Genomic DNA, 144,179 nt, shown 5'->3' with positions numbered 1-144,179 from the left:
AATCCATTGATTTCATTCATTGTAATTTGCTGATCCTAATTATTTATGTTGAAAAACAAAACAAAACAAAAAAAAATTGTTTATCATAATGTAAACATATTTGGTCTATTAATCGTAGTTATAAGACAGTGTTAGCTAAGACAATCCTTTTTCTAATTCATTTCTTGTTGATTAATTATTTGTGACATTCCGTCACGTTTAAGGGGCTGGGATGTCATGTAATCTCGCGTTTTGCGCAATTTTTCGCTTTTAAATTGTTTCGCGCGTTTCTAAATTTTGTGTCGCGACGCGCGCCGTATTTTTTATTTAGAACAGCAGATCAAAAGATGAGACATCAGTCAACGCAAAGTTTTAGCGGTAGGCCAGTTCAAATTGCCTTTTTTACATATATTTCCTAGAAACAAGGTATGTTGAGCTTATATTTAATGATTACATATTTATATAGACTTTGTAGATTCTTTTCCTAATTGTGTAGGCCTACTATAGTTAAAATCATTGAAATCCGTATATTTAGATCATCTCCTGACGTGAATCGTATTTTATATTTAGCATGTTTTAGCATTGGTTTTGCATTGCAAGCTTAAATTCATTGTAGCAATTCCAATTTATCTTTTAGTCAATTAATAGTTATTTTATGAATATCTTAGGAAGATTATTTATTATTTCATTCAGTTCGTGCAAGAAGTTTAAAGCATTGTACTTGTAGGCCTATAATTATTAAGTCTTTTTCTTGTGCATATTTTAAATGAAGGTTTCTTTTTATATTATTGTTTCAGAATTAATCACAGTTGTTTTAATAAATCATAACGTGGAGTAATAAACACACATTAATCAACGTGAGTCAGTTATTCAAGTTTTGCCACCGCTATCATCTCATCACAGATACTGTTGAACTACCTCCGATCATACTTTAGAACTACCGCTGATCACAGCTACTGTTGAACTACCTGTGATCAGTTACTGTTGAACTATCTCTGATCACAATTACTGTTGAACTACTTCTAATCGCAGTAACTGTTAAACTACCCCTGTTCACAGTTACTGATGTATAGGCCTACTACCACTGATCATAGAACTATACTGTTGAACTACCTCTGATCACAGGTACTGTTGAACTACCTCTTATCACAGTTACTGTTGAACTACCTCTGATCACAGTAACTAATCACAGTTACTGTTGAGCTACCTCTGATCATAGTTACTGTTGAACTACCTCTGATAACAGTTACTGTTGAACTACCTCTGATCACAATTAGGCCTATTGTTGAACTACCTTTGATCCCAGTAACTGTTGAACTACCTCTGATCACATGCAGTTACTGTTGAACTACCTTTGATCATAGTTACTGTTGAGCTACCTCTGATCACAGTTACCGTTGAACTACCTCTGATCACAATTAGGCCTATTGTTGAACTACATTTGATCACAGTAGCTGTTGAACTATCTCCGATCACAGTTACTATTGAATTACCTCTGATCACAGTTACTGTTGAACTACCTGATCATAGTTACTGTTAAACTACCTCTAATCACAGTAACTGTTAAACTACCTCTGATCACATTTACTGATGTACTACCACTGATCATAGAACTACTGTTGAACTACCTCTGATCACAGGTACTGTTGAACTACCTCTGATCATAGTTACTGTTGAACTACCTCTGATCACAGTTACTGTTGAACTACCACTGATCATAACTATTGTTGAACTACCCCTGATCACTGATACTGTTGAACTACCTCCGATCTTACTTTAGAACTACCGCTGAATACAGCTACTGTTGAACTACCTCTGATCAGTTACTGTTGAACTATCTCTGATCACAATTACTGTTGAACTACTTCTAATCGCAGTAACTGTTAAACTACCCCTGTTCACAGTTACTGATGTATAGGCCTACTACCACTGATCATAGAACTATAGGCCTACTGTTGAACTACCTCTGATCACATGTACTGTTTAACTACCTCTGATCACAGTTACTGTTAAACTACCTCTGATCAGTTACTGTTGAACTACCTCTGATCACCGTAACTAATCACAGTTACTGTTGAGCTAACTCTGATCATATCACACTGTTGAACTATCTCTGATCAGTTACTGTTGAACTACCTCTAATCACAGTAACTAATCACAGTAACTGTTGAGCTACCTCTGATCATATCACACTGTTGAACTACCTCTGATCAGTTACTGTTGAACTACCTCTGATCACAATTACTGTTGAACTACCTCTGATCAGTTACTGTTGAACCACCTCTGATCACAGTTAGGGCCTACTGTTGAACTACTTCTGATCATATAGTTATACTGTTGAACTACTACTGATCTAACTACTGTTGAACTACCTCTGATCACAGTTACTGGAGAACTACGGTACTTCTGGATAGCGGGGTATGCCTATTGCCTACTGTTGTCTACCTCTGATCACAGGTACTGTTGAACTACTTCTGATCACAGTTATTGATGTAGGCCTACTACCACTTATCATAGTTACTGTTGAGCTATCTCTGATTAGGCCTATAGTAATTGTTGCACTACCACTGATCACAGTTACTATTACTTTCTCTGATTTCAGGTAAACTGTTGAACTACCTGTGATTACAATTACTCCATTACTCCAATTACTATCACAGCATCAGTTACCATGTGCATGGAACTAATCCCTATTCCAGAAAAATACCGCACTATATTTTTTTAACAAGATAATATTTTTTTAATTAAAAAATAGTGCTGTATTCTGGAATCGGTATTAGGCCCCCCTACCTCTGATAACAGTTACCGTTGAACTACCTCTAATCACATTTACTGTTGAACCACCTCTGATCATAGTTACTGTTGAACTACCTCTGATCACAGTTAGGCCTACTGTTGAATTAGCTCTGATCACATTTACTGTTGAACTACCTCTGATCACCATAGCCTACTGTTGAACTACCTCTGATCATAGTTACTGTTGAGCTACCTCAGACCACTGCATTCAACATTCAAACACCTGGAGGATTTTAAAGATCCGGACCCCCCGCCTCCAATTGATAGGACGTGGGTCAATCGGTTAAGCACAGCGGTTTAGCCGACTGTGAATATAGCACTTGGGTCAGGCTAGTCATAATAACACAAAGTGTTTCCATTTAAGAATCGCATAAAATAAGTATGTAAAACATTTTCACTTTACGCACTCAGTTCTTTGATATAAATACCGCTACGTTTTAACTGTGGCATTAATCATATGCAGGCTATATAAAAACCTTTCTCGAACCATGCAATTATACTTCAGTACGGTAACCTACTTTTTCAGACATATGGCACGTTCTGGTACCACCGTGCACGCTGTGCGGTTTTGAAGACACCGCACACCGCACAAGATGGCGGCGCCCAGTGAACACGAAACGCCCTCTTTACTGAAGAGAAAGCCCTCTTTATTTGCAATTTTAGAAAATAAATCGCTGTGCGGTTTTGAAGACACCGCACACCGCACAAGATGGCGGCGCCCAGTGAACACGAAACGCCCTCTTTACAGAAGAGAAAGCCCTCTTTATTTGCAATTTTAGAAAATAAATCGCTGTGCGGTTTTGAAGACACCGCACACCGCACAAGATGGCGGCGCCCAGTGAACACGAAACGCCCTCTTTACAGAAGAGAAAGCCCTCTTTATTTGCAATTTTAGAAAATAAATCGCTGTGCGGTTTTGAAGACACCGCACACCGCACAAGATGGCGGCGCCCAGTGAACACGAAACGCCCTCTTTACTGAAGAGAAAGCCCTCTTTATTTGCAATTTTAGAAAATAAATCGCTGTGCGGTTTTGAAGACACCGCACACCGCACAAGATGGCGGCGCCCAGTGAACACGAAACGCCCTCTTTACTGAAGAGAAAGCCCTCTTTATTTGCAATTTTAGAAAAAAAATCGCTGTGCGGTTTTGAAGACACCGCACACCGCACAAGATGGCGGCGCCCAGTGAACACGAAACGCCCTCTTTACTGAAGAGAAAGCCCTCTTTATTTGCAATTTTAGAAAATAAATCGCTGTGCGGTTTTGAAGACACCGCACACCGCACAAGATGGCGGCGACCAGTGAACACGAAACGCCCTCTTTACAGAAGAGAAAGCCCTCTTTATTTGCAATTTTAGAAAATAAATCGCTGTGCGGTTTTGAAGACACCGCACACCGCACAAGATGGCGGCGCCCAGTGAACACGAAACGCCCTCTTTACAGAAGAAAAAGCCCTCTTTATTTGCAATTTTAGAAAATAAATCGCTGTGCGGTTTTGAAGACACCGCACACCGCACAAGATGGCGGCGCCCAGTGAACACGAAACGCCCTCTTTACTGAAGAGAAAGCCCTCTTTATTTGCAATTTTAGAAAATAAATCGCTGTGCGGTTTTGAAGACACCGCACACCGCACAAGATGGCGGCGCTCAGTGAACACGAAACGCCCTCTTTACTGAAGAGAAAGCCCTCTTTATTTGCAATTTTAGAAAATAAATCGCTGTGCGGTTTTGAAGACACCGCACACCGCACAAGATGGCGGCGCCCATTGAACACGAAACGCCCTCTTTACTGAAGAGAAAGCCCTCTTTATTTGCAATTTTAGAAAATAAATCGCTGTGCGGTTTTGAAGACACCGCACACCGCACAAGATGGCGGCGCCCAGTGAACACGAAACGCCCTCTTTACTGAAGAGAAAGCCCTCTTTATTTGCAATTTTAGAAAATAAATCGCTGTGCGGTTTTGAAGACACCGCACACCGCACAAGATGGCGGCGCCCAGTGAACACGAAACGCCCTCTTTACTGAAGAGAAAGCCCTCTTTATTTGCATTTTTAGAAAAAAAATCGCTGTGCGGTTTTGAAGACACCGCACACCGCACAAGATGGCGGCGCCCAGTGAACACGAAACGCCCTCTTTACTGAAGAGAAAGCCCTCTTTATTTGCAATTTTAGAAAATAAATCGCTGTGCGGTTTTGAAGACACCGCACACCGCACAAGATGGCGGCGACCAGTGAACACGAAACGCCCTCTTTACAGAAGAGAAAGCCCTCTTTATTTGCAATTTTAGAAAATAAATCGCTGTGCGGTTTTGAAGACACCGCACACCGCACAAGATGGCGGCGCCCAGTGAACACGAAACGCCCTCTTTACAGAAGAAAAAGCCCTCTTTATTTGCAATTTTAGAAAATAAATCGCTGTGCGGTTTTGAAGACACCGCACACCGCACAAGATGGCGGCGCCCAGTGAACACGAAACGCCCTCTTTACTGAAGAGAAAGCCCTCTTTATTTGCAATTTTAGAAAATAAATCGCTGTGCGGTTTTGAAGACACCGCACACCGCACAAGATGGCGGCGCTCAGTGAACACGAAACGCCCTCTTTACTGAAGAGAAAGCCCTCTTTATTTGCAATTTTAGAAAATAAATCGCTGTGCGGTTTTGAAGACACCGCACACCGCACAAGATGGCGGCGCCCAGTGAACACGAAACGCCCTCTTTACTGAGGAGAAAGCCCTCTTTATTTGCAATTTTAGAAAGTAAATCGCTGTGCGGTTTTGAAGACACCGCACACCGCACAAGATGGCGGCGCCCAGTGAAAACGAAACGCCCTCTTTACTGACGAAAAGGACCTCTTTATTTGCAATTTTAGAAAATTATTGTCTGTGCGGTTTGAAGACACCGCACACCGCACAAGATGGCGGCGCCCAGTGAAAACGAAAAGGAAAAGGCCCTCTCTATTTTGAATTTGGAAAATAGTTGTCTGTGCGGTTTTGAAGAATTTGTGTCGGAACATGAAGCCTTTCGTGGACACGTTTTCCTTATTATTGTAGACCTATAAATTGCGTTAAACATACATTGTCAAATGTCGAAAGTAGAAAAAATGGGCACTTGTTAATTCATTACGCGGGGGGGTCTGAGGGGGATATCCTCCTGAGAAGTCGAACAATTTTGCAAAATGATTTGGTGGTCCATTTTGGCACCATATTTTTTGTTAGAATTTTAGTTTGACAAAGCCGAAAATTTCTGAAATGACGATCCATGAAACCTTTCGTGGACAAGTTATTGTAGGCCAAAATATTGTGTTAAACTTACATTGGCAAGTGTCGAAAGTAGAAAAAAATGGGCACTTGTTTTTTCACTACGCAGGGGGTATCTGAGGGGGATCCCCCCCCCCCCGAAGTTTGAAAATTTTGCAAAACGAAGACCTAATTGAAGCGATTATGAAATGACGATACATGAAGCCTTTCGTGGACATGTTTTTCCTATTATTGTAGGCCTATATATTGTGTTACACATGCATATATAGCCTAGGCCTAAAATGTCGAAAGTAGAAAAAAAAATGGCCACTTGTTTTATCCACTACTCAGGGGGGGGGGGTCTGAGGAGGATATTGCCCCCTGTTGGAAAATTTTGCAAAATGAATGTCAAATGGAAGCCATTTTGGTGCATATTTTTTATACTATTTAATCCTGGATTTGAACCATTGCTTTAAAGAGATTTTTTTTATATAATACGTGAGATTTTACTAATTTAACAGTTCTTTGCAAGACATTTACTACCAGTGGCGTAGCTGCCGGGGGGCAGGAGGGGCGATCGCCCCCCTGGCAAAAATTGCCTATTTGGGGTCCCGCCCCCTAGCGCTATTTGGGCCCCCGCCCTAGTGCAAGGAAAAAGAGGAAAAGGAGCGAGAGAGAGAGAGGGGGGGGGAGGAGAGGAGGGAAAGAGAGAGGAGAGGAGGAAGAGGAGGGAAATGGATGGGGAATCCATACGATATGCAATACCATACGATTATTATCAATAAGCCTGGCAAAAACTGTCTAATTGGGCCCCCGCCCCCATAGTGCAGTGACAAAAAGAGAAAGGAGGGAGAGAGAGGAAAAAGAGGGGGGGGGGGGGGAAAGAAAAAGAGGGAATCCATAGGCCTACGATATATGTAGTGCCATGCGATTATTATCAATACTAGGCGGTTACCCATATTTGGCGGTTCTCGGCTGGGCACGATTACCTGGCTGATGGTGACTGTACCCACCAAGTGTGATGCCCATATGACAGTTTTTACTCATTTGACCTCAGATGACCCCTGGTGACCCAAAAATTTGGCTCTAAATGTTGACTGTACTCACCAAGTTTCATGCCCATACGACAGTTTTTACTAATTTGACCTCAGATGACCCGTGAGTGACCTCGGATGACCCCAAAATGACCTTCCAAAATTTTGGCTTTAAATGTTGTCTGTACGTACCAAGTTGCATGTCCATACGACAGTTTTTACCAATTTGACCTCAGATGACCTGTGGGTGACCTCTGATGACCCCAAAATGACCTTCCAAAATTTTGGCTCTTTATGTTGTCTGTACCTACCAAGTTTTATGCCCATACGACAGTTTTTAGTAATTTGACCTCAGATGACCTCTGGGAGGGGCCCTGGGGTCAGATGACTTAACGAACATAAACTTCTTCTTGCCAGGACAGAACTACACCCACCCACCGAGTTTGGGCCCTGTACGACCTACGACGGCCTCACACGACAGTTTTTAGTCATTTGACCTAAGATGACCCCTGGGAGGGGGCCCCAAGGTCGGATGACTTAACGAACATAAACTTCTTCTTGCCAGGACAGAACTACACCCACCCACCGAGTTTGAGCCCCGTACGACTTACGACGGCCTCACATTAGCAGTCACAGACAGACAAACAGACAAATAGACAAATAGACAAATAGACAAACAGACAAACAGAGAATAGCGTATTATTATATAGATACTCGACAATATACTTGACTTCTTGAAGACAAAGAAATAGAAATCTTTTGAAATGCAAAAGCATAGGAGCAGTATATTGACTAAAACAAATAAAACAATAAAAGGGCCAACCCAAAAAAGAAAAGACGAAAAAAGTGGTCAAGAAGGCTGTGTATAATTGTATGCCCCAACCAAACATTTTCAATATCAACACAAAATTGGCCGATTTAGTCATTTACCATTGACCTATTTCAAACTTAGGGCCGGATTTACCATTAGACCAAATGGGTGCGGGTCCGGTCCAGGCCCCTAAAATAGCCTATGGTATGTTCCCCAAAACACCATGTTTGGACCAAAATATGGTCACATTGCAAAAATTTGCGCGCTTCGTGCGCACTGGCCTTTATACCTAAAATTTACCAAGGCTTCATTTTGGGCTAAAATTGTCTGAAATTGGACATTTTTTAGCGCGCTTCGCACGCACTTTAACCAGGAAATTAGCAAGAATTATGGCCAAAATTCATTTCTATTAAGACCAAATTAGTAATAAAGAAGCAAATTTTTCTCGTGGGTGCGCAATTTCTTTGAAAAAGTAATAACCCAGTTAAACATTTTCCTCTTGGGCCACTGTAGGCCTATTGCCAAATTTAAACTTATTTCCTTTGTTTTTTATTTATCTTTGATATTTATTTGAAAGTGTATACTTGTCTTTGAAAGTACACTTTCTTTTCGATGGGGGGGGGGGCATCACACCCCGGGGTCGCACCACCCACACCTACCCCCATTTTTGTTTGGTGGATTTGGGCCCGCCCCATACAGGCTTTTGCCCCCCCTGTAAAAAAATCCCAGTTACGCCAATGTTTACTACCTAGGCGTGAGATTAGACTACCTTGGCGTGAGACCGTGAGAAAGTGACCGAATGCGTGAGACTCACGACCAATACGTGAGAGTTGACAGCCCTGATTTTGCTCCATTTTTTTGAAATTTTATATCCAATGGCCCTTTTTTTCCTTCAAAATTTCACACCAAAAGATCCCCTTTTAAAAATTGTGTTATACCATACCTAATGACCCTCTTTTTTCATTTTGATATACCCAATGACCCCCTTTTTAGAACATCATTTTATACCGATCCGATATGCTCCTATACCCTACTTCCCGCCGGTAGGCACACCCGTTAAAGTTGAGTACCAAAGTTGAATACCACCCCCATAACTCATGAAGAGTTAAACCCACTTTTGCCCGAAATTGAGTTATTTATATTACACCAATGCACAGTGTTACAGTTTAAAGGAACATAGCTATATAGCCTATACGGGTTTTTCGAAAATCGCCCAGAATTAAATGCGACGGGTGTAATCTGTTTCACTTTGTTTTTATTAAACTATTAAACGTGCAAAATCCACACCAATGTTTTCCAAAAGAGGTAAAATCCAAGTTATGGGGCCCTCGCGTTAGACATATTTATCCAATCATTAAAATCAAAGGCCAAAATATGATTAAACTATTTTGTGTGTTTGTTGGGGATATAATGCGAGCATAGGCCTACTATGCCGCTACTATGACGTTTCTGTCACTGTTTTCTTAAGTTTTATTTAAACCAAATAACTCGCAATATCTATAAGAAAACAAATTCATTCTTGGAGTCCTATTAAGGGGTTGTGCAATAATTATGAGCCCGGAGGTAGGGTAAAATTGGGGGGAGGCAAGAAATTTTTGGCGAGCCGTTTGGAAATTTTACCCCCGGCTCATAATTATTGCACAGCCCCTAACAAGTAAACAAGTCAAACTCCCATTTATTGTGCACTTCGCTGCAATTATAAATAGCCTACATTTAATTTTAATATGATGACATGCATGTATGATGTAAAGCTATGCGAAGAATATAGAATGTGAGCAATAAAATCACAGTGACTGCCTCTTGTGTAAAATTAAGTTTGATCTTTGATCTTGGTACATTATAAAATCTTATAAACTTCAGTTGCCCTGTTTGATAGCATGGCTGTGTTTGTAAACTGCAAGTTCATTGACTGTATGGAAATCTTTGAAGTAAACCATCGTGAAAATAGACGTAACTTATGTAACGAAAAATTTAATATCAAAAATAATTAGCCTGCTGAAGAATGTGTATAGTGAGTCTAGGGTGATTCAAACATACAAAAGTTTTGATTTTTAACGAGCCAACCACTAATATTGTTCATTTTGGTGTAAAAATACACCGTTCAAAATTTCATGAAATTCAAATAATTTCTAGAGGGTGCGCCCGGGCTTTGAAGTTTTGTGTGTGAAGTCTATGAGGATTTTTGGTAATTTTCAATCAACCACCAGAAAGTAATAATCAACTTATCCAACTATGCTATAAAAGTGTCAGCATGATGTCTTAGGTATTCATGAAACAAATATGTAAGAAAAATTAAATGAATATATTGACAAGCGGAGAAAATTCAAAATTTATCTCAATTGTTTCAATGGTGGGAAAGCAGTAGACAGAACAGCCAAAACATTTGGCCAGTCCTCTGCCCAAGATATGCCTTTGTTAATATTCATGAGTTTATTCATCTGCCTTTGCATTAACTATACAGGGTGTAACAATAAAATTTGTACAATTGCATTTTGACATCTCAGGAAAAAACTAAAAGAGTTATGTTACAAATGTTATATGCAATACAATCAGTAAGATCGTGGCTAAAAGAAGACGTTTAGTTGGTTTCTTTACTAGCTTGGATTCAAAAGTTATGTCCGATTAATTAAATCGTCCAGAAAACGTGTTGGGCCACTTTTGCCATGTTTGAACCGCGTTGATATGCTGATCGTGCATTAAACATCAAACAACTGACACAAAAGAATTATAAGTGGTGTTTCTTCATATAATTAACATGAACTTAATAATAATATGATATTTCTTTTAAATCTATAAATGAAGTCATGAAATTTCTTTCAAATTATCTTATAAATAAAGTAATTTCTCATATCCCTGAGATAGCATTGGTAAAACTGAGAACAGATTTTGCATCCATATAATACAAAACAATTACATCTTGAAATTAAGTGACCACTATTGCCAGCATTTCTGTTAACAAATTCTACCTACTTCTCATAGTTATATGCAATTGTATGCCTTGATGGAAGACGTGAGTTTGGAAAATGAGCTATTCTGCTTGACTCCATGTGCTACCGAATGTCACAACCATAAAAATACGCTCTTCTAACGTGAATTAGGGTTGAAGTTGTTGAGCTGTAGCCACGATTTCTAGTAAATGAGGTTGTTATGTCAGTGCTTAGTTGTGACTTTCAAAAACTCAAGGAGATATTCTATTATGTAATGATTTCTACCACTTCGAATACCCCATAAAACTACCTATCATAAAAGCACCGCCCAACTGGTCCATGGTTCAACTCCATTCAGTCACTTTTGTAAGACTTAGACAAAAGTGGCCCAAGCGGTTTTAAGACTAGGTTACATAATTGGCCATATCTTTACTTGTATACCATCGATTTTATTAGTACAAAGCCTATCCGGTGGCTTAAGAAATTATCTTGATAGACAGATAAATATCAAACCAAAAAATAAGCGGCATAATTGTGTCAGTCTATTTTTAAAATTGTACAAATTTTATTGTTACACCCTGTATAAGAAGTTAAACTATCAGCAGTGCTACTGACAGGATTCACTCCCTTGGCAGTGAATGTACTTTTTTCATTATTATAGACAATCTTGAACTTGGTGATTTAAATTTCCGATGGGTATACATAGGAAACATGTGTATCTAACACACCTAAGAAATTTATCCACATTAGTTTAGTGTGTGTGAAAAACTGTTGGAGAAAAATTTTGCACCAAAACCCTATTGACTTTGCATACAAAACTTCAAAGCCCGGGCGCACCCTCCAAAGTTGATCTAAATTTTATGAAATTTTGCATGATACATTTTTACACCAAAATGAACAAAATTAGATGTTGGCCCATCAAAAAATAAAAACTTTTGTATTTCTGAATCACCCCAATAAATACGTAAGGTGCAATGTTATTTCACTTATTTTTAGGTATAAATTTCAATATTATTTTTTGTATTTTTTCCTGCATTCTTAATTCTGCATTCTTTTCCTTTCAATTATTAAAATTGACCAAATTTTCTTTTAATTTTCTATATATCTCGATTTGAGAAAGTGCTACGATGTAGCACGAAACGTCATCAAGGTATGTTTAACATCATTTTACCAATATTCACTTGGATTTGATAACAAAAATTTACAAATATTAATACAATCTTAGAAAAGAAAAGGTGTTACAAGGGTTCTTCGACTGTCCTCCAGGTGGACACCTTTAAAGGTAGGCTTACTGCAAGACCCTATAGGGTACATGTAGGGAATATGAGACCGTTAAGCACATTTTGCTACTTTTCAAAAATTAAGTAATTCACACAAGACAAAGTTTGTTATTTGTTTTCCGCATACTTTCAACTTTAACATGTCCAAAAGGGTCAACCAATATTTGGTCAGGCAGATAAATGTAAAAATGACGTCATCATAAATCGTTCCATATTATAGTGTAGGGAAAATGGGACACTATTGTCTGGACTACATTTTGTATTGAAAGAAAAATATGAGCAATTATTAAACTATTTCCTTTGATTCTATGTATTTGACAAGATTGGGAAGTGTTAAGTGGTTACTTAAATAATAAGTATTGCATCGTCCAAAACAGAACTATTAATATTTTCACAATCTCTTTTGTACATTTACAAAATTGTAATAAAATTAAATTAAAAAAGAAAAGAAATACTGCCCAATGTCTACACACAAATACTGAGCACACAAACTGTACAAGCACACAAATGAACTTAGTAATAAATGAGAACAAAAAAAGTGAATTAAAGATCAAATTCTATAGGTCTACAACAGTTAGGCCTATAATGTAAAACTTACAATAGGCCTACCAGGTATTTTATAAAATTTGTCTTTACTCAAAAAAAGTGAAATCTGAAATGACACTGGTATTAGTAATTAGGACCATGCTATATGCTACACCCCCAACACAAAAACATTAGGACCTACACCGCCATAATTTGCATTACTTCCAGATAGGCCTACAGACCAACAATCAGTAGGCCTGTCTAACTATAGTGAATAGATTGTTTTTAAGAATTATGATGTAATATGTCATTCATTATCACTTAAATAACATTTAATATAACACAAAACAAGGGGTGGTGCAATAATTATGTGCATCCGCGGGGTGCCGGGTGGTGAATTCTCAAAATGGTCTGCCAAATATCGCTGCCCCCCCCCCCCTGGCCGTGCCCAAAAATATTTGCCCCCCCTCTCGACGTGACAAAAAACCTTTGCCCTCCCTTCGATGTGCCAAAAATCTTTGCCCCCCCATACACATGCAAGATTTTTGAGAACCCGAATTTAAAACCTTAAATTGTCTTGTCATATATTTGCGACCGCTGCGAGCAGGAAATTGTGCATATTTGACCGTGTTCCTAACGTTTTCCTACACCTTTTTAGGGCGTAATATAGAAACTGTGCCCAAAATATCTATGCCAAAAATTGCTTGTCCCCCCCCCCCTTTCGACCTGCCAAAAATCGCTTGACCCCCACACCCTTTCGACCTGCCAAAATGTTTGCCCCCCCCCTTTTGGCCTGCCAAAAAATTGTTTCCCCCCCCCCCCTATAATTCACTACCCCGGGGTACACATAATTATTGCACCACCCCTAAGCAACTATACCACAAATTAATCCTCTTTTGGGGATCAAAGGTAGCCCTGGAAAGGGCTGTTTGGCTTGTCTTGGCTTCTTTCCTCTGAAGTGAGTTTACTGTGCTGCTCTGCCCTCTACCTGGTTGCCTCCTTGACGAATACTTAACTAGTAACAAACGCAGGGCGCATGCGCGAGCCGGGAAGTTCAAGCTTGCTGTAGGCTCGGTCCCTACATTATGTGCACACATACTCACCGTATATGACACGTTTGCAATGCCCCGACTCAGGTGTCAATTTGTGGATTAAATTAAATGAAATTAAATATCTTTTTTTCTATATGTCCGTTTCTCCGTCTCCCTGGGAATTGACTTGAAAACACTATGAGGATTACTCAGTTAATTTTTGAGGACAAAAATCGTGAAATTGGTGGTGTACGGGAATTTTGTTATGGCCAAGTTTTAGGCCAAAAAATATGATTTTTTCTAAAAATTTTTGACCGAAAATTCGACCCTTTCTCGCTTATCTAATGAATTTTCAACTTCTTTTTGACATATGTGGTAGATATGACTTTGGTGTTTATATTCCCTGAAGTAATTGTTGTAATTTTGCTTAGTTTTATAAAAAGAAGTGATTTTCTGCATGGAGTTGTTTTGATATTCGGCTTTGTAAACCAAAACTGAATTTCCCGGCTCGCGCATGCGCCGTGCGTTTGTTACTAGTTAAACGAATACAGGTTTCAGCCTGGACCTCAAATTGCATTGCGTACTATCCTTGTGCGCTGGATACTTTAATGCAGCATATGCGGTTGCAAAGATCTAGGAGGCAAAATGGGTGACGGGAATGTGCGGCCACATTGACCCCCTTTTCAACTCCCTCTCACGCAATGACAGTTTTTTGTTTTACTGAACTCCCTCTCACCCAATAACCCCCCTTTTTTTATTTTCCTGTCACCAAAAGACCCCCTTTTTTCAAAAAAATTTTGGAAAATTTCTGACTGAATGACCCCGTTTTTTCAATTTTTCAATATTTTTTCTTCAAATTTTGATAAATTTTTGAAAATTTTATATCAACTTTTATATTTTGACCCAAAATTTTTCCCAGTCTCACTGAATGACCCACTTCTTTGGTAAGATTTTCCCCGGTCTCACGAAAGGGCCCCTTTTTTGGGCCTTCTCTCTGAAAGACCTCCCTTTTTCGGTGTCTAGGCATTCACCGAGAGACCCCTAGGGAGTGTTCGTATCATAAATACTTTGGTGGGGGGAAATATGGTGGGGGGTCAAAAACATTTTGGGTCCTAAAAAGGGGGGATCAAAAAATCAAAAAAAATTGGTCCTTAATAGGGGGGGGGGGTGGGGGATAAAAAAAATTGAAGGTAAAAGTCCGGGGTAAAATGTACGAGAAGGCTTGTACATTCCAAATGTTTGCGCGCTCCACGCGCATGAACGTTAAGTATTCAATAGTGTACTCTTAAAGGGACCATTGAAAGAAAAACATATTTGCTATCAAAATAAAGCTAATAACATATAGAATCCATTTCTAAAATGATAAACGCAATTTTCCTTTATTTTACCCCCCAAATCAGCAAATAAAGACAAAGCGCCCAATGTCGCGTCGTTCCGCCCAATTCATATGTGCAGAGACACTTGGCAACCCCTGTGACGTCAAAGTGGTTATCCTTTCCGCTGCATGGCAACACTGCATAGTCCAGACTTGTCCTAAACCAACGCATGAACGTGTTTACAGCAATGAACTTTTATGTGCCTTTTAGGCCTAACAAGTATATTAAAAAGGATATTATAATATAAATTGCAAAGCTACAATGACTTCTATGATAGGCCTATATATAAATTCTAGCTAGGCCTACAAAATTGGCCAACAACGGGGAAACATAAGTAAGTTAGGCCTAGGCCTTCATATTGACAAAGTCAAAGCTGTCAGTGCTGGCTGCTCGGCGTTTGCAAGAGAGTATCATTTGTTTTGACTGAGGCATTCTGATATAGCAACTCTTTACTTATATTTCCTCTGAAATATCTGGTGAGGATAGGAAAGAGAAGGCAATCGATGTTTCGGGTTAGCCCATGACATGCGACTTAATTTCTTTAGACCTAATTAGCCTACCTCCCGGGCGTGCGGCCTAGGTTAGACCGTATAAAATTAATATTTTGGTTCTCGTCCAGAGGATTTTCATGAATTGATGAGGGAGGGAGGTGTTTTTTTTTCAGTGTAAAATCAGCATTGTCTGCAGTTTTCGGTCTTTTCCAACAGTGCTCGAGGAAACGATGACGCACTTTTTTTTTTTTCAAATGTGAGATTCTGAGGATAAACCCCTAGAGTAGGCCCTACCACAAAAAGACTTGGAAGTGGTCCTTGTTCTCTAATAAACTTATTTATAGGCCTATGTATGAAAAATTCATAAATCATTCCAAAGTCTAAAATAATTGAAAAATTGAAGAAAAAAAGAATCTGACAAATCCCAGAAATTGAGGAGGGAGGGGACGAGAACTAAAACATTAATTTTATACGGCCTTAACCGCCAGGCCTAAAACGCAAGCCGATCCTGACTCCGTAGTTTGGAAGCTGAATTGCGAGTGATTTAAGTGTGTTCTCCGTGTAGAGACACACTTTGGGACCAGGTTCAAAACAAAAGTCAGGCTCGGGAGAGCGAACGTTGGCGCGGTTGTTTCCTCGCCTTGCACCACTACTGAGGTCCCGGGTTCAACTTCAAGCCCAGGGCCTAGATTTCATCTTGGTTTGCGAGAATCAAAATCCATCATAGTCACTGAATTTACTGTATGAAACAATAAGAGAAGTTGATTCTCGCAACCGAATCTTACGAGAATCATTACGAGAATCGATTCTGTAATTCTCGTCGAAATCGAGGCCCTGAAGCCCCTGGCATGGCGCACGGCCCAAAGACTCATGTGAACTTGGTTTATCTCGATCCCGCAGGTTTTCTTCGGGATCTCCAGTTTCCTCCTGCTTCTCAAAAATCGGTGATTAGTTGTTGGGTTATCAAAACTTCCTTCACCCAATGAAATTTGGGGAGCTGAAAAGATAATTGGTGGATGTTACAATCCAAGTGCGGCTAGATTTGCGACATGTTCGGTAGCCTTGTTCAAGGCCTTCTAATATTTCCTCCCATCCCTCACAGGGCCCTCATGACCATTCTCGGGCTCGCCAAGTCAGTGAGGGCCACAGATTACGGCTACTAATGACCGTGCGTACGTTGAAAAATCGAGCTCGGACTGAGTTTACGAACCGCCAAAACGAAGGCCTTGTCCATATTGCCAAGATCCGTTGCATTTCCAACGGTTTCTTCGCGGGGGGTTTATATTCTATATATGGCAAATATGGATTCTTCGTGTGGGGTATATTTTCCGTATATGGCAACTTATGAATATTAAACATTTATTTACAGATGACGTAATTGATACTCCATGATCTGATCAGCTGTCAGAGAGTTACGCGATGTCGATGTTGTTGAGATCAATTAATGTAAACTATTGAATTTTAAATTGTAATTTTATTATTATTGAAGCAAGTATGGCATTTTTCCACCATTATTCGTCTGTCGAAATAGGTAGATGCTTGCTTTCGGCTGCCGATAAGTTGGCATCGCAGATGTTCGTCCCCAACATCAACAACGTACATGTACTGCAATCCCTGCAATTGAAGCTTACCTGCTTGGACACGGTGACGATGTGTTTGTGAACTTGCACACTGTGTACGGAAAATCTGTTATTTTCCAAGCAGCCCCTTTCTGTTGGGATTTTCTTAGACGGGGTGAGTATTCCCAGGGGAAAATAATTGCTGTTGTCATTTGTCCCCTGACCCGAGTAGGGGGGGGGGGGTCATTCGGTGAGAATGATGTAAAAATGGGGTCATTGGGTGAGAGCAAGATTTTTGGCATTCGGTGATACCAAAATCATGTAAAAAATATGGGGTCAATGAGTGAGAACATGAACTTTTTCTTAAATGGAAACTTTGGGTGAGAGCCGAAACAGTGTCACAGAAACCTCATTGAATTTCTAGTTCTAAATGGTTTCAAATTTCTTTATTTTTTCAAAATAAGTAGCGTAACAAAATCAGTGATAAATAAAAGTTGCTGTTCAAATTGAAAAATAAGATCAAATGGAAAAATAGGGGGTATTTGGGTGAGAGAGCATGTGTTTGTAAACAAATATGGGGGTCTAAACAGCCCTACATATGCGTCACCTCCAAAGTGGGAGTGCCCTCCCCCTCATGAATGACCAGCTTACTTTACTTCCCTGGAAAGATGAGGAATCCAAGCAGCGTGTCTCAGACTTGACCTGTACTTGTCGCTTGAGTCCCAATTTCCGCACCCGCACCCATGGCTCCGCACTCCATACTCACACCCTATTTTGGCTTCGGACCAGTACTCATGGACTGGGACCAGTACCCGTGCTCATGGTTTGGGACCCGTACCTGTCAGACTTGTAGTATTTGGACCCGTCATGAGTATGGGTACGGTACGGGTCCTGGACCGGGGATACGTGTACAGGTCCCAAGCCACAGATAGGGATACCAGGTCATGGGACGGAACGCGTCCCAGTCCATGAGTACAGGTATGCGTCCCTGTCCATGAGTACAAAAAAAAAGAAAAAAAAGGGTATGAGTACGGGTCCGGGTCTAGGTAATGCGGAAACTGGGACTCGAGTAATGGGTATGGGTATCGGGTATGGAAATTTGGACTTGTTTGGGTCCAATTATGGTTATAAATGAGTATAAATAAACAAATTAATTAAACAAGTCCAAAAAGAGATTAAATATTTTGGCATATTTGGGATGCAAGTGAAAAAACTATGACTATACCGTAGACTGTGCAATACTAATTTCAACATACTTTAGTATATTTAGTAGTGATGTAACTTTCGAGTCTGGACTCGGACTCAAGTCCACTTTTGCTGGACTTGGGACTCGCTCGAATTGAACATAAAAAAAAAAGCTCTGCTCTGTCAAAAATAGAACTCGGCTCTAAATCGACCCCAGTCCGATTCCAGTCCAATCGATCCATGTACAATGTGAAAAAATTATTTAACTTCAAACATCAATTGGAAGTAAATTAATTGTCAATTTTCCAAGTACATTGAGATCATGCACATCCAACAGATTATCCATTAGCTTAATCATTATAATTATTATCATTAATTATGCACATCTGGAAAAATATATCCATGTTTTATTAAGATTTTAAATCTCTTATAAAATCTGAAATTTCTGTATGGTAAGGGCATCTCTATTCAATTGACTCAGATGCACTAGCCCAAGCCTGGCACAAGAAGTCACACAGCTAAGTAAGGGACATGTCTCTATGAGTTCACTGTGAGCTCATGTGGCTGGAAAATCTCACACCAGTCACATTATCATTAGTTCTACATGTGTGCAGCCATGGTGCAGCATACAAGTATTGGTAAAAGCTAAAATAATGATATTTTAACATGACAACTTGAAATTCACCACAAAAGAAAAAAACTTTGTTTCCCAATTTGCTGGGTCTTTTTCTGTATTGATCAGTAATTGTGTGAATGAGATTATGTACATGTATCATACATGTCATGGGTGGCAGTGTGCACAGGATGTTACATTGTAGATCTACATGTGTGCAGCATTTCATTTTGTGTAGCCAGCTGGATTTATCTTTTTCAGGGCCCTGGACCAGGCTAAAATAAATTTAAGGGCACTTGCTATAGCTTTCCATTTACTCCCCACCAACCCATCCATGATGTAACCTATTTGTTTTAATTATGAATTTATGTTGAGAGGACTCACAGTGGGATTCATGAGTGGAGTTAACATGCAGCTGGGAAGTGAGAGTATTCCATTCTCACTTTCCTGCATTTGTGTAATCATGGTACCCATACCCATGGGTCCCTGACCATGAGTACGGGTACGGGTCCCATGCCATAAGTACCTGTATGGGTCCCAGGCCAAGGGTACGGGTTCCAGGCCACGAGTACGGGTACGGAAATTGGGACTCGAGTATGGGTACGAGTACAGGTACTACAAGTATGGTACCCGTACTCATGGCATGGGACCCGGACCCGTACCTGCACCCATGGCCCGGGACCTGTACCCGTACCCTTGGGTATAGGTACCATACAGTACATGGCTATATGCATGTAGGAAAATGATGATCTACTCTCATTTCCCACTGAGATGCATGCATGTTAACTCCACTCATGAATCCCACTGTGGGTCTCTGATCATAAATCAAAATAAATCTAGGTTACATGGATGGGGTTGGGTGGGGAGTAACACATTGAGCCAGATAGCAAGTGCCCTAAATTTTAGCCTGGCCCAGGGCCCTGAAAAGGTAAATCTGGCCCTACACAAAATGTACATGTATGCTATACATAGAGTGTAGATACCGGTACCCTACAGTTACCTACATTGTGATATCCTCCAGCCTGATTGTGCACACTTTATGCCACCCATACATGTGACATGTACATTATACTACATGTAGCATTCACACTGTGATTATGATACAGAAAAACATTTCAAGAAATTGTCTGTTGTGGTGAATTTCAAGTTATCATGTTTAATCATTATTATAGCCTTTTTTCATCATTTTAATATTCCCCATCCGAATACACCCTCTTCATACACACCCCCACACATGCAGAACTACATGATATAAATGTGACAGACTGGTGGAGCACTTTCCGCCACATGCAGGCCCTACTTGGGATTGTGTATCTGAGTCACATGAATAGAGTGTTCCTTTACCAAACTATGTTTACACTGAGAAACAGGGGTGTCTATCTTCCAGAATATCTAAATTATTCCCTCGCCCTACCCAAGTGTGTCACATCCTTCCCCAACTGGAATCCCATAAAAATGGCCCCAAAAGGAATTTTTTTTTGTTGGTTGCTATCTATATAACTTTTCCTTATTTTTCTTGTTAGCTCCCATCCCTGAATGTAGGTGAGTATTTGTCACTCAGACCCAGAAACTTTTTATACAACTGTTAGGCTAAATATGAGTAAATTGTTTTATTCTGTCTTCCCTACAAACATCAAATTTTCCACTAGATGGTACAGGAAAGACAAACTCAGACTGTCAAATACCTCTAGGCTCTTTATTATTTTCAGGGCTGTGATTTCTTAGTTTCAGGGGTGTGAGAGGTTTTTTGTTGTTGTTTTTTGTTTTGTTTTTTTGTTTTGTTTTTTTGCTTTTTTTATTTTCAGCTGATTTTTTGTACACTAGCTTTGTACAAAAGTATAGGATCTTTCCAAATTACTAGCTGTTTGCAGCTGTTTTCAGCTTCACGTTTGTTTGATTCTGCAAGTCCATCTTCAAACTTCCTTACTCTTTGCATACAAAATGCATACACCACGTCGAGTTTGGCGACATCGCCTGCACCTGTTGTGACCAAGGACACGATCAAGTCAGATCATTTCAGAGGAGTTCCTTAATCCTTCCAAAAAGTGTCCAAAACCCGGGAGGCATGGGGTATGCTCCCCAGAATTTTGAGGTGGTGGGTCTTTGGGAGCTGACAGCGCACCAGTAAAAGGTCTTTTGGAGCTGCGAACAAGTAAAATGTGGACTTCTGGAGCTGCAAACAGTCAAATTTGCAAAATCAGTAGCTCTTTCTTGGCTTTTTGGTTGAAAAGCACCTGCAAAAACAGAAATATGAGGATTGAACAATTTTTGGGTCTTTTTGAGCTGAAATTATCAAAATCAAGGGGGGCTTCTGGAGCTCTATTTTGGTCAAATATAGGGGGATCTTTCGGAGCTGCGAAATCCAAAAAGAGGGGTCTTTCCGGGGAGCATACCCGTATGGTCATTTGTGTTAAGTGCTCCCCGTCCAAAACTTTGTTGCATATCATGCACCATTTCCTGGTCGGTTTCTTGATTGTGGTTACATGAATCAGTGATGGAATCCATGGGTTCTTACAGTCACTGATGCATATGACACACATTCGATAGGTGCAGATGTGGTAAGCTTCTTGATCCGACCCAACTTCGGTCGACCGTAGAGTCGCCAGTCAGAGCTAGTAGTCAGCTTCTGCACTGCACATCTTCCATAATTTATCGTAAAAAGGAAGCCTGAATCAGAAATATGATCCAAATAACACCATTTTCAACAACAAAAACCCGAGACGAACTGCAGTGAAATCATCACAGTGACAATCACAAAACTCGCATACCGGCGTGCATTTGTTTTTATTTTGATATTTAAATTATGGTCTTAGAGGCAGTAACGTAATAAATATTCATTTTACTTTCCTTATATAGATTGATTGACGTGACAAGCAGGCGGGCGCACGAGTACCCAGTAGCCAATGAGATCACTGATTTCAGTTAATGTTGACGTCTCTTGCATAAATTAGTGACTGGATTATGGCAATTTATACAAGGCCTTCGTCTCGCCCTACGGGCTCGCAGGCTCAATCCGAGTTCGATCGTTCGACTTACGCATGATTATTTCAGCCGCAGTCTGTGGCATGGACTTGGCGAGCCCAAAAGTAGTGATAGGATTCAAGTGGTGGTCATGGGGGAGGAAATTTAGAAGGCCTTGAACAAGGCTACATGTTCGGCAGCATCCAGCCTAGATGATGCCATCTGATTGTGATAAGTACCATGCCCAGCGAAATTACAGCGCTTTGAACCCTCCGAGATCTAGGAAAAGGCGTTATTATATAAAAGCCGAAATTTATTTTTATTTATTTTTAAAAGCCTATGCAAAATGAGAAACAAATTTGAAGATAAAGAACCACGAGAGGAACATTATAAAGGCGACTCCAAACAATCATATGAACAATATTTACTGTCAGCCTTTAGTTTACATTATGGAAATGCTTATAGGCCTAATTCAATCTCAACTCCCACTGATACTTGAAAGTGCAAAGTGACCGAGCGTTTTATCAAAGGTAGGCCTACAGTTACAAAGTTTATGTTGATTAGGTATATCTTGTAAAATACAGCGCGCCTGGCTGAATATTACGTTTTTAGAAATGACTGACATCAATTTCGCATAGCCTAGGCCTACCCCGGTCCTAACCATCCATGGATTAAAATAAGTGTAGGCCTATAATATTTCCCATTTGATGTTTGTAGCATATAGGCTTTGTGAAGGCCTATGTATGTTTGTAGGCGCTCCTCGTAATTTATTTCAAGAACAGCTTGCATGTCATGTTCTTCTGAACCAACTTCTTCATCTGCCGTTCAGCTACTGCCCCAGTGCCAACGGCTCAAATAATATTGGCAAGTCTCCCGTATAACACATGGTTGGCCTATAGGGGAATAAATTTGCAACATAAAAGGGCCTAGGCCTACCTTGCATTGTTTGGGGTATGAAAATAAGCACTTTTGAAAGTTAACTTATGGAAGAAAAAGCTTTTTTTATACCAATTGTCAGGTTTTGGAAAAAATAATCATCTCTTGAATATTTTTTAAGGTAGGTCCTACGGAAAAAATAGATAGGCCTATAATAATAATTCCCATGCGAGGTGCTCGCGCCGGCACATCATCTGCAATTTATGTGTTGCGACAAATCTTGACGGCGATATTCCCCTCAACATCGTCACTATATCATAGGCCTAGGCATAGGCCTATACTCATAATTAGTTTTATGGTTTTATATATGCCATGTAGGGCCTACATAAAGTCATTGGTCATGTTGACCGGGGGGTTGAATTTATGAATAAGTAAAATAGGAAGCTGCATGCTTGATGATGATAAAAAAAACCAATTGATCGTCCCCGCCCGCTTCATGGCATTGCAATTGAAGGAGTCTGAAATGTTTAATGCTATTTTCTTTATTATAAGGGAAAACTTCTTTTTTTAAATGTTTCAAAAGTTAATAATATTGTCAATAGTTTAGATTTGCTTTTGTCCAATAAGCATTTCAATTTAGAGGCTTTGTTTTAATCATCTTCTCAGAGAACCATCAAATAACAAGAGCCTCGATCCTATCATCCTCTTCTACAAATTACACAACTAGTAATAATGTCCGGGAATAATACAAAGGCTTAAATGATCCATTTGCATTGTAAAAATAACTAATAAATGATAAATAAAAAGGCCCTCTACTTCCTCTTTTTGATAACATGTGGACAATCAACTGGAATTTTGTTTTTACTTGACCTTTAAATAATTATAAGTGGTTGTATTACCATGATTATTGCATCTGATATTTAGATCGCGATCGCTGTTGTCAAGGGGCGCAACACTAAATAAGCGTCCCATAGGATAACGTGTGATTTTGGCCTACTTCGAGCGCCATTCCTGGCGTCCCTGCAATACTTGGCAAAATAAATTTGGTATCAAATTAAAGCTCTGTTTCTGTAGATTCCAAAACTTTTGTCGGCATATATCGATGACCGTTGACTTTTTTCGCTATTTCGCAATAAAAAAAATATGGCCTAAAAATATACTAAATTCACCACTCACATTTCAAAATCGGAAGTTGTCTTCATCCGCCACAGAGAATTGCTTTTGAGATAAAATGTCCGGTTTTTTCTGCATGTTATCATTGAAGACACTTGTCGAATTCATATGAGCTGATATTGAGTGATTTAAAGTGAACATGTCGGTAGATATGGTCGCTACAATCTCATACTCACTATGGACTATATTAGCCGAATTTCGTTCTTACATAAAATGCGTAGTGATTTAGTGTTGCGCTCCCTTATAAGGATTTAACGGTTTTCAAAATCCACATTTGTCACTTATTAATTAAATTAGAGAAAATTTGTAGCTCAACACCGAAAATTTCATGTCTCTGCGACATTTCGTTCAAGAGATATGTTGTTTTAAAGATCAGTGCCGAAACGCGGAAAATCGAATATTTCGACTTTTCCTCCAATATGCGAGAGTTTGCACAAAACTCACTAAAACTAGTGACAGACAACAATTTAAGCACGTCTTTGAACCAAGTTTAATTTCTTTTCTAGATTATCTGTCTTGCCATTTTGTTTTGGAAAGCACTTGTTAATGAGTGTGAAGTACAAACACCCCCCCCCGTTTCAGTAGTAACAATTATGATCTTTTGCATAGGCCTACTGAATATGCAGCAAAACGGCTTCATGCAGATTAACAATGCCTATTAACTTTAAAACCCATTTTGAGCCTTTTTGAAGATTTTTGGATACAATTTCTAGACTTTGCAGGCGCCTGCTCGGCCAATAAAGCATTTTTCCCAATTATAATTCATCAGGGTGACTTTTCGTAATTCTTGTTTATCATCATGATTGAAATAGAACACATTTCATGACGCGCATTTCTTATTTTACGCGAAGAATGTAAAAGAACGCGTTCATAATGACGGCCGTTACAAGGGGCGCAACACTAAATAAGCGTCCCATAGGATAACGTGTGATTTTGGCCTACTTCGAGCGCCATTCCTGGCGTCCCTGCAATACTTGGCAAAATAAATTTGGTATCAAATTAAAGCTCTGTTTCTGTAGATTCCAAAACTTTTGTCGGCATATATCGATGACCGTTGACTTTTTTTCGCTATTTCGCGGTGCAAAAAATATGGCCTAAAAATATACTAAATTCACCACTCACATTTCAAAATCGGAAGTTGTCTTCATCCGCCACAGAGAATTGCTTTTGAGATAAAATGTCCGGTTTTTTCTGCATGTTATCATTGAAGACACTTGTCGAATTCATATGAGCTGATATTGAGTGATTTAAAGTGAACATGTCGGTAGATATGGTCGCTACAATCTCATACTCACTATGGACTATATTAGCCGAATTTCGTTCTTACATAAAATGCGTAGTGATTTAGTGTTGCGCCCCTTATAAGGATTTAAAAGTTTTCAAAATCCACATTTGTCACTTATTAATTAAATTAGAGAAAATTTGTAGCTCAACACCGAAAATTTCATGTCTCTGCGACATTTCGTTCAAGAGATATGTTGTTTTAAAGATCAGTGCCGAAACGCGGAAAATCGAATATTTCGACTTTTCCTCCAATATGCGAGAGTTTGCACAAAACTCACTAAAACTAGTGACAGACAACAATTTAAGCACGTCTTTGAACCAAGTTTAATTTCTTTTCTAGATTATCTGTCTTGCCATTTTGTTTTGGAAAGCACTTGTTAATGAGTGTGAAGTACAAACACCCCCCGTTTCAGTAGTAACAATTATGATCTTTTTGCATAGGCCTACTGAATATGCAGCAAAACGGCTTCATGCAGATTAACAATGCCTATTAACTTTAAAACCCATTTTGAGCCTTTTTGAAGATTTTTGGATACAATTTCTAGACTTTGCAGGCGCCTGCTCGGCCAATAAAGCATTTTTCCCAATTATAATTCATCAGGGTGACTTTTCGTAATTCTTGTTTATCATCATGATTGAAATAGAACACATTTCATGACGCGCATTTCTTATTTTACGCGAAGAATGTAAAAAGAACGCGTTCATAATGACGGCCGTTACAAGGGGCGCAACACTAAATAAGCGTCCCATAGGATAACGTGTGATTTTGGCCTACTTCGAGCGCCATTCCTGGCGTCCCTGCAATACTTGGCAAAATAAATTTGGTATCAAATTAAAGCTCTGTTTCTGTAGATTCCAAAACTTTTGTCGGCATATATCGATGACCGTTGACTTTTTCGCTATTTCGCGGTGCAAAAAATATGGCCTAAAAATATACTAAATTCACCACTCACATTTCAAAATCGGAAGTTGTCTTCATCCGCCACAGAGAATTGCTTTTGAGATAAAATGTCCGGTTTTTTCTGCATGTTATCATTGAAGACACTTGTCGAATTCATATGAGCTGATATTAAGTGATTTAAAGTGAACATGTCGGTAGATATGGTCGCTACAATCTCATACTCACTATGGACTATATTAGCCGAATTTCGTTCTTACATAAAATGCGTAGTGATTTAGTGTTGCGCCCCTCAAATTATCCCGGCAAAAATGCCAACGCAACACAAAACGCGTAACCACAATGACGTCATCAGGAAAGCGCCCAATTTTCTACTTTTGATAAATGACGCGCGATGTAGCGTCGGAAGGGGGTAAATCGAGTACGTTGTTTTCATTGTATTTTTATTTCTAAAATAGTTAGTTCGTCAATTGTTTTAGATATTGATTCTATATTTTATGGGCTTTATTTTGATACCAAATCATATTTTCTTTCAATGGTCCCTTTAAGGGATCTAGAATGAGCGTTTATGGCGTTTCGACAGTATTTTTGTGGGACATGAGAGCACCTCAGACGTATCGAATTGCATTCTGAATACGAAGCATGTCTTTCTGATATCAAATAATTTTCATTTTTGAAATTCACGATATAATACAAATTTTATGACAAATTATTAAAATTTGATATTTTTCAAATTTTTGATATATAACAGTCCTCGAAATTAATTTTTATAAATCTAATGATATATTCTTAAAGTGTATGTAGTAAGGCTGGCATTTTCGGTCGGGTAAACGGGTACCCGCCCGATATTACATTACCCGGGTAGGAAATACCTCCCCGGGTACCTGAAAAAAAAAAAAAAAAAAAAAAAATTGAAAAATATTTTTTTTTTTTTTTCAGTTTTGTAGTGTCCCTGGACCTAGACCTAAATGCTAGGATCATTCATGGTTGACCTAAAAAAAAAAAAAAAAAAAAAAATTCAAGATATTTTGTTATTTTAATATGAAATTGATAATTTGTATTCATGTCATAGTCTATTAATGATTTCAAAATGCATTCAAATTCAATACATTTTGAAATCATTAATAGACTATGACATGAATACAAATTATCAATTTTCATATAAAAAATAACAAAATATCTTGAAATTTTTTTTTTTTTTTTTTTTTTTTAGGTCAACCATGAATGATCCTGGCATTTAGGTCTAGGTCCAGAGACACTACAAAACCGAAAAAAAAAAAAAAAAAAAAAATTTTTATTCAGTTGGGTTACCCGCCCCGAAAATTGCGGCGGGTACCCGGGTACAAAATTACCCGAAAATGCCAGGCCTAGTATGTAGCTGGGAGGAAAAGCCGACGATCAATTGAAAAATTTGACCTTTTATATTGAAGATATGGATTTTTTTCCCAAAAGACCTTTTTGTGTGTGTTTTGGGAAAAATAATAATAGTGTAAAAAGTGTCTACCAAACACATTCATTTGGCGCTCATTTTGTAAAATTTTCAAACGACTGAAGACTCAGACATCCCCTGACACATATAGCTTCTTATGATAGTAGCGTGGGTTATCTGATTGGGGGGGGCACCGACCATGATTTGGGCCACCGGATCTGATAGGGGGCACAAGCCGTTTTTTGGCAATTTTCCTATGGGATTTTCTAAATTTTGCAATCGATTGGGGGGCACGTGCCCCCGTGCCCCTGATGTTACACCACTGTATAATAATGATAGAAACATTTACTAAATTTGCAATAGATCATCATGCATGGTATAGGCCCTACATTTATTTCAAATAGCCATCACAGTGCTAACAACGACATAAAAATACTAAAACACAACAAAGAATTGGGAAACAAATTAACTGCATAGGCTGATAAGCAAGCATGAAAACAAATTATAGTGTAGTCAACTCTTACTAGCATCTGGTAATAGTGTTATAAACAGGCAGTGGAAAAGTTCAGTATGTCAGCTGTATGTAGGCCAGCAATACTTGAATGAATCCCGGGGAATGAATATCCTCATATTTGTAAAAGTTAAACTGAGGATTCTTTCATCATCAATTGACTATTATTAACCATATGCGATGCCTCCAAAAACTTCAAGTGAAGTTCTGTGGTTTAAACGTTTGACTAGTCCATTTTCGTTCAATAAAGCAGGTCGGTCATAAATTTAGAAAATGATCTACCCAGGGCACCGTGCACCCCCGGGCCGGGCTGACACTGACATACATGCAGCTCCAGGCATTGAAGTTCATGCAAGTCGGTAAACCGCGGGGTTCCTTAGCTTAGTATGAAATTAATTAAACCCCTAAACTCTGCAGAATCTGTGATTTAAAGCGTATTACTAGTTTCTATCATTGTTTGAAGATTTAGGCGTAAATTTATGTACCAGTAATTTTCAATAATAAATAGAGAGGCAGAGGGCCTTTTCATTATCAAGTTTCAGTTATAATAACAGAGACGGCGTTTTGTTTGCACTGGGCGCAGCCATCTTGTGCGGTGTGCGATTTCTTCAAAACCGCACAGACAATTATTTTCTAAAATTGCAAATAAAGAGGGCATTTTCCGCAGTAAAGAGGGCGTTCCGTTTTCACTGGGCGCCGCCATCTTGTGCGGTGTGCGGTGTCTTCAAAACCGCACAGACAATTATTTTCTAAAATTGCAAATAAAGAGGGCCTTTCCTCAGTAAAGAGGGCGTTTCGTTTTCACTGGGCGCCGCCATCTTGTGCGGTGTGCGGTGTCTTCAAAACCGCACAGACAATTATTATTTTCTAAAATTGCAAATAAAGAGGGCCTTTTCCTCAGTAAAGAGTGCGTTTCGTTTTCACTGGGCGCCGCCAGCTGTGGTGCTGCCAATGAAAAGAAGGGATTTTCAATTAGCTGTGGTGCTGCCAATGAAAAGAAGGAATTTTCAATTATAAATAGAGAAGGCCTTTTAATTGAGCAGTTTAAGAATAAGAATAGAGAGGGCGTTTTGTTTGCACTGGGCGCCGCCATCTTGTGCGGTGTGCGGTGTCTTCAAAACCGCACAGACAATTATTATTTTCTAAAATTGCAAATAAAGAGGGCCTTTTCCTCAGTAAAGAGTGCGTTTCGTTTTCACTGGGCGCCGCCAGCTGTGGTGCTGCCAATAAAAATAGGAGGGCGTTTTGTTTGCAGTGGTCGCCGCCATCTTGTGCGGTTTGCGATTTCTTCAAACCGCACAGACAATTATTTGATAACTGTGGTGCTGCTAAGAAAAGAAGGGATTTTCGTTTAAAAATAGAGAGGGTGTTTTAATTCACCAGTTTCAGTAATAAGAATAGGAGGGCGTTTTGTTTGCAGTGGGCGCCGCCATCTTGTGCGGTTTGCGATTTCTTCAAACCGCACAGACAATTATTTTATAACTGTGGTGCTGCCAAAAAAGAAGGGGTATTCATTTAATAATAGAGAGGGCGTTTTAATTAACAAGTTTCAGTAATAAGAATAGGAGGGCGTTTTGTTTGCAGTGGGCGCCGCCATCTTGTGCGGTTTGCGATTTCTACAAAACCGCACAGACAAAAATTTGATAACTGTGGTGCTGCTAAGAAAAGAAGGGATTTTCGTATAAAAATAGAGAGGGTGTTTTAGTTTCAGTAATAAGAATAGGAGGGCGTTTTGTTTGCAGTGGGCGCCGCCATCTTGTGCGGTTTGCGATTTCTTCAAACCGCACAGACAATTATTTGATAACTGTGGTGCTGCCAAAAAAGAAGGGATATTCATTTGATAATAAAGAGGGCGCTTTAATTAACAAGTTTCAGTAATAAGAATAGGAGGGCGTTTTGTTTGCAGTGGGCGTCGCCATCATGTGCGGTTTGCGATTTCTTCAAAACCGCACAGACAATTATTTTATAACTGCGGTGCTGCTAAGAAAAGAAGGGATTTTCGTTTAAAAAATAGAGAGGGCGTTTTAATAAACAAGTTTCAGTAATAAGAATAGGAGGGCGTTTTGTTTGCAGTGGGCGCCGCCATCTTGTGCGGTTTGCGATTTGTTCAAAACCGCACAGACTATTTAGGGCTGGGGGTCGCCATTTTGTGCGATTCTGTTGGGTACAGACTGTGGTGCTGCTATGAAAAGAAGGAATTGTGAATTATAAGTAGAGAGGGCGTTTTAATCAAGAAGTTTCAATAGGAATATATGTTATAAATAGAGGGCCTTTTAAGTTTCAATAATAAGAATAGAGGGGAATAGAGAGTGCGTGTAGAAACTGTGCGGTGCTCCCAACGAAAAGAGGGGATTTTAAATCTTGTTAGAGAGGGCGTTTTCTTTGTAGGCCTACTGTGGGTCGCCATTTTGTTGGAGAGGGCGTTTTCTTTGTACTGGGGGTCGCCATTTTGTGCGATTTTGTTGGGTAGAAAACCGCACAGGAATCACAGTGGTACCACATGTGTCCACTCATGCTTTTTCACAAAAATAAAGATCACATTCGAATTCACATCAAGGTTCACACTTTCTTTTTTATTTACACTGACGATGAAAATGACAGGTAATAGAATAAATATCAAATGACCTATAGGTCTGTTTAATCCTTTTGTTATGAAACATTGGAATTCTAACAAAGAATAGTTTGCACTACCTCCTAAATGTGTTGTTTCCTTGAATCATATAGCACGGTCAAAGGTCAAGATCAATAGAAACAGCGACCGCTGGCGTCCTTATAATATTGCCGTCTATTTTATAATAGGCCTACTCATTAGTGGGCGTATAGGCCTACAATATATGACTCAATGGGCAACAGCGTATCATTAGGTCTATGTGTACCATAGTAGGTCTAACGAACCATTCTTGACAGCAGAAACTATTCTTTATTTGAATTGTCACAAACCACTGAGAAAAGTTTCATCAAAATTATATAGAGTAGGCCTATGTTTTGACGACTGTATAGAGCCCAGGAGCTATAGAGGCCAAACTTTAACTTGGGATCGTTTTGCTCGTGAAGGATAAGTTGTACATAGTTCAAACTACCGGTACACATTTTCTGAATCTGTGTGACAAGAGGTATATTTGAGTTTGAGCAGTTTTGAATTTTTATCCCAAGGTAAACTTTGACCTTCATATACCCGAATTGGCCAAGGAGGAACATCCAATTTGGCATCTATACCCCAATCTTACTTTATACCACCCAAAGAGCACAACCCCAACTATAGAAATTAATACACTGTTGTAGCCAAACTAAAATGGGCGTTCACATTGACCTCCATTTTTCAACTCCGAGTTCTCAACCATTTCTTTTTGTATGGGGGGGGGGGGGGGGTGGTACCACAATTTCGAAAAGCATACAAAAAGTCCCAAAATTTCAGCATTTGAGAGCGTAGCGATCAAAAAAATCAGCTTATTTACGCTTTTTTGGACAAAAAAGGTCAAAATTTTGGGAAGTCCACTTTTTACAAAATCGCCCCCCCCCCCCTGGAAAAAAGTCCACTTTGTCAAAATCAGCACCCCTCAAGTGAAATTCTGCGTACGGGCCTGTGTTCTATTGTCACCACTAAGCCCTCTTTCCAAAAGTTCTTAACAAATTTGTGATCCATTTGTTTCTATAGGCCCTTAAATTCACAAAATATAATTATTTTTCTTCTAATTTTTTGTATCTTTTTCGAAAGAACCCATTAATTAAATGCAAGAAAAAATTACATTTTGGTGTAATTTTTTTGTTTTGGCTGCAATTCGATGAACACGTCCCTATATGCCGCATAGCTAATATAAGAAGTTTATAATGACCTATGTCGCCTAATTTTGCCATCACCAAATTCCCCGATAGCTGTAGTGCTGAGAAACAATGGGTGGCTGGCGAACCTGGCCCTAGGGCGAATACTCCCCGCTCTCCCCTATGTCATTTGTGGGTTTTTTCAGATGGGAGTAAATTGCAGGTGGAAGGGGGGGGGTGCAAAATCAACATATTTTGCGACTAAATCAACTGGTATACGCGGTACTCGAAACATGTTTAGTATTTATACAGTCATGTTCGCATGCAAATGAATGCTAAACACATTGTGTGCAGAGCGGTTACGGTGTGGTCTTGCCAGGTCTCGACACCCCCAGCAAACACAAAACGTTTCACATAAAACGTTTAAATGTCGGGTTGGGTTATAGCCTAATAAAACGTTTCAATAACATTCATAAAACATCACTTGAAAACTTGATGAAAAATATTCCAACGTAATGTTATTAATTGTGGTCAAAATACTTAAATTCCTTGAATTTCATCAAGTCTTAACATTCATCACGTCTGCTTTTATCCATAACATTAAGTCGAATTTCACACCCAGGACTTCAACACTGCTGATGAAGTCAACCACACTGCAAAAGCAGCAGAGCAACACTTGTGTTAAAAAACATAAACATCTTCATATTTCTAAACGTGTTTTGGTGTTTGTAAATTAACACCCCTATACCTTCACTGTACAAACAAGTGTTTATGAAGTGTTTATTAAGTGTTGCTCTGCTGTTTTTGCAGTGCAATGGTAGAGGAAATGTCCAGAAACGTACGTTTTGACTGGTCTTGATGTTATGAAATTCTTATTGTTACTTTGCATAAACGTTTGACAAGAAACGTTTTGCAATAACATTTTGACAATATTTTAAATATTTAATTTTTAAGTGTTTTTTTTTCATATAAAACGTTTAATAAATGCGTACTGGTTTGGTCAAAATGTTATTAAAACATTTTGACCAAAGCCAAAACGCGTTTATAACCATGATAACGCTTTGTGTTTGCTGGCCCCCCAACTAATATAGGCCTACCCCTAAAAGGCAAACTGGATAAACAGTTAACATGGTTAAAGTGCTCACGTTTCATTTTTGCACACGCCACTGTGTAGGCCTATTCATTTTTAACATGGTTAAGGTGAGGCCCCAAACTGCATTGAAAGGTTTTAAGGAATTTTTCAACATTTCTAGTGTGAAAAGTAACAGCCAGGGCCGGATTTACCTTTTTGCTGGCCGACACCAAGGCACGGCAGCATGACTATCCGCATGCGCGCGAAAAATTTGTAATTTTGAAGCTAAAAATGGTCAAATATGGTTGAAATTGGAACAAATTCGCGCACAACTCACAAAATTGAGCACTTTTAAAGCTCAAATATAATTTGGTCAAATGAATCACACACTTATAGACATCACTTTTGGCCCCCTCTAGATCGTGAGTATTTAGATTCTTGACCCCTGGGCCACTTAGCCCCGTGGTAGGCTCGTCCTTTTCGTAGAAAGTATATTTTTAAAAAGCTAGCTGTCAAAATGTTAAAGGGCTGTTTACGTTAAGGATCGGATAGCAACGTTCATTGCACAGTATTTTTGGTGGGACATGAGTAACGAACCTAATAATAGGTACTTAAAGTTAAAGTGTATGCAGCTGGGATGAAAAGCCGTCGATCATATGAAAATTTGGACCGTTCGTATTGAAGATAGGCTTATAGATTTTCCCCCCAAAATAAACATTTGGGTCTTTTTAGGGAAAAAATGTATATCTTCAATAATGAAAGGTCAAAATTTTCAATTGATGGTCGGCTTTTCCATCCCAGCTACATAGCCTACACTTTAAGAACATATCATTAGACTTACCGAAGTTTACTTCGAAGACTGTTAAATATCAAAATTTAATAATTTGCCATAAAATTTGTATTATATCGCGAATAATAAAAAAAATGATATCAGAAGGACAATCCTCGTATTCCGAATGCAATTCGATACCGGTAGGCCTATGTCTGATGTGCTCTCCGGTCCCACAAAAATACTGTGTCAACGTTGCTATCCAATAACCCCAGCAAACGCAAAATGTTTTCAGGACGTGTTGAAAACATTTCGTTTTGATAACATTAAATGTCGGATTGTATCAAAACAAAATTATAGAGCTGTCAAAATGTTATTGTTAACTCTTACAAAATTAGCAACTTTTAAAAATGTCATTGGAAAAACGTTTTGTGTCTGCTGGGAGGTCAATCCATCTCTGGTTTCTGGTCCGACTGTTCAGTTGCGTATCAAGCGCGAGCGGAGGACAAGTTAGTGATGGTCGGTGGTAGGTGAGGGTGTCAAAATGACAATTATTTGCTTCATTTTGTCGGGCCCTTTTGTTCTTCCTTACCTTTCCTCAACGCTACTACGCGTTTTTGTTCGTGTACGTAGAGACACCTATTTTTTTCAAACAGTAGTTACAGGTGGTGGCCGCATTGCATTCTCTAAATTCAGTAAATTTTCATCGTCAACCGTGTAACTGAATGGGATTATTTTGAAATTTTAAAACGTTTGAAATATCACAAACAAATAGGCCTATCTATGTTAATAAATAATATAAATACAAGCTAAAACCGTTGGGGTTCGATAATGAACCCCACAAAACTAACCGACTACATATGGAAAATGCCATACGGCCAGGCGGTTTCACAAGTTGCCGGCTCGATCATGTCATCCGCCGCCTGAGTAGTTACGCCCCATCCCAACAATCCTATGGCAATTGACGTATTTGTTTGTTTGGGTATGCTGTACACCCATCAAAATTGCGGCGGGAATAATTTTCCATTTTCCAGTCTTATCAATGAACTTTTTTTCTCAAAAAGACTTCTCTCTATGCCTGAATTTCAATTCACCTTTTCGCTAAATCCCATAAGCCTTTGCGGGTATACCCGAGATGTCGTCATTTGATGTTATCGTTCGAAGTTCGCAGTAACGATGTGCGCATATCGATGTGACAACATCAGAGGTCTACCCGCAATCGGATTTACTGAAAACGATAATTATAAACCTTGCTATGAAATGATGTCACCCGCGATATAAAACTGGCAACTAAAGTACTTCTGCAATTTATGGAATCGGGAGATGTTACAGCGTACCGCCCACTCCTGACGTCCCACAATGATCAAACGTACCCTACTGTTATACACTCTTAGAAAAAAGGGGTTCTTGGATGTCCTTTAGGTAGAACTCCCAAGAGAAAATGATTCTCGAAAATAGTTCTATCTGATCTTTATAGGTCATGGAACCGGTTCTAGCCTTCACAGAACATAGGCCTACTTAAAACCATTTTGGTAAGAGTGTATAGTTGACAACAAAAATTTCGAAAAATCACAGCGTCAATTAACGGAAACGGATCCCTTTGACATGTTTCTTATAAAAAAATCGTTTTCTTCAACCGTTACATAATGCTCATAAAAATATATAGTGTCTATATCCATAAAATGTCGCTATTACCTTCATGTAAGCATACTCAGGAGTTAGCCTAGTATCAAGCCAGCTGAATATTACATATAGGCTACAGGCTACGGAATAAAGCTGTCTAAGCCATAAAATGGAGTCTTGGCAATAGGCTAATTTCGTGTATGCTTACGGTACATGAAGGACAGATAGACAAAAATGTTTCTGAATCTCAAAAATTGTCATCATCAGTAAAAACAGACAGAATGTAGAATGTCTCTTTCAGCACGTGGTTCAAACTCTTGTAGCAGGTCGTCCAGGTCATCTTCTAAGTCTTGAGCGTTTTCAAGCTGGAGGGAAAAAAAAAGAAAACTGGAATTAAAAGTTAACTTCGGGGGAAATGGTTCAAACCCAATTCAAAATTCGGTGACACTTACGCGTGATTAAGGGGGTACTACACCCCTGCCCAATTTTGTGCCTATTTTTGCATTTATTTCAAAAATTATAGTGCATTGTGGACAAGTAAGATATGTATATTATAGGGGCAAGGACTACAAATACTACACTAGAAATTTTATTTCAGCACAGACAACAGTTGTGGAGTTACAGTCAAAAATGAGGGAAAACCAATATTTGATCAATAAATCAATAACTACTTGCTTTGAGTTGCTGAATTTTCAGTACAGTAGTTGTAGTCCTTGCCCCTATAATATACATATCTTACTTGTCACCATGTGCTATAATTTTTGAGAAAAATGCAAAAATAGGCACAAAATAGGCCAGGGGTGTAGTACCCCTTAAGATTCTTGGAAACTAGCTTTGCGAGAAATGGTCGATTCTCCTGCAAGACCGTGGGGTGAACATTATTCACGCATTTTGATTCTATGTTTAATGCTCCACGAAATATGACGAGTTCTTTAAAGGCACAAATTGGAAATGCTTATTTCCCAGGGAAACAGCAGGCCAGACAGTAACAAGAGCAGGTTTATTTCACCTTAAGTCATGGATGATCTTGCAAATAGGCCCTATACAGGCTAACTTTCCCCGGCCCACCGTCCAATATACCATACATTAGCATGATTAGTGGACTACAACAGTATTTACCGATCAGTTTATACTCTGAACCTTTCAGAGAAAAGCGTATTATATTTAGGATTTTGTTTGAACTCGGATCACCATGCATCATTTCCATTTTGTGAGGCGATCTTCAGCACCTTGCACGTAAATTAAAATAGCGAGTCTAATTAATTTAAAATTCACGTCTTTAACTTGAATTGTATTTTTTATTTTTGCCACTTTTCCACCAAATAGAATATTCTTATTACCAATTGGCACAACTCGTAGATCAGGAAAGCCCCTAGTGTGGCTTCATCGTGGTTATCCTGGATCTCTATGTTGATAACATGGACGGGAGTTTGGGAGTCTTGTTCTCTGTTGTTGAAATCTGCAGATAGAGAACAAAGGAAAATATAAGAACAAAATGAAAGCAACTTGTGACAAACAATGAGTATCGTAATTAGAGGCGCCAAAATATTTGACTCGAATATTCAGTGGCTCACTGAACCATGGATCAACGAAAGGACATCTGCCTTATGCGCTGGACAAGGGACGCAACATGACATTAACAAGAGCAGCAGACGAAATAAAGAAGGACAGACAATACAAAAAGGACAAGACAAATGTAAACATGACAAAATGGAAAAGAAAATGAAAACAAGGACAGGACAAGAAAAAGATAAACAGGACAAACATGAAAGTAAACAGGACCCCGGGGACAGGAAAATACAAAGGTAAACGGGACAAAGGACAAGAGTGTACACAGGACATAAAGGACAAGGCAATGGTAAACAGAAAAAGGACACTGGGCGAGGATAAAAAGGTCAAGAGCGTACATCAGACTTAAAGGACAAGGTAAATGTAAACAGAAAACGGACGGCACAGATAAACGTGATAAAAATGTGGACACGACAAAGATAAACAGGACAAGGGCGTACACAAGACACAAAGGACAAGGTAAAGAGAAACACGACAAAAAAGACACGACAACAAAATCAGGACAAGAGCGGGACAAAAAGGTCATAACGGCCATAGTCTGCATGTGTTACAGACCGTGTATCTATATTATCCATAGGGAGAGAAACTAGGCCTATATACTGGGAACCACACACTCTCGGAAACCATAGTGGTGACTCGCCGCGAGACGCTTCGCGGCTCGAATTCGCCGCTTCGCCGCTCACCCCCCCTAGACTAATTCCAATCAGCCGTCTACACTTCGCATGTACTGTGTTAGTGAGGGAGTGAGAGCCCAAGATAGGGTGTCTGCTGGAATTAATTCCTCAATCGACAATTTTTGTACTGGTAGACGTGGCTTTAAATATTCAATCACATATCCAAAATCGGCCAAAATCCACCCTGGGCAAAAAAATCTACAGGCATTTGAAAATCACTATTTTTCAGTAAAAATGAACAAATCACGAACGTTTCCGACTGTAAGCCGCATTTTCGCAAACATGGTCAATGCGTCCGCGCTTATCGTTTTGTATTTGCGTGCGCGCTATAAGTGAGCGTATTGGCGTTGCGTACTGCGTAAAACCGAATTTAAACCACAGCGTCACGCCATGCACACAACACACAAAGTCGGTGACTAATTGATTGACATGTAATTGATTGACGGCTTGCATTGATTTCCGGCTATAATTGCCCTGTGATTGTCACCTGTTATAGTGTGCCCTTAAATGACGGGAGTTCCATAAAAGGTAAAAACTTTTAATTACTTTTAGTTATTCTTTTAATATCGTAACTAAGAATAAAACGGTCCTAAAACGTCACGTAACCACGATTCGTTGTTCGTATAATGATAACAGTAGGCCTATACACTGTAAAATATTACCGTTATTTTCGGGACTTTCCCGTAAACTTTACGTTATTTACCGTAAAAATGAAATACTATTTCACTAAAAATAGGCATGTTAGTACCGTTTAGACTGTAGTTGTTTAATTTTTTTGGGGTGGGTGGGTGTGTAAAGTGTTGCATCTTCGATTTTTAAATAGGCCTACGGTAGTAAACAGCCCGGGTAAACAGCCGTATTGTCCAAATATATTGTGTTTAAATGTAAAACAACAGTAATTTTAACGGTATACTGTTGCCAACAAAATTGCCAGGTATTTTACCGTAAGACATAAGTGATTTCTACTCTACGCCTATTTTTACATGATTATGGGCATTTTACCGTATAGGCCTACTTTATGGTCAAATTTTTACTGTCATGACTGTGTATCTAAAAATGACGGGCCTTGGGGAAAGAAATACGAGCTAGTAAAGGGCCATTCCTGATGGAACTAAATTCCACTTTAACCCAGGTCTAACTTTAGACCAGGTCTAACTTGTTTGTGCATACGATTAGGGTCTAAACAAAAACAAACTTAATAGCTGGAGGAACGCCCGGCCATAATGTAATTATATTTCTTTCCGTAGAAAATGTAGGCCTATCTGACTTTGTGAAAAAGATCTTAAAGTATATAGGCCTATAGCCTACACCAGATTCTTCTGGTGCCGCCATTGGTTATGAACACGATTTATAGGCCTACCTTTTCTAGTGTATGCTTTATATAAACCTTTTCGAACCTTTTGCGAATAATATCGAAAACGTTTTGTGTTTGCTGGGATTATTATAGTAGGCCTATCATAATTAGGACCTCTATTCCGTTTTACTTTATGATAGAATTGGCGGTTGCAGATGATTTGAAAAACTAGGCGTGGATTTGCATGCAGTATTTAGACTAGGCTACTTTTCTAAAAGGCCCTGCTGACGATTGTGAGAGTATACATCGTTGTTCCCGTGCTGCAAAATCAACATAGGCCTATGTAAATTCAAAATGTATATGGCCAATTGTAAATTCAAAACATATATAGGGTCAATTGTAAACGGTGGGAATGAAGTAAAATAACGTATAGATTGTTATGATTGACCGTTGACAAATCCAAGTTTCTACTCACACAGGTCCAGACTGTCGTCTCTTAATTCATATCTTGGCTGCATGGCTTGAAAATGACCATTGGTTTTATAATGCTTCACGGGGGACTCACGAAACTCATGAAATTCATATCATGGAAATCCCACGGGGGAAAGCAGAGAACAAATGGTCATTCTACAGATATAATGTGTTCTGAAGAAGCCATCAACCAGCATGACCACGTGGTCAACTGAAATAGGCCTACGTTATTTATATTGTTGGAAGTGGTGAAAGATGTCTGTTCAGCAAACATTATACAATCGGCCCGATACTGGCTCTATAAAAGCTGCTATAAAGGACCAAGAATGGCAGCCTGTATTGGTCCGACACGGTCGTGCACACGGGCATTCGACTGGCCCAATAGATATTGCCAGCACTGGGCCAAAATGGGTTGAAATTGGCCCAGTAGAGGTCCAATTTATTCAATACTGTACTGGGCCAATATAATATTGCCAATATATTCCCATTATGCAACCGTAAGCAAACGGTAATGGTCCAATTTTGGTCCTTTTATTTTATTTCATTTTGGTCCACGTCTAGCTGTGGAATATTCTTCTATTCATTCCTCGATTATCCGGTTGGTTCAGGCATTATTGGTCAGTTTCACCTGTTGAACCAGATCTCCTTCTTTATAAAGGAGACCTACAGGTTACTTGCACTCAGCACAATTGAATTTGTGTTAACTGATGTGCGAAGTATTAAAGGTCGATAACAAAACAAGCTCACAAAACTGAGCCATTGATAAATGAAATATATATTCTATGGTGTCATCAGATAAAAATTATGCCTTGCTCACGTAGATTTTTTACAAGGCAGTAAATGAAATATTCGGAACAAGCGCAAACTCAGTTAACTCACTGCCTCTTCTTTATAATAATAATAACATGTGGCCCTTCAAAATGAAGATGATACTGATCAAATATTGTATTTTGATAGTAGAAAATGTCAGGGTTTCAAAACCACGCCCACATTAATGCAAAATTGGGCCAATACAGGGCCGGCACTCGGGGGCCTACAAGCCCGGCCTACAAGTGTCTGCCGCAACTGGACCAGTATGTATGTGCCGGCTCGATGCCATATTCGGGTAGTCTTCAATTGGCCCAATAATGGACCGAGTACGGCACAGCTTATCCTGGTAAGAAAACGGCGGCCAAACATTGACCAGTATCGGATTTGTACTGGCGTTATACCGTCAGCCGTGTCCGGTATTGCCAGAAGTAGACCGGTTTAAGCCATTACTGGGCCAATATTATAATGTTTGCTGGGTTAATTATCCCATTTTTGTACGTTTTTCTAAGTTTGTAAATCTCAAAATTATATATTATAATATAATATTATAAAGTCGGTTGTTGATTTGTTACAACAGTACAGTACAGGCCTAGCGCCTATAGCTGTAACTTCAATATTTAAATATTATTTTTTTAATAGGCCTATGTAAACCTTGCCTATTTTGTTTTCACAAAATCCACTGTAAGAAATAAATAAATACGGTACATCTAAAACATACTATATAGCTGTCATATTTTGTACGTGTTCTTGCTACATGGTTTGAAATAGACCCAATGCAGGTATACTGTTTAATTTGTAGGTTAAATATACACAGGCCTAAATAAATATATCGGTAGGCCTGTTGTAGAGTTTCTCGTCTCAGCTCGATTCCTTGTTTGAGATTTTTTCAATTTTAGTCTAAGCTTATTATTTTGAAATTCAGTTGTGATGTTTCTTTAGGTCTTGCAATGAACACTTTTGGAAGGTTTTGTGGCCTACCCCCCGGGGGCCTACTTCTCAGAACAACAAAATAACTAAACCCTCTTCCTTTTTACAGACATATACGCTGAAACAGCGTATAATAAGTTTTTTTTGCATTTGCACCGATTTTGCGATCAAAATAAGAAATAAAAAAAAGCAACTTTTCCTCTTTGTTGTTTTAAAAACGCGGACGAGCAATAGGCCTACTTGGCCTTATTTATTACAATTGTGGGTCTTTAAAAGCTTATCAATTTTGAACCGTCTATATGCTACGCATCTAAAATTATCAATGATTAATATTTAATTCCATAAAGCAGGCAGCGCAGGTGCATAATTACGGTAATTAAATAGGCCTATAATCATTTAAACTAATAATACATACTGTTGTATACATACCTTTGAAATAATCTTGTAAGCTAATATGCTGAAGATTCCAACTAACAAACGCATTTCGTTGGTAAAACAAACGTAAACAGGTGAGTGGTATTTGCAATCAACTTTACTATGCTGCAAGCCGTGTGTCAGCGGAAGGATAATAAATAAAATGTGAGTCAGCGCGGTAAACGGTGTATGCGCACTATACGCAAAATTTGTCGCTCATGTGTCAGCGCGTAATGCCGTCGAGATAGCCGCGTGCGACCACGCTTCGCAATTGTATTTTGATTTACGTCTTCGGAATTAAACTTGCCCAAAGTTAGAATAAGTGCAACTTTCAAGGGGTTATAAAAAAATTTGCCCAAAGTAGATTTTAGTCGATTTTTGTTATACAATACTACAATATACTCTGCATCCATTGATACAAAAATCGTCGATTGAGGAATTAATTCTACCTAAACTGCCTTCACTCCCTGACTATGTATGCTTCGTAGTGACGACTGATTATCTTACAGCCAATATCATGACGGACTTCTGAAAACTATTCAATGCGACTTCAGTTGTGCGCCGTAGCGCGACTGACTAGCGGCGCCCGTGTACCGCGTCGCTGTACCGCGCCGCTGTGACAAGATCGCGCTCTGAACTTCTAAAAACAACAAACTCGGTCAAAAGGTCAATTTGGACACAACTGCGCATGCTCTATGCCACAGGAATCCTGTTGCAAAATCCGTCACTTTTTTTCCACGTAGTTTTCTCAGTCGTCAATCCAGACGGTTGACGACTGAGGGCAGCAGTCTAACCCCCCCCTTGATCGCGAGTCCGACACTATCTCGAGTCAGTCTTTGACAAAGACTATAAAGGCCAAGACAAAGATAAACATGACAAAAAGACTCGACAAAGATAATCAAGACAAGACAAATGTAAACAGCACAGAAAGGACAAGATAAATAAGATATCTCACAGAAGACGAGCAAGACAGAAGACACAGACAAATGAGCAAGACAAAAAAACACACCCCAAAGGCTTTACCTTCTAGAACTTGGTCATAGACTCTCTCTTCTACAGTAATAACCACATCAAATTGTTCCTTGCAGTGTTGGAATTTCTCTGGTCTTGACTTGATTCGCCTGTTTCTGTCCAGCATGTTCAGGATGCCATTCTGTGTATATCTGATTGCTATGGTTAAGGAACTTTGGACATATTTGATGTACATTTTCTTAATAGGCTACTCTCCGAGATAAAAATGCATGCATGACACACGCACATCACATACTCTTAACACCCCTCATACATAGACCCACGTCTACAGTGTAGACTCTACACCTACCTTTGATCAAATAGGCATAGGCTACTTGATATATCACGAAAGCCTTAAAACACGTCTTGGTAATTGTGTCTTGCAATGAGACATGTCTTCAACAACAGAAACAGAATCGCGTGTGAAACAAGACACAAAGTCACGCATCTACGCACATGACGCAAGAAAATGTCTAAGAACGGTATCAGTTGGAAGCCGATTCTAAAGACACGTCTTGATTTTGTGTCTTCTAAAAACGGTGTCAGTTAGAAGCCGATTCTAAAGACACGTCTTCATTTTGTGTTTTCAGGCTAGACATGACTTGATGGAAGACAATTGTGATGTGATCAAGTAAAATCAGTCGGAAATATTGATTTAGATATTGCTAAACAAAGGAAATATAATTTCTTTTGTTGCCTATTGTTTTGGAAACACTAAAATGTTCAATTGCAATGGGGTTTTCTGCAATACGGGCATCATTGACGTGGCGTAGGCTATAGTCGAATTTTGTTCAGCTAGCGTGAGGTTGGGGATTCAAGGATTACAAAAAAAAAAAGAAAAAGAAAAAAGAGCCTAACATCTACAATATCACGGCGGCCAGCATCCCAGGGTAGATGGATAGAAAATGAGTAAAAATTAGTATAAATCCTCGAATTTCTCCGATTGGCGGACCAAAATGGGGTTCCGTGGCCCGTCGTCCCCTGTCCTTATGTTTAGTTCCTAACACCCCCCTTTTTTTGCCATAAGCTATAGTTCCTCAAGACCTCACATTAATATCAACGAGAATTTCAGTGGCGTAGCGTGCATGGGTCATCATATTGGGGGAACCGACCATGATGGGGGGGGGGGGGGCACAAGCCATTGTTTTGGAAATTTTCCTATGTTTGGGACTCAAGTCAAGCAAATTGCATCCTATTTGGTAATTACCAAAGTTTGCAATCGCTGGGGTACACATGCCCCCCCCCACCCCGCCATGACGCTACGCCACTGAGCCCCTTTCTGTAATTTGAACTTTAAAATCTACAATACACGACATTGGAATCTTACAATTTCTACCGTAGTATCACCATTCATATAATCATGCTCATGCATGATTGATGATATGCGCTAAGAATAAGTGTGTTTATGTAAATTATTTTGATACTACATGTAGTAATACATCAAACACACCGCCAATTTCTCCAACAATAAGTTATCGCACAACATTACGAATTTCTCCAATTCGAATAATCAATTTCTACAAAATTAATATGAATTTGTATTGGCGCAAGGTGAAATAAATAAATTCTCCAAGAACAACGGCATTAATTTCACCACCACTATGAATAAATTTCTCCATCACATTGGATAAATTACATCGTGCTGGAGACATTCATTCATTGTGCTGGATAAATTAATACTGGCATTGAATCAATTATTTTGTTAGACCAAAAATAATCACGTTGTAGATTTAATCTAATTGCAGGCTGAACGCTAGTCAGTCGATGCCTATTGTTCAACAAGACCCACTCGGTCACTTAATTAGGCGCTTGAAACGATCGAATTCGGTGTTGAAATAAGCAAAATTTTTAGTTACACCTTTTCACGCAATAATTTTCTCGGTCAAATGAAAAGCAATAATTTTCCTTTCTTCGGTAAATGTCAGAAGAAAACTATAATGCTTGGTACTGTACCGTATATTTTTTTCAAACCCTGGTGTAAAATTTAGGCTTCTATAAGATTTTCGATTTTCACAGGCTTCATTTTGCCCCGCGAGCTTTTTCTGGGGTTAACGTTTTTGCTTTTCAAAGTAACATAATTCGCTGACGAAAGATATTTCCTAACTTTCTAAAGCACACCATAATGGGCTATATGTCATAGTTTTGTCAGAATGTTGGTTTCAATTGCACCATTTTTCAATTCCGACAACAAATTTGGTCAATATCAACTCGCGAATGTACCCATGGATGGATGATTTTGCAAGCCACAATAAAAAATTTCTATTATTTCTGCTGGTTATATTAGGAATGAAGCACTGGTTGGACATTTTGGGAGTCACAAGTGGAAAAAGGAGAAATCAAAACGGATATTCTGACAAAACTATAATATATAGACCCACACGATGTGCCTTACAGAGGTGGAAAATATCCTTCTTTAGCGAATTATATTAGTTTGAAACGCTAAAACATAAATTCCGCAAAAAGCTCGCGGGCGAAATTAAGGTCTATAAAAATCAAAAATCTTACAGTAAAAGACACAATTTCATGCCTAATTTTAACATCGGGATTTTTTTTAATGTATATCCAAGAACTATGTTTTTAACTAACATTACTGAAGGAAAAAATATATTGCTTTATATTTGACCGAGAAAATTAATTTCAAAGCAAAAAGGTGTATTTCTGAATTATGCTGATTTCAACATGCATCGATCGACTTTTTGCGCGACTATGCATAACAAAAGATGCTGTGACCAGCGTTCAGAGTGATTTGAGAAATTAATGTTTTAATTGTGTACCCCAACATTATTCGCGTTTAAGAAATTATTCGAATTTGAGAGATTATTTATGTTTCGGCGGTCATTAGTCAATGGCCCTTTTTCTGTTTCTTTTTGGAAAAAATCCGTTTAATTAAATATAGAATTTATTCGTCGCGAACACTTAGGTCACATGTGTATAAGACCGCAAATTTTATTGCATTTTGAAATCTTCGCAAACTTTGACTAAGACATGCCTATACTTTGGTGGTAGTAGTGGTGGGGTGGCTTTATGGTCACAACTCACAAATGATTGTATCCGCTTTGCTCCACACCACTCCACGCCATACATAAATTCCCCCAGTCACATTTCCCCAATATGAAATTTAAAAAAAAGTTAAAGTTCGGCAGAGGCGAGGTTCGAACTCACGGCGCACCACGCCGCTTTGGATATGCTCTATGAGCCTAGCGCCTTAGACCACTCGGCCACTTGTCTTGATGGAATCCATTTGAAACTTATTTGAAGATATAATCGCAACTTCAATATGGACCTACCACGTGGCAAGCAAAAGCAGAAAACGTACCATATTTTGGAATTTTATTTGCCTAAAAACATAATGTGTATTATAGCGCTCAATTGTTGTTAATCCGACAATAAACATGATAAATGCGTGTCTATATGGACATAGGGCCTGCACTTTGGCTCGTTTTTTGCAGGTTTACATGGTCCAATAATCACAAGATGACTGACATGTGGTAACAAAGGTAGCAGTCACTGCAATTTGATTATGTCCCATATGATTGGCCATTCAAGACACCCCTGTGAATATACTATAGCGGCCTTTTCAAAATATAATACCTGTTTGCTTGACTGTATTGACAATACCCGGGAACAATACACACAGTATATGCATTGGACAAACTTTTTACAATAAGCATGATAAGTGATGATGTGACCTCCAGATTTATACATCGTTCGTCTCGCACACTGACAACATTTGATTGAATGGACTGTAGGCTACTGCGCCGTGATTACGGTGAAGGACACCGGTTCAAATCCTTTGTTTGGAGCCAATCGATAAAAGCATGCAGGGCTTCTATACCCATGTACAGTTTATCCCTACATAACCTATGTCTTGAATACGCTGGCAAAGTTATGTAATAATCGGATTAATACTATATAGCAGTAGGTAAAAACAAGTTTTGAATAATCCGCGCTATAAAGTCCCATTCAGTGATCCCAGCGAAAGTGAAAAAAAAATCAAATTGTTACGTTTATAAATTTTTTGATGAAAACAAATGGCAAAAAAACAAAACAGGAAAACGACAGTATTGACGAAGTTGAAGCCCCATTCAAATACATGTAGCTAATTTATATACTGTCAGTACCGGTATATAAATTACAGACTCACGTAAATGCATTATTTTTTGTCTTAGATACACGGTTTTCGGCTGAACCACTGCACTAGCAAGCTATGTTAGCACATCTATGACAATGACGAAAGGTACAAAATCAGCCATAGGCCTTTAGATAGCAGAAGACACAAAAGTGGTGTTTTATGACCTTTGACATTCTTTTGTGGCGAGTGACATGGTCTTTCAATTCACGCTGAGTGTCCTTGACAGGTTTGACTATGCTTCAGTGGTCATGAAAGAATTCAAAAGATAACCTCTGCCCCAATAATCCTAAGCAATTGTCTGAAACTGCTCCTCGGATCATAAGAACTCAGTCCTCAAATGATAGTCATAATAATGTCCAAAATATAAAAATTACTGACTATCATTGAAGACTGAGTTCCGCAGTCTAGTATCCAAAATCTGAATTTTGATGATTTTTACGATCGTCGGGATGAAAAAAAAAAAAAAATCACTGAATGGACCTTTAGTTCCCTCTCCTTACCCTGGCAATATAAATCAAAGAAAAATAAAGAAAGAAAACAAGAAAAGAAAATCAACCAAATTAAGGGATCTGGAATGAGCGTTTTGAGCGTTTCGATAGTATTTTGTGTGGGACATGAGAGCACATTAGACATATCGAATTGCATTCTGAATACGAAGAATGTCTTTCTGATATCAAATAAATTTCATTGTTTGAAATTCACGATATAATACAAATTTTATGACAAATTATTAAAATTTGATATTTTTCACATTTTTGATATATAACAGTCCTCGAAGTAAATATCATAAATCTAATGTTATATTCTTAAACAGTCCCTGGCATGATACCATACATGTATAGGCCTATGTATAGTAAATTTGTCTGCTTTATCTGTTTTGTGCTGTTTAAGCAAATAGTTAAACATAATTTCCATAAAATGTAAGCTTTTACTGTCAGCTAGATATGTCCCTTTTAATTTTGAGCAGAACAAGTGAGGTAAAGCAAAGAAAATTGAAATTTACTACTACTAGCGCCAATGAATGTTATACGATTGTAAAACGGTACGATCCTCTGGGTGTGTGTGTGGGGATGTGTGCGTATGTGTGTCCTGCACGCGTATTTTTTTCTGCAACTATAACGGGACGCAATACGATACCGGTATGTTATAAGAATCAAACTTACAAGAAAGATGGCTCTTGTCAAATCCTACAATTCTGTCAGAGAAAATATGCATATTTGCATTAAATTTTAATTAATTGACATAATTGATTAATTAATAAATATTTTATTTAATGATTTACCATAATTCCAAATATGTCAAACAATATGTCAAATTAAAGCTAATGAAATGCTTTATAAATTGGTCAGAGCGCATTTTGCAGAATGCATTTAGTACTTTAGTTACATGATTCCAAACATTCTATTCCAATTTTTTGCTATACACGCATAGGAGCTGTACTTTTAAAATCCGCGCCTAATCAATAATAATAGTCTTTCACTCCATTGTCAAAGTACTGTGCTCCCTGTAGCTGTAGCATTATGGAGTGACCAGGTCCTAGAGTACACCACATTTCGCCATAATGCATTCTAGAAACGCTTGCTGTTAGAATAAGAAAAATTTTAATGCTAATTTATTGCATATTCTAGGGAAGCGTGGTTACCTTTTAAAATAACCGAGTGAGAGGGTTTTCAAGAAAATATTTTTCCTGTCAAAACTGAAGCATCCTCTGTATAAAAGAAAATATGAATATTAACTGCACATCATATATAACGATTCGTGATACCCAATTGTGGCACATTTGATGTCGTTTAAGAGGCAGAGAATTTTATTTCAATTTTATATACGCCAAGATATTTTTCTAATTGAGCGAGAATGGCGATAGAAAAAACGTTGAAAATTCCATGTATAAATGACATTAGACCCAACAAATGATTACTGTTTCGTTTTTATGGTAATCTAATCTTTTATTTCCTGAAATAAAATTATGGGTCTAATGTGGGTTAATTGTATAATTGATGAAAACATCGACGTGTATAAAAGAAGCTACAAGAAAAATGGTAGGCCACGCCACGCCACATTGATAATCTATGCTTTTAGTATACGGCGAGTTCGTAGCGCACGTGTGAATCAAAATCGATACTATTGTCCCGACTATTGTGCGTGTATAGCCTCATTTATAACACGTAGTTATCAACAATTGAGCGCTATTAATACACATTAATGTTTTTAAACAAATACAATTCCAAAATATGGTACGTTTTCTGTCTTTGCTTGTCACTTGGTATGTTGAAGTAATGAAGTTGCGATTATATTTTTAAATTTTCATCATGACACCATCAAGCCTGATAGCCGAGCGGTCTAAGGCGCTGGTGTTATGTCAATATCGTATAGGGGTACATTATAGCGCAGCGTGGGTTCGAACCCCGCCGGCGCCTCTGACAAAATAAATTTCATTTATTTTTTTTAATTTCATATTATGTTAGGGAAATGTGGCTGGGAGAATGTATGTATGGCGAAGAGTGGTGTGGTCCTAGAGCGTGATGGTTTTGTAGCAGATGACAGTGCTCATTCAAGCCTGTCAAGGTCAGTTAGTAGCCACTTGCTGAATGGATGGCCATGATCAGCTATCAAAGAGATGCCTTGTGCAGCTGCCAATCACAGTAGAGGTTTGATAACATTTTGTTAAAAACCCAAATGTGATATAAGGACAAAGCTGTGCATGTTGGTACTTAATTGTTTGGATTCTTACGTTGAAATTCCCTTGTATTAGTATTTTTATGTGTAGTGTATAGTGGTCATAAATTATATAGCTTTTAAATTTTGGGCATTTTTGCTCTGTTGCACTGTACCATTATGGAATTTGAGCAAATCAATTACCGACACAAGCAGGTATACAGTGTATTATTTTATTTTTATTTCGTATCTCAGGAGCACAGCTCACTTGGTAAGGCATCAGAATTTGGTACACTAGCGCTTCGAACTTTATATCGGAAGGTGGTGAGTTCGAGCCTCATCACGGTCACATTAATTTTATATACCAAATATTGTTCGAACTTTTCATATTTGTTTTTCTTTTATTGTTTCTTTTCTTTGTCTTTTTTTTTCTTGTTTTCTTTATTTTTCTTTGATCCATATTGCCAGTGTAAGGAGAGGAGGAACTAACGGCCCATTCAGTGATTTTTTCATCCGGACGATCGTAAAATCATCAAAATTCAGATTTTGTACAAGACTGCGGAACTCAGTCTTCAATGATATAGTCAGTAATAATCTTTTGGTCATTATATGACTATCATCATCTGACGACTGAGTTCTTATGATACATCATCCGAAGAGCAGTTTCAGACAATTGCTTGGGATTGTTGGGGCAGAGGTTATCTTTTGAATTCTTTCATGACCACCGAAGCAGAGTTAAACCTGTCAAGGACACTCGGCGTGAATTGAACTGACCATGTCACTCGCCACAAAAGAATGTCAAAGGTCATAAAACATCAACTTGGTGTCTTCTGCTAGTGGTTCAGCCCTAAGCCGTGTAGGCCTATTTAAGACAAAAATAATGCATTTACGTGAATCTGTAATTTATATAGGCCTACTGACAGTATATATAAATTAGCTACATGTATTTGAATGGGGCTTCAACTTCGTCAATACTGCCGTTTTCTTGGGTTTTGTGCCAATTTTTTTCATTAAATTTTTTATAAAAGTAACAATTTGATTTTTTTTTTTTTCACTTTCGCTGGGATCACTGAATGGGGCTTTGCAACGCGATATATTCAAAACTTGTATTCACCTACTGTTATAGCATTAATCCGATTATTACACAACCTCGCCAGCGTATTCAAGACATCCAATGCAAATAATCACCTAGATTATGACGTATCATACCGTAAATATGGCGGAGTACTCAAATTCATTCAACAAAAGCATGATTACAAACTATTGCAATCTACCGCGACAGCTCGTCTCACACACATAACAAATGCACAAATACGATCAAATAGGTTGACGACAACGTTTGATTGAATGCACTGCATTGTGCCATGATTACGGTGAAGGACACCGGTTCAATTCCTTTGTATGGAGCCAATCAATAATTTCACGCACATCCTCTATTATTGCCCAATTATTGCCCGGGATGATTGCACACTGTAAAAGAGCTATTGTTATAATGTTTGATGAAATCGTGTTCAACTACCGTATTTGCTTAAGAACGGCACAATACAGATAAAGCAGACAGATTGACTACATGTGGTACATGTATATACATATTAATATAGGGAATGTGTGTGAGTCGAGTATTACCTAATTATAATAGGGGCGTATCCAAAAATGAATTCACGCCCCTTTCAAATGTCGAGCCAAAGTGCAGGCCCTATGCAATACATTATATCAATTTTGACATGTGCTCGCACGGTGTCAGTAGGCCTACATTTCCATGGTCAGTAAAATACTATAGAGGAACCTACCATTTTTCTTGTATACACGTTCGATGTTTTTATCAATTACATAAAAAATCCATTTTAGACCCCAAATGTTTTTTTCAGGAAATAAAAGATTAGATTACCATAAAAACGAAACAGTAATCTTTTGCCGGGTCTAATGCTATTTATACATAGAATTTTCAACGTTTTTCTATCCTTATTCTTGCTCAATTAAAAAATATTTTGGCGTATAAAATTGAAATAAAATTCTCTGCCTCATAAACGACCTCAAATGTGCCACAATTGGGTATCACGAATCGTTATATATGATGTGCAGTTAATATTCATATTTTCTTTTATACAGAGGATGCTTCAGTTTTGACAGGAAAAATATTTTCTTGAAAACCCTCTCACTCGGTTATTTCAAAACGGTAACCACGCTTCCCTAGAATGTGCAATAATATTTTAGCATTAAAATTTTTCTTATTCTAACAGCAAGCGTTTCTAGAATGCAGTATGGCGAAATGTGGTGTAGCTTTGCTCAGGCTCGCTGATAACATTAGCTAATACTCGGGGAGCTAGGGCCACTTTCTGTGCACCCCCCACAGGACCAAACCAAACCAACTTTTTTAGGTTCCTGAGATGACCCCAAAACATGATCAGGATGTTCCCAAAAATATAAACTGGCCCAAGGGGGGTAAAAGGTCATCGAACTTTGCATAGGGTCAAAATTTCAAACTTGCTCAAATTGTGTTGAAAACCATTCCAATGTATTCCCCAAGTCACAAGGATTCAGAAAATGTAGTTTGACATATCTAGGATGTACCGTTCTTGAGTTATAACCAAAAAGGTCAAAGGTCACGTTTTTGCCTCTATGGGGGTCGAAAACATCAAAGTGCTCCGATTTTGCCAAAAGAGGTGTCAAAATTTTCGTTTTGATGAAACAAATCAAATGAGGATAGGATTGCACCATCTTGGATGTTTCGTTACCCAGGTAACACAGCAAAATAGGTCTAGGTCAATACGGTAGGCCTAGGTCTCAATGGTAGGGCCTACTTGACCTATTTTGCTGTGTTACCTAGGTAATGAAGCATCCAAGATATTACAATCCTATCCTTATTTGATTTGTTTAACCAAAACGAACAATTTGACACCCCTTTTGGCAAGATCGGAGCACTTTGTTGTTTTCGACCCCTATAGAGGCAAAAATGTGACCTTTGACCTTTTTGGTTATAACGATACGTCCTAGATAGGTCAAACTATACATTTTCTGAATCCTTGTGACCAGGGGAATACATTGGAATGGGTTTTTAACACAATTTGAGCAAGTTTTCATATTTTGACCCTATGCAAAGTTCGATGACCTTTTACCCCCCTTGGGGCCAGTTTATATTTTTGGGAACATCCTGATTATGTTTTGGGGTCATCTCAGGAACCTAAAAAGTTGGTTTGGTTTGGTCCTGTGGGGTGGGGTGCACAGAAAGTGGCCCTAGCTCCCCGAGTACTACGCAGCGGTGTAGCGACCAATAAATTGAGCATCGATTCTGCGCCCCCACCAAGCGATGAAAGTCAACATTTTCGCCAGCATGTCAATAGAATTGCTCATCCCCGGGCACCACAACTCGGCCCCACGCGCCACAACCTCTATCTACGCCACTGTATAGCCACGTCCATTCAATGTTATTTTACTAATAACTTCCGGATAATTTACATCAAAGTTGTCGAATAGTTTGGCAAAAATGTTCCACAATAATTTGAACAAACATACAACTCCTACCACATTAAGACACTTATTTTTATTTTGTCTTCTAATAGACCAATGCCCAACATTTGCACTTTACTTCTCCCACTGATGCCTACTTCTATTTACGTCTACCTTTGCATTTAACTTGCCCCAGCCCAGTGCACTAAATACCGGGTACTTGCCCCGCTAATACTCCCTACTTTCGCAACTTACTTGTCCACTGATAGATTCCTATTTTTGCACTTTACTTGCCCCACTAATAAACCCTAAATTGCATTGTCACACTTGATTTATCCATACTTTTACACCTTACTTGCCCCACTGATAGATCCCCTTTTGCACTTTACCTGACTCACTGATAGATCCCTTTTACCTATAGGCCACTGATAGACCTCTTCTTCGCACCTTTACCTGCCCCACTGATAGACACCTACTGTTGCGGCAGGAATTTTATTGGAGGGGGAATCAACAAATTTTGCGCAAAATTGCCGCAAAAGTGGAAATATTCGTAATTTTGGGGTTTACGGGGAGCATTTGCCCCCCCCCTGGGAGCCGCCACTTCTTGCCGTACTGATAGACCCTTTACTTTTACACTTTACTTGCAGCACTGATCGACTCCTACTTTACTTGCCCTACTGACCTTTTGCACTTTATTTGCCCCATTGATACACCCCTCTACTTTTACGCTTTACTTGCTCCACTGTTTAACGCATACTTCAACATTCTACTTGCCCCACTGATAGACACCTACTTTTGCACTTTACTTGCCCCACTGATAGACACCTACTTTTGCACTTTACTTGCCCCACTGATAGACACCTACTTTTTCACTTTACTTGCCCCACTGATAGACACCTACTATTGCACTTTACTTGCCCCACTTATAGACACGTACTTTTGCACTTTACTTGCCCCACTGATAGACACCTACTTTTGCACTTTACTTGCCCCACTGATAGACACCTACTTTTGCATTTTACTTGTCCCACTGATAGACACCTACTATTGCAATTTACTTGCCCACTGATAGACACCTACTTTTGCACTTTACTTGCCCCACTGATAGAGACCTACTATTGCACTTTACTTGCCCCACTGATAGACACCTACTTTTGCACTTTACTTGCCCCACTTATAGACACCTACTTTTGCACTTTACTTGCCCCACTGATAGACACCTACTTTTGCACTTTACTTGCCCCACTGATAGACACCTACTATTGCACTTTACTTGCCCCACTTATAGACACCTACTATTGCACTTTACTTGCCCCATTGATAGACACCTACTATTGCACTTTACTTGCCCCACTTATAGACACCTACTTTTGCACTTTACTTGCCCCACTGATAGACACCTACTATTGCACTTTACTTGCCCCACTTATAGACACCTACTTTTGCACTTTACTTGCCCCACTTATAGACACCTACTTTTGCACTTTACTTGCCCACTGATAGACGCCTACTTTTGCACTTTACTTGCCCCACTGATAGACACCTACTATTGCACTTTACTTGCCCCACTGATAGACACCTACTATTGCACTTTACTTGCCCCACTGATAGACACCTACTTTTGCACTTTACTTGCCCCACTTATAGACACCTACTTTTGCACTTTACTTGCCCACTGATAGACGCCTACTTTTGCACTTTACTTGCCCCACTGATAGACACCTACTTTTGCACTTTACTTGCCCCACTGACACCTAATTTTGCACTTTACTTGCCCACTGATAGACGCCTACTTTCGCACTTTACTTGCCCCACTGATATACACCTACTTTTGCACTTTACTTTCCCCACTGATAGACACCTACTTTTGCACTTTACTTGCCCACTGATAGACGCCTACTTTTGCACTTTACTTGCCCCACTGATAGACACCTACTTTTGCACTTTACTTGCCCTACTGATGATAGACACCTACTTTTGCACTTTACTTGCCCCACTGATAGACACCTACTATTGCACTTTACTTGCCCACTGATAGACGCCTACTTTTGCACTTTACTTGCCCCACTGATAGACACCTACTTTTGCACTTTACTTGCCCTACTGATGATAGACACCTACTTTTGCACTTTACTTGCCCCACTGATAGACACCTACTTTTGCACTTTACTTGCCCACTGATAGACACCTACTTTTGCACTTTACTTGCCCACTGATAGACACCTACTTTTGCACTTTACTTGCCCCACTGATAGACACCTACTTTTGCACTTTACTTGCCCCACTGATAGAAACCTACTTTTGCACTTTACTTGCCCCACTGATAGACACCTACTTTTGCACTTTACTTGCCCCACTGATAGAAACCTACTTTTGCACTTTACTTGCCCCACTGATAGACACCTACTTTTGCACTTTACTTGCCTCACTGATAGACACCTACTTTTGCACTTTACTTGCCCCACTGATAGACATCTACTTTTGCACTTTACTTGCCCACTTATAGACACCTACTATTGCACTTTACTTGCCCCACTGATAGACATCTACTTTTGCACTTTACTTGCCCCACTGATAGACACCTACTTTTGCACTTTACTTGCCCCACTGATAGACACCTACTTTTGCATTTTACTTGCCCTACTGATGATAGACACCTACTTTTGTGCAGAAACAAGCATGGGTGGCAAGGTATCAAAAATGCAGAGAACATAATCATTATGGATTCTACAGATCAAATTGCAGATAACATAATTGATTATTATGGATTCCGCAGACCAGATCAATTAATTTCCCCGGGTGGTGTGGGGGTCTTCAAACAATTTTGTACGGGGGATGCGTCACGCAGACTTTCGGATGCTTTTTGCAGTTTTTACTACCCATCAGTATTCAGTACAACAAAATTTTCAACATAAAGCACCCGTACCAAAAAATCACCCAACTTGGCCCTAAAAGTGCACCTTTGCCAGAATGCGCACAATTGGGGGCGTTGGTCTTCAACCAGGAAGAGACCCCCCGGATTGATTTTATCGGTCAACAGAGGGCGATGTTACCGTTTTTTTCTTGGTTGCAATGAAAATAAAATTAGATTATATTCGGGCATGTGGCGGCATCGGCACCAGAATTTTTTAAAGCGGAAATGTGAGTTTTTACGATCTGGGTGAACGAGTTCTCACGGAGTAATACCGTTGTGGACAACGATTGGGGTTTCCCGTTTTCGTGATCATGTGTTTAAATCCTTTTAGAATGCTTGTATTGAATACTTACCGGTAGCCTATTGATTTGCGAGTTGGCATGGGGGATTTGAAACTGAACTGATGAAATATGGTGCAAAAATGGAATAAAGCCGTGCGAAGCGCACAAAAATGGGCACTTTGGGGCTAAAATGACCAAATATGAGGTCAATTTGGTCAGAAACCCACATTAAGGGGGAGGGGTTGTAAATCTCCCGGGATCTAGGCTTACACCTATGGTGAGTAGTCTATTTAAGCCTTAATGTACGATCTTTTTTCAGAATATAGGGCCTACCTTATTTATTTCAAACCCGATTTTTTGGCATATTTGTAATACTTACACTGTTACACATGTTCCAACTTAAATCTATGAGCAAACTGTCAAATTCGTCCTATTTGTAGTAAAACGAGATGACTTTCTGTTGGTCCGACATCGGAACGATCGCAAATCTTTAACTCCTACGAAGCCGCTTTGGTTACGCTCCCTCTACATATGAGAACGTAACCAAACTGCATAGATGAGACTAACTCTGAGGCCGCGCTCGCCGTCCAAATACAAAATGTGCGAGATATTTCGAGTGACAGAGGTGAAGTTTATGATGTCGTTTCTTTGCAAATTCCCAATGTTTTTCGAGTCCAAATGTATTGGGAACTTTCATAATGATTGCATATTATCATTTTCGAAGAAAAAAAGAAAAATCTAAAAATTTAAAAAGATCGTACATTAGGAAAACGTCAATGATTCTGAACATGTACCAGTAAAGGCCTATACGGATTTTTGTTTTCATAACAGACCCATACGCGAAAAATCTTGAGCGACACATTCCCCCAACCTCAAAACTATGTCGGGCGAGATATCCGAGGTATTCAAATTTTTTTACTGCCTTCTATCAGGAAAAATAAAGCTTTAATATTTTAGACAAACGTCGACAGGCATATATGATTATGTTGGTTACGGCTACCATCAGTGATCAGTGGTTCATTGGTCACTTTAAAATTCACCCTGGCTTGTATAAATATTTATCGTGAAGTTCTTAATTTTTCAAACATTAATTTGACTGCCCTAACAGTTCATGAAATCGAAGGGTTGCGTTTCTCAGCCCGGGCTTCTTTGGGCAAACCCTGCACGATTTTGCCTTTTTTCTGAAAGTTCAAAATAAGGGCAACATGGCTGTCCACACTGTAAAAAACAACTCATAACACTTAATAAACACTAAAACACGTTTATTTTTATATTTTACACGTAAAAGTAAAGGCGGCATTGCATACGATAAAAACACCATAACACGTTTATAGAGGTTTTTGTGATAAAAAATAACAACACCCCAACACGTTTATATCACCGATATAAACATGTTAAGTGTTCAATGAAATCCTTCTGTATAAACGTACTAATCATATGCAACGCCTCCTATATTTTTACGTGTAGAATATAAACGCATTTCAGTGTTTATTAATTGTTATCCGTAGTCTTTTTTTACAATGCGCGTTTAACAAAAACCTACCTTCATATTGAAACTTCAAACCTAATAAAAGATAACAGGCTATTGTTACTTTTTGAATAACTTACTTTTTTGTTGTCACTGTTAACCATGTCAACCTTAATTGCACCTCCAAACTTCCGATCCTCCTATCCTAGTTCCTCCTGGCGTCTCGTCTATCTTTCATATATAGCTCATACCATCATGCAGATGAAATTGTTTCTCGACTCTACTCTCCAGCATCTTATTCCAGGCATGAGAATGATTATCCATGAAAAAACCTGAAGTGTTTGAAAAAGCCTGAAAAAGTGCGTGAAATTGGGCTAAAAAGGCCAAAAACGGGCTGAAATTAAAAGAAAGTGCGGAAATTTGGACAACAAAAAAGCCTGAATTCAGGCTTAAACCTGAAAATTCTCATGCCTGTTATTCTATCGGAACAGCTTGGTGTTGATGGTGTTCAGTCCTACCTCGTCTGGAGTTACTGCTAAAAGAAAAGTCCCCAACTTTGTCTGCACCACGCATCATGCAGTGAAGAAATGCAGCGGCGCATAATACTTTTTATGATCTTTTCCACGCGCCCGGAAACAGAGGACGAACAGTTAAACTTGATTTAGGATGTATCGATTGAATAATATTTGAATTGGCCACGTCTATACGATGACGTCGCAAAGCACGTGAATTCAGGCACAAAAATGAAATGAAAATAAAAACGCACGAATCTGGACTCGCATAAAAACCTGAATTCAGGCAAAATCCTGAGATAACGCATCTTTAAAAATGTCAAGAAAAAAATGCTAATTCCAAACCTATTTCAGCAGTAGGGCCTAGTCACAAGCATTTACTTTCAATTGATGAATATATACACGATGACACCTGTCTTAAATATGTTAAAGAGGAAGCCCAGTTAGAGCAATTCTTCTGGGGTGAACCAAACCTGCCTCGTTCTCAAATTTATCAATGACAATGTTATCTCTGAATTTGACGGGTGATCATTGATGCAATAACATAAAAACATAGCATCTGTCAAATTCACAGATACCCTTGTCACTGATTAATTTGATAACCAGTCAGGTTTGGTTCACCCCAGAACTGCTCTGGCGGGGATTCTACTTTAATTACTATGAAGAGTCAACAAATGGGTACCGTATAGTTTTTGAGAAGAACCTTCGTGTAAATGCACGGGTTCCTCACAGAATTGGATGTGTTTGATAAAAAATGGTTCTTGACAAAATATCTATTAGATAATAGAACCAGTTAACTTGTCGGTAATTGGTTCTTTAAACCATTTAGAACTAAACACTAAAACTTATTGTATACACTCACTTTATAAAAGGTTCCGTATACAACGGACAAAACCAGCACTACTAGAATAAAAATTAAAAGGGGTACTTCATGATCCGCACAGCCTCGTCCCTCCAAAAAAAGATTATTTACTTCACCAGAAACCTAGGACTACATGTTTGTATGCAAAAACTTTCTTGTAGATTTTGATTGTTTGACGAAGATATCCTTTTTTAAATTTAATTTTCCAGCTGTCGATTAGGGTGGTTCTTAATTTTCAAAAGTCTGAAATACCTTGCTCCCACCCCTTCAAATGGTGATCCTGGATGAAAAACTTATTCTCTGAAATTTTCAGAAATATTGAATATGATTTAGAGGTAGCTCAAGAGCCCTCAATGTGGCCGCGATTTGGCCGAAATTTAGTCGCCGGACATTTTTTAGCAAGTTTGCAAGGGTCTATTTTCAAAATCATGTGTTTCTTGATACTCAGTCTTTGTAATTGCATTAACAATAACTAGTTTAACATACCAATAGCAAAAGATGTCTTGTATTTACTTCCATTGTGATTATAAACCAGACCAAAATGGCATTTCATGCCACGCACTGCTAAAATACTGCTCGTCAGCCTTTTTGAGCAATTATGAGGGCCACTAGTTTAAAAAAAGAGAATATCATGATGCTCAAAACTTTATAATTGCATTAACATTAACTACTTAAACATATAAATAACATAAAATATCTTGTATTGTTATTCATTATTGTTTTAAACTTATCCAAACATAGTACTTTGTGACATGAATACCCCGAAAATACTGTGTATCGGCCATTTTGGGCAATTTTATAAGGGTCTATTTTCAAAACACAGTGTCTCTTGGTACTGAATCTTTGTGATTGCATTAACATTCAGTAGTTTAACACATATATAGCATTAGATACCTTGTTTTTACTTCCATTATTGTTTTAAAATCAACCAAATATGGTCCATTGTGCCATTTGACCCCGAAATACTGTGTGTCAATCGGCCATTTCGAGCAATTTTACAAGGGTCTACTTTCAAAACACAGTGTCTCCTGATACTAAATCTTTGCATTTGCATTTACAGTAACTAGTTGAACACATATTATAGTACTAGATGTCTTGTATTTACTTCCATTATTGTTTTAAGAACAACCCAATATGATTCTTTGTGCCATGGCCCAAAAACTGTTTGTCAGTAATAGCCGGCCATTTTGAGCTTTACATAATGGGGCCTATTTTCAAAACAGAGTGTCTCTTAATAATAAATCTTTGTAATTGCATTAGCAGCAACTTGTTCAACATGTTTATAACAAAAGATTCCCCTTAGTTGCTTTCATTAAACTAAGAATCTGCCAAGGTTGACTAGCAAACTGGTGCCGATGCTCATACAACTTGAAGCAGGAACTGCAGCTATGTGTTTGTAAAAACATGATGGTTGTCTTCATAAGCCTGCAATTAGCTGGATATCATTATGTGGAGCACAGGCTGCTAGGGGTGCAGTGAACCATGCTTAGAGCCACAGAAAATAGGAAAAACTCCTGAATGCCTTTCTCCTTATACATGTCATAGTGTGTCAGTTTGAATTTTTGCCCTTGGAACATCCATTGAGTAAAATTATCTTGGCCATCGAATGTGCGTGATTCAAGGGACCCGGTTTCATGAAGTGGGTATCATGAGGGGGAAAGCCTCCAAGGAAGATGATAGAGACCTCAAGTAACTCGCGGTGATGAGGGGTAATAACCTTTGTAAGCATGGTAAGAGGGGAATGACAATAAAAAAGCTCTCCAGTGCCTAGAACTTACCTGTAAACATACAACCTATCTATCGCAACGACCACACCAATTAATAAATTTAGAATTAGAATAAAACAGCAATGGCAGTCAATACAACTTTACTAGGCATATTTTGTTAAAAAATATGTGGAACTGTTTCTCTCAATGCAATTACAAACATTTAATATCAAGATAGAGACCCCGGGATAGAGACACTCTGTTTTGAAAATAGGCCCATGTAAAATTGCTCAAAATGGCCAACTGACATGCAATGTCACAAAGTACATGTACCACATTTGAAAACAATAATGGAAGTAAATACAAGACATCTATAATATGTGTTCAACTAGTTACTGTAAATACAAAGATTTAGTATCAGGAGACACTGTGTTTTGAAAATAGACCCTTGTAAAATTGCACAAAATGGCGGACTGAGCTGACACACATTATTTCGTGGTCAAATGGCACAAAGTACCATATTTGGTTTATCTTAAACAATAATGGAAGTAATAACAAGACATCTAGAGCTATATAATATGTAAAACTACTTATTGTTAATGCAATTACAAAGATTCAGTACTAAGAGACACTGCGTTTTGAAAATAGACCCTTGTAAAATTGCCTGAAATGGCCGATACATAGTATTTTTGGGGTATTCATGTCACAAAGTACTATATTTGGTTGAGTTTAAAACAATAATGAATGACAATACAAGATATTTTTTTGTTATTTATATGTTTAAGTAGTTAATGTTAATGCAATTACAGAGTTTTGAGCATCATGATATTCTCTTTTTTAAAACTAGTGGCCCTCAAAATTGCCCCAAAAGGCTGACGGGCAGTATTTTAGCATTGCGTGGCACGAAATGTCATTTTTGGTCTGGTATATAATCACAATGGATGTAAATACAAGACATCTTTTGCAATTTGTATGTTAAACTAGTTATTGTTAATGCAATTACAAAGACTGGGTATCAAGAAACACTTTATTTTGAAAATAGACCCTTGTAAACTTGCTCAAAAATGTCCGACAACTAAAATTCGGCTAAGTCGCGGCCACATTGCGGGCTCTTGAGCTACCTCTAAATCATATTCAATATTTCTGAAAATTTCAGAGAATAAGTTTTTCATCCAGGATCACCATTTGAAGGGGTGGGAGCAAGGTATTTCAGACTTTTGAAAATTAAGAACCACCCTACTGTCGATGCATAACTTCCAACGCCTGAATCAACTTGAAAAAGGCCCTTTTTTTTCGTGGATATTCATTGAACCATGGATATCCTAACGAGTATGCTGAAATCATGAAGTACCCCTTCAATAACACAATCAGGGTACATTTCGTTAACATTTACGACACACTGCATTGTCCTAACTTGACATCTAACCCCTTCGATCGAATCTCTACCAGTACACGACGCATTGTAAATGTTGGCGAAATGCATCCAAAACTCGCATAAGTTCCAGTGAAATTTGACCAATTTGGAAACTTCAAGTAAAATAAGATTACACTTGATTTCTACTAAATATTGTCATGCAGAAATCACGTCAAATTTGACTAATTCGTGTCAAATTAGTATAGAAATCTTATAGTGAGATCATTATTTTACTGGTAGTCAAGTTGGGCTGGACCTTTTAGCTTCAATTAAATCCCCTTCTGATGCACCCAGAACATTAAAATCAAGAAAACTGACCATGAGTTTAGGAATTTCAAATAAATGCAACATTTCCAGAGCACTAAGCAAGTTAAATGAATTTGAACATGTCCAAACTGATGGCTCCCAAACAAAACAAATATCAAACAAATAAAACCCACAGGATGTATTGAAGAACACCATTATAAATTCCTCACAAAGAGAAACTGGACCCTTATAAATACGTCTATAATTGATAACGAATTTGGTATAATTTGAAAACACCCATGCGAAAATGCTTGTGTTTAAAAATTGAACTTTCTAAATGCAAGTTTTAAATTCCGTTTTTTTTCCTCTTTAAGGGGGTACTACAACCCTTTGAGCAAAAATAAGCACAAAATTGACCAGGGGTGTCGTACCCCCTTAAAAGCACTTAATTTAAAACACTAATATTGAACGAAATATACATGGTTTGTGAATACGATTAGTATAAAAGCCGACGGTGTACTTATATAACGGCAGTTTCTTTTTGTGAGGTCCTTACATACATGGTCATGATGGTACCCGCTATCAAAAGGCATGCTCCAAAAATACTAAAAATAGTGATTTCTTCAGAATTTGTTTATAATAACTCGTGTCAAAATGCAAGTTAAACCGGTGGGGCCTATAAAGAACTCCTTAATTTTCAATTTAGTAGATGAATCTCGATATGCATGTGGTATCAACTCCCAGCAAACACAAACATATTCTTAAACAAGTCTGTTTTGATCAAAACGTTTTAATAACATTTAAATGTCGGGTCATATAAAAAAACATTTGTACCAAAAACCATTACAACAATTCAAGATGTTGTCAAGTTATTGCAAAATATTTTTGGCAAATATTTTGTCAACACTTGATAAAATTTTGTTACAGTATTTTGCATCAAGTTTTCAAACATATTTTCTGAACGTTTTATACCATTTATATAACCGGCAACATTTAAGTATCTCCAGTGAGTTTTGTGTTTGTTGAGCTGTTACTTTTGGTCTCAAAAGAAATTAAATGAATGAAAAATCACAGAAATCTCCAAAATGAGCTCTCAAATTGAGGATTTCCAATTTTAAACTATATTCTGGGTTTTTTTTCTGCCTTTGGACACTGTTAAAAGTCTGATTTCCAACAATCACAACTGGACAAAAAGTCCGGAAATCCAAACTTCTCTAGGGGGTGTGCACTGTGCATCTATTTTCTGGAATAGCCCAATACTTTCTTTGGCCAACCCAAAACTAAAACTAAATGTTAGCAGCACACTACCCATTTTCCTTATATTCACAATGAATGCATCACTTTCCCACGTCAACACAAGGCTCATAGGCTGGACCAAAACTTTTTCTGAAGAACTCAAACTATAAAGGGCATACCTTTTGGGGGTACAAAACATTACAATACATATACAATATCAAAAGAAAACAAAGCCACACTACTATTTCACATTTTACCAATTTTATTTTCTATAAGTTTCATCTCATTTTGTACAAAAAATAACAGCAATCTGTGCTTAAAGAGGAAGTCCCACCAGAGCAGTTCTTCTGGGTGAAGCAAACCTTCAGGGAGTGAAATGTCCTTGATCATGTTAAGAAAATGTTGCCAAACACATGACCCAGGTGTGATATAAACATAGGCATTACATTGTAGCTAAGTTACTTGTTAATTGTCACTGATTAATTTGATAACCAGGCAGGTTTGGTTCACCCCAGTAGAACTGGTGGGACTTCCTCTTTAATATATCAACTATACATTACTGCCACCCTGTACTAGGATTATCTCAGCTGTCTGCTGGATATCTGCTAGTAAGTGTGGCAGGAAAGGAAGGAACCATTCAATCATTTGCCTTACATAAATTTACAGCTCTAGTTTCAAAGTCATTTAGGGCACAAACTATTTCAAGATTTAAGTTTCATTCAACCAGGGACTGCCTTTTAAAATGAGCAGGGGAGCTGTTAAAAGCTCCTGGTGTCTTCAAAGAGAGCTGCAGGAGAGTTAATGTGAACTTTTTACCATTGAGTGAATCACTGAGGAGAGCTATAAATCGCTGTCCTAAATATGCTAAATGAGACTTAAGGAGAGCTGTACCTGTAGGGTAGCTATTCCTCTCACTCCCCTTAAAATGTGCCTGATTCAACCTTTGGTTACTTCTTGTCACACAATATCTATTAGTGTTTTACGTAACACAAATCATATTTTTCCTGACATCAAAGTTGCTGTACAGGTACAGTAGGGCTGCATGGCAGAATTGATTGCTTCCTTATCATTCAGTATTTCAGTTTACTACAATTTGACCCAATTTGGATAAAGCCTCTCCAAAAGTCTTAAAAAAGAAAGAAAAATAATCCAGTTTAAATAGCCCGATATTCACTTTCATCCAAATTCAGCCACATACTAGTTTTTTTACCAATTTGGCTCGATTCCCAAACCAATTACAGTCCAACCTCTCTTATCCGGACCTCTTTTATATGGATCTCTCTGTTATCCGGCTGTGAAATATTCAGAGGAAAACATGTTTTTGATGATTTAACACCTTAATTCCATGCTCTGAATGCTTAGAATGACATCTATATTGCACAAAGCACTCTTAAGGGCTGGGGTATGAACGTTTGGACACTATTTATTTTGGGACATTAGAGCACATCAGACATATCGATTGCATTCTGAATACGAAGAATGTCATTCTGATATCAAATAATTTTGGTTTTTGAAATTGCAATTTAATACACATTTTATGGCAAATCATTAAAATTGATATTTTTGATATTTAACAGTACTGGTAAACTTTATAAATCTGATGATTTATACTTAACTTGTATGTAGGTGGGATGAAATGTCGACGATCAATTGAAAATTTTGACCTTTTGTATTGAAGATATGGATTTTTTTCCCAAAACACCAAAAAAATTAGGTCTTTTTGGGAAAAAATCTATATCTTCAATATGAAAGGTCAAAATTTTCAATTGACCGTCGGCTTTTCCTCCTGCTACATACACTTTAAGAATATATCATTAGATTTATATAATTTAGTTCGAGGACTGTTATATATCAAAATTTGAAAATATCAAATTTTTATAATTTGTCATAAAATTGGTATTATATTGTGATTTTCAAAAAATGAAAATTATTTGATATCAGAAAGACATGCTTCGTATTCAGAATACAATTCGATAGGTCTGAGGTGCTCTCATGTCCCTCAAAAAATACTGTCGAAACGCAATAAACGCTCATTTTAGATCCCTTAAGCCATCTTTTAGTGCTATTATCCCATATTAGCACTTGATCTTTTGTTGTCACAATTTCAGTCCTTGGAACTTTCAATACAGAATTACATGTAATTCACTTATCCGGATTTTTCACTTATCCGGACAATGCTTGGTCCCATCATGGCCGGATAAAAGAGGTTGGACTGTATTTATTTTTCTGTGAGCATCTGTGACTTCATTCCATTAAAACTTGCTAAGTCCTGTCATTCATTACGGTTGTCTACAGGTGTCCTCTTAATAGAACCTTATTAATTTCCCTTGGATATTAATCACTAATTTTGTGAGTGAATTTGTACAAGTATTTGGGCTTTAGAAAATGTTTTCAAGTATACCTGTGCGGAGTGTGGCAGTGGTTGAAGAATTTGGGTCAGTAAAAGTAAAGACACTTTACTCTTTGCCGTCCCCATTTTATCCCTGAAAAATTTGGGGGGGGGGTGCAAAATTTGCCTGGCTCCCCCCGGCTACGCCCTTATGGGTCAGGATTTTGGCACCAGCCCTCAAATTAAATCTTTGAAACCATTCTTATGAATTGTTTTTCCTTTGCCAATTCTTACAGTTGTGTAACTGTTGCATGGCAGATTTGCTGTAACTGTACCATTTTACCAAACTGAATGCCTTGTTGGTTTACAGGCCTGGAAAAATGTTAATTTCCTAGAATTAAGACAAATTTCCTCCGGATTTCCCACCATTTCTATTATATATGTATTTCTTTATCTAAAAAGAAAAGCATATTCCCCCCCCCCAAGATTACCAAATTTCCCAGGAATGAGATTCCTAAATTCCCATTTTTTTCCCAGGTCTGGTTGACTTTTTCCTGTCAGTTTGTACTCACCATTTCTTATTTCTGCATAAAGGTTTCTTATAATTTGACATGTACAAGACAAGTGATACATCTCAACAGAACTAACATGGGCTATTCCATTTAAAATCCACACTCCCCCTGTGGAAGATTTTGGAAATATCCTCCTCAGAGGGAGCATGAATTTCAAATGGAATGAACACATTAGGCAGCTCTTTTGAAATGCACCCTCCCTCTGTGGAAGATTCAGGTTGAATCTTCCTCAGAGGGTGTATGAAATTCAAAATCTACCTAATGTGATCATTCCATTTGAAATCCATACTCCCTCTGTGGAAGGATATTTCCCAAATCTTCCACAGGGGTAGTGCGAATTTCAATTGGAAAAGCCCAATATAACTGCCTGCCCTACCTTATTACTATTTCTTTCGCTCACTCTTTCTAGGTACCTGTCACATGTGACACTTCAAAGTAAAACTTTTATCACAATTTGCTTTATGACCTCAATCCACATTTAAAGCATATTATAAGTACTATGAAAGTTACATCACTTACCGTTACATTAAAAAAATGTATTCTCCAATTATTGAAGAATGCAGAGCAAGAAGTACCCCCGGGAAGTACAGGTCTAAGTTTTGGGTAGGCGTTATACATGAAAATGACAGGTTTTGTTAAATGTCAACACCACAACTTTCATTTCAAACTAGTACAGTTTCTGAATCCAGCTTTCAATTTCATTCAAAATTATGGACCCAATTTGAATTCTTAAGAACTATCTTTGTAACTTTCTTCATTTGCGTACTTCGTCCACCGCAGTCTTTAATAATTATACCTACAAGCATACCTACCTGTACAAAACTGGCATCTCGGCCCTACATCCGATTTTAAGATGGAGGTAAAGACTGGGAGAGTTTGGATTGGAACTATTAACTCCAGCATTTTTTGGCAAAGGCCAACAATGTAATGGAACATTGTTCAGCAAAATATTCGGGAGGTACATTGTCCTGTTTATGGCATGAGCGACATGGCCATGGATGCAAACATGACAGAGTCCATGTACTCCCCCTGGTCTAACCTCTTTGACTAGGGTTATTTTACATGCATGTTAAATTGTTAACGGACATCTTGATTCAATTATTTGTTTTACCAAACAAACCTAAAACAAAACAAAATTTTACATAACAAGCCCAGGTAGCTCAATTTTACAGTGGCAAGCAATAAAATTCTGTGTTTTTATGGGATACAAATCCTTATCCTTCGACTTCAGTTCTCTGTACATCTCATCGTAGGTAGTCTTTCCAAACTCGTAAACGTTAGGTTTAGCCGGGGCTGATCCAGGAAGTTTAACGTTAGCGCCGGTGCCAAAGGATTGCACATTGAAACCCTTTTTGCTGAAAGAGAAGCGATGACAATGAGACAAAATTAATAAAGAGTTTCTTTTTCTGGCATCACTGCACATGCTAGGGGTTTATCCCTCAGAATCTCACATTTGAAGAAAAAAAAAAAAGCGCCTCATCGTTTCCTCGAGCACTGTTTGAAAAGACCGAAAACTACTGACAATGCTGATTTTACATTGAAAAAAAACAAAACAAAAAAAAACACCTCCCTCCCTCATCAATTCATGAAAATCCTCTGGACGAGAACCAAAATATTAATTTTATACAGCCTAAAAATATTAAGGGCTGGGGGCCCAAAATTTTCGCGCGCATTCTTTTAACTTGCAAACAATAACAAAAATGTATGCACAAATCACAATCTTTAGTTTAGTTAGGCAAAATAAAAAAATAAACATGTTTCACGTCCCCTCCCGCTTCCTTTGAGGTTTCCTCAAATATATTTTTATTTTTTGAAATTCAGTTATAACTTTTCAAAAAATATGTCTTGGAAGTTGGAATGCTTTCTATAGCCTTGTTAATGCCCTTCGCACTTGATTATTAGTTTCCTGTTTACCGCCCGCGTCCAAAATTGAAATTCTCAAAATAATTAATTATTTTATTTCTAATTTTCTCCTTTAAAACAACTTTCAACAACTTCTACTTGCCATTTTCTGACTTTAATAATATCAACAATAATGATGAATGAACACAGAGCACAACACCACCTTCATTTATTTATAAAATCAAATATCGTTGTGAAATAATTAAATGCCCGCCCTAGTCAAAAAGAGTCGATAGTTGCTTGTAATAAGTTCAAACTAAATAAAGAAAATAAAAGATAATTAATAATTAATAATTAAAAGTCACCTCGTCCCTTTTCAAAAATCTTTAACAGGAAACTAATAATCAAGTGCGAAGGACCTAAGATACAAGAAACATTTTAGGAAGGTTTTGTGATCATTGGAGGGGGTGTAGCTCTCAGTCTCAGAACAACAAATAAAAAAGGGCCTCCTCCTTTTTCCAGGCATTATTGTATACGCTAAAACAGCTCTAAGTATGGGTATTTACACCAATTTTGCTATAAAAAAATAGAAAATAAAAAGCCCCCTCCTCCTTTTTTTCGAAAACCCGGACGTGAAACATGTTTTATTTGTTACTTGGCCTACACAATTCAAAATTTTTGTGCGCTTTTTGCACACTTTCTTTACCCTCATGCCGCTTAGGCTTTATATAAATGATCAAAATTTTAATGCACTCCATAGTTTCTTCGCATTTGCGCGCTCCATATCTTAGTTCCGTCGGCATCAATGAATAATTTGTTGCAAGTCTGTGTAGGCGGATCCCGGTCCCCGCACTCCGTGCATCCGCGGGTATTCATGCTTGTCGGTGAACTTTAAAACACCCCTTTTGCATCTCATTTCATGAAGTTTTTAGGGAAAACACCCCTTTTTTAGCGATTTCATGAATTATTTGCCCTTCGACAATACCCCTATTTTTGCTAAACCGCTGAACTTTATTTCTAATTTACCCATTTCTGGCAGAAACGCGTAGGCTGTTCGATGAAAATACCCTTTTTTTTCAATTTCGCGAATACATGGTTTGAAAAAACACCCCTTTTTTTTTTTTTTTTTGAATCGAGAATTACTTTCTTCATCTGAAAACACCCCTTATTTCGCGAAATTTTCGACGAGCATGAATACCCGCGGATGCACGGAATGCGGGGACCGGGAGGCGGATGGGGGTAAAAATTTTAGACCCAAGATCGTAAAAAATTGAGCCCGTGAAAGGCATGAAAGGGGTGGGTCATACATGCATAAAAAAATAGTCTCTGGTGGTCACCGACATATTCATGACCCCCCTCTAATGACATCCTTACTGCACCTTCTACTTCTAAGGTAATACTGGACAGGACCAGGCGGTATAGATATCCTTTCAAAGTTCCAATAAAAATATTCTCGATTGAAATCAATTAATTGAATTATAATACAATTTTCTATTGAAATGTTGCTATTTTAGTATTTTTTTACCTTAGAAGATAGTGGGCCTCCATACTTCGGTTTTGATTACTTGAACAAACAATTGCGATTTTCAACTTGGGCATATTGGCAAGTTTTAGACGCTCTCTTTCAAGAAAATAACCAGATCAATGGACAAATATCTTAGATAGCTATTTCGTTCACAAATGTGGTTCGATGTGGTTTGAAAACGCTTGATTTCAGCGGATTTCCGTGAAGTATTTTCGCGTTTCTGTAACAAGAAAATCCCAGTGCGTCATAGATAAGATAGGTCAAAGGTGAAAGCAAAGCAATCGGAGTTTAGCGGAAAATTCCGGTTGACCAATCGGGTTTGACGTCATAGACAAGTCCATTTCTTATAATAGGTAAAAGTAAAAAATTAAAGATTTACTATTCTTAGGCATATTCCGTAAAAATAGAACCACGGTGAAGTTTCAATACATTTTACTTCTAAAATTTTAAGTATAAATTGAAACGTCACCTATGGTCTTTGTTACCTCAATATGCCTTCATAATTTCAGCTTGTTTTTACTTACGCTACTATTAACTATTTACCTTGTTATTAAATTGGAAAAGTCCATAGACGAATATTCCCGAATTACAACGGAGATTACCGAGAAGAGCACGCAGGAGGAAAATGGTCGCCGTACTCGCGGATCTGGATAACTATTTCGGTGGATTTATGCGCAAAACACGGGATTCTTTTCAGTGATGCGTGGACCCCTCACAGGTAAACTTATTTTTAAATATTTTCTGCTGTTTATTTTTCACAAACCAAGCTGTTTTATGGTTTACAAGAACTACAAATTCGTATTTTAGGTTGGGTTGCAAGGCTTCAGCTTTGAACTTTAATATTTGTGGGTTGGCCACACACACAGCACACAATGCACATGCGCTATCCATGCTATCGCGCTACGCATCCTACAATTATTTAGGGGTAGGTTAAGCAGCCTTTAAAGGAGTATTTCGTGATCCTAGCATCCTCTTTTTATGACATTTTTCAGTACATATCCACGAAAAAGCATATTCCCAAAATGTCAGTTGATTCCGATATCATGATATTGAGTGTGATCGGAAATTGGGTAACATTTGGTGAAAAAATAGGATTTATTCAAATTTCCATAAAAAATGGTTTTAATTTGGTGGAAAGGATTATATTTTAATAATCTAAAAGAAAAAAGAAAAAAATTGTCGCATATTTTGTGTTTTCCGTGCCGCTAAAGTTGCGTGCATTATTTGTAGCGTGAGGGACGGACACTATGTTGCATTTTTATGAAAATACTTCTCTTAGGAAGAGATTATATGCTATAGAGGCCGTCAGCGTGACGTCATATGCCGCCATCTTGTGGGTACACGCTGCGATGGTCGTTCGATCTCCATGCGTGAACAGCAAAATCATCGCGTTGATGCGTGGTAACAACTGCGTGGCAAGCTGCGACCTGCGCGTAGTATCAGACGCATGAACACGCGTATCATTTGTACCCACAAGATGGCGAAAGGCTGACGGCCTCTATTGTCAATTTTTGTTTACAGATTATTAGTACAACCCTTGCTACAGGAAATATCAATGAGATTTTTAATTGGATGTCTTCCAGAAGATAGGAGGGGTCATGGAAGGTGAACTCTAGAAATTTTGTCCGTCCCTCACAGATAAAAATCCAAAAAAGTTTTTTCTTTGAGAAACATTTCAAGGAATTAAATTAGCATATACCCTATCTATCAATATTAGTGCTCACCTTACTAGAGATAAAGAAACTAAAATTCCCAATCTTTAAATCTAAGAGTTATAAGTCCTTAATTAATGTGAGGGATGGACATGTCCGTCCCTCACACTAACTTATTTTGGATGTACAGGTACCAATGTATGTTGAGTGAAAATAATTTTGTTTACATATCAATAGTGCAACCCCTGCCACATGAAATATCAATGAGATTTTTAATTAGATGTCTTTCAGAAGAGAGTTGGAGGTCATGGAAGGTGAATGCTAGAAATTTTGTCCGTCCCTCACGGATAAAAATCCAAAAAAGTTGTTTCTCTGAGAGATATTCTAAGGAATTAAAATAGCATACACCCCATCTATCAATATTAGTGCTCACCTTACTAGAGATAAAGAAACTAAAATTACCAATCTTTAAATCTAAGAGTTATTAGTCCTTAACTAATTAAGGGACTGACATGTCCGTCCCTCACACCAACTTATTTTGGATGGACAGGTACCAATGTATGTTGAGTGAAAATATTTGGCCACTAAATATTAAACCAAATTCTTCTACCCAGTCAGAGAGTCTGTCTAAAACAAATTCATGCCAATCCCAGAAGGTCATGCTCCCAAACATTTGGAATTGAAGATCCTGTTGCTAAAAAAGAGGGTCTGTCCGTCCCTCACACCAACTTATTAAAATTAATATTATTGTTAATTACTGCTTCTTTATCAGTAAAACTACAATTGGATATTGAAAACGAACAGCATGAAGTAAAACTTCTGTGTAATTTGAAATTAAAAGTGAAATACACACTGAATAAGCTATTTAGGCCATCATATGTCCGTCCCTCACAGACAAGCTGTCCGTCCCTCACACAAGTATTTAGCGGTATAATCATATGATATTTCCACTGAACTTGAATTATTTTGACAACTGCATTTCATTTAGATGTCAAGGATAGCATTAGGGGTGGATTTGGAGAAATCTTGCCAAATTTGAAATTTTGTAACATTTTGTCCGTCCCTCACATAGAAAATGTCCGTCCCTCACATAAACTTTGGACCGCTTCATAGGCGCCTTGAAAACAAACTGAGTCAAATTTCTTAATTTTTGGAGGGATGGAACATTACTCTTTCATGAAAAGTATATATTGATTAAACATGTGTATAAGTTTCAATAGAAAACTTGAAGATGTAACTAATGGTGGTGATTGCTTATTCTATTGATTTCCGTCCCTCACACGTGAAAATTTTGTATAGCTAATAATTGATGCACATGTGGCAACATTTTCATGCATGAAATAACTATTGGTTGAAGGGTTATATATTAACCTAACTTAAAGGAATAAATTTTAACAAGGGTTAATTAAACACAGCAATTAATCTATTGATGTCCGTCCCTCACGTGAGGGACGGATTCCGATCACACTCTATTGCGTTTGCGAGTTATGCATGATTATGTGTATTGCACTGCTCCATATAGACTGCGGAACTCAGTCTTCCATGATAGTCGTCATTTATCATTTGGTCGTTATATGACTATCAGGGAGAGACTGAGTGGTTATGTAATGTACACGGAGGTGCATCCTTAACGTGTTGGTTACCGGTTTTTAATTCATCTTCGTTAGCAATTACGCACACTTACTATTGTACTGAAATTGTCTCTAGTCTAGTCGTATACAGGGGTAGCACTAGGTTTTAAATCCAGGGGTTCTCAGAACCCCTGAACCCCCTGAAAGTGTTAAAATATGCGCTCAAATCCTAAAATGAGGGGTTCTCTACTCAAGTATTGAATGCCCGTTTCAATATATCAGTATCAGATTTTGTGATTTTGGTTATGTGTAAATAGTTTATGGCCTGGCAAAAACGTGATCTCCCTTTCACGCCGCGATTCTCGCTATTAAGGCAATGTCATGTAAGGGACCGATCGTTATTTACGGCAGGGGGTAATGGGCGCTTTGGAAAAATATCGACAAAAATTTCGCGTTCCCCCTCCTGGTTCAACGAAAAATTTGTGTTCCCCCTCAGGCTCAAGACCCAAAAAATTCGGATTCCCCCCCTCAAAACGCCCATTACCCACCTGTCGTAAATCACGATAACTCCCTAACCAACGATCTGGCTTTTAAAGAAAGTTCCCACGCAGTGTACTTGCTATAAAAGTGTTGCTTTATGCCATAAAGTTCGCGAATTCCATAAATGCAGTTCAACTTTGGCAAAGTGCAGAATTCAACAGCATTGCAAGTCACATGTGACGAGTGAAAAAGCCATGATTTACTCAATAAAAAATGACATTTCATTGCTAATGAGTTCAAGTTTAGGCCAAATATCATGATATTTATTGAATTACTGGAGTATTTTGACTATAGATAAAACATAATTCAAGGGCAAATTTTTGTCACCTTTTCCTTCTACGGCCTCGTATTTCACCGCTGGCATATCTCAACACACCACCCTTGAAGCATTCCTTACCGATCCCTAGAATTAGAAATTACCAACTCACGTGCGTGTCGTCATTCAGTACTGCAATAAAACTCATCAGTGATTCTATACAATATCACAATCTGTGTTAAATTACGCTGGAGGTGTGTATTTTATTTTTATTTTAAAATTATGTTACAATGCTACGGCGACTTCACATCAACATTTATGTTATTGCATTTTATGTTACATAATTTCTGGACAGGTCGTAAATATTGGAGATCGAAGCTTTTATTTTTCTTTCACATGTTTTCATTTTTCTGCGCGCATGAAAACCCCGAACTGGTATGCAAAATGAATAGATGCGCTCAAACTTAAAAAAATGCGCGTGGCGCGCAAGAACGCAACTTAGCGCGACCCCTGGTCGTATATGAGGTGATTACGGTTTCTTCTTGTTGATTCCATATTGAAATCAGATGATTATTTCTTACACATTTTAGGTATGAAATCGGTGAGCACGCCAATTGTTCACTCATGCAGTCGCCCATGTTTATCGCGCAATGGAGGGGGAGGTCACAACAGGTCAGAATTAGCATATTCATGATATTACTAATTCCACTCGTCTGTAGGGGATTTAATTGACTTGATTGACAAATCACCCAGACGGCGTAGGGCGATCCCAATTATACAGATTTTCCTGCTCGCAAGATGTAGCCTATTTTGGTATATAAATGGGTCCTTTTTTCACAAGTTTCTCAATTTTTTCGGAAAATAGCTCAATTTTTCCTTAATCGAGCAAAAATTTTCAACATTTTCCCCAAATTTTTGGAACATTTGTAAAAACTACGACAATTTGGGTTAAATTTGGGCGAAAATTTTGACTTTTGGTATATAAATGGGTCCAAATTTCTTGAAAAATTGGTATATTTATGGGTCCACTTTCAAATTCTCAGCGGCACGTCCCTACCAAAACCAAACTTGAGTACCCCCGGTATTTGACATGTGCAAAGAAGGAAGGGGGGAAATATTTGTCTCAGTTTGAGAAGGGCGCAAGCCATTTTGTTAAATTCCACCGGGCTCATAATTATTGCACTAGCCCTTCACCCATAGGCCTACTGGCCATCATGAATGAAGTAGCGAACAATTGTTACATGAAAATGACATTTTGTGTTTTATTTGAAGCTGTTATAAGATAGGGGGAAGTGGGGCAAATTGGTCCACCTAATGTCCCATTTTGCCCCACCTTGAGTGCTACAGGAGCGGAGCACCCCGGGCGGAGCACTAGGAGAGTACTTTTACTGTACTCTAATGTTGTAATTATTGTTACACCAATTAAGGTAGACCACCAATAAATATCTCTCCTCAGCTTTTAGTATTGGCCAGCAATCGCTTTCCCCAAACGGCAAAGCCTGCAGCTGCTCAAATGGCGTACGGAAATGGGTGTTTATATAAATATGGAGGCCAGAGTGTGACATTGGGACCAAATTTTCAAATTGGGTTAATGAGAATTTTGTTTTCATTATTTTACACCCCGAGACCCATATTTCACAAAAAAATAATCCGCTTTAATGAAACATAATCCCTATTTGGACAGCAACACAATAAAGTGAGACATAAGACACAAATTAACACCTGTAACAATGACACCAAATTGTTTATTTGTCTTGGAGCTGTAACAAATGTATAGTTGAGGTATGATAATGATTTGCTGGTTTTTAACAAATGTTATCGACATCTTTACTTTGGAAAAAAACTTGTATGAAATATTTCAGCACTTGTTTCAAAATAATCATTAACATGGAAAGATAAAATCCACCTAAAACTATACTTATACCTTCTGCAGGTATTGTAATTTTGGCTTCAAAGAAAAAAAAAACAACCAAATTTTGCCCAACCGACCCTACTTGGAAGTTGAAAGGTCCGCCTACCATAAAAAGTAAAACAGGGTGGTTTTTTTCGTTGCATTATATATCATATTTGTCTAATTAATTAAATAGCTATCAATGTAGCACAATATTGTGCAGTTGTTTACTACAAAAAGTGCAACTTTCCACCATGGTGAACACTGAACAGGTATGCAAAGAAACTAATGGATTTGGAAAGTTGAATTGTCATGAAGCTAAAGGGGGGGGGGACAAAATGTTAGAAGTTCAAATTGGATTAAAAGAAAAGCAAATATTCTTATTTGAACATAAACATGATAAGTAATAAATATAATAAATAAATAATATCAATAATTATCAATGCTTTGTAAAAAAAAGTGCAGTTTCTATGCACGCAAAACAATTTACCCATCCTATCGCCATGTTTTGACAACAAACACACCCCTCTGCTATCAAATGGTCGAGTCCAAAAACGATATGGGGTCAAGGTTACGGCGTGATAAATAAACTCTGTATTTGTTGAAACTTGGGCATTTGGCCAACAGTAAGACAGAAATACATTGCCCATTTCATTCAATATTAATAAAAATAGAACGAGAAAGCATTGATACACAAATACAAATATTTATCTCTGGCCGCGTGTCTTAAGTTGGGAACCTTTTGCGTGACACAGACAAAATTCAAGAAATTTACGCCTTTTTTGATTCAAACGTTTGCTTCGCAAGAACTAAACATATCACCCAAATAAAAGTATACATATTTTTGAAGCTTTTGCTCCAAGGAATTCAAAAATGACATTATTTTCTTGATAGGGGTAAGGGTTAAGAAGTTACAAGTACAAATATCGGTGATTTTTCCATAAAAAAGTGTATGACTCAAAAAATTTGGTCCACTGATGAGATACATCCTTGAGTAAAATCTATGCCAGAATTGGATTATTCAAGGTAAGATCATTCTAAATATGTATAGTTTTACAGGCATCCCTATAAAGGTAATCGTGATGCATGAGGATGAAAATTACCTTCATAAAATTTGCTGTAAAAATCGTCACATTGTTATTTCAGCATAACGTGTCCAGGAAAATCATGTCCAGAGTGCTCTCTGGTTATACACACATGCTCTCTAAACATCAAAAATACAAGGCATAACTATGAGCCTGTCTAACATGCTTTAATCCTCAGTTTTTACCCATCTTGTTTATCCTAGCTGAATCAAAGTGCAGTCACGATCAGGGTTCCCGTTAAGGGTTTTAAAATGTGCGTCATGTGTGACGCAAGTTTGCTGACAAGATTGAAAAAACTTGCGTCCCAGACAGATTTTTGTGCGTCCATCTGAAATTCACGATCAATCATACCGGAAACGCAACGGCAACCCCTCGTTGCTAACACACGCATTCCAGGTCTACCTCATCAAATGTTGATTGTTAAAATAAAATTTTCGCCGTGATATTCCACCTCCAGTCGCAATGATAATTTTTCTCATTTCTGCATCAGTTTTTGTCCGAAACATGGTCAGAAACAGCTGCAAAAACATGCGCAAAGTCTGTCAATCTTCAGCAAATTTTCGTACTTTTACTTCCGGGTTTTACTTTTACTACGATCCACGTGTTGTTGATGATGCTATAAAAGCTAAAACACGCGCTGCCACAAAATAATACAAAAAAAGGTTATCATTTGGATTTTGTCTTTAAAATTGCTTTTATTCATCGTAACAATAATACTAATAAAGGAAACGTAGATTATTTATGCAAAAATAAACTTAAAATATTAAAAACTGAATATTGTCAGGTTGTGATAAATAACTAAATAAACATTAACTGCACGTCGTCAGTTCAGCATGCTTTGTAAACAAACAATTGCATCAATTGGGACTTTCCCCATCAAACAGCGATCGCGACGGAAAGCATGCAAAAAGTGCACGATTTCCTGACGTTGCATTTACAAATATTGCAGAATTTACTTCAATTCTTAGCAGGTTGGTCAAAATTTTGGGGCTTTTATTATCGTAAAAATAAAACAATTTCTTATTTTTATCATCAATTAATGATTAAATTTGAAGTTTTGTCTCGTCCACATGGACGCAAAATACTTGATTAGCCATGTGAACTTGCGTCCCAAATTTGTAAAATACGCTGCCTGGGCGCAATGACGCATTACTAACGGGAAGCCTGGTCACGATAATGAACACAAAATGTCTTCATGGTCAGCATTTTGAAGAACACAATAATTTGCTTTTTTCTTGCTCTGTGAAAGGTCAATGTATTATGTACCAACATAATATTGTACAATATTTTGCTTTATACAATGGCTGGTCTTTCATCTACTTTCAAACACCCTTCTCTTGTAGTCACTTATAATTATGAGTGAAATTCCATAGCCGTGGAGTTGCTGCTTCCTGGTTTGATCTGCAATCGACATTTTTAATGTATGATTATTGTTACGAGTCAGACTTGACTCAAGGCCAAAATCACCTTTTACCCGAACTCACACGAATGCACAACACAAATACACTGTTTATTTAAGCTAACAAAATCTAAGTCTTTAATTGAAAACAGAGTATGATTGGTACATATAATAACAATATCGCATCTACAATAAAATCACACAATGACAGTTTTACTCTATGACTACTTAACCAGCTGTCTTCTTGTTGGTGATCCTAGAGTTCTTGCAATGTTCTGGACGACTGATGTAATATATCCTTATTCGCTTGTCCTCGAAGTCCAGTGTACACTTGCGCTTATAAATCCTTATGTATAAAATCCTCATACTGAAAATGACGATGCTTTCTCCAATCTCCTTTGCGCTGTTATCTCCACAAATATATCTCCTTGCGCTGCTTTCTCCTCAAATATATCTCCTTGCGCTGCTTTCTCCAAAAATGGTGTTTCTTTCACCAATCACTCTTTTTCCAGGGAACCGGTTTCTTTAACACAGCTCCACTGTTTCTTGACAGATGCGTGGCCTTCACAAACCCAGCAAAATCCAGCAATTTGACAGAAGAACTTTTAATCCTTTGATTAGGAAGAGCACTTTTGTGTGCTCGCTGTCTTCTTTGTTGCTGTATTAAAATTAGCTCAATTATTGGCTATATAAACTGGTTAAAATGTACTTCTTTTTTGAAGCACGAAGACCATCACACACATGTGGAGTTTTCAATCTCACATGACATTCTGTAAAGTCCCAACAAAAACCTCCAGCTTTTTATAGCAGTACTCATGCAAAAAACCCATCATCTATTAATAAACCATTACTTCAATCACATTTTCACAACATTGCTGCAATCTTGGGATTTCCCAAGATTAATTATACACATTCACATTACATCACTTCCTGGGGGTTTTCCTGATGGTGCAACAATGAACTGGGGCTTTCCAAGTTCCAAACATAGATCTGACTTTGTTTACAATAATTTGGGGAATTCCAAAATACAAGGGGTTTCCCATCTCATGAAATACTTTCAGCTTGTAAACAAAGTTAAATAATTAAATTAAATCAAATTACTCAGGGCACATCACATTATAGTCAGAATGAACAAAAGCTACTTCATTGACTGTATGTAATAATGCCTTCTGATGCAAATTTGAATGAAGTGGTAATCATATGAATCACTTGATGGTTCACTGGCAATTACAGATCCTTGGCAATAATGTTTCCCATTTCTTCAGTTTCAATGACACTTTTTTGTTGGTCCTTTATGTAGAAGACTTTTGATCTTTGCTGGTGTCTGATTCTGCGAACCTTACAAGCATGAAAATCAGTTCATAAGCATGCCATACAATAACATGACAGCTCTCTGACATTCAGTTATCCATCACAGTTAACAAATGCTACAGAGCGGAGCTTCCGAGTGTTGGAACTGTTATGGGCCATTACTTTTAGTTCTTGACACGGTGTCAACTCTGTTCCTGGACTTAGATTATGATAATTAAATTATCAGTTACATTAAACAATGTTGCATTTTATTTTTAATATTATTAATTGCTTTAAAACAATAACAGCATAAATGAGAGGGAGTATAATGTTTGACCTGTAGGACAATGTAGTTTTTCAAAGTAGTTCATACAATTTCTAATGATCAGACTCGTTTTTGATGGCAAAATTATTTTAGCCTTTGCTAATTAACAACTCGTTAAGTGTCATTAATCTAATAATTTAGAACATTACAGGCCAACAATTTGTTTAATTCTTTATTAATTACTTGCTTCTAAAATACAGCATTAATGAGGGGTGGATATTTGACTTCTATCACAGTGGTTCAAACTCCCAACACAATTTCTGAATGTCAGAGCTTTTGTCGCATCATCGTTTTACTCTTAATTAGCAGCTCGTTAAGTGTCATTAATCTGTATAATTAAAGTAAAATTCATAAAATATTACAGCAGAACTATTAATAAGTCCATTCAAATACATCTATTAACCACACAATATTAAATTACTAAAAATTTCAAGTGGATCATAGTTGGTACTTATAAAAATTCATTTTTCCCATAGAGATTACATGGTACCGTGTCCGAAGATCCGTGTACGTGATCCTCCCACTTTGCACTTCGTTAACTTATTGGTCCGTAAAATTAATTAGCAATGTCGTATTACTTATCTTTTGGTATCATGTTCAAGCAGAATAAATTAGCTTTCAAATGAATGTAAACTTGAAGGATTATGATGCTGTCTTCCTAGTTTTTAAGAGAAAAGTTGAAATTTTCAGTCAAAGTGTCACACCTCCCACTTTTCCAGGGTCCCAAGTCAAGACACACGGCCCTCTACAAAAACCACTGTAAAATAGCTCATATCGAACACGCCGTAACTATGAGATTTGTGTTATGCCAATTTCAGTTACGGATGAAGTTTTCTGTTACCAACTAGTCCGTATTCGGCGATGATCTTTCGTACTAAAATGGTGTTTCACAGAAATATTCTGCGAGTCGAATCGCATGAGTTATTCGATCATTATAAAAACAATTATGGAGGAAATTTCCAAGATTTTTGTCAAGGGATAGCCGAGAAAAATTCAGAATGGCCACACGTAACACTGACACCAAGTCCGTGTGTTGGAATGTGACATCTTTCTGCGATTTTTCTCGAGTAATTCTTACTTCCAATGCACTAAAACGTTTTGTTTAAAGTCTTGGAACTAATTAAATTCAAATTTATCACTAGAAACGTCACAAAACAATAAACACACGTTAAATGTTGTACACCCCCGTAACACAAACACACCCGTAACGCTTTCGACCACGAAGGCAATAAGCGCGTGAAAAAAAAAAATTGTCTCCACGTGGGTATTTTTGCACACGGTCGTAAGAGGTCATCATCCGTGCCTGTGTATCATGTGACTTTCATTCATAAAGACACAATGTTTACATTTCTACATCGCAAGAAAATCTCACTCCGTAACGAAAGTGAGTGACACCAAAGTTATTAAAATCTCAATTTATCATTGAATATTTATTTGATTTGGATTACAGGCACATTCCATATGTTTTTAAGTTAAGGTACTGTCATATTTGTTTCAAAACTCAACTTTCACAATACAGAAAGCTTACGTTTTAAACTGGTGACCGATTGAAAAACTCTTTCACACCCGTAACATTGCTGACACAAAATGTTACGGAGTGGTGTGAAAATCGGCAAAAACAAAAAACACAAACTTCGGCAACATTTGATAAAATCTTGTTGACAATCATAAAAAATGGACCTCTGTTCATGTTTCCATAGCAAACAAGGTAAGGTTTTAATTATTATATGGGGAAATGTGGAATTTAAAAATGTCTCTTTTCATGTCACACTGTTTTCACAAAAAACATGATGACTCCATAACTTTTCGCCCGTAAAATTCTACTATGTCAACAGAAGTAAAAAAAAAAAAGTCTTGATTTATTGTATAAATATATATTAGTTAAATGCAATGAAAAAAAAAATTAGCAGGCTTTTACATTTTTCTACAATCTTGAGAAATGCAAAACAAGGCCCATGTTTTACTACTGGCCTCCATATTTATATAAACACCCAAATACGGAATAAAGGTTTCAGAGCAGCGAAATAAACTTGTTCAGTTTTGTTATTTTTCATTTAAATCCCTTCAAAAAAACAAAGAAAAAAACCCAGAAATGTAAAGTAGGCCTATAAGCAAGTTAGGGCTGAAATTATTAAAATGAACCCCACAATGGCACTCAGCGCTCGGTAAAGTTCAAGACTGTCAGTGCATCGAGTTGTAAAAAAAGGGATGTTTGAAGGTAGGACCATCATTATTTTGTGTATAGTGCCCTTCAAGCGCACTTTCAATTCAGAATTTACCACGGATGCCCTACTGTACTTATGGCCCTTATATACCCCTATAATAGGCCAACATGTAAGTTTAATAGTTCCTCGGTACCCCAGGCCCATTTCCGTTTTAAATTTCAGTACCCTGGAAAATAACTCAATCAAAGGTGACATAAAAGATCTGTTAGAAAATCGCAGCCAGCCCCCATTGCCGCAAAAGCATGTAGCATACCTATTAAGAAGTGGTAGGGTCCACAGAGACCCGGATTGAAGAAGGTCATCACATGACCATCAGTGTTGAATTATTTGGCAGCTTCACGAACAGTGCGATCACGGCAAAAATATGCAACTACAAATTCGTCTTGCAACAGAAAGGATTCCGCAGATAATGGTAAATTTAGGATCATTGTAGACTATGAAGTCATTAGATAGTCGATCTTTATGTTTTGGTGTGTTACATGTTGTTACAAAATAGGAATTTCATTAACAAAACTCACAAGCAATCTCAACAACTTCCACATGGAGTAATTCGTGTTGTTTATCAGGGTCATAGGTCATATACGACACATATTTTGTGTCTTTCCGCCCCTCGGAAAATGGCTTCTATAGTTAGTGACTATGCTCCATAGACAACAATACGTTGTAATTTCGTTCTGGTGCACCAGAACAAAATTCTAATTTCACGATATCTTTGCTAAACGAATTAATCTGCAAGAAATATTTTGTACATAAACATTATGTAGCCAGAGGTTTCCAGTGATATAAAAATCTCAACTTTTTTGAAAAAAGTGGGGGGATGATGCTGTGGATCACGAAATGCCCCTTTAAATAAAAATTCCTTTAAAACAAGGAATAGGGTGGGCAAATGAAAAATTGTCAAGAGAAATGAAAGAATGAGTAAGTCAAGTTCACAATTAAAAACAGGGAAAATATGACACAACATCGATTTCCAATACTAGGTATGCTAGGTGAATTTAAATTTGCCATCAAATTGCATCATTTTATATCAAATTAAAGCCCTTGGCCTTGAGTAAACAAAGCCAAAACTGAAAACCATTTTTTCATAGCACTTTCCGTAGCAAAGTTACATCTTGTCAAAGATTGACTTTCATCAAAAAGTTTCAGCTAGCAAAATTCCCCAAAACGGCATTTCGGGGTGTTTCTAGATCTTAGTCTCATTATGATAGCAGCTTTTTTTAATGGAAATGCTATCCAAATCCTCTAAAATTCCATGTGCGGTGACTTATCACCATAAAAATCAAATATTTGGGTCAAGTGAAGTATAGAAAACATATTTATGTAGGTTTCTTTCTTCGGGCACTTGTTTTAAATTTCTATGTAAAAATGCATTGACATTGTCGGCGAATTTGACTGACTAGCAAATGTGTTAACTAAGGTTTGCCTGGGTTACCTACAATAGGGCCACGCGTTTTGAACTCGCCACCCAAAAAGGGTGGCGACGTTGCATTTGTCCGCATCCTTTCGTCAATAAATTGACATAAATTGACAACCAAATGGACTACAGATATACTTTTGGTATCATTTTAAAGCTGAAACTCCATACAACAAGCTGTATTAAAATCTTGAATGTACATGATAGGGTGTTGGAGAAATGTCAATTTGTTTTTGACACAGTTAGGGTGGCGGTGGCTGAGGAAGCGGTGGCTGAGGAAGCGGGCTGTATTAATTGAATGGGAGCGTCGCATTTGTTCAGATTCTTCCGTCAATAAATTAACATAACTTGACAACTACATGGACTAGAGATATACTTTTGGTATCATTTTAAAGCTGAAACTCCATACAACATGCTGTACTAATTAAAAATCTTGAATGTACATGATAGGGTGTAGGAGAAATGTCAATTTGTTTTTGAAATAGTTAGGGTGGCGGTGATAGAGGAAGCGGTGGTGGAGGAAGCGGGCTGTTCAAAGGAAGGCACTGTGTTGTATAATAATGGAAGTTTACCATTAGCATTTAATAAATACCTTGACCATTAACCATTATTTTGTTTTTTTAATAAAGTCTTAATATTCATAGCATCTATTTTGTTTGAAAAATTAAACAATATATTTATAATTTTAATATGAACATTATCTTCGAATAGTTTGCATGGCGCATGAGAGAAACAATTACATGCAGGATAATTGCATATATAAAATTCAAATTGTGTGTAAAATTGTCACATAAAATAACCTCTAGTACTAGGCCTATTTAATTTTAATGGTACATTAGAAGTAGAACAAACACTGACAATTTGATACTTCATCAAATTAGACTTGCCTGTGAACACAATCTGATATTGTATGTAGGTCAGAATAGAAAATCTTTCTGGTCAAATTATTGATCTTTATTAAAGGTCATGGTCTAATAGCATTTTTATTACTCAAGGGATGATCAGTCACTACCAGGATAATCCCATTAAAGGGATGACTCATATTTGATGCATGTGGGTTAGGTCAATCTTGAGCCTGGGTCTTGCAATACTCATCACTTTAGCTGGAGCTCTCTAAATGTATACATGTGGTTATAGATTCTAAAGCTTGCACCCATATTGTCATGATGGCACCAACTAAGTGCAATGTATGTGGAAAGGAGTTCTCTAGAAGTGACTCTCTGAAGAAGCATCTTAAAACACATTCAGAGGTTTACCAGTGTGGAGTTTGTAATGCAGTTTTCTCCCAGAAAGACAATCTTAGAAGACATAATAAGTGTGCTCATGAAGGAAAGAAAGCAAAAGTATTTCTCTGTGATGTATGTGGGGACAGCTTTTCACGCAAAGACAACTTTGAGAGACATTCCCGAAAACACGGACCACATTCAGAACATAAATGCAAGAATTGCTGTAAGGTTTTCTCAACTAAGTCAATACTTCAGCGCCATAGTAAAAAACACACACAGGAGTTGCAAACATGTGATTGTGGGAAATCATTTTTAAGAACTGACAGTTTGAAGCGTCATAAGGCTGTGTGTCGTACTGCTGAAAAAGCAAAAAATACTCCTAAAACTAGAGGCCGTTGCAGGAACAAACTTCAGTGTTCAGTTTGTGAAAAGTTATTTACCAGGAAGGATACCCTTAAGCGTCACATGTCCTCCTCGCACGCTGAGAAGCAACACAAGTGTAAAGTTTGTGGAAAATCATGGACTCGAAGTTACAAACTTAAGTCTCACAGTTGTCCCAATACAGAGGAATCAGTATCTTCTGCTTTGCATACTCCTTCAAGTCAAAGGGAAAGGAGTAAAAAGCACCGTCTTAAGAAGAAATTGAAAGAAACACTTGAAGGAAGTCCAAAAACAAAGGCAAGCTATGTAGAAGTGCTTTCAAGTTCGCCCAGAACACGCAAACACTTGGAGTCAACTGGACTGATAAGAACAAAAAGGTGCAAGAAAGGTACCAACTTCTTGATGCTATAGCAGAGGACACAAGCTCATTTAATGCAGCTGTGAAAAAGAAACGGAGTACTGGTGCATCAAGACTGAGGCAAAAGACTGCAGCTATGGCCATTGGTCCGAATGTTCGAGCACAGAGGAAAGTAGGGGGAGCAGCAAAACTCCTCCAATATGACAAAAAAACACTCTCAAAATTAAAAAACAAAAATGTCAGAGGTGAGCTGATGTCTGGAATCGAGTCAGCTTTTACTGATGTTGTCCGCAAAACGCGTGGACAAACATTTCCTGATGAATGGCTTCAATCAATAGCTGATTTTTGGGAAAAAGAAGCGAGTTATCCATCTACAGATGCCACACGGCCAGACATAAGAAAGAGGATAGGCGTTAAAGAGTACCTAAATCATCGTAGGCATATTATGACAAAGACCTATCGTGAAGCATACACTGACTTTAAAAATGCCAATCCTCACATTAACATAAGCGAGGCAACTTTTCGGAGATGTAAACCTTTCTATGTTCGTCCAGCCACAGCAAGAGATTTTCAGCAGTGTTGCTGTCAGAAATGTGTGACTGTAAAAAAAGCTTTCCGCGCTTTAGAAAATTTCAAACATAGTCATGATTGTACACATTGTTTCAGTGATTTAAATTCCTTGATAACTTCAACACTTTGTCCCAAAAAGGATGGTGACAAATTCCACAACCTCTCATGTCTGAAACAAGAATGTAAAAATTGTGGATTACAGAAATTAAAATTTTGTGATCATGAGTATTCAACCACTGGTATAGTAACATGGTACCGCTTTGAAATGAGAAGTAGAGAAACTAGAGAGGGTAAACTCTCTAAATATCTAGATCTTGTTAAAAAGGAAACTCCACCCGTTGAACTGGTTGAACATCTTAAAACTTCCCTTGAAGGATTCCCCTACCATGTGTTTGTATCAAAATGGCAACACACCCAGTGGAATGCCCTATTAGCCAATTTGCCTAATGATCATCTTGCCCTAGAAATGGACTTCTCAGAAAATTTCACTGCCTTTGCCCAGGAAGAAGCACAGTCCATGCACTGGTCCCCACCACAAATTGCCATACACTCTTGTGTGCTATGGAGACCAACTGTTGATAATGACAGTAGCAATGGAAGCCATGTCAAAGAACACTGGCTCCTAATATCGGATGACTTGAGTCATGATTCTGAATTTGTGCATCATACTGTAACCAAAGTTATTGCCCCAGAACTTGCATCCATCGGTTGTAGATTTACCACCATTCACCAGCGAACCGATGGATGTGCAGCTCAATATAAGTCCAAAAATCCATTCGGTGATATAAGTTGTAGTCATCAGCACATCAATGCAAAGGTAGTTGCCAACTTCAGCGCAGCAGGGCATGGCAAAGGTGAAGTAGATAGCGCTGCAGGATTCTTGAAGTCAGCTGCTCGCCGTGCAATTATACGAGATCCTGACAAAGTTGTCATCAGATGTGCTGAAGATCTGTACAACTATGCAAAATCAAATCTAAGTGTGCCAGGTGCACAAGCTCAGTTACACCAAAGACGATTTTTTCATGTGAAGGTTGGGGACGTGGATAGACAGAGGGAGAAACCTGCATTTACAACCATTTATGGAACAAGAAAGCTCCACTGCGTTGCGTCAGTGGGTGTGCCCGGTAGACTAAAAATTCGTGAACTCTCGTGTTACTGCTACTGTTGCATGAACCAGCAAACACCCTGTGAAAATGAAGGGCATGTTAAAGCATTTAAAGTTCAGGATTTTTCTGATGTGGATCATGAAGAATCATCTAGTGATAGTGAGAATGTGGAAACAGCAAACACTGATGAGCTTGATGGTGTACCTGTATATGACATGATTAGTACAGTTGTTTGCAAAGACTCAGTTGTAGCGATAAGGCCAAGCAGTGATTCGTTCTATGATTTCTTCCTCTTCCATGTCACATCATCAGGAGTTATCAATATTGAAGATGTTGATGTTGATGATGAATTTGGCCATCAATACCCTAAAGGAACCAAAGTGATATGTGGATATTACTATGAAGCAGAGGCAGGTGGGAAGAGGAGTCACAAATACAAAGCAAAACCAGAAACAAAAGCAGTAATCCCGAAAGACTGCATATTGTACTTCGGAATCGAATTTGAAGAAAGTACACCAACATCATCTTCATTCATCTTGTCCAATGAGGATTATGTAGACATCATGTGTGCTATATCCATGTAATTGTTCCATGTGTCACTTATATTGGTCTGTGAATAGCATTGATCCTACCATTTATCTTAGTGTGCTTTATACATGAACTTCTAATCTAAAAAGTACAATGTAACTTCAAAAACCTTATATTGATGAACAATTTATGTTGTTAAAAAGACAACAAACTTTGAACTTACTGAACACATTTGATTCTATAAGACTTTCTCCACAACAAATGAACCACATCATGTACTTGCTGTACTGATAAACTAAGTTCTCAAGATAGTATCTTGCAAGTTTTGTACAGGTATGTTTGAATAAGTGTACCATTTTAATGTATAAAATTATGTAAATCGGTTTAAAATAACCTTACACGGCATAGCTTGCGTGTTGTGCATTTATACATGCATGTGTTGGTCAATTTAAGTCGAAATTTGACCTTAAATGTTACATTTTAAAGTGTTTTAGGTATTAACTTATCTGAGAATACACATTTCCTTCAATTTAATACTTAAAGAAAACAGGAATGATGCAACCATGTTAATTTTGCACTATGAAACCTATAAAGCTAATTTCGCCATGCAAAATTTTTCTTCATTTTCATCTTCGTTCATCTTCATTACAGTATGTCCTACCCCAATACAGATATACATTTTCTGAAGGGAAATTTCATGGGGAGTTCAAATCTGATGAGAAAAAAGAGGTAGGGGTAGAGGTTAAAAAAATATAGCTTGATAGTAACCAAAAAAAAAAAAAAAAAATTGGCTGAGATTTTCAATCTCACCACCTTACCACTATCCCATACACTTTTTTAAATGGCATATTTGGATTCCTCATGCAATTTCCTTTCAGAAAATGTATACTTTGTATGGGGTGGGGTGTATATTTTTAATTTTATGTAAATTTCAAGCGCGAAAGGCGTAAATAAGCTAAAAAAGGCAGCGCAACGCAAAATGGGGCGAGTTCAAGACGCGTGGCCATAGGGGAATAACACAAAACGTATAAACAAAGTTAAAAGAGTTTTTAACTTTATACGTTTGTTATTCCCCCATTGGAGGGTGTGTCATATTTTCCCTGATTTTTATCTGATCTATTGCTTATCCTTTGTTCTCTGCTGGTCAGTGTGGAACAGATTTTCCCTGTTTTTATATTAACCCTTCACATCATAACACAAGACGTTTTATGTTAACATTTTATATAAAACATGGTTATAAAACTTTTGTAGATAATAGTTATAATTTAAAACATTTTCGTAATCATACCTAGAGTTGTTTTTTTATCATCAGATAGAAAGACTTCTTTCTGCTCATCCTCTCTGGTGAGACAACAGGGCTGGGGTATCTTTCCATATCAAAGTTTAAAAATCTGTCATATCAATTTCCTCAATATGTTGTATTGCAACTTATGAGGGGAAATGTTCGATTTTACAATATTTCGATATTATTTTTTAACTTTGTAACTTTATTATGATTAACATAACTGTATTTCAAAGCGTCAAACTATATCATTATTTTGTCCCAACAAAATTAACCAGGGAATAAAATATTCATTCATATGTTTATTTATTTTATTCAACCTGGTACCTGGGCCATTTCTACTGGTGCACATGCATTCTAATAATTTGTCTATAATACCAATATACAAGCATCACCAAGCACTATTTGTCACAAGATTTGAAAAGTAAATAGCCTATGTACACACTGAACACAATGCACATACAAGCTGTATTTAAGTACATGCCGAAGCTGTCAGTATAAAATGATACATGTATATGACCTTCACGATGCTATTAATTTAGCCCAAAGATTAGGAAAACTAGCAAAACTGGTGAACTGGTACTGTTCAAACAAAAACATCTGCAAATCTTGCTGCAATTTCCAAATAGTATTTCTATTACTTAAATAATTATTTTTGTTATTTCTTTTAATACAAACACATTACTGCCTATGACGACTTTATCGTATTACTTGCATATCAAAATCAAGTACCGGTAATAATTACAAAACTCGCCGTAAACTATCACCTTTGTGGGTGTTTGGGATATAACCGGCACGAATATTTTCTCAACACTGCGGCATGTGAAAAAGTAGGTCAATAGTCAGAGAATACAGGGTGGGTGCGGCACGCCGCACCCACCCAAAAAAGGGTGATGTTTAATATTTCTTGGGGAACCAGCTTATTTGATGCAGTATGATCTCCTGAGCATTTTGACACCAATTTCATCCAAATCGACCAAAAAATAGGGGTCATCTGAGGTCAAATTAGTAAAAACTGTCGGATGGGCATGAACTTGTTGGGTACAGTCAACATTTAATTTTAAAGCCAAATTTTTGGAAGGTCATTTCGAGGTCACCAGTGGTCATTTGAGGTCAAATTAGTAAAAACAGTTGTATGGGCATGAAACTTGGTAGGGACAGTCAACATTTAAAGCCAAATTTGTGGAAGGTCATTTCGAGGTCACCAGGGGTCATTTGAGGTCAAATTAGTAAAAAGAGCCGGATGGGCATGAAACTTGGTGGGTGCAGTCAACATTTTAAGCCAAATTTTGTGAAGGTCATTTCGAGGTCACCAGGGGGCATCTGAGGTAAAATTAGTAACAACTGTTGGATGGGCATGAAACTTGGTGGGTGCAGTCAACATTTGAAGCCTCATTTTTGGAAGGTCGTTTTGGGGTCACCAGGGGTCATCTGAGGTCAAAGTAGTAAAAACTGTTGTATGGGCATGAAACTTGGTGGGTACAGTCAACATTTAAAGCCACATTTTTGGAAGGTCATTTCGGGGTCACCAGAGGTCATCTGAGGTCAAATTAGTAAAAACTGTTGTATGGGCATGAAACTTGGTGCATACAGTCGACATTTAAAGCAAAATTTTCTGAAGGTCATTTCGAGGCCACCAGGGGTCATTTGAGGTCAAATTAGTAAAAACTGTTGCATGGGCATGACACTTGGTGGGTACAGTCACCATCAGCCAGATAATCGTGCCCAGCCGATAACCGCCAAATTCATTTACCTCTACCAAAAGTAATCGCAAAAAGCAGGTGGTCGCAAAAAGCAGGCGAGACTTGTGGTTCGAGAACCGCCTTGTTTTTTTTGTTATACACTAGCGGGATACCCGCGCTTCGCGCGGGTCCCCGCTAGATGAGTAAATGGGGGCGTTCACTATTATAACAGGAAGAATTTCTGAACAGGTAGAATCATTAAAAAGGTACATTTTATTTATCTAAATCTGTCTCTTACATTTTTTTAGTTTCTTCTGCTCAGCTTTATTTATTTAACCCCGTTCCCATTATTTTCTAAATCTATTCTTTCTTACATTTCACTTTTAGCTTCTTTTTTTTTATTTGCTGCTTTTGATTTCCCGTTTCCATGTTTTTATTTGATTCTCTTCTCATTATTTTAGCTTCCTTTTTCTTACATTTCCTGATTAGTTTCTTTCCTTCTTTGTTTCGTTCCGTTTCGTTCCCGTTTCATTTAGTTACTTTCACCCGTTATCATAATCCCGTGAGTGACCCGTCCATGTACCTTTTTGTCCTTTATTTTTCCTTCTTTCCGTATTATCATGTCCACTGGTCTCTGGCTCGCAATTCGCGTGGCTCTCGTCATTCTGGCGTGCATTTGCGTAGTCGCGTTACGCCGCTGGCGCCGACGCACTGCCGCCGCCAGCTGCAGTGACGCGTAGGCTGGTAACCGATTTTCATAACAAAAACCCGTTTTTACCAATATTTTCACTGTTTTTGCAGCCAATTCTTGACCGTTTCCAACCCAATTTTCGCATAACCGTCTCGGTATATGATTCAATGTCCCGTATGAATTTGGCGACATTTGGATCGAAACTGACGGAGCCTTTGTACATGATACATACATAGATAGATAGATACATACAACATTCCCCTATTTATAGTAAGATAAGCCCCTTTATCCAATCATCCAAAAAGTAAGATGGGATCTTGTTGGCGCACATTTTTATTGCGGGTCAAAGTTCCACTTTTGTGCTGCACATAGCTAGGCAAAATAATGCCAATTCGATTACAAAGTATGAACTTTGACCTCTATTGAATTAGTGCGCCCACATGATCCCACTTTTTTTTTACTTGTTATCAGTTATGGTCCTGTGTCGCAACCTGGGGTACCTTTGTGTTACATAGTAAAAAAATGAAATGGTTCAAACATTTTACCTACACACCTCATTTGAAGTGGTTCATCCTTCTGACCATTTTGACACCTTTTTTTTTCTCCTCCCCCTAATCCTCAGCCACCCTTGGCAGTTGGCACATTTCATGCCAAACGTCATAAGAAAATAATTGAAAAATATTTTAAAACAGGATAAAAACATGAGTAATATAGAATAAATTGGCCTCAATTTAATACCTAATTGAATCTTCTAAGTGAAGGAATGCTCACAGCCCTCGAATTAAGGATCTGAAGGGGCACGGCAACTTTTTTAGCAGGGGTGTGAAATCTCCGCTAAAAAGCGGAAATCCGCTTTTTTCATTTTTCCGACCGATTTCAATTTCAGCTTTTTTAAAACATCAAAAAATAAGGCTCTCATTTTCGGGAAATTCGGCTCCCGGTACCCGAACTTTTTTCGAGCGGGTACCCGAAATTGCAAAAAAAAAAAATTGCAAAAAATTGCAAAAAAAAAATTTTAATTTTTTTTTTTTCAAAGTTTTCGGTTTTATAGTGTCTCTGGACCTAGAACTAAATACTAAGATACTGGGTGACCTAAAAAAAAAAAAAAAAAAAAAAAAATTGAATTTTGCACATTGTTTTGTGTTTTTAATCTGAAAATTGATACATAGTTTTTCATGTCATACTCTATTAATGATATCAAAATGCATTCAAATTCAATGCATTTTGATATCATTAATAGAGTATGACATGAAAACTATGTATCAATTTTCAGATTAAAAACACAAAACAATGTGCAAAATTCAATTTTTTTTTTTTTTTTTTTTTAGGTCAACCATGATCCTAGCATTTAGGTCTAGGTCCAGAGACACTACAAAACCGAAAAAAAACTTCTTTTTTTTTTTTTTTTTTTTTTTTCGGTAGTCGGGCAGGGAATTTCCTGCCCGGTAGTAGGATTATCGGGCGGGACTCGAATTCCCGGGACTCACTCAGAGCCTTAATCAAAAATCAAAATAGTGTCTGTGCACTTCTGATAGCATTACGTGTTGCAATAAAACGACTGGAAATAAGATTAACGATGTTTGAAAGGTCATGAATCCGGGTCATTGAAACGCAGGTCATAACATCATCGCGATATTCTTTGATTCCTCGTCCATACTCATTGTGTTCTGGAACTGCGCCCATCGGATGATGTTAAAAATGGCGCCGTGGTGGCTGTGGGGAAATACGAAATTATGTGATTGTTCGTAAGTGATTTACAATCCAAACCATCCATCGGAAGTTTCACATTGGATTTCATAAAAAGCATATGGAATTAAGAGAAGATGCATCATGGCTACCATAAAATGTAATTTTGTCGAGCGACACTCACATTTAGGCCATGAAATGGAAGCTTATAATCTTCAATTTTTTGCTTTTGAAATACGCGCGGAATAGCATCGAATTTGTACTGTAGTTTGGTAGGTAAATTTTCTGATTTTTTTCCAAACCCACTGGTTGGTAAATTTTCCGCTTTTTTTTAAAAAGCCGTTTCACACCCCTGTTTTAGGGCAAGTTTATAATTGCCTTGGATTTTCACTGAAAAAGCAAGGCAGCACAGCAATTTGTAATATTTCAAGACAGCATCATGGCAACTGTTGAAAATTTGAGAAGGGCACTAAGGCAAATAATCAAAAGTGAAGAAAACACACACAAAACAGATAGATGATTATATAATAAAGGGGCAGGGCTGGGGCACCCACGGCAACTTCATTAGAGGGCACGGCAAGTGACTGCCTTGGGTAAAGGACATATTTTAAGGGCATTACGGCAGTAGGGGTGGGCACCCACGGCAAAATGCCATGGTCATTGGTGGGTACAGTTAACATTTAGAGTCAAAATCATCGGACGGTCATTTCAGGGTCATCCGAGGTCACCAAGGGGTCATCTGAGGTGAAATCACTAAAAACTGTTGTATCATACACTTGTATGGGCATGAAAGTTCGTGGGTACAGTCAACATTTAGAGTCAAATTTTTGGAAGGTCATTTCAGGATCATCCAAGGTCACCCAGGGGCAGGCCTGGAAATAAGTCGGTCTGAACCAGGAGCCAAACATTTGGAAAAGCGGCTCCTGGTCCTGTAATTTTCTAGTGAACCAGGAGCCATTTTTAAAGAGCCAGGAGTCATTTTTCTTAAAGTATCAAAATGCTTATTTTTGTTATTTCTACAGCTTTCGATGCTCACCTGAGACTTTTAGATCCATGTTATTTGTTATTTAACTTATTATATTATTAATTATTGTCACAAGTTAACAAATAACAAGTTATACAATGAATGTTATTATATCTGAACAGACCAGTTGAGTCTTATTTTATTATTTTTTTAATTTTTTTAAATAATTTTTTATATTTTATTTTATTTTATTTTATTTTATTTTATTTTATTTTTAATTTATATTTAATTTAATTTAATTTAATTTAATTTTATTTAATTTTATTTAATTTTATTAATTTATTTAATTTAATTTAATTTAATTTAATTTTATTTTATTCATTTTTTTAATTCATTTTTTTTTTTATTCAATTTGGCCTTTTATTTACGTGATTTTAGGAAAATTTTTAAATATCTAGAAACAATGTCGCCAAAATTCAAGATGGCCGCCTTCATGTTTAGCGATCGTGGTGATCACCTAACCTGAAAACAAGGCAAAATACTGCCAAAATTATGAGCCCTGAAGGCAAATATCAAGGAAAATTGGTGAAATATTAGGTAAAAGATAAGATTTGGCACTGCATTTTGTTGAAAAAACATTGGAAATGGCCAAGATTTTGAGCGGAAATGAACTTGCCTGACGAAGTTTTACTGGGCCATTTCCTGAGCACTGATACCGGGCGCAAAATACAGATTTTCTCTGGCGCCTGGGCGTGTAATTTTGGTTGGATCCAGGCGTTAAAACTCAGTAACCGTAGGGTAAAAATCGCTCGGCGCCTGCTTGTTTCCAGGCTTGCCCAGGGGTCATCTGAGGTCAAATTAGCAAAAACTGTTGCATGGGCATGAAACTTAGTGGGTCAAGTCAACATTTAGAGTCAAATTTTCGGAAGTTCATTTTCGGGGTCATCCAAGGTCACCCAGGGTCAAATTACTAAAAACTGTTGTATGGGCATGACACTTGGTGGGCACAGTCAACATTTACATACACAGTAGAGTCAAATTTTTGGAAGGTCATTTCGAGGTCATCCAAGGTCACCCAGGGGTCACCTGAGGTCAAATTGCTAAAAACTGTCGTATGGGCATGAAACTTAGTGGGTACAGTCAACATGTAGAGTCAAATTTTCGAAAGGTCATTTCGGTGTCATTCAAGGTCACCCAGGGGTCATCTGAGATGAAATTACTAAAAACTTGTATGGGCATGACACTTGGTGGGCACAGTCAACATTTAGAGTCAAAATTTTGGAAGGTCGTTTCAGGGTCATCCGAGGTCGCCCATGGGTCATCTGAGGTCGAATTACTAGAAACTCACATGGGCATGAAGCTTGGTGGGTACAGTCATCATTTAGAGCCAAATTTTTGGACAGTCATTACAAGGTCATCTGAAGTCACTCAGGGGTACAGTCAACATTTAGAGCCAAATTTTTGGAAGGTCATTTCGGGGTCATCCAAGGTCAACATTGTCAACGAAATTGTCAACATGGAAATTTACGTTAACATGAATAATCAGCCGCGGATCCAGAGAACAAAAAATACGGGGGGCGCAAAATACATGAGATAGAGGCGACGAACCATGGTCATGAAGCGGTCGTCAGCGTTCTTGCCGACGAGGGGGTGTCTGAGGAGGGATGTGCCCCCTCAGAAGTGAGAAACTTTTGCAAAATGAAGACCTAATTGAAGTCATTTGGTGGACCATTTTGACACTATTATTGTGCAAAATTAGAGTTTGAAAGAGCGGAAAATTGGTAAAATGGCCACGACGGCTCATTTCCCATTCGTGAACAAATTTACAATATTATTGTATAAATTCAATTGCTTACTTTCCGCTGGGGGGTGTTGGGGGGGGATGTGCCCCCTCAGAAGTGAGCAACTTTTGCAAAATGAAGACCTAATTGAAACCATTTACATGTAGTGGACCATTTTGACACTATTGTGTAAAATTTGAGTTTGAAAGAGCGGAAAATTTGTGAAATGACCATGACGGCTCATTTCCCATTTGTGAACAAGTTTACAATATTATTGTATAAATTCAATTGCTTGCCTGACGCAGGGGGGTGTCTGAGGGGGATGTGCCCCCCTCAGAAGTGAGAAACTTTTGCAGAATGAAGACCTAATTGAAGGCATTTGGAGGACCATTTTGACACAATTATTGTGTAAAATTTGAGTTTGGAAGAGCAGAAAATTTTAATGTTGGCCGATACCGATCTGTGAATCGGAGATCGGTGCCGATATGGACTGCATCGGCCTTGAATCTGAATCGGCAGATGAGCTATCAGCTGCCGATCTAGCTTACCGATCTCTGAACTTGACAGTAATAAAAGTACACAACAATTCTTTAAGCTTACCATTACTTTCTTATGTAACATTACTACTATTTAATGCCAATATATTTCCAAAAAACGTTGTTACCACCGCAAGAATCATGTCGTTTCATACTGTATTTTATAATATTATCCACTCAGTGACAACACTCCCGACTGTACAGTGCGTCCCTGGGAAAAATTTGTAAACACTTTAACACTCGACACGTGAAGTCCCTGCGCCCTTCAATGTCGGGTTTCCCAAGGTGAATTTGAGGGCATGTTATTTTTAGAATTGCGCACATTCTCGCTATTCCTCCTCACACGGACATTTCATCTCTTAATCTCCGAACACGTGAATTCTTTTTGTAAACAACTCTGCACAACCAATCAGGATGGGAATTCCGCGGTATTCCCCAATACGTCATATGCATAAATTATTATAATATCGATGGAGCTGATTTAGCTGCAGGGTCATCAAATCAATTCGCGCAGTGATTCGCCTAACTTGGTACACATGCAAATCAAAGTTGATTCACGGAGAAGAAAGAAGAATAAAACAATCAAGAGAAATGGATTAATGATTAAACTTCCGACAATCAGAGGCACTGAGTGAGTAACGCTGGGACTTGGGGTGTAAAATGGTATTTTATTTGGGTTGATATTGACATGAAAAACCTCTAAAAACGGTCATCATATTACATAGTTACAGGTTTGGGGAATTAAGCTTTGACCGTTAACATTACTGGGGCCCGACTTGAATGAACTTGTACTGGTTGTAGAATAACATTTAAGGAATCTGAATCGGGATCGGATCGGCCCGATCTGCTAATTTTCAGATCGGAGATCGGCAGATCCGATCTTGGGTTGGATCGGCCAACACTAGAAAATTTGTGAAATGACCATGATGACGGCTCATTTAAAATTCGTGGACAAGTATTGTATAAATTCAATTGCTTTAAACATAAAGTTCCGGGTCCAAAGTATAAAGAAACAGGCAACTTATTTATACATACGCAGGGGTGTCTGTGGGCGGGGGGATGTTCCCCCCTTTTGCAAAATGAAGCCATTTGGTGGACGATTTTGACACTATAATTGTGTAAAATTTAGTTGGTTAAAGTTCGGAAATGTGTGAAAATGAAGGCCCAATCGAAGCCATTTCGTGGACCATTATTCACTGTAGGCCTAATCATTAAGTCATTACTTCAAACAACATAGGCCTAAAGTGTGCGGGTGTCCAAAACAAAAGCAGCAGGGCAGTTGTTTACACATATCCGCATATACATAGGGGCGTCTGAGGGGGGAAATTTTGCAAAATGATGGCCCACTTGAAGCTATTTGGTGCACCATTTTTACACTATTTATATCATTGCTTTAAACAAAAAAGGGCCCGAACACAATTTGCAAAATTTTAAATGTTACACTGGTCCACTGACCATGCTGAGACACATTGTAAGACTTGAGACACACAATTAGGCCTACTAAAAGCTACTAAACCATACATGGATTGATGTCAGCATTGACTCCGGCAATGCCTAAAATAATCACAGGCGTAGGCCTATAACCTATACGCCTATTAGAACTTCGATCGACCCGACTGTGCAGTTTTTAGGCACGGGCCTACTCAATTTCGCGCAATGTAACCTTTCTCTTCTCTTTTTCTTGCTTTTCACTTCTCTTTTTCTCCTTTTCTCTTTCTCTCCTTTCCCCTTTCCCCGTTTTGACGGAGGGGCGCGCGCCCCATCTTTCCTACTTTTGCTATTTTTACGGGGGGCGCGCGCCCCCTCCGCTCCCCCCCTGGATCCGCACCTGATAATAATTTGTGCAAACTTGAGCCTCATAAAAACTTACGACTCTGCTGTGTTTTTCTTGTTTGAAGCTTTACTTTATTTCTGGGAAATTCATTGATCAAATACAGGATTGGATGCGGCTCTATTTTTACTAGGTTTGGAACTATATAGGTTTTGTCTTGTGAAAGATTGCTCGGTGCGAAAATAAAGACATGCTGATGTGCGTACGGCGATGTTGCATGTACAAAAAGTTGCTGATCGCCTGAATGATATTCAGGGACCGTGTTGAGAATGTTGGTTCAAAAATAATGCTGGTTCTTACCTGGTGAAAAATGAGGCATAGGGTTTTGAACATTTTGGTTATATGCAAATAAGTTATAGGCTTATCCTCGTGTCGTTTTTGTCTCGCCTGAACTCTGTTCAGGATGGGACTTAGTAATCACTATTTCTGTCTGTCCGTGTGGGGGTGGGGGATGTGTGTGCGGGTGGCTGTGTGTGTCTATCCGGAGCTGTGTCTGGGGAACCGTAAGACCTACGGGGACGCTACTTGGTGGGAGGAAGGGATCCAAGTTTGCTCCGTAATTGTATGTTTTCGGTGAAAAATATGCAAATTAACATAGCTAATTTGCATAATTTATTCCAAAAATGCAAATTGATAGCAGAGTTTGTGGACAGACTATCTCAAGATCCGTCGGGCGCATGGTAACGAAACCTGGTGACAGGAATGATACATGTACACACCTGCTGATCACCTGATTAGTTTTTCGGCGAAAAGTATGTGCATTTAGTTTGCATAATTTATGCGGAACGCTTCTACAAATATGGTTGGAAATCTGAAGAAATCCGCCTTGTGGAGCTGTATCTGGTGATCCGTAAGAACACGAAGCCCTATATGATGATGAAACGTGGTAGGGGGTAGCATGACCAGAGGATCTCGACCTGATTCAATTTTCAGCGCAAAATATGGTAATTAACTACCTAATTTGCATAATTTATGCATAATGCAAAAACCTTTAAATTTTATCAGAGACTGAGGGTCGTACATTCTTCAAACTTGGTGTGTGGGTGCATCTTGACCCCAGACAGAATAAGTTTGTATTGGTTAGTGGGTCAAGGTCACCCGAGGTCATCTGAGTTCAAATTACTAAAAACTGTCGTATTGGCATGAAACTTGGTGGGTACAGTTAACATTTAGAGTCAAATTTTTGGACAGTCATTTCAGGGTCATCCGAGGTCACCAAGGGGTCATCTGAGGTAACATTACAAAAAAACGTCGTCTGGGCAATGGGCATGAAACTTGGTGGGTACAGTCAACATTTAGAGTCAAAGTTTCGGAAGGTCATTTCGGGGTCATCTGAGGTCAAATTAGTAAAAACTGTCGGATGGGCAATGAGACTTGGTGGGTACACTCACCATCAGCCAGGTAATCGTGCCCAACCGAGAACCACCAAAATTTAGGGGTCAAAGGTCAAATTTCAATATTGATCCAATCAAGCTCCAATTGAACAGTCAAATCACTGTGGCTTGTTGCAGGTTGATTTACTTACTACCAAAAGTAATCGCGAAAGCAGGTGGTCGCGAAAGCAGGTGAGACTCGTGGTTTGAGAACCGCCTTGTTATATCTTATAGATACCCCCCTCACCGTTCCGTTACAATACTTTTTAAGACTAAAACTAACTAAGCAATGTTTTAGCCTCTTCAAGGGTTCATACCACTAAATCCGCCTGTGAAGCGGTTTCCAGCAAAAGTTTATCACGCCTATAGTCCCAACTTTGCATACAAATTGTGCAATATTGAAAATCGTGTTTTACTAGAACTTGTGAATGTGATCTCTACTAATTTGAAAAGAAAACGCAAAAATTTGAATGATGTTTACGATGATGAGCGCATGAACACACAAGGTCAAAAACGCGGTTAGCATTCGGACGTAAACACGGGAAAATTGGGCCTTTTTATATAGCGCTAATTTTCTCAAAAAGTAGACCTAAAAATGTGTCATTTTCAGATATGTTATGCAGAATTTTGTTCTGATTAAGGATGGTCTGAACCCTGGAATTATTGTATTTTTCAATCAAACTTTTTTTCCTCCATTTCTGGCACTAAAACTACTAGCATTTAATTGAATTCCTCATCAAATTTCCTTAAAAATATGTGTTCTTTTGAATAAGCAGGGTGACTCTGGCAAGAAACATAGAAATGTCGGAGCATAGTATGCACACTTTGTACAGTAACATATAGGTAGGCTTAGAGAAAAAACACATTTTTTGACCAAAAATGCGAGATGGCAACTTCAAGATTTATGCCCAAAAATTGGCGAAAATCAAAAAAAGGTAAAAAAATTGAGTGAGGGCAGTAGGCCTCAGTGTCCGATTTACAAATTTTTTCCTACCTGCACTGGTGCATGTAGCCCAAAATTTCTACATGCACAGCAAAAAAGTGTGCATGCACCAAAATTAAAGCAAACATAAAATCACATTGAATCATGATCATTGTCAGTTAAGCTTGTAATAATATTCCCGGCTCCACTGTCATTGACTTCATTGTCATTTTTATGCCGATCACTCGCCGATTTCTTATCCAAAACACTGGATGCTGTGGCTTCATCTGTTCTAGAACTAGTCGCCGACAAGGTGCACAATTTCCAGAATGATGCAAGTGTTTTTTGAGCTATTTCCTTTTTTGCTGGACATTATTATGATTATTTTCCGTACGTAAACAAATATTTCCCACGGTTTAAATTCCGGTTCTTTTTTTTCAATGAAATGAAAATGACAGTTTCTACATGTGCGAGGGTATCGGGAATTGGTGGATGACGTCACATTACGCTAGCCCCTCTAAGGGAAGTCATAGTCTCGGACCAGACTGTATGTGGCTATCTCGAATGTTCGTTAGGATCGACAAGTATCAGACCGGCGCAAACTGGCTGTGTAGGAGACTAGGGAAGTCAATGAAAAAAGTGACAGTTCTCACGTGATAGGGGTATCGGGAATTGTCAATTGACTAGGCCTATTTCATTGACTCCATATACCCCTGAGTGATACCAAAACAAAGCATGGAAATTGCCGACCGGACTATCAAAAATACACAAATTTTGTCCTCATAAATCAGCTTAAAAGGTCAATAGGCCTATACTGCAAGGTTTGAGTAGTAATAAAGAATATTACTTGTGTTGTTGCATGAATGTGCCAGAAAATGGACCGTTTTTGTACATTCAGGCTGGAAAATCAGGTCAAACTTAAGCTTTTTAGTTGCAATGGTTGTCGAATTCTGCAACCTTTCGCCACAGATTTTCGTGGTAGAAATGAATCTTTTAAAAGCGAGAAAAGCACTAAAAAGCGAGATTCACGGTGAAGCGAGATTGCATTTTCTCTCCAAGCCTACATATAGGGAAAACTGTCTTAATTAGCATTTAATTAGGCAATTAATTGGTTACATCTTTTGTTAGAGTTGATGTACTATGAGGTAGATATACAATCCAGGATGCTATTAATGTGCAATTTGAGGTCCATGCTAGTTGTACTTTTCAAGATACAAAAAGGTTTGAAGTTTGCCATATTTTCACGATTGTGTGTATTGCTCTCCCGAACCGGCTCTCCCGAACCAGCTGCTCCATTGACACATCTTACATATTGAGGTATAAATCTCAAAGTAGGCCTACTTGTCCAATTGACTTGGGGTTTTTTGTATTTGAAAAAGAACATAATTATCTACAAAATGACACCAAACTTTCTACAATAGGTATTTTAATTAGACAATAATAACTGCGTGCTATCTGTTTATAGGTTATTGTGTGAAATCGGAGGGTTTGTTTTGGGCGAGATATTTTTCCGAGGCGTCAGCCCCGAGGAAAAATATCGAGGCCCAAAACAAACCCCGACGATTTCACACAATAACCTATAAACAGATAGCACAAAGTTATTATTGTCATTCATTACCGTATTTGTAAGAAAAAAAGTCAAATATTACGATTTATGCGATATAAAATAAATAAAAAAGTTAAACATCACTCCTTTGTATTTAAATCACCCCCTTACAAAATGGATCAGCCTTTGGGAATTTCCCTTGGAATTGTACGTCATCAGCTCAACAACAACCTTTGACCAATTAGAACACGGGATTTGACGATGTGTTGCAAGAGCTGGTTAAAATTTGCATAATTATTCATGATTTGAAATTCATGTTCAGGGGCCAATTTAACTGGTTGGAGGGGATCAGTGGATCGCATGTCGTTGACAGAAGTTTGTGCTGGGGTTTGTTTAAAAATTGAGCTGATGTAACCATTTTTTCACTCATCTTTGTAATCATGCTAATGGAATATCAATGGAATATCATTATAAGAATTACTGACCATGCTGAGAGACTCTGGGATGGATATATACAAGTGTCTGATCACTATTTTGTGGAGAAAAATACGAAGTTTTAATCATGCACACGTGCCTGGAATACAGTATTTACATGCTAAGGTCAACACACAGGAAATTATGATTTATACTTGGAATGTAAACATACTTTGCAATGTTGATGTTTGAGTTCGAATGTTTCTAACCTCGGATTATTACTGCAAGTAAACATGTGCACATAACTTGAGATGGCCAGTGGAATATTCAATTAATTGATATCTTCACGGTATAGTCCGTGTATATCATCAATGCGAAGTTTCTATGTATTTTCATCATTCACATCATCATGATCATGCATCATGAAGCTGCAAAAGGTAAGTCATGTAAAGTTCAAGCTTCAAGTTCAAGTCATGTCGAAAACATGACTGTATGAGTGTATGTCACTGCCACTGACTGACCATGACAAAAGATCTCGATGATATCTCCAATCAATCACGAGCTATCATGCTCCTCAATATTCCATGTAACATTTTCAAATATAAATAACTTCAAATTTAACCAGGCATGTAGGCTAGGACTAAAACAAAGTCATTGTGGAAAATATAAAGGTAACCATGCCAAGCAAATTACTTTTAAAATTAACTCAGTCATGCTAAATTGTTCAGGCTTATTTCTGCCAATACAAAATTGATATTTGACTGACGTTTTAACTATACATGCACTGCAGAGTATCTACTATCTACCATCATGACAATATTAAACCATGTGTCATTAAAAATGCAAATTACAATTTAAATTGTAGAGAGGGCCTATTGACAGGCACATACCGTCAATGCCCACCCCCCCGGGCCCAAAACAAACCCCTCCGATTTCACACAATAACCTCTATAAAACAGATAGCACGAGTTATTATTGTCTTTAGAAATCATCATTGATACCAGTACCGTATATGACAAATTAATTGTAATTTTATTGATTGTTGTTGTTGTTGTTGTTGTTGTTGTTGTTGTTGTTGTTGTTGTTGTTGGTTGTTGTTGTTGGTGTTGTATAGGTTGTTTTGTTATTCAGTTGTTAAATTGTTATTCAGTAATTTTATAATGTTGATGTTGTTGTTGTTGTTGTTGTTGTTGTTGTTGTTGTTGTTGTTGTTATTATTATTCTGTTGTTGTTCTGTTGTTGTTGTTGTTGTTGTTGTTGTTGTTGTTGTTGTTGTTGTTGTTGTTGCTCGCATTTTCTTTGGATGGTCGTGAATATCGATGTCAATTATTTTGAACCCCCTATTGTGGACTGAAATTATTGTACCCTCTCACTCTGTTGTGTGGAAAATTTGTACGACCCCCCTTTCTGTGTATCAATTACAAAAATACGATCCCATATTTTGGTGTAAAAATTCTATGACCCTCTTCTGAAGATAATAATTAATTTACAGCGTCCTATTTTTTTTTATGTTTCTGTGTTTTTTATTCCTATTTTTTATGATGGTTGCTGGTATTATTTTTTATAAATGCACGAACATGCAATAATGTGTTCTGGTGTTTTTACCACAATATCAGTAAAAAAAAAAAAGATCAGCGTGATTACTGATACCATTTTAGATGATCTATGCTGATACTGATTGAGGAAATTCCTTTGAAAGTGAACCCCTGCCCGAAGTATGATTGAAAGATACATTTGTACAATAACAAATGGTTGTGTACAATAACAAATGGTTGTGTATCAGGTGTGAGATATTGTACCAGGTCATGCATGTATTGTGTATGCGTGTATATGCGCTGAATATCGCGTCACGTGCTGCTCAGCGCAGACTACATGTAAACAAAATACTGACTACATGTATGACTCGATCATTCAAAGAATATCTGTTTCAAATTGGAGACATGGCTAATGTTATTTTTGTGAAAGGACCCTTATTTGAGTACCGGTACATTTTGTGTGTATTTGGGTTTCGCTATCGTTTGTTTTTGTTTTCTGAAGGCGATCGCCATTTTGTATTTACCGCTGTCAAGATTCGCCAAATATTATCCATGTTCGGGGCCCCAATTAACTGAGCAAATGCATGTAGCAATGTGCTGTCAACAAATCGTCCACACGCGGAGGTCTTTTATAAGCGTGTGATACGCACTTTGAGGTCAATTGTGAGATATTAATGACTCCAAACTGCGTTCGCGTTTTCACAAATAATAAAATATGATTGGATCACACGCATCATGCATATTCATGAGGTTATGAATAATATTTAAATATTTAATATTTAAAAATACTTTTAACTTGAAGTGTGAAGAAAGCGTTTTCATGTTACGGCTGCTCCATTTTTGGGTGACCTATTTGTGACATGCGACCATAATTAATTTTATGATCAATTTAAAAGCTGATGAACTTGTAGGTTGGTGGATGTGCGGACTATTAGAAAGTCTATTGAAAAAAGTTCTAACAATTCGATGACATACTTTCCCCCCTTTTATGTTGAGTTGAAAACTAAAAAATGAAGTAAAGATGTGACTATTAAATGTTTCTAACATTGTATTCCACCATGTATCATTTTTATCTACACAGATTAATCTCTAAACCAGAGTTATTAATAACCAAGCCAATACTTCAGTATGGAAGGTGGAAGTGGTGGCGCTCCTGGAGGCGGTGCTGGTGGTAGTGGGCAAGGATTCTTTCATCGCCCAAGACTGCCTTACTACCAGAAAACACAGGTAACTAGCTCATCCACCTTGTATCCTTCATGTAAGCATGCACAAAATTAAGTCTATTGGCAAGACTGGATCATTTAGATGACTGTATTTGATAAGCTGTATGTAATTGGGTGTGTCCATGTAAATCTCAGGTTCTCAATAAGCTCATACAATAAATGCACAAGCCTGGATAGCCAGTACAGGCTAATAATAAAGATGCATGCTGGCCAGTGGCCCAGATAGCTCTGAAAAACAAAGCAAGAAATGGAAGAAAATAGCAAGAAAAAGGAGAAGGCCACTTCCAAACACAATTGTACAATTTTACTCTTAGCCCTTACTTTGTGAGAAAGGAAATAGGAATTCCAATCTCAAACCCCGATGCAAATAGGCTCAGTCAAATGTATTAAAAGTTATGCAGATGAAGACAAGAATATTACTGAATGAATAAGTGTGGTTCTATTAGTAAACGTACTGATGCATACTCTGAAATGTTTAAAAATATGATGAATTATCCCCCACCCATTTTCAGTTGAAATTACCTACTTTGTTGTAAAATCAAATAACACAATTTTAACACTGTTGCCTTGATGCATCTTTCAGGTGTACAAGCATCATCATTACTTGAACAGACAGTCCCACGGTGATGGCCAACCATCCAACGCAACCAACTTTGATGGCAAGCGTATGCGCAAGTCTGTCAGCAGGAAGACGGTGGATTATAATGGAACCGTTCTGCGCTTGCTAGAGGTAGGTAATCTTGTCCAGCAGGGGTTGTTGCACCTTTGCTCCTGAGCAGCGAGGCAGTATCGGATATTTATTTTTGAGGACATTTAACCCTAACAGAACTAGGACTCACTAAAGCTCACTATTAAAACCGCTCTGCGTGAATGGATTCCACGGGACTTGATGACGCAATCAGACCAAGTCATATATACCCAGGGAATCGTTGGCGGGCCAACGTCACCTGTGTAGCTACACGCTGGGGATCTTCTGCGTGGCATGCGAGGGGTCCGAGGTTCGAATCCCGGGGGTGCCAAGTGACTTTCTTCTTCATCTTCTCTCCTTTTTCGTTCCTTCTTTCCCTTCCGATAGCCAAAAAAACCTCGGGTAGGGTTAGGGTTAGTGACCATGCATATTTTCCCTATATGCCTTCTTAACCCTAACAGAACTAGGACTCACTAAAGCTCACTATTAAAACCGCTCTCGTGCATGGATTCCACGGGACTTGATGACGCAATCAGACCAAGTCATATATACCCAGGGAATCGTTGGCGGGCCAACGTCACCTGTGTAGCTACATGCTGGGGATCTTCTGCGTGGCATGCGAGGGGTCCGAGGTTCGAATCCCGGGGGTGCCAAGTGACTTTCTTCTTCATCTTCTCTCCTTTTTCGTTCCTTCTTTCCCTTCCGATAGCCAAAAAACCTCGGGTAGGGTTAGGGTTAATGTGTGAAATTCAGAATTGCATGCAGTCAACCACAGACCCTGAAGACTCTGAGACAGTTATGATGACAGCGGGCGACACTTCTGGTCAAAAACTGTTGCCTGGTTACATGTTTTTTTATCTTCAACAGGCTACAGTATGGGACTCATAGGGGTGGAGCAATGCCCATCACTTGCTAAATTTCGCCCTTGGTTGTCACTAGAAACATAACACAAACACATGGCGTCCATGGGCAGGAGTCTTTGGCCCTTGAACATGTTTAAAGCAAAGCCAGCAATATAACCTATTCGCAGTTTTGTTTTAAACATGTTCAAGGGCCATAGACACATAGGAGGTTTTCCCTGCCCGTGGAGCGTGGACGATGTGCAGTATAGAGGGGTAGGGATATTCTTCAGTGGTTCACTTTTGTTTGTACATGTAGGCCCATCCATTTGAATTGTCAAATATCCTCTTATGTGTAAGCCTCAATAGCACTTATTCAATGGGCAAAGACACTTGGTGTACATTGCACATATATGTAGGTTCTTCGCATTTATAATGCATGCTGCCCTTCCATGTTATCCTTGATACGAGTCCCTCATGTTATGTTGAATAAAGTATCTATAATTGCTGAAGCTGAAAAAAACCTGAAATAATGCAATCGGATGTATTCAAAATTATGCATATGAAGACAACAATATTACTGAATGAATAAGTGTGGTTCTATAGTAAACGTACTGATGCATACTCTGAAATTTGCCCATAATAAACTACCCACTCCCCAATCCCCATTCTTTGCTTTTGAAATATAGCCTACCTTACGTTGAATCAAGTATCTATAATTGCTGAAGCCGAAAAAGAACTGAATCTGACCACTTTCTAATTATGTTTCTTGTATTTTAGAGGCGTATTTGGCAGAGGGACCAGAGAGACCAGAGGTGGATGCAACCGGACATGTCCTACTTGCATGAGGTAATGCTGCCCTCCCCCAAGTAAAAAGGCCGTTTCTGTGAACAAGTTACCAAATTATGACTGCCTTTTTCCTTAAGAGAGAGGTGCTATTGAATCTTTTAATTACCGTACTTTGAAAAGTACTGTATCTACAACTAAATAACATGGCAGATACGGCAATATGATTTGAGAGGCAAATTTATTGAAATAATCTGCTCCCCAAGGCAGATATGTCACCAATCAAAAGAAACCTAGAAACAAAACCACAAGCATGCATATGATGACAAAATTTTGGCTGAAAACAGCTGTTGAATTAGTAAACGTCCTGATGCATGCTATTTATTTACAATGATGGATTGCTCTTTGACTGGGAATCAGCACATTGATTTCGATAAAATATACTTGGGTTGTCTCGTCAAAAATCACTTTCAAAATGGGGGAAAACCCCAAGTTTATACTGGAACAGATGGGACCTCCCTCTGTTTTGAAACACAACCCCATCAATGCAGTAACAACCAAATTAGTGAGAACATGATCAACAAATAAAGTTTGTTGCCACTTGCCCAGTCTTCAGCGCTGTGGTAAATAACACACACATCTTGTTTTTTGTTTGTAGATGGGACCACCCTCGTCTATGAAACACAATCCCATCAATGCGGTGGCTACCAAATTTGTGAGAATGTCGACGAATAAGGTTCGATGCCCAATCTTCTGTGCAGTGGTAAGTACTGTCAAACCAGTGATCACGGAATGTTCACCTTGAAGCGTCAAGACCCAATGTCATCAGATGCTACACATATACACTCCAGTTAACCCTTGACCTTGTTCAAAATGTGTGTGAAGTTTATGGAGAGATAGACTCGTAATTGATCTTAGATTTCAAGCGATCGTTGACATTGAGGTTTGGGAAAAGGTAAAAGGGACCTTGACTCTTACCTCAAAAAGCAGAATTGATATTAAGTATTATCAACCCATTTAAGTTCTGTGTTAGAACTACTACATAGTATGGGTTTATGACCCCAAACATATAAACCTGTTATAATGCAAGGTGGATCTGCCTTATAATGAAACTAGTGGGCATGGATCAGTTATTACATACAAAGTTTTAGCAAGCTTTATAGCAACACTAATAAAGGTGCAAATGAAGACAACACTGACCTGAACTTCATCATGTGGCTTTCAAGTAAACGTACAGATGCACATCCTACTCCCCATTTGTATTGTAAAGTAAAACACATTAACCTCGTAAAATTGAACCAATTTGCCAAATTTCTTTTCCTCTGGGTTACTTTTCAGTGGACACCTGAAGGCAGGCGTCTTGTGACAGGAGCTTCCAGCGGGGAATTCACCCTGTGGAATGGGCTTACATTCAACTTTGAAACTATTTTACAGGTAAGGAGATATCGAATGCAAATTTTCAGAAATGGATGAATAATTTTGTAACCGCTGTGTTGACCGTCTTGTTTGATATCCTCTTAGTTTGCGAGAATCAAAATCCATCATAAGTCACTGCACTTACTGTATGATACAATTTCAGAGAAGTTGATTCTGGCAACCGAATCTTACGAGAATCATTGCGAGGATATTTTCTTTGATTCTCGTCAAAATCTAGTCCCTGGCATGTGTCCATTTGGATCTTCCTTATAATACAAGTGGCCGTCTATTATTTCATAGGAAGCGTTAGTATAGCAACACTTAATTGTACATGTGCAAATGAAGACAACACAGACCTGAACTTCACCATGTGGCTTTCAAGTAAACGTACAGATGCACATCGTACTCCCCACTTTGCATTGTAAAATGAAACATATTCTCAACGAGGTAAATTCAACCATTTTTGTCCAATTTCTTGCCCTCTGGTTACTTTTCAGTGGACACCTGAAGGCAGGCTCGTACCCACACTGCTTCTTCAACTCCCTGTTCAAACCAACGGGATTCATGGTCCAAAATGACAATGTTGTCAGAGTCAAAGAAGCAGTGTGGGTACGAGCCGAACAACTGTCCCTCAACAGGAGCGGGGGCGTTAAAGTTAATCTGTCACATGGTTGGGATCGGGTCATCAAGCAACTTCCTCATCGATTGACCCTAAATCATCCACCCAGCTTAATACTTTTACCATGAAATTGAAAAATTTAATTCTAGCATACCTTTATTTTTCCATCATCCTTCTTTTTTCCCTTTAATATCCCACCATGTTAGGCACATGACTATCCCGTACGGACGATGACATGGAGCCACAACGACCTCTGGCTGCTGACGGCCGACCACCTGGGCTACGTCAAGTACTGGCAGTCCAACATGAACAACGTGAAGATGTACCAAGCACACAAGGACAACCCTATCAGGGGAGCAAGGTACGAGGAAATTCCTCACGCCCCGGAGGCGCTGTATATTAATTGTTACAGAGAGCGCGCCGTAGATGATGCTGTTCTTTTGGTGTGATTTGGTATTGGTTATGTTTAAAATTCATTTCGATAAAATTTATTATTGGCGACAGATTAAAAAACGTAAGGCTCAAAAATGAAGTTAAAACGGAAAATAACAACACTCATAAAGTTTTAGGTTGCTTTAGTACACACTGTTTCGATTTGGGAGAAATAATTTCAAAAATTATATTTTGGGTGAATAAACTTAAAATACTAATAATTTGCAGCTCGTATGTATTTTTTTACCTTTGGAGAGAAAGTTTAATTTCACCCAAAATATCTGTGTATATTGTAGCATTGCAAGTATTCATACATCATTACAAGAGTTTATTTTGTAGCCTCTGCACATCCAAAGATACCGTGTTCAAACGGGTAGATGCCCAACGGTTATAATTGTTTGTGTGTGTGTAGTTGCTGACATTGTGGCTCTGGGTTATGTTTGGATAGTTGTATCGTAAGTCATAATCTGCCCCCATGTATGCAATAAATAAAAGTCCCTGGCCTTTCCCCAGTCCCAGACCTTGTCCTACATTTTTTTTTAAGTTGAGAGATTAATAAAGATTTGAATTTTATTTATTTTTTTTTTTCAATAAAGGCAATGCCCGTGATGATTGAAAGTTATCAAATAAAAGGGGCAATTTCAATCGAGATGATTGAAAATTGCGAGGAAATTTTGAATAAAGATGAATTGATTTAATAAAGGCAACGCCCATGATGAAATGGCAATGATGAGCTACGTTGATGAAATAAAGATTTTGATCAAAGAAAACCAGACCAAATTGTTTCATGTCTACATCATTTAGAGTTGTGTAGACTAACTATAGGCTCCCCTCCCAGGAAATATTGCCCCTAAAATGTGGGAAGTATTGATGTGGCGGTATATTGCATTGGGATATACAGACAACACAATTTAAACAAAAACAAAAGCTGAACACTCAACATGTAGGCATTGAGGTGAGGCGTCAAGTTTGATTATTCACCATGGCTCTCCATAACTCGCACATATAGGAGAGGGTTTTTGTATCTCCCCTTGTTCGGAGCAAGATTGAATGTTCCCCATGGGTCTCCATAAACTTGTCATAGGGAGAGGGATTTGTAGCTCCCCTTAATGTCATCAACAAATCACAACATAACAATTTGATTCACTCTCCTGATAGCTCTTCCTGAACATCCTCAGGATATTGATAGCTTGTTTTTACTTGTCTTTAAACTCCGGCCTGCGAGATAATACTGTGGAATTTGCAAAGGTGACTGTACAGTTTGTTATTCTGACAATTAAATAAAACCTATACATTGTAAATTCAGTCAGAAATAGGAGGTTTGGGCAACAAGTTTAGCTGAGTAAGATCAGAACTTGGTCGAGAAATGCATGCATGTATGTGTCAACAATAGTTATTATTTAGGATAATGCAATGCATTAGGAATATAGAAGGCATAAAACTCGAAAGGAAGTTGTCACTTATTGATTGTCCGGTGTCGGGTTTTTTTTTTATGGTTCATTTTGCAAACGTTTCACAGAGAAGCCAGAATAAATGTCCAAGAAGATTTGAGATGTCAAGGAATCATCACAAATGCAAAGGCAAAATTGCATTATGTTTCCATAATGTACGAAATCGATAACAACATTGGAAATATGACAAAGAAAAATAACCAATAACTTTGTTCAGTTCCCATGCAAAATACCCCACATCAAATGTAGTTTTGTCCTAAAAGTGAATGATTGATTTGCAAAAGACACATCAACTATGAAGGGTTCGCATACTGTGTTCCCACTTCACTTCCCAGAGGTAAGATGCATAGCTTTAAAGGGGGGGGTGGAGATATCATGATAAATGTCCCATGTAAATAATGAACAAACCCAATTAATAAGTAATAAGTTGAAAAGGTTCCTAAGTAGTAATGAGGAGAGTCAACAGGTTAGTTGGTACAGGTCTGAGCTATCATTTCAACTTTATGCTATAAATAATTCCTCCCCTTCATGCTGATTTCAAAACCACTTATTTTGCCCTCTTAGGGAGTGTGTCAGTTCACACGCTTTACTCTGTCGCCCCCTTGTTTACAGACCCATTTGATAAGATTGACAACTAGAGGGAACACAAACCTCTATCCTTTAGTAATCATGATTTCTATAAACTTATTGGTCAAAAATCCACTTGATAAAATGTTTCTATTACCTCGTAAATAATATTTTCCTTATTACCAGCATTCTCATGTGTGATAAACGTAGAGACATGCAAGTACTTAACGTGCAGTATGGCTGCACTGTCATTAAAAGTAGCAAAGATTACTGACCTAAAATCCTTCCCCAAAGTTTTAACAACAAGATGGAATGTACAGAATTCATGTTCACCAAAGGATAAAATGTTTACGCCCTGCTTATCACAAAATACAGGAAAATATGTATGGCCTGGTGCAGTATTCCATTCAGCTTTCTGCTTCATGGATATTCAGCACCCAGACCATAGATATTTTCCTGTATTTCATGAACAAGCAGGGGGTAACTAATAGTGTTCTGAGGATACAATTTGTGCCCAAAGGCTAGTTGCCAAGATATGATTTTCCATTATTGATTGATGTTACCCCTTGTTCTTGATACAGAACTCCCTTGTTCTTGATACAGAACTGATTAATTTATAAGATGGGGTGCTTAAGGGGTTATTAAATGAAATAATCACTTTCACTACTACTAAAATCACAATTGTCCATGCGGTCAGATAATATAATTTCGCAAAAAATCCTGAGCCTCTGTTACAGGCAGCCCGTCAACACCACAAGATGCTGCAAGCAGTCCTTGAATTTCCAACAAAGAGCTGTCAAGCAAAGACTTCATGCAGTACAGCTACCAAGATGAAGTTTACCAAGCTGACCCAAGTGAAGATCAAGACTACACTAATCTAAGCAGTTTGCAGGTTTGGAAGGTTCATTATATATAATACACTCAGAAGTAAAAAACCACCAAGTTAATGTTTTATGAACACTTGTTAAATAGTTTTTAAGAAACAAAATCCTGTTAAATTGCTTAAGTCAAGGTACAAATAGCCCAGAAATCTTGTTTCCATTTTAGCTAGGAATTTTAGCTGTAATTCTGGAAAGGGTAGCGAAGTGAATTTTGGCTTAATTAGTTTCCGTCGCTTTTACACCTATTATATTTGCAGGGGCGTAGCTAGGGTTTGTGGGGAAGGGAAAGGGTGTGCTGGTCTCCTATTACCGGTAATAATTTTCCCCGAACATTTCGACCAAATTTTATGTGTGAAAATATGCACAAGCAGTCTCATGACTATTTTTGATGAATCTTGACTTTCACCGTTTAGCACGGTAATGAGCGATTTATGTACAGCTATACATAAATCGGTGGGTATCAGCACATGTGATCCCCCTGCCCCTGCCTAGCTACTCCCCTGTGCATTTGTAACCAAAAACATTACTGGTGATACCGGAAGTGGTAGCCTGGCTGAAAAATTGTATAGATGACTAGGAATTTTAAAGGGCCCATAAAGTTAGGGCTCCAGGTGTAAACTTTAGAGGGCCACAGACTGTTTGAGAATGGTTCTTGGTCAATTTGGGGGTGCTGATTGTGAATCTTTTTATGTGTACTTGGTTGAAAACCATACCTAAGAATTCCTCATTGTAAGGATACCTGAAAGGTGTAGATTTGACTTGTGACCGCATCATTGCCAGGCAGTTTGTCTGCAATTCCCATTGTTCCTTGCCTGGGAATATCTGCGCGCATCATACTTTGTTCAGGACCTGTGCTTTTAAAACTCCTGCCACATCACAATAAGGCTATTGAACAGTGTGGTGGTTGTGTGGAGTTCACTCAAGCATAATATCAATATACAAGTCCCTTTCCTTTGTTGATAAACACTTGACATCATTGTTTATCAACAAAGGCGACACTGCTGCACTGTTCAATGGCTTTCTTGTACTATATGAAATATGGTGGGTGATTTAGAATGCATATGCCCTGAACACACTGCAGGGCAAAGAACAATGGATATTGCATAATTCGCACGTAAACTGCCGGGCAATGACGTCACATGTCAAGTGGTCTATAGTTTGGCTCACTTGCAACATACCGTTCTCAAGTTAACATTTAGAGAAAAGGCATAAATTTTGGAACCTTCCCAAAACTGAAGTGCTCAGATTTTAACAAAACTGGCCACACATAATTTGTCATTTTGTCATAAAAATATCTTTTAAAGGATTTTTTGGCAGGCAGGGCCCTTAACTATATGATCCACAACTTAGTTCCCCCTAACGCTTTTTGAAATAAATCTTTAAAATATTTTTCGAAATGTAAAAAGCTCATTTGTTTTACATGTGTTGACCAATTTATAGCGTCACATATTGCATTCAATCACAGTGGTTCATCATGTAAAATAAGAGGCTGTTTTAAAAAGTTGCACCGGAGTCCAAGCAGTCAGTTCAAAGATGTGCATAGGCCTGGCCTACTGTATTGTTTGAGAGTTGACTCTTATGGACTTTGATGCAACTTTTAAAACGGTATCTTTCTTACATAATAAACCATTGTGACTGAACGCAATAGTATGTGATGCTATAAATTGGCCAACATGTGTAAAACAAATCAGGCTACACATACCTTGTACAATTTAACATTGCGTAAAATATTTTAGGTTTATTTTAAAAGAGTGTTAGAGGGGGAACTTATAAGTTGTGTATCCTATAATAAAATGATTAGCATTGTAATTGAATTGCTAGGAAAGGTAAGTTGGGTTGAAAGAGGAAGTCATATTAAAGTGAGGTAAAAAGGAAATAATCATAGAAGATTAATCCTAGCATAAGGATATACTTTTCTTCAGTGAAAAAGTATCGAGGTAGATTTTTTAATCCTTTCAATTCATCCCTATCAAAAGGGAGACAGAATTAAAGGATGGTCTCATGGTCTGATCAACAACCTCATTCCCACTTCATCAAGATGTATAGTTTTGTATCCGTGGAAATCCCATATTTTGCTCTGTGAAAGACGGTTCAGATTTTGTATTCCAAAATATGTTTATAAAGTTAAGGGGTCAATCATGGGGGTATTGTATTAGGCAGTTGAATTCAACTATCAGGCTATTCCAGTTGAAATCCATATAACCCCTTATGGAACACATGACCAAGTGCAAGTTTAAGGTTGTGTCTTCCGCAGGGGGGTGTATTGATCTCAACTGGAATAGTTAATTGAGCCTCTAAATGCACAATTCAGGCTCTCGTATAAAGGATTGGAATACTGAACTTCACAGCTGGGGAGTGGAAGTGGAGGTGGTACAACCATTGGGAAATGGCACATATTGAAATGAGACTGTCTTTAACTTGGCTGGCAATAATCTCGGATCCCATTATATTCTACTTAGGCTTCAATGGGAGTTTTGAACCTACCCTCCTCAAGCTGTTCACCTTGGTTCGCTCTTCAAAAATTAGTTTCAGGCAAAGATCCACTCTCTAGCCAAAAATATTAGGTCAAGATTCACCTGATCTGTGAGTGTTAGGTCTGTATAAAAGCATAACAATCTACACAAGGGTGAAGATTAGTCAAAGATTTACCTTTGCGATTATTTGTTTGGTTGAAGATTCACCGCATCTGATAATGCATTGGGCCAAGATTGACCCTATGAATTTGTCCAGCAAGGTGAATTTGACACATTTTCTCCAACAAAATAGTGAAATCTTGAGGAGGGTAGGGTCAAGATTCCCATTGACCACTACATTAATGATCACTCCCACTGCTGTAGAGGTAGTAAATCTATTTTATACTAAAAAGTTAACTAGTATTGGTCATGACAGAGTTAGAATTGGGCACAAATCTGTGAATTGAATACCTGAGTGGAAGAAGGGCCCAACACCATCAAAACTGTTTTTGAGATATGATTTGGACAAGGTTTATAGGCAGAATGTTTTCATCTTCAGGGGACCTTTAATACATGACCATACAATATTGCATACATTCAAAATTATATCTGGTGTTTCCATGGCAACGGTACAGGTCTTAATACAAGCTGGAGTTGGGCCCTTCTTCCACTAATATACTGCAAGTGCCAGTTCCGCAAGCAGATGTGTTATATAAATAGCTACAGAAATTTGGTAATTATCCATTAATTGCACAAGTAGAAGCATGTAATATGTTAGCAAGAAAGTTTATTGCAGTGAAAGCAGATTTCATGGATAAACAAAATTCGTCTCTAACCCAATATTTGTGGAAGAAGGGCCCAACTCCATGAAAACCATGATTAAGTGTACATGGAAAACTATTTAGAGAGTGGATTTTGGCTCATCATTCATACACAAGGAAGAACAATAAAATGCTGGGTCTAACTCATTTTTATAAAAAAATGGAGTTGGGCCCTTCTTCCACTCAATTGATTCTTGCGTAGATTTGTGTGTTCACAGATTTGTGTGAATGGAAGTTGATTTTCTTACATTTAAGCATTTTCTCGCAATGTGACAAAATTGTAGCGCTGTAAATGGTGTGAATCTTTGATATAAGATACCCTTTAAATTTCTATCCTCCATTGGGATAATGGGCCATTCCACTTGAAATCCATACTCCCTCTATGGAAGACATGGCCTGAATCTCCCACACAGGGAGTGTGAACTTCAAATTGGATCACATGAATGGTGACTCCATGTGAAATCTACACTCCCTGTGTGTGACGATTAAGATCATGTCTTCCATAGAAAATGTATGGATATCAAACGAATAGCCCAATGGCAAGGGATCAGTGGAAGGAGTTGAGGTGAGGTCCAATGGTCACCAAAATTATAGGCTGTTCCATCATCTCTTAGTTTGGCCAACAGAGGGTTCCACTTAATTTATTCAAACATTTCTATAAGATTCAAGAACTGCACTCAACTATAATTTGTACCCTGATTCATGCTGAAAGTGCTTTGAAAGGAATGCAAGTTATAAAAGTTCACAGGGGTGATAATTACGGAAGAGGCGCTATAGACAAATCCAATTTCACACATTCCTACCCCTCAATGGCAGCCATAGCTAGGTCCCCGGCGAATCCATCCCACCTAAAATGTGAAATGACACGGCCTTGGCTGGGATTTTAAACTGCATTCCATCACCCGTGTTATACGTAGACAATAGAATGATAAAAGTTTATACAACATAGTACAATAGAACATCGATTTCTAAGCGGCTTTAATCCACCCATTTGGGCAGTCACAACACCAGTTTGGTGCGGCGGGGACCCAGTAATGGCCAAATGAATTTTAACCATGACTTGGCTCATTGGATTCGTCTATTAAGTTTTGCCAAATCTTTTTTACAAATTAATTTTACATTTATTACTAGCCATCCAGGGCATTATTTTGCACAAGTTCCAATGCATACATTTGATGTGAGACCTATGCTTAAAAAAGATTTGGCAAAACATAATGGGGTTTATACAGTACCATAAATTTGGAGTTGCATGTAGAAATTAAGATACCTGTATAGTGTATACAAAATTAGATGGTAGGAAGTTTACTTTCGTAAGATTGTTTATTGGGAATATTGTGTAGCAATTTTAAGATGTCAGTTCCTTGCAGATTACCACTTCATGTTCCAGTTAGAACAGTGGTTCATCTTCAAAATGCAAGACCAAGAAATGAAGCAGTTCTATCAACAGGTACAAGACAAGCCATTTAATTTATGGATATGTACTTCACAACAGAAATGAAGCATCAAGCACATTGCAGATGAATTGTAATTCCTCCACTTTGCATGTTGAATATCAAGACAAACAAGCATTCTCTAAAAAGAACAATGTCATAAAGACACTATTTACAACCAGTGTACTGTATTATGCAATATATGAACAATGACTTGCAAGCCTCTGATCAGAACTCCACAAGGAGTCTTTAGGATGCAAGAATAAGACAGTTGAAAATGCTTCTGAAAGATAGCAGAGAGATTACAAAATGAAACAGATTGTAATATAATGTGGACTGTCAATTGGGAACTGCACCTTCTTTGGTTAACCAAGTGGTTTGGAGTCGAACTTCTTCCAGGGAGACATCTTAAACAAGTTTAAGACATCTTAAACAGGTTTTAAGACAGGAAGGTAATTGTTTAAATCAGGGGTTTTCAATTTCTGAGATTGTGATATATATCAAAACCTGGCATTGCAAGACTTGACAGGAATGCTTGGAAAAACATGCATCATAAATCTACTCAAGGTTATGAGTGGTCCGACTTTAGAAATAGGATCACATTCTGAAACAGTTGAGAACCCCTGGTTTTAAAAGGTTTACATTTCGTGACAATCAGAGATTGCAAAGAGATGTGTGTTGCAAAGAGTCATGCTGATCTACAAGAATGGAATGATCACTTTGGTGCCAGGAAAGCTGATACCTACCAAGGTTGTAGATTATTTTTTTAACAGTTACATGCACCAGTGTAACATTTTGCATATTCTCTAGGGTGTCCAAAAAAAATTCAAGATTTGGTCATGATTTCGATGAATTTCTGAAATTCAGAAGAAGTGTGCAAAAAATGTGTGAGCAGTGACATATGCAAGGTGCAAGTAAAAGAAGTAAACTGAGCTCAAAAAGAAACTTATACTTTTTCACAAGGTCATATCTTAAAATCCTGTTCATCAAAATGAACCAAAATTACATACAGGATTACTTCAATACTCTACTCTAAACACATGTCAAGCAGTTGTCCAACTGACACAACAGCAAAATGCACTGACATGGAACAGTTTCCTGGGCCACATTCACAGCCCAATAATAGGCACCCAGTACAATAAATCTGTGTGTAAGTGGAATAGTGTGGAACAAGACCTGTTTCTTGAAGAAAGTGCATGAAAAGCAGAAAGCAACCCATTCCACAATATTCCACTCACTCTTTGAAAATTATCACCTGTGTAAGTATCTTGACACATTCTCACTGAATTTTTGTGCTGGGTGCCAATTATTGGGCTGTTAATTTGATTCAAGAAGCTGTTCCATGTCAATGCATTTTGCTGTTGTGTCAGTTGGACAACTGCTTGGGTACTGACTTGTGTTTAGAGTAGAGCATTAAAGTAATCTCTTGTGTAATTTTGGTTCATTTTGATGGATAGGATTTTAAGATACGACCAAGGTAGCAGATTTGCCATAGCATTAAGCAATGTGCATGGTGCAATTTTGAGTCGGTAATCTTTTTGATTTGATCTGAAGTCCAGTGTTTCCCAATCAATTTCAGATAACAGCTTCTCAAATTCTTCAAAGACAAGAGAATATTACACAATTGATTCATTTCAGGATCTTGATAATATTTTCAAGAACTGAGTCTTGTAAAACAGCTGGTACCATATTATTGCGTACAGACTGTACTGTGAGCTGGACAAGTACTTAATTTTCGAAAACCCGTCTTCAATTGGGATCGGAATTCCAATTACATCAGGTCAACACAGATTTTAGCCAGAAATTGTATGTTTCCCATTGTTGAAAGGTTACATGGACCTGGAATGGCACGGAGAGATTACACAAAGTTCTACCTTTTCTGTTAAAAAAAGAAAGAAAAACAAAAGTTCATTAATTGTAAATGAGGCAGTCATGGTACCAAAAGCAAAAGTGGAATTCACACGATTCTTTAAGAGCAACCCTTTATAGTCCTACAGGTCATTAGTCTGAAATGGTTCAATTTTGGGTTTAGGGCATTTTAGGTTAGGATTAGGGTTAGGCTAGCTAGGGTTAGAGTTTGGATTAGGTTCAGGGTTATGTTTAGGGATTAGGGTTATTGGATTAGGTTATATGATAGGGTAAAGATTACCTAAGTTAGTGGGTTTTCGGATTAATGATCCTTCAGACTTTCAAACCGGAAATGATTCCCAGTTTGAAGTTTCATGGACTGCAGTCAGGTACATGTACAGAATACCAGTCAAAAGGAAGAAAATGTTTAACCAATAGACTGCAGGGCTATCTCAAAATGAGGCTCTACTTGGAAAGTGTGTGTTGTTTCATAGGCATGCTTCAATCAGCGCAAGAGCATCTGGTAATTCTGGTTGTTTGTGTAAATACATGATAGAAGAGCGCGAAGAACAAAATTGTACTTTTGCACATGCATTAGCAGGGAGAACGTCATTTGTAGAGGAAGATTGCAAATTTGTGTAAAAGATCAATAACACTAGGAACTCACAAAGGCGAGAAAGTACACATTTTCGGCAAGAAATGGCAAGTAAAAGGTAAGGTAGCCTATAGTATTAAAAAAGGCGAGGAATGCCGAGGTTGAGATAACTAAATTAAGTCTTGCGCAGATCCTGGGCAAGTTTGGCGAGGAAAGGTGAGATATGATGAGGAAAGGCAAGAAATGATGTGGAGAGGCAAGGTACATCCAGCACATCCAGACCTGCCACAGAAATTTTATCCGTAATGTAAGTAGCACCCAATTAACACCATTGTTATTATGTTGACTCAATTGGTCATAACCAGTTTTATTACACTCAGCCAGGATCTGAGCAAGACTTAATTTAGTTATCTCAACCTCGCCATTCCTCGCCTTTTTTTTTAATAGCCTTTTTTTTAATAGCCTACCTCGCCTAGCCTTGCCATTTCTCGCCTTTGTGGGTTCCTAGTGTAAGGTAGACTAGGCATGCATGTATTTGCCCATTTACATCAGATTAATTGTGATGGTGAAATCCAGTGCTCCCCACTTGCACATTGAATAGAGGTGTTATTGCATTCTGGCCCAGCTGTAGTTGCAAATTAAACCAAAGACATGCATTTGAATGATCATGCCCTATCTGGGTGAATTGAAATGCTTGGGCTGCTTTAAAGCACAGCAAATGGGCAAACAGGCAAATTTATAGAATTACATCAATTCCTATGAGTAAGTGCAGAGTATGTCAAAGGAGTGCATATAGCTAGAGTAGCTTTATAGAGACTTGTCTTTGTTAACATAACTAAAAGATAGGATTGTGTTATTGGATAGGGTAAGGGCTAAAACATATTTCTTGAAGGTAACGCTGATATATGGTTTTCTTAGAAAATCATGAAACTAAATACCATATTGATTTCATTAACCGCTCATATCATTATAAGCACCCACACCAGCTCCTTTCAACTTGCAAAACGTGATACCATACATGAGCATTTAAAGGAATGAATATGGTACATAAGATTGTAAATGTGAACTTCTGTTAATGATCGATAATTTGTACAATGTTTGGTGGTTTACTTATTTTCTGAGTGTATTATATCCCCCTCCAAACCTGTAATTATGTGCTTTAATAACTCCCCCAATTCATTCCTATCAACTAGAGCAAAATTGATACAATGTTGCACCGCTATTCCTAGTACAGTATTAGTAAAGCAATATTGTATCAAGCTCATGAAACCTAAATAATGTTGACCAATGTTTTGCAATTTGTACCAAACCCAACAATGCAGTCTATGATCTCTCCTGTATATACAAATAGTTTCTGTCCGACGGACTCCAAGTTTGCAACATGCTCCGACGACGGAACGGTGCGCATCTACGACTTCCTGAGATGCCATGAAGAAAGAATAATGAGAGGTTAGTGTCCGTTTTATTTATCTGAAAAAGACGAAAGTTGGCCGATTATAAGTAGAACATCCCACAAATTTTGCAATGAAAAATAAGTTGGGATTTTCTAATATATTTCAGGAAACTTTTCGAAATACTCAATCAAAATCAATTAATTTGTAAACAACAATGCATCTGTAAAAGGGAAGCCACCATCGATAGGAAAATTATTTCTTGTTGCAGTTAAATCGGTGCATTGCTCAAGAGCTATTGATTGGTTTTGGTTGTAAATGCATCACAATATACATTTTATGCCCATGTTCCACATACAACCAAAGTTTGAGACGTTCTTTGCTTAAAACACTGTATTGGCAGTGGTATGTCCTTTGTGAATGGGGACAGAGTACAGCATATTATTTCCCCCGTTCACAAAGGACATACCACTGACTACCCCATACAAATCCATTCACATGTACAAATACACACACTCAACTCTCTCCCACACACACATTCACAATAGCCCTGCAGGCAAAACTGTCAAACCGCCCTAAACAAACCCGACCCCTTCAAATTGGGGTTAATTTATGCTGAAATTTCGAGTGTTGGCCTTGTTGGACCAACTGTTTTTGTGCTACAGCCCACCAATATTTGGCCAAAATGACTGCTAATTTTTAGATCACAATATCTCTGTAACCATGGTAACCAGTGGAACAAATTAAATTGTTTAATATTGGTGTCTTTGGAAAAGTCATTTCATGAGCAATTCACATTTAACATTCATTTTGATGTTGGTACAATTTGAAGTATGATGACCTTTACTTGACCCTTTGGATCACATAACCTTGAAATCAACTTTTGTGAAAATGATTCCCCACATGTTTTCTACAGAATATTATGAATTTGGTTGGTATAATATTTTTGAAGTGCTTTCCAGCTCTGATCAAAGTTCATCTCAAGGTCACATGATCCACAAGGTCATCTTAAAGGTCACATGTTCATCATACTTCAAATTGCTCAGATGGATTACTCATGAAATTACCTCGGCTTTCCAAAGAGACCACTACCAACAGATTATTGACATGTTGTCATTTGAAAACAAATAGGATTATGTTGGCCAAAATCGCAAACAAATGCGGGCTGTAGCGCAAAAATTATTGGCCCGATGGGACCAAAATTTTTGCACACCAAATTTGAGCCAATTTGAAGGGGGAGGAGCTTAACACACCCGTTACAACCAGCCCTGACATGTACGTACCCCACACACCAATATAACCAACAATACCTACACCCACACACACTCGGAAACTACATCAATACTACCAGACACTCTCACACATTGACACACTCATATAACCACCAATACTACCAGACCTCGCAGGCACACTTCCACACCAACACACTCATAACCACCAATACTACCACAGACCTCACAGGCACACACCTACAAGACACACTCGTAACCACCAATAGAACCACAGACCTTGCAGGCACACGGCCACACCAACACACTCATAACCACCAATAATACCACAGACCTTGCAGGCACATGGCGACACCAACACACTCATAACCACCAATAATACCACAGACCTCGCAGGCACACCCCCACATCTACACACTCACAAACACCAATACTACCACAGACCTTACAGCCACACCGACACTCATAACCACCAATACTACCACAGACCTCGCAGGCATACTCCCACATCGACACACTCACAAACACCAATACAACCAGACCTCGCAGCTACACTCCCACACCGACACACTCATAACCACCAATACTACCACAGACCTTACAGCCACACTCCCACACCAACACACTCATAATTACCAACACAACCAAAGACCCCGCAGCTACACTCCCACACGTGACACACTCAACCACCGATACTACCACAGACCTCACAGGCACACTCCCACATCGACACACTCACAAACACCAATACTACCACAGACCTTACAGCCACACCCCCACACTCATAACCACCTATATACTACCACAGACCTCGCAGGCACACTCCCACACCGACACACTCATAACCACCAATACTACCACAGACCTTGCAGGCACACTCCCACATCGACACACTCACAAACACCAATACTACCACAGACCTTACAGCCACACCCCCACACTCATAACCACCTATATACTACCACAGACCTCGCAGGCACACTCCCACATCGACACACTCATAACCACCACTCATAACCACCAATATATACTACCACATGCCTCGTAGGCATACTACCACACCGACGCACTCCTAACCACCAATACTACCACAGACCTCGCAGGCACACTCCCACATCGACACACTCATAACCACCAATATATACTACCACATGCCCCGTAGGCATACTACCACCCCGACGCGCTCCTAACCACCAATACTACCACAGACCTCGCAGGCACACTCCCACATCGACACACTCACAAACACCAATACTACCACAGACCTTACAGCCACACTCGTAATTACCAATACAACCACAGACCTTGCAGCCACACTCCCACATCAACACACGCATACAACCACAGACCTCGCAGCTACACTCCCACACCGACACACTCACAACCACCAATACTACCAGACCTCGCAGGCACACTCCCACATCGACACACTCACAACCCCAAACAACCACCAATACTACCACAGACCTTACAGCCACACTCTCACACCAAAACACTCATAATTACCAATACAACCATAGACCTTACAGCCACACTCCCACATCAACACACTCATAATTACCAATACAACCACAGACCTTACAGCCACACTCCCACACCAACACACTCATAATTACCAATACAACCACAGACCTTACAGCCACACTCCAACACTGACACACTCATAACCACCAATACTACCACAGACCTCACAGGCACACTCCCACATCGACACAGTCACAGCCACCGATACTACCACAGACCTTACAGCCACACTCCCACACCAACACACTCATAATTACCAACACAACCACAGACCTCGCAGCTACACTCCCACACGTGACACACTCATAACCACCAATACTACCACAGACCTCACAGGCACACTCCCACATCGACACACTCACAAACGCCAATACAACCACAGACCTTACAGCCACACTCCCACATCGACACACTCATAACCACCAATACTACCACAGACCTCACAGGCACACTCCCACATCGACACACTCACAAACACCAATACTACCACAGACCTTACAGCCACACCGACACACTCATAACCACCTACCACAGACTTCGCAGGCACAATCCCACACCGACACACTCATAACCACCAATACTACCACAGACCTTGCAGGCACACTCCCACATCGACACACTCATAACCACCAATACTACCAGACCTCGCAGGCACATCAAACACACTCACAACCCCTAACAACCACCAATACTGCCACAGACCTCGCAGGCACACTCCCACATCAACACACTTACAACCACCAACACTACCACAGACCTTACAGCCACACTCCCACATCAACACACTCACAAACACCAATACAACCAGACCTCGCAGCTACACTCCCACACAGACACGCTTATAACCACCAATACTACCACAGACCTCGCAGGCACACTCCCACATCAACACACTCACAAACACCAATACTGCCACAGACCTTACAGCCACACTGCCACACCGACACACTCATAACCACCAAAACAATCACAAACCGTGCAGGTACACTCCCACATCAACACACTCACAAACACCAATACTGCCACAGACCTTACAGCCACACTCCTACATCGACACACTCACAAACACCAATACTACCACAGACCTTACAGCCACACTCCCACACCGACACACTCATAACGACCAATACTACCACAGACCTTGCACACAGTCCCCCACATTCGTAATTCGTAGCCATAGATACAACCACAGACCTCACATACACCCACCTACACATAACCACCAATGCAACTACAGATCTCGCATATTCACACCCACCCCTATGCACCCCCCCACACACACCTGGACCAATACTGATAGACCTCACATGCACGGACACCCCCATACTCTTAACCACTAATACAAATACCAACCATACACACCCTACACCCATAACCACCAATACAACCAGACCTCAAACGTACACACACCCTGCACCCATAACCAAACCTCGCATGCATACACCGACACACTCACCCCCACTAATACTACCACAGACCTCGCACCACACACTCATAACCAGTAATGCAACCATAGACCTTGCATGCATTCATCTACTGTAGGTGATGCATGCAAGGTGTGTTACACCCCACACTACTAATTACATCCACATACCTTGGACATCTACACCTAACACTTAAAACATCAATCCAACCACAGACTTGACATGCACACCCCACACACCCCACACACTCAAACCACTGATGCAGCCACATATCTCAAGTATGAATTATGCACACATACTCAACACCTTACATAATTAGATTGAGCACATAGAGTGCATAGCAAAACAGGGTCATATCGTAATTATCAAATTTGAAGGTCCTTGATTTGGATTTCAGAAGTATGCATGTGGATCATATAAATTGTAAAAAAAAAACCCATTGATTTGGAATAATAAGCTTTTGGAACTAGATAAACTTGTGGGTTGTTGGATATTGCAGAATTTTGAACTTCTGGAATATCACACCTGATGAATTGCAAGATGTAATTGAACAAAAGTTACTCCAGGTATGTTTAAAACACATGCAAACCGGTGTCTACCTAGAAATTAATTGAGGTTTGCTGAACCAAATTTTATCTTATTAAAACATTCACAGCCTATATTAGGAATGCAACATGCTACATCAGCAGCTTCAGTGAGTTCAAATTTGTATTGCTATGGTCGAACTAAAGGGAAAAGTTACAAACAGCAATAAATATAATTAGCATCTGTCAAATGTATTAATCTTAACATCTCAGATACAAACTCTTTATCCCAAAAGGTGAGTGCATGGGTGGCTATATAGCTAACTCACCCCGACCCCCCCCCCCCCACACATACCCTCACACCCCTGTTTGTAAATGCCGTCAAACGAGGACCTTGACTTTCCTCTCTTTTGCTAAATCCTATTTAACCGAGGACACACACATCAGCAATTAATCGACATACCGTGGACCTCATTTACACACGTTGCAGGGATTGGATACTTACAACCGTCTGTGGACCTGTCCATAACCCCCCCCCAACGTGTTTTTATGCTATTTGAGATCTCCTGGTAAGGTCAGTTCAACCGAGGACGTCCTCGGTTAGGTGTGCATCCTCGTTTGTGTAGGGTGTGTTCTGGTACGGGTCTTCATATGCCGGCATTTACCAATGCACATGCACACTTGTGGCAAATGCTGCATCACAGACAGTACACCAAACCCCTTCTAGTTATTTGTAACAAGTGGTTACTGCAGATGCAGCATCAAACCTACACACACTCCTACATTTTTCTACTATCAAACATGGACGTCAGGTAAAAAGCCTTACACCAAGGACATATAACTTTCATTATCTGACTGAACACACCTGACTGAACTGCAGCCAACCATGGACCTTGTTTAGCGCTGTAAACAAATCCACCCACCCCAACATGAACTGCATAAAGTAATACTCATACAATTCACTTTTAGGACCCAGGCTATCCCTTAACCTTTTCCAACACGATTATCAGCTTTTGCTTTGGATTTTTGACACTTGTTTACTACTTGTGTCTGAAATCTAGTTTGCATCTGCTAGCTTATAATTAAAAGGATAACGCTATAGAATTACAAGTACTTTTTTGCAGGACAAAATAGTAATAAAAATGAAGTATTAGAAGGTTTTCTCCTAAATTCTAGTTTTACTCTCGAAAATTGAGATTTCTTTACAGTGCACCACCAATCAACAAGGAAAACTTTTTATGTGACTAGGATCAGTGTATAGTGTTTCAAGTCGCAATATATAGGCCATGAAGCACAATGTGCTCTTCAAAATATTGGAAATAAATCGAAAGCTGCTCTCAATCTTGAGTCGTAATATCTATACTTAGTAGAGATATTACAGCTTAAATAAAATGTCATATTTTGTCTTTCATACACTGCTTTAAGTCTTAACCAATAACAGGCTATGTTAGCACATCTATTCTACTAATAAAGGTACCACAAACTGAATTTTAAAATTTAAAAAATTTTTCTGAATGAGCTAATCACTGAATATGGGCCTTTAAGGACTTCATAAGTGTTTTCATGATGCACTGCAAGTTTCTGTATATTTAGGCTGTGCTGCAACACCTTGGGAAAATATAAATATGGAGCCATGGGTGTCAATATATTCAAATCAAATTCCCATCTTGTGATCCAGGTCACGGTGCAGACGTCAGAGCGGTTGACTGGCACCCACAGAAAGGCCTTGTAGTCTCAGGTAGCAAAGACAACCAGCAACCCATCAAGCTATGGGATCCCCGCACCGGCAACTCGTTGGCAACACTGCATGCGCACAAGAACACAGTGATGGGCTTGAAATGGAATCAGAATGGCAACTGGTTGTTGACGGCCTCTAGGGATCATCTGTGTAAATTATTTGATATCAGGACAATGAAGGAGATGTACGTATTCAGGGGCCATAAGAAAGAGGCAACAGGTAGGTGCATTTGAAAATTCATTCAGAATGAATGTCAAGACAACCAGTTAAAACAAAGTTTCTTTTGACCATGGTTTTAATCATATAGTACTTTTTACCTAGCTTCTTTCCCTATTTGAATGGCAATTTGACACAAGATGGGGGCTCCTGTAATTGAATGCTACCTGCTAAAAACAATGCTACCCAACCAACAGTTTCCCTGCACTCCCCCCCCCCCCCCAAATAAAAAGATGGATGTAGACCTATAATAATCAGGGTTGGCCCCAATTTTTCTGCCACAGATAATTTCAGGGGATGTGTGAAAATTACCCTTAAAGTATATATCAATTTTGACACAGAAGTGGAATTTTTGCATGAACTCTGTTTTGATGGGAGAGGAGCAACTGGGGTAAAGCCATAAGGCAGACGTGGTGGCAGTGCAAAATTGCCATGCCCCCTGTGGTGCCACCACTGATTAAAATAGGTATTTGTGCCGTTTAGTTCAGTATAGAATAACAGAATATGGAAGAGCAGCATATAGACTGATATTGGACTCTGTCGTGTTGACATAAGAATTTTGAAAGATATATTTCTTGCTATTTTTGTTTTTGCAGCAATCTCCTGGCATCCTATCCATGAGGATCTGTTCGTAAGCGGTGGGTCTGATGGCTCACTTCTCTTCTGGCAAATCGGGTAAGAGTTGAACTTTTTTAGATGAAAAAAAAAAAGACTTCTTCCCATAGGGGTATCATATCAACTTCTTGTAGCACACAATGACTAACTGCATTGGCTGCCCAGAGCACAAAAGTGTCAATTGTCTTTGTTTAACCTTGGCATTTAACCCTTTTGTTCACCAGGCAGCTAATGCATTTGTATGCCTAGTCCTAGCAGTGGATATTGTGTTTTTCGCATACTACTGTGAATTGATATAAACCAGACTATAAGCTGTATAACCATATAAGCTGTTAAGTGTTACACCAGGGGTGGGCAACCTACAGTCGGTGGGCCGCGAGAGCATCTAGAAATGTTCTGGTTATGTTTTCTTTAAACCCAATAAACAAGGTTTTTGAACAAAAGTACCCTTAGTTATCAGCCTGTTATTGTACCCATTGTGTAAAGTCGCTTTATCGCAGAATGTCATGGTCTACTTTCGCCTATACTTGAAGTGTGTGAGGCCCACATAATTTGGTAACAAATATTGTTGGGCTTATGGGTAAAAATGTTGTCCCATCTCTGTGCTACACAATCTGCTAAGTGCTGATAAAAACCATGATTTCAATAAGAGATTTGTTCTGCAAAGAGAAATAAAAATAATATCATCCCCTGGAGTCAGTATAAAAAAATAAAGAGCTATTTGTAGTTTTTGAGTATCAGAAAACCCCACTTAAACCTATGGATTCTCTCTACTTGTAATAGTATTGGTCATATGAATTGTTTTGACTATTATTATTTATTTTATAACTATTTTTGTTGTAGCAATGACAAGGAGGTTGGAGCCATTGAGTCAGCTCATGACAGTATTGTGTGGAGTCTAGCGTGGCATCCGCTGGGTCATATACTATGCTCAGGCTCTAATGATCATTCCATGTAAGTACTGTAGTGTGAAAACCAAAGTTACCCACCCAGCCTGCAGGTGTGGTGACCCTAAATAAATTTGGCATAACTTGCATTTCAGGTGATTAAGTATGTCATTTACGGGGTTACAGGTCAATAGTCCGAAGTTTGTTAGTCCGAAAACCCATTTACTTTTATTCCCTAACCCTTACTCTAACCTCAAACTTCAACTTCACCCTAACCCTAATCATGACCTTGTGCCCTAATCTTAACCTTAAACATGACCCTGAACTCTGACCCTAGCCTAACCCTATTCCTAAGACTAACCCTAATGCTAACCCTAACCTTATCCCTAATAATAACCTAAATCCTAAGTTTAACCCTTTTCTTTTTAGACCAATAAACCTTCAGACAAATGGACTGAAAGGTGCTAATCAACTATGTTATGAAATTTAATGCAAAGCATTATTCCAATTTTGGATTTGTGGAATTAATGTCACAGCTAATACAGCTCACACCCCATGCTGGTTTTAGTGTGATTTAAACTATAAATTTGTGACCAATTTGAACTGAAAACAAATGCTTTTGCATGTGTTCATCAGAAAAGCAATGAGTGTAATATTACAAAAGAAGTGTTGGAAACTATTAATAGTCATATTTGAAAAGCGCTTGGTTTTGTAAAAAGTGAGTAAAAGAAAGTATAGTTTATGAAATTGATTAGATTTTCTGATTGACAAATTACCCAAAATTATTCACTGTTGTGACACTTTCACAAAGTCTACTTTGTAGACATTAATCTACAATCTTACAAATGCATCTATTTCATAGTAATGAAATTTTATGAAGAATATAATATCTGTTCATCAATATAATTGTAAAGGCTTAACTAATCTCATGTGTTTCTACTTGCAGCAAATTTTGGGCACGAAATAGACCTGGTGACAGAATGAGAGACAGATACAACTTGAACACACTACCTATCGGTACTGCAGAGGAAATGTTGGAATATGGTATGCTATCATGTTTAATTCTTTACCAAGCATTTCTATTAAAGGAGTATTATGTGATCCTAGCATTCTCTTATTATGACATTTTCCAGTAGATATTCACGAAAAAAGCTTATTCCCAAAATTTCATTTAATTCCGATTTCGCGTTTGCGAGTTATGTGTATTACACTGCTCAATAGACAATGTGTTGTAATTTCGTTCTGGTGTACCAGAACGTAATTCAAATTTCACTGTATTTTTGCTAAACGAATTATTAATCTGCAAGAAAATTTTTGCACATAAACATTATGTAGCCAGAGATTTCTAGTGGTATAAAAATCTGATGCTGTGGATCACAAAATGCCCTTTGAAATGATGATGATATATTTTAGATTCCTTAGAGTCCAGGTAAAAAGCAGTCCCCTAATTTTGGATACACATTATGTAAGACTTGGTTTCCAAGACCCGTTCTATATTTTTCCATTTTTCAAAAAATCTTAAGTTTGTTTACCAAAAGACCTATTTTATGAAAATCTGGCAAGCTTTGTCACTTTGGCCAAATAGAAGATGAGAAATTTCAGGAACTTAAAAAAAAAAAATTGCACCTGAAGGCTTTTTAGCCCGAATTAAGTGTTTTCCTGGCTCTCATACAAAAATTACATGATCTATAAGTAGTCAGTGCATTCTATCACTGATTACTCCTTGTTTGAATCCACTTTAAAGAGATGGAGTTGGGCGCCCCATTCCTTTTTTAAAGGAATTTTTATTATTAATTGTTCTAACCATAGTGGATTCAATGTTTTTTCCTTGTTTTGTAGATGATGATGCTTCAGCTGGACCAGTAGTGCCAGGTTTGGGATTAGAATTTGGTCTCCCTGAACATCTGAAGAAAGAAGATGGTAAGTAGACATAAGATCTATAACATTGATAAGTGGTAATAGTACAATGATCACAGTGCTGAAGCCCAGTACAACTGTCAAAGTATTGTTTTGTTGTTTATGCCATGAAGCGGAGAATGTGTCCGGTTTTGGGACTCTATACCTAGCTTTGCATCAAGTTAGGTAATGACGTCAGCGCTGCACCTACAGCATGCCTAAAAACACCCTTGTGTTCTTGTGTATTAAGCTTAGGATTTAATACTGCAACCAGCAAAAGACACAACTATACTCTGATCAGCTCGTAATCAGCGGGATTCATAACATAGTGGATTGATATAGAATAGGGTACAGACAGCTTGGCGTACACCACTGTTTGAGTAATGCTTGACTGACACACGCTTTTGTGAATTTACTCAGGCGAGGCGTAAGTTGTGACTTTATTGATGCGCAAAATAACAAGAAAACAAATAATTCTTGCATATTTACAAGCTGGTCATAGTGTAGTTAACATTCATGATGTTGGAACATGGAAAAAAGAATGGAAAGTTGCCATATCATGTGCCACTTTTGGCACGTCTGCAGGGGCTTGCCAACCTCTGGTGTAATATTATAACAGAACCAGAGAGAGCTGGTTTAGGATTGGTGTTGCTTTCTTGGGAGGAAAATCAGGCAGTGTCCCATCTTGTGATTCCAACTTGGGCCAAATTAAGCTAGTCCAAAATCAAGCAAATTTAAGAATAGTATGTGGAGTACGCTAACTAAAGCCATACACATCAATAATACACATTTCTGAATTGTCTAGCATTTTGACTAAGTTTCTAACATACCTCTCCCAAAATCAAAGATATGATGTAAAAAATAACCGACTTAAGGTTACACCATATATGCTATGGCAAATCTACCATCTTGGTTTTATCAGTCAAGGGGACCTATTAATAGGGATGCCCACTCTCAATACAGTTTCCACTAGAACGATTTTTCATTTACTGTGTGCGTGCACTCACACACGTATTGTCTATGGAGAAACTGATCGATACAAGAAATCCCAGGCATGTTATATGGCGTACATACTTGTTTTGATCCAAATGTAGGCCTATATCAGGGTGTTTCAAGAAATTCCTGATTCCACCAGAAAACATTCACCAAACTTTTTCCTGTTTGGTCAGTAAATAGAGAGGACCTTCCTGCATGAAGAGATCAACTTTTTTTAATGAAAAATTAATGAGATGAGAACTACAACAGGTTGAAGTGACACCATTCCGTGCATCAGGTGTTCAAACGCAATTATCTCCGAATTTAGAGTGAATCAGACAAGCAAACTTACATACTCATAAAATTTAACTATTTATGAAGACAAAATGTGTAGGATGTTAAGAAATTTAAGAATGTTTAAGCCTCACCATGCCCATCTCAAATCATGCACTTCCCGTGCACTTCTCACTACCATGTCCATTTCATAGGGAGTATAAAAACCGGGACCATCATGGCTTCCATGCACACAGTGTATTGCTCAATGTAGTAAAGATAACCTTTGAGTTAGAGCAAATTTCTCAAAATTGGTAGTGATTAATGTTACCAAACTTATGCCATGATGAAATATAATAATTTTTGAAGATAAAATGTGCTGACCTTAAAAATGCACTTATTGTTCATCTCCTCTATGGAGATATTTTCCGTGGCGGCCATCTATGATCATGCTTGAGGTTTCAACAAACAAACCATGGGTTTTGAGGTCTTATAGTTTTTGTTGTATGTCAACAAAATCGATTAAATTTTCAGGATGATCTTATTTTCATGTTGTTATAAGCAAATATAATGTTCCAGATAAGATAGTTAATAAATACATTAAGAAAAAGTACCTTAAAGTTGCACTTTCTGTTAGTATTCCTTTTGGACTTAAACTTTTAACATGTTCTAGCAGCCCTATATAAAACCGTGACACTCGAAAGGCCATATCTCTGGAATGAAACGTCCGATTAAGATTATTTAAACGCCAAAATGTTTCTTTCATCAATTCCCATCCAAAAAGTTAGGTCTGAATCAATTTAAAAGTACTTCAATTTTTAGTGGACATGCCTACTATTAATGTACCTCCGACATTCATCAGAAAGGGCCCGAAATCTAAGTAAATTTGCATATTTAGCTTATGGTTTACAAAGGTTTAAATGTTTTTTAAATTTTGTACTAAATCTTACAGAAGAAGAAATGGAAGGACTTGATACATCCATCCCAGGTTTGGATTCCTCGGCAGAAGAGCTTGCACGTCTCAAGCCTCAACCACAGCGTAAAGTCCCCTACGCCAAACCCATTCCAGATGAATTCCAGAAAGCATGGGACAAATTAAAGGCACCTGGTATCGCACCACAGGTGAGTGGATCTGATTTGATATTCATGGATTTGAACTGATGACCTACACAGGTCATGTCATTTCATAGATAGCAGCTTAGATACACAAAAAGTACATTTATACACGTTGATCAACACTGCTGTTTTCCGTGTTTTTGCCAAATATTTAGAGAATAAACGATATGAATTTTTATTGTTACTATCCTCTACCGTGTGATAGATGACAGGCAGGTCCAATATTTTGAGTAGTGGATGCCGGCGCACATTCTTAGTCATTTAAATATTATTTTAATAACCAAACACTGTTTTTTTAAGCAAAAATTAAGTTACCGTCATGAAAACTCCCCTTTTTCTGAAATGAACGACACTTGTTTACCTTGTTAGATACGCGTACTGCTATCTCATTCCCGTATTATTATAGAACTCGCTACATACACATGCTTCGACAAGCGTCTTCCGTGACGACACAGTTACAATGTAATAGACAGCATGCAGAAACCAATGAATTTCAGAGCTAACAAGTTAAGCCACAGCCAGTGACTAAGAATTCATAGCAAAAATACCTAATGACAATTTTTTAATGACTTATAAAACTTATTAAAAAAAAATTTTTACACCTTCGCTATGATCACTGAATAGGCCTTCGACTTGGTAATTCAAATGTTTACAAACTTTGTTTTGCATTACTTTCGTTTGGTTTCTAATGCTCTGTATAATCCTTAATTTCTTATCTTATATTTCAGGGAGCAAAAGGTGGTCCACCTCATATGAACAATAAGGCACCACATGGTAAGTGGATGAAATCAAAGACATGAGTCCATCCTTCATGTAAGCCTACACAAAATGACCCTATTTTCAAGACTTCATTGAGGAGTTGTGCAGCTTATTCCTTAAGGTTGGTCTGAACCCTGGAATTATGGAAACTTTCGGACCTCATAACTGCTAAATTATTAGTCTAAAGAATATAAAACTATACATTTTTAGAATGGAAATGACTTGATAAATTCATCTGTGAGGTCCAATTTGGGCCAAAATGCTCATTTTGGAGAAAATCCCAAAAACAGGGTTTTTTTATTTTTTAAAAACTAGATAAAAATATCTAGAGACTGTTTTTTTTTTTTTAATTTTGACCAACTTCACCAAAAATATTTGAAATTTGGGCGAAAATCAGGCTTTTTTATGATTTTTTTGAAAATTTTGCATTTTTGACCATTTTGGTGCAAATTTCTCAAAGTTGGTCGAAATTCAAAAAATAAAAATACGGTCCTAGATATTTTTATCTAGTTTTAAAAATAATTTTAAAAATTTTTTTGGCCAAATAATTTTTTTGTTAAGTTGTGCGAAAAAATTTGGGCCAAAAACCTGTTTTTTTGGATTTTCTCCAAAAATGAGCCTTTTGGCCCAAATCAGACCTCACAGATGAATTCATCAAGTCATTTCCATTCTAAAAATGTATACTTTTATATTCTTTAGACTAATAATTTAGCAGTTATGAGGTCCGAAATTTTCCATAATTCCAGGGTTCAGACCAACCTTAAACTGTATTCTTCCTGTCTTGATAGTCTAACTCTGAATAGGCTTATATGAAGGTAATACCAAACCATTTTGTTTATACTCCGTCACTGATCGACGAGCGGTTGGTATTTGACCAATGAGGTAGCGCAATTTTCCCAATGCAACAAAAACCATGCTACCTTATTGGCTACAAACCAATCGCTCATCGCTCGCTCAGCAATGGAGTATAAATTTTACAGTGTTCAAACCATAGAAATTGAGACTGAGAATCCAGATTCATATATAGACATATCCGACAAGCCACATTCCTACACCTCACTGGCGGCCAAAGCTGGGGGCCATCCATCCATTTAACGCGACACCAGTATCATAGGCGTGCAGCGTTTACCGCTCCCGTGACGTGGCGCAAGTGCTACATGCTCCCAATGCGCTCGCAATAGTGGGCGTCTTGGATCGCAATCCAAACAAACTAAGCTAGTTTGGCGCAGATTGCCCCCGGCTATGGCCGACTTAATACTGACCATCACTTGGCTCGTCGGATTCGTCTATACCACCCTGTATATTGGCGTTGTCAGCTATAATAGCTGGTATTCGGGTTCCTGCCGACCAAAAACATCCAAAAACAATTCTGCATGATAAATATTGAATTGTTTGTGTCATTCATTTCATGCGATCACTGTGGTTTTGAAATATAGCATTTTGAAATAGTGCCTGCTGTGTGCGAGTATTGCATACAAGCAACAATTAGTCCCTCAACGATTAGTCCCTATATACAGTAAGCCAAAAAATTAAGGTACCAGTTACATTCACCAGTGTATATCCTAACCAAAGTCAGGCATGTCATAATTGGAACCAGCAGCCAATATCGACATCTTTTAGCTCGAATTTAAGACCTCATTCGTTGAAATTGTTCAAGAAATAAAGACACGACAATCCAAAAATCCAAGAAGATGCCAATTTAAAAGTTGCAGTTTGCTCCATTGCATTTACCATTGATTTGTACACAAAGCGTTCGCAAACAAGAGACTAACGCCGTGTTTCCATTGCTTAGCATGTTAAAACTAGCGTCATGCTTTCATTGGTTAGAACACAAAAGTGCAACTTTTGATTTTGTTTCTTTATTAGTTTTTAGATCACTGTTTCTTTATTTCTCAACAAATAAGGTCTTAAATTAGAGCTAAAGAGTACAGAGCTGTTTGATTTAATTTGGACATATTTGTCTTTATTTAGAATATACAGGGGTGAACACAACTGGTACCTTAATTCTTTGGCTTACTGTATTATACTCCAGGCAAAACAGGAGTACCCACAATTATTCCCCATGCCTGAAGAAAGATGGCAGTGAGTTCTGATTCTCCTTCTCTACTTTTGTGGTTCACAATAATGCTTCATGGCTAAAAGGGGAAAAGGAAAAAGTTTGAAATCAAAGAGACCATGATAGAAACAGCACCATTATGTAAACTTCCAGTGAAACACTGAACAAAATATTTTCCTTCACTATATTCCTGTATTTACATCAGCATGTAGAAATGTATTATAATCAGATGACATGATTATATAGCAGCTTTCAGTGAATTATTCGGATGCTTCTTTTGAAAACCAGCCAATTTGAAAATCCATAATAGTGTAGGCCATATGGTAATGTTGCCACTCGCTGGATTTTTGGACCTAGGACTTACTCCACTGCTGTGCGGATAAATTGGTTAATTTTTGGCATTAATAGTTCATGATTAATTGCTTCAAATATGTCAGAGATGTTAAATTAATTTTCCCAATTTTGCGTGTTTGCATTTGCACAGAGAGACCACCAAATGACCAACGCCATCATCCACCTGGCCAACCTCCTCAAGCTGGTATGCCACACATGGAACAGAGAGGGCCACCTCATGGGCCTCCTCAAGGACCATCACATGGGCCACCACCACATGAACAACAAAGAGGGCCCCCTGGTAGACCACAAGGCCCTCCTCATGGACCGCCTCCTGATGCACATCACAGACCGCAACAAGTGCCTCCGCAAGGACAGCCACCTGACCCACACCACAGGCCACAACAAGGGGGTCCGCATGGACATCCACCTGATCCACATCGAAGACCAGAAGAAGGTCCTCCTCATGGGCAGCTGCCTGATCCGCACCATAGACAAGGGCCTCCACATGGACAGCCACCTGACACACAACATGGTCAAGGACCTCCACCTCATGGTCAAGGACCTCCACCTCATGGTCAGCCTCCAAGGCATCCAGGGCCAGGTATGCAAAATCCAAGAATGCCAGGTGGCCCTGGTATGCGGGGTCCCCGACCTGTGCTTCTTGGCCAGCCATCTGGACCACGTATGCCTGGAAACCAACCCAGGCCTCCTCATCCACGGTCAGAACAAGAGCCACCACCACCACGCAACAAAGGTCCCCCATCATTAATGTCCCTAAATCTAGACACACCAAATAGAGAACAATCGCCAGCTGATGAGGATTTCAGACAAGGTCCTCCAGTTGATCCTGCTGAGGGACAAGATGTTGATCTTAGAAAACAATTTGGAGGTGGCGGTGGTGGTGATGTGGATCTCAGGAATAGATTCCGAGATCAAGATCACAGAAATCCACAGTTTCCACCAGGACATAGAGAGGATAATGGCAGGTTTTCAGAGGATGAAGATTTCAGACACCAAAGATCGAGAGACAGTCCATCAGGTGGCCCCCCTGCACGGGGACCGAATGGTGGTTTTGATCCTTTTATGGCCGGCGATACAGATTTACGCCAGCAGCAACGTGGAGGACCACCTGGGAGAGAGCAATCTCCCATGGATCAGGACATGAGACAAGGTGGTCCACCAGGAAGAATACCGCCCAATAGAGAAGAATTCAAAGATTTGGACGACAGGTTTCGAGGAGGAGATGCAGCTCCACGTGGAGACACAGACTTTCGGAGATTCCCACCAAGAGATGAAGGTGGTTTTGATCAAGATCAGGATATGCGTTTCCATGGTAATAATAATAGAGGTCCACCACAGAGGGGTCCTCCTTCTGACCAAGGAGCCCCCATGGATGTTGATCTAAGAAAAGGGCCTGGAGGACCTCTCCCACCTGAAGGTAACAGACCTCCAGGACCAAATCAAGATCTTGATGAAAGAAATCGTTTCAACTCAAGAGATGAAAGAAGGCCCCCACCATTGTTGGATCCCAATGAATTTCAACCTCAGAAACGACATTGGGAAGAAGGTCCTGGCAACGATTTGGAGAGGAAGGTCCAGGTCCTGACGGACCATGGATGGGTGATGGGGGAATGGGAGACAGGGGTCGAGGTGGACGAGGAGGATTTCCAGGGAGGGAGGCAGGGGCATGCCTAGAGGTGGCCCTGGTGGGTTTGGGAGGGAAATAATGGTCCAGGTTTTCGTGGTAACAATAGAGGGAGAGGAGGACCACCTCTTGAGGCATGAGGGGTGGAAGGGGTAGGGGAAGAGGTAGATGAGGTTTACTGTACTCTCTCTTTGTTTCTTTTTGTCTTCAAGTACGGTATTTGTACATTTGGCTAACAAGTATGATGCAGATTTTCAAAAAATCCATCTTTTTCTCAGTTGTTTTTGACAAGAAAATATATTTTAAAGCAAGTGCAAATGAAGAGTTCAAATGCCAAAATTGATAATTGAGATATTGCAACCAACATATTCCCTAGAATGCTGGCTTGAAATTGACACCATAAATTCTGACATAAAAGGTTGAAATTATGACCAAAAGTAGGCTAAGGTAGTGCATATTTTCTCATTATTTTCTTCATGGTTTACCAGTTATATTTGCCGTTATTTCAAATTGAGAAAACTGGATGTATCGGGTTTTGCATTTGAACTCTTTAAATGATTCATGGCAATAATGCTTAAGGGATCGGATAGCAACGTTTGCACAGTATTTTTGTGGGACCTGAGAGCACATCAGACACATAAAATTGCATTGTGAATACTTTTTCTTTTTTATGTATTTTTTCTTGTCACCATTTTGTACAGTCAAACAAAAACCGTGCAATTTGGTAATTGGCAGCTTGACTTACGGTTGGTTCCTGATTGAATGTCATACTTGCACACATACATGCTAGCATTTGAATTCTGAGAAATATATCCTGTAATGGGCTATTCCAGTTGAATCCATACACCCCCAGTCCCCCTGTGGAGGGAGTGTGAATTTCCAATGGAATCTCCCATTCAGAAACTTGATTTGTAATCTATACCTGACAGGGTATATAGTAAATGATTTATGTCTATCAATTGTGACCTGAAAATTGTCATTAATGCATTGCAGTAGTGTTAGTCATCATGTTCTTCATATTGTGCAATATGCATGTAGCTTTTTGAGTGCTGTGGGCTATTCCAGTTTAAATCCATACACACGATGGAAAATGTGACCTTAATCTCCCACGCAGGGAGTGTGAATTTCAAATGGGGTTACCTGAAAAGGTGACTGTATTTGAAATCTACAATTAATCTAAGAATTAAGGTCATGTCTTCCATAAGGGGTGTATGGATTTCAACTGGAATAGCCTTTCATATTGTGCAATGAATGTGCATGTAGGTTATTGAATGCCGTAGGCTATTCCAGTTGAAATCCACACACCTCCGCGGAAGACATGACCTTAATCTCCCACGCAGGGAGTGTGAATTTCAAGCGAGGTTACCTGAATAGGTGACTCTACAATTAATCTAGGAATTAAGGTCATGTCTTCCACAGGGGGTGTATGGATTTCAACTGGAATAGTCCATTGAATGCTTTGCAGCTGTGTCAGGCTAAGATATATCAGATTTTTTAAACAGTAAGGATATCGTAATTTCATCAAGGTACTGTAGAATGCAATTAATAATACCGTAATCGCAGTTCAGACTTGCATTGTCAGCAGGTGTAGTGATTGAAATTTGAAAATCAACTGTTTTAAAATCTGTCTCATCTCAAGTTAAGAGTAACGCTATGTTGAATTTCGCAGTGATGGATTCAAATCACATGCTACCCTAATCCCACGGGGCGTACATGTATTATACACACACGTAGAAGGGTGATTTGTCTTGGAATTGGCCACTGAATTCCACCAATGTGTTACTGACAACTTGAGATGAGACACACTATAGTGCAGTAAATGTTGATATGTTGAGGTATCATGACATTTGATGTTTTGCATAATTTCAAGAGCTGGGTGCAACACTGCCTTATTTATTTTTGACCATGTAACATGATGTAGAGGAAAAAGGTGAGTGAAGATTTGGTCATGCTATTATAACCGTGTGATGAGGCCTTGCTATACTGGTTTTTTAAAGACCACTTGACATGTGACATCATTGCCTGGCAGAATGCATGCGAATTATGGCAATTTCCATTGTTCTTTGCCCTGCAGTGTGCATACACATAGTAGTTTGCTTAGGGCATGTGCATTTTAAATCACCCACCACATTTCATAATAGAACAAGAAAGCCAGTGTAGTGGGTCATTGAAGCATATCGATAGACCAGTCCCTCGCCTTTGTTTATAAACAATGATGTCAAGTACTCTATAACTTCGAAAACAATGGATTGTGGTTGTGGAAGAGATGAGGCAGATTGAGGCTTTTGTGTTACTGTAAAGAGAATTTCATTCAGAAAATTTGATACCAAAATGTAATTGCCAAATATGGAGATGAGGGGCGAGGCAGTATTACGCTGAGCGCTCGATTTGATGTGGAGTATTATTATTTCTCTTGCAAGTTTGTCAAAAAATTATACTTTTGAATTGGGTAAAATCATGCAAATATCAGTGAGTAAGGCAGAAATACAATTGTGATTTTGTGCTAGCCCTACATGTTCTGCTTATTACACAATGATTTGGTTATAGGGGTAAATGTTGTGTGAAAGGCTATTAACTATCTATAGTCAAACCTCCAAGTAAAATGAAAAAGTTTGCTATAGCTCTTCTCACCGCTAGATTGGTTGTGGCAACAGTGGCATCACTGAATGTTTTAGGTTGCGTAGCCATGTAACATACACGCCATTCTCAGAATCACAGAATAATATGCTCGGGTGTAAATGAAGCAAAATTAAAACAATGTCTTTAACGTACAGACGTTTTTTGACGTCACTACCAATCTGGAGATAACAGGTAAAGACTTCACAAACAGTAGCACAGCCATTATGTATGCCTATACAATGTAGCATCGGAACTATTAATCATATACGTATATTAACATAGTCAGAAGGATGGTTTATTGAATTCAGATATTTTTCTTTAAAAACGCTAAGTGCCTGTGTTGATAATATTGAATGATTTTGGACAAATGGTGTAGCAAAATGTGTGTAAATAAACCACCCTTTTATCTACGTTAAAATATTGTGAATGCGCTTAATAATTCTGAAGATATGCATATTTACAACAGCTGTGTTATTTTTTGTGAAGAATACACAAAATTGTTTAGTATGTTGTGAACAAAAATGTTGTTTTGTTTAATAGTTGTGCAGCCATTCATCAATGTGATCTTGACCCTACCCGGGACCCTACCCTCCTCCAGGATTCTCCAAGTTGATTAAAGGCCGATTAGGATAATTATACTCTCCTTATATGCAATTCTTTTGGAATGGTCAACTAAAGAGAGTTAAAAATCACTCTGCTATATCAGATTTAAGGACTGGAGAGCACTAGAGAGCGATTGCTCTCTCGCTCTCCTCAAAAGGCAGTCCCTGACTTTGGTGAACCTTAACCTATCAAATGTAACTTTTTGCTGGTGAACGGAGACCTATTGTTTTAAAGAGTAACCAAGTGTGAATCGTTGACTCATCTTGGGCTACTAATTAAGTTGATAAAGTTACAATGAACATTTGAGTAGGGTAAGTTCAATGTCAAGTTTGCCATTGGTGACTGCATTAGATGTCAGTACTAAATTAAGTTGCAAGCAGAGTTTTTCCTCATGTGCAAGTGGAGGTGTACGGTACTCACTGTTTTTCCAGATTCAGAAGCAACAGAAGAGCAGTATATTATTTGTATATTTTGGTGGAAGTACAGGTGGAAGTTGGGTGTATGCTTTGTGTAAAACTGCACAAAATGAGACTTGCACAGAAATGTTTTATTAAAGGATTATACAGCTTTATTCCATTAAGGGGGTACTACACCCCTGCCTAATTTTGTGCCTAATTTTGCATTTTTCTCACAAATTATAAGCGCATTGGTGACAAGTAAGATATGTATATTATAGGGGCAAGGACTACAACTACTGCACTGGAAATTTTATTTCAGCACAGACAACAGTTGTGGAGTTACAGTCAAAAATAAGGGAAAACCAATATTTGATCAATAAATCAATAACTACTTGCCTTGAGTTGCTGAATTTTCAGTGCAGTAGTTATAGTCATTGCCCCTATAATATACATATTTTACTTGTCACCTTTGCCCTATAATATTTGAGAAAAATGCAAAAATAGGGACAAAATTGGCCTGGGGTGTAGTACCCCCTTAAGCTGCCTAATTTCTCAATGGACTCTTTACACTAGTCTAACTCATTTGTACTAAAGGATACACCAAACTTGGGAGTAATTGGTGTTTTCCTCACAGTGCATTTGGAACCAATCTCCACTTGTGTGTGCTACTCACAGATCAGATGTAATTTGAATTACATTGAAGGAGCAGCGCAAATTCTTATTTTATCATAAGATGAGCCTATCACATTTTTTCAATGTAAAATGTGCAAGGTTGAATTGAATATTTTATTGTTGCTTTCAAATTATTTTTGTTTCATTTTGATTAAAAGTTACTCTTCATTCCTTTAGTTTCTTTTAGTTACAATTTATGATTTCTTTATATGGAAAAGAACGTTGTTAATCAATTATTGCATCTATTGTGAAAATGATTTTATTGATTTCTAGAGTTGTATTATACCTAAAGTCTGGTATTACATTATTTATCGTTGTTGGGCAGGGAAAACCTCCTATATGTCATTGGCCCATGAACCTCTTATGTAACCTGTTAGCAGTTTTGTGTTAAACATGTACAGGGGCCACAAATACATGGAAGGTTTTTCCTGCCCAACGACGTAGTATTAGGGAATGATTTCCTTGATTTAAATAATTTGCATATTTTTATACTGTGTTTATGGTCTAACAACACTGTACAAATTGTAAGTGAAACCGATGGCTGGATAATAAATTTGTATAAAATGTCTATATTTTGTGGAATTGCTTTTGATTAGAGAAGTAATTTATTGGTAGGATCAGTATTGTAAGTTTATATCTTAGAGGGGGTGTATCACCCTCAATGCACTGTGTGGTCATGTTGCCATGTATTTGTGTGAAACTGTATAACTTGCATGACCAAAGCCACTTGGAAATTATGAATACTTGAAAAATTGTGGGAGCTCTCGAGTGGCACAAATTTACATGGATTTAAGAGCATTGTGTCTCTTGGTGGTTGTGGTCATAGCCTTGTGGTTTTACTCAATGGCACAGTACAGGGAGGATGACGTTTACGATACTGTTTCAAGAATTTAGCACTTGATCAACATATTGGTACATACCACTTAGTCCTGTAAAGCACATGCAGCAAGTTGTGAATTTTAGTTTATGATATATACATAAATTTATTTACAATTTATACAACTGCAACAACTGGAATATACTTTAATACAAACAAAATTCTTCCAAGTTTCAAAAGTAAACAAAGTTGATACATTCTTGCAAACAAAACGTATCCCCTAGTCCCCTACATGAGGAACATGAAATTGAACCATCTTCAAACTAAAAATTAATTTGGCATCAATGACAAAAATAACAGCATTTTGATAAGGCCAGAAATTTTCTTTTTTGATTGCCCATTGATCCCTTCCGAAGGATAGGGTCAGGTTTTAAAAAATTGTTTTTGAAGGTCACAGCCAAAACATGTTTGTCTAGTTAGCTTAACAAAATAGCCCAAATAGGTGTGAGTTGAGATATATCTCTACTGTGTATACCATTTATTTCATATTTTTAAAATAGTGTAAAGAAACTGTTTTAAAAACTTTTTAGTAATAGTATGTCAAAATTTTTGGGAAAATAACCTTTTTCTGGAACTTCCAAAATTATGGTCGGTATTCTCTTACACAGTAAAACCAAAAACACAATTTTTTTTCCAGATCATTTAGCATTGGTCGGATGAGGACAATCAAGCAACTTTTTCTTTTTTGCCTAAGGAACAAATGTTATGTAAGGGTAGCTGATGACATCCGATTTATATTTCAAAAATACTCATCCGATTTATAGTTCGACAATACTAATTGTGCCAGAAC

General features: G+C 38.3%; 3 protein-coding genes across 3 annotated transcripts in view; 1 reads left to right on the top strand and 2 right to left on the bottom strand.

The window, feature by feature from the left end:
• Positions 1 to 35,154: 35,154 nt before the first annotated feature.
• LOC140156974 (RNA polymerase II subunit A C-terminal domain phosphatase SSU72-like) lies at positions 35,155 to 69,763 on the bottom strand. The gene is made up of 5 exons (XM_072180023.1): positions 69,508 to 69,763; positions 67,349 to 67,495; positions 42,379 to 42,518; positions 36,537 to 36,655; positions 35,155 to 35,561 (listed from the first exon to the last, which is right to left on the bottom strand). Exons 1-5 carry the CDS (start codon positions 69,579 to 69,581, stop codon positions 35,460 to 35,462), a joined length of 582 nt encoding a protein of 193 aa, XP_072036124.1. The 5' UTR covers positions 69,582 to 69,763; the 3' UTR covers positions 35,155 to 35,459.
• Positions 69,764 to 70,091: 328 nt separating this feature from the next.
• LOC140156487 (uncharacterized) lies at positions 70,092 to 138,270 on the top strand. Its single transcript, XM_072179430.1, has 16 exons — positions 70,092 to 70,225; positions 104,649 to 104,794; positions 105,374 to 105,520; positions 107,098 to 107,166; positions 107,762 to 107,866; positions 108,442 to 108,537; positions 109,345 to 109,499; positions 120,968 to 121,065; positions 127,387 to 127,665; positions 128,259 to 128,337; positions 129,121 to 129,231; positions 130,111 to 130,208; positions 131,004 to 131,084; positions 133,261 to 133,430; positions 134,153 to 134,198; positions 136,724 to 138,270. Exons 2-16 carry the CDS (start codon positions 104,696 to 104,698, stop codon positions 138,268 to 138,270), a joined length of 3,180 nt encoding a protein of 1,059 aa, XP_072035531.1. The 5' UTR covers positions 70,092 to 70,225; positions 104,649 to 104,695.
• A 5,494-nt stretch (positions 138,271 to 143,764) lies between these two features.
• LOC140156973 (cytochrome b5 domain-containing protein 1-like) overlaps positions 143,765 to 144,179 on the bottom strand; it is a 9,842-nt gene continuing 9,427 nt past the window's right edge. The window contains 1 exon segment of the mRNA XM_072180022.1: positions 143,765 to 144,179. This exon segment is cut by the window's right edge and continues 2,064 nt beyond it. The gene's annotated coding sequence lies outside the window, so the exon portion shown is untranslated.

Source organism: Amphiura filiformis, chromosome 7 (assembly GCF_039555335.1).
Source record: "Amphiura filiformis chromosome 7, Afil_fr2py, whole genome shotgun sequence".
NCBI classification, from domain to species: Eukaryota; Metazoa; Echinodermata; class Ophiuroidea; order Amphilepidida; family Amphiuridae; genus Amphiura; species Amphiura filiformis.
The sequence above is the reverse complement of the archived record's forward strand: the minus strand, read 5'-3'. Positions and strand labels throughout refer to the sequence as shown.

Bases quoted from the DNA above. Each gene is read 5' to 3' on its own strand.
- LOC140156974 (XM_072180023.1), bottom strand. From the start codon at position 69,581: ATGCCCAAGTTGAAAATCGCAATTGTTTGTTCAAGTAATCAAAACCGA. The intron at 67,496-69,507 runs GTAAAAAAATAC...CTTCTCTTTCAG, and splicing joins GAGGCCCACTATCTTCTAAG to CAAAAAGGGTTTCAATGTGC. The intron at 36,656-42,378 runs GTAAAGCCTTTG...CTCTATCTGCAG, and splicing joins CTATGACCAAGTTCTAGAAG to ATTTCAACAACAGAGAACAA.
- LOC140156487 (XM_072179430.1), top strand. From the start codon at position 104,696: ATGGAAGGTGGAAGTGGTGGCGCTCCTGGAGGCGGTGCTGGTGGTAGT. The intron at 104,795-105,373 runs GTAACTAGCTCA...TGCATCTTTCAG, and splicing joins CTTACTACCAGAAAACACAG to GTGTACAAGCATCATCATTA. The intron at 134,199-136,723 runs GTAAGTGGATGA...GCATTTGCACAG, and splicing joins GAACAATAAGGCACCACATG to AGAGACCACCAAATGACCAA.